The sequence below is a fragment of the Aythya fuligula genome, chromosome 13 (assembly GCF_009819795.1).
Source record: "Aythya fuligula isolate bAytFul2 chromosome 13, bAytFul2.pri, whole genome shotgun sequence".
NCBI lineage: Eukaryota > Metazoa > Chordata > Aves > Anseriformes > Anatidae > Aythya > Aythya fuligula.
This window is the reverse complement of record NC_045571.1, coordinates 6397423-6531645: the sequence shown is the minus strand read 5'-3', so window position 1 is coordinate 6531645 and position 134223 is coordinate 6397423. Positions and strand designations below refer to the sequence as shown.

The window sequence follows — 134223 nt, the reverse complement described above, 5'->3', positions numbered from 1 at the left end:
CACAGCTGAGGCTTTCCTTCAGACCTGCAGGTCAGGGCATTCCTGCTGGCAGGGCTTTGCCTCCAGGCACTGCAGAAAGCCAAGCTGGCAACCTTCGTGCTACTGTGGTGAAGGCAGGGGCAGGTAAATGACCACGGTGCTCAGCCAGGGTCTTTCTCCACGCTGAATTCCTGCTGCTGGAGAACAGTTCTTGAGCTTTCACCAGCAAACACCTCGTGTCGTTTTCTGCTCAGTTCTGCCTCAAATTGTGCTATTAAAACCCTCCAGAGCTGGCTGGTGAAAAGGCTGGATGAGGAACCGCTCTTTACTCACTGGGTGGCTACTGCAAAAAAAGAGTTCCCTTCTCCTTTGCCACCCGGGTCAGGGATGCAAAGGCTCTGCTCTTTCACTGGCACTTGTGGGAATCTCCCCTTTAGCCGAGCTGGAGCATGTCCTGGCACAGAGCGAGTTTGCTTTCTGCGCCGGCAAACCCATCCTTGGGGAGCCTCCCTCTGGTATTTTCTCCAGGCAGAGCCTCCAGCTCTCAGGGGGGGACCACTGCTGGTATCAGCACCAGAGCTGCAGCCCAGGAGAGACCAAGGACGTGGGGCAGTGTGTACACAGCCCCTGCCCTTGCTGACACAGCCACCTGCAGCAGGTCCGTGCAGTGGCACAGTACTGCTGTTTCCTTTCAGGTTTTCTTGTACTGGCTGGGGTGCAGAGGGATGCCCTCACCAGTGCTGACCCCAAATCCCTGCATGAAGCTGGCCCTTGCAGAGCCCGGCTTTTCTACAGCCCAGCTGTAGGGCCAGGCCGTGGTTCCCAGCTATATCCCGGAGCTCGCGCCGACAGCCCCTTTCCACAGGTACCGAGCTCTGGACCAACTTTTCTTGGTCAAACCATGGCCCCTAGGGCATGGCTGCACCATGCAGAACAACGTCCCTGCTTCCTGCAGCACTGCAGCCCCCCGCCGAGCCTGTGGCTGATGGGGACAGCAGGAAAACCCACCCCAGCCCTTGCAGGGGCAGCAGCATTTTCCCCTCCCTAGCATCTGGCTGCCCTCTGGGAGGCTGTGGGGCAGGAGTGCCCCAAAGGGATGAGAAGGAGCTGGGCATCCCTCCCTCCGCTTCTCCCACAGCTCCTCAGGGCACAGAAGGAAGCAGACATGGGACAAAGGAAAAGAGGCAAGACACAGGGGGCCTGATGCAGGTTTTTTCTGTACAGAAGTGTTTTTGACACCACAGCCTGTTGCTTATAATAAAACAGAAATCAGAAAGAGCAGCCAGAATACACACCCAAAGGCAAAACCCCTCGGCTTAAAAAAGGAGATGCTGGGCCCCTCAGGGAGTGGAGGCCAGCAGCTGGGAGTCCAAGGGGAAAGGGTACACCTGCCCTGGCTGGGAAGAAACACAACACAAAGAAAAAACAAACAAACAAGAAAAAAAGAAAAAAAAAAGAAAAAAAACAGAAAAAAAAAAACAACAACACCCATTGCTCCCGCTGCTGAGCAGGGGAGAGCCAGAAAAAGAAAAAAAAAAAAAAAAAAACAACAACCAGATTGTCCCGTCCTCAGAGTCCTGTTAGCACCTGTACAATAAAACTGTACCATCTACCGGGAGCGGAGCAGCCCTGCCCCGTGCCCCTGTGGCTGGCACCAGCGCGCCGTGCCCGCTCTCACCAGTAGAACTGCTCCCAGTGACACAGGAGGGGCCGTGGAGTGAGGAAAAGCCAAGCAGACACAGCGCAGGGCAAGGGGAGGGGGGTTCTGCAGTGGTGAGAGACCCCAGGGGGAGACAAGCTGCTGGAAGCGTGGGGTCTGCTCGGGGTCTGCTCGGGGTCGCAGGCTGCAGCTGCCTCCGCGACAGCCGACGGGGACTGAGGGCAGCAGAGGGAATGAAATGCGGGAAGGAGCCTGGTGAGAGGATGGAGCAGAGCGGCTGGCTCTTGGCTGGCAGGTGAGAGAGTGCCTTCAGCAGAAGCTGGCTCCGAAGCTAAGAGCAGTGACTGTCCCCAGGCTCTCAGCCGAGGTGTGAGAGTTCTGCAGCTCAGGGGCTGTGCTCCGGGGGAGCGCCAGCCATGGGGAGTGTTGGAGAAGGGCCGGAGGAAGCCCTCGTCCCGTAGCCCGCAGCTCACATAATCACAGTGATACAGACTCAGCAAAAACAAAAAGGAAACATTACAAATTAAATACTAATTAAATAAATACTATGGAAGACGTTGGGGGCAGGGAGGAGGGCAGACAGAGAGGCGCAGTTCCACAGGGTCAGGCAGGAACGTGCAGCGGCACCCACTGCCCTGCGCTTGCAGAGCTCGAGCTGGTCACTGCCCCATGAGCTCCAGCCCACCAAGCCCCACAGAGAAGGCTTCACCTCCTGCTGCTGCTGGATGGGGCTGCCAGAGAGCTGCAACCACCGCTGCTCATCACAAAGGGACCCTGGGAAGTCCTTGGAGGCGAGTGTCCTCTCGCCCCAGCTGGCACCGAGGCACCGTGAGGAGGAGGAGGACTGGCTGGCCAAAGACTCGGGTCCCTGCTGCTGGCGCTGAGAGGGCTGCTTCCCGTTGGTCCTTATTATTGCCTTGTAATGCAGGGAGCGACCTGCCCCCGTCAGCTGCTCCAGGCCTCATACTCCACCGCCGAACCCAGTAGCTGCAGCAGCTCGGGCTCGTAGTGCACCAGCTCCACTGTCTCTGCGGCACCCTGCGCTGGCTCGGGGCTCTCCTGCACCTCGTCCTGAGCCAGCACCTGGCTGAGGGCGACCTGGCGCTGGAACTCCGCCCTGGGCAGCGTGGCGACCTCGAAGTGTGGGAAACGGGCCTGGAATATGCGGGAGGACAGCTTCAGGCGCTTGAGCACGTCGGAGAAGAGGAACCAGTTGCTGGGCCTGCGAGGACAGCAAGAGGATTGTGTGTTAGGGGATGTCCCGGCAGCACCCCCAGTCTGCGGTCACCGGGGGCTCCATTTCCCTTCCAGCCATTTCTCCTGGTCACCGTACTTGTCCCAGTGGCTGGACAGAAATTGTCAGGAGTAGAAATTTGCTAGACAGAAGAGAGGCATTTTTCTTGCTCCCTCTTCCAAGTCATCCTTCTCCCCTCTGCAGGCCAAGGAAATGCAATAACCATCGTGTCACAGGAGAAGGGAGGAGTGCTCCAGTGCTGTGACCTGACTCAGACTCTCATGACAGGAGAAACCATCTTGTCAGGCCCATCAATGCAAGCTGCTGCTGACTATTGCTGCAGAAACCCTTTCATCAACCAACTGGGGCTTTACTCAAAAAATATATATAAAAATTTAAAAACAGTCTACGCCATGTTTTCTTATGAGATGGCATAAGATAGGGAGTGTGCCACAAGAGGGTTATCCTGCCTCAGCAACAGCAGTTTGCTGCTACTAGGAAAGCTGTCCTAGTTCCATGCCTCTGTGTCTTTACATGTAGAACAAGGATCAAAGTAATTTCATCCATTGGCAAACTCTGAGATCTACAGGACGAATACGTAACAAGCTAAACTCTACACTACCTGTCTCCTTTGCAGCTTGGGCTCTCAAGAGTTTCCTCAAGCATGCATTAATTTTCAATACCTGAACATTTCACATTATCCCCAATGTGGAGGTTAACCCTCAGGCCCATGAGCCCCCTTCTATTGCAGCATTAATGTCACCCAAATTCTCTCTGCTGCAGGAAAAGAGACTCACCCGCGAGACACTGACACCTGGAGGTTATAGCTGGGAAGCAGCGGCTTGTCTGAGAACTCAAACATGAAGTTGTCGGGATCTTGCTCCTCTTCCTCCTGGTCTGAACTTCCCGGAGGGTTGAGCAGAAGATCGCATCCAATGGTATCTTTCCCCTCTGCAATAAGCAAAACAGACGTTGGTATTGCTCAGTTTCACTCTAGCCAGTGCTCATCACTCCCTGGGGCATAACTCCGGACCAGCTACCAGCACAATCCCACACGCATGGCCCCACAACACCACAGGTGTGAAAGGTAACTCCCAGGGGCACCTCCTGCTCTCTTTCCAGCCCCTCTTCTTGGAGAAACTCTCGAGAGTGCAAGGCTGCTCCACAGAGTGAGTGAGTTATGTAGGAAGAACATCTGACATTATAGCGACCTTCAGGTTTACACTGATCCCGCATGAGACAAGGGACTGCCTGCTGGCAAGATGAGACACTTCGACTTGGCAGGTATTTTTTGGGGTCAAGCACACACTCTCCGTGAAATGGCCTCAGCTCTCACCCCTTTACTAGCACAGCTATTTGCAGCCTGGAAGAATCTGTACCAGCCAGGAAGGAGGTGAGTGTACAAGATGCTTTGTCTGCACAGATCCTATAAAAGAAGGCACTGCTCTCTGCTCGAGTGCTCTGCCACCCAGATCCCACTCTTGACAACTGTCGGTGGGTTATCTAGAGGTACATGCCAGTAACCGTGTCTAAATAAGGACTGCAAGACTGTGCCACCAAACTGTGCAGCAGATCTGAAGCTTACTAAAACAAAGCAACAGTAAGTGTGATTTCATAGATTTCTGGCATAAAGCTAGCTTTTCTAGGAGGTTTCTGAGCTCCAGCAGGATTTGCTTGCACGTGTTGAAAAATAGCTTTCTGCCTGGGTTTTATTAATAAAAGGTATGAATAGTCTTGGGTTTGCAGAGCCTGCTGAGATAATATAGGATAACTCCAAAAACTTCCAGAAAATAGAGTGAAGATTTAACAGAGCAAAGTAGACTAAATGTGCTGATAAGCAAATAAACCAATCATGCAAAAAAAGTCCAAGACTACATATGAAAGAAAAGGCTGCCAAAAAATCTTACGGTGTGCTGCATGAGCAAGATCCAGGCACCATACTGCTCTGCAAATAAACGCAGCACCTAGCAGGAATGTTATGTTAATAGACAACCTACAGCTGGTGACAGGAGGTGTATTCACACATGGGTCTCAGGAAAAAATTAAATAATGTCTTGGTCCTGCCAAGGAAAAAAACACATCCTTAAGAAACAGAAAAACTTTGATCTTCAAAAGTTGCTGTAGGAAAGGGCAAAAATAAGTGACATGAACATTGCTCTGGTATCACTGCTAGGCAAAGCTGAAATGCCATTGCTGAAAAAAAAAGACAAAAAACACCACGTTTCTTGAACTTGGGAAAAAAAGAATTAAATGCATTTAATATGGCAAAAACAATGGCCCAACATCTCTCCTGAAAACTGCTCACACTCAGTCCTGTCTGTTAACCTGAGTGACGGCTGCTGACGAACAAGAACATCCTGTGCCACCACAAGACAGAGATAATCAGGCACAATAATGCTAGTCCCAGGTGCAGAACAAAACCCTGCAGTGGGACTTAGTATCATGAGCTACAGGAACATAAAGAGTATGATGCTGACGAGCTTACCATACCCAGACCTTAGAGATCCCACACCCTCGTTTGTCTCATTTTCCTTTGGCCCCCAGAGATTTGCAGATCTAAGGGAAAACGCAGACAACATTCCTGCCTCAAAGAATAGAAATGGATCAAGCAGGGGCCTGGAATTTTTCCTCCATCCTGAGCAACATGTAACATTCAGTGGGTAGCTCTGATGGAAAGGGAAACTTTGGGTCAATTACTCTGCAGCAGGTACTTCGCTGCCCTGGGGACCATCTGCTGTCAGGAACCAGAGGTGACTATTGAAGAAAGGATTACTTTCCAGCTGGGTTCGTTCCTTGCTGCATCTTGCCCCACAGACTCACAAAAGCAAGTGAAAGGGTTACACTGGAAACACTCCGAGCAGAGAGGTGAAAGGAAGGACAGTAAGACTGACCATCTGACAGCAGCGTGCTACAACTTCAGCTTGGGATCTCTGCCTTCCCCTCTCTGAGCCACAGAGGGAAATATCACAAGCTATATCATGTCATTGCGTTTCAGAATATTTTGTGGTCCCATCTCTCTTGGGATCATCAGCCTCAGGTCTGGGAATAACCTAAGTTCTCCCAAGTGCTCTGTGGAAGTAACCATTGAAGTCTGAAGCAGCTGAGATGCATCAGCCCACCCAGCAATGGAAAGATCTTTCCACTGGAGCGAGGCTGAAAAGATATTTCTCAGGAATTGTATAGGCAGTTTAATGCTGGATTGGTCTGACTTGTTAACCAACTTCAGGCAGCACGGGATAGAAGGAAGACAAAGCCTGATAAATGGCACCGTGTGAATGACAAGGACCCAGGAGACATCCACAGCAGACAGGAGCTAGTGTGAAGCCCCACTGGAAGAAGCAGGGTGTGTTTTAACAGAGACCGTTGTCTTTCTCCATCCTCAATGAAGAAATGCTCTGAAGAGCTCAACTGAGGTCTAGGGGAAGGAAATGAAATGCTGTCCCCAGTGCTTCCTGCAGTGCCCTTCCATGTATTAGCCAAGCATCTCAGCAAGTTCCTTGTGAGCAGTGAACTGCCATCACTGATGGCATCCCAATAGCCCTCATCCCACCGAAGGTTAGCCAGATTAAAAAAAAAAAAAAAAAAAGCCAAAAAAAACAGGTAAAAGGAGCTTTTTTTTTTCCATATGGGACAGAAATGTTCAAAGATATTCACATCTATGCTATTAGGTATACAAAAAGCAAAACCAAGATGACACATTCCAAAATTACTTGCATGTGGCAGTGGGCCTCCTACAGGGTACAAGAATTTGACAGTGTACAATCTCACACCAGGATCTTGAGGAGGAAAGGACACTGATGAATGGGGTACAAGCAGATACTCAAGCACGTAAGCTCTCTGGGCAACCAAGAACTCGGCATGCTGTAGTAAATGATGACAGCCACTCTCTTACCCAGCAAACCACACAATTTCCTTGTTTAGCTCAGAAATCCAGGTAGGAATCAGTGATAAGTCAAAAGGGGTAATATCTTTGGAATATTTAAGTGAAAGAGAAGCTACTTTTCTTTTGGTCAAGAGGACTCTTCTTAAAGGATTGTAATAGCTTCAAGTATTAGAAATCCATTAGAAATCCAGAGGAAGGAGGCTGTGGTTTTAACAGTTTCTTTGGCCCAAGGTTGCACCTAGGGGTGAGCAACTAAAATCGACAGCCTTCTAGCTTGGCAGCAAAAGTAACACAAGTCTCTACGAAGGACTCGGAAGTGATGATCTATCATCTTGGAAGTGGCTGGGAGGGATTCCACAGAGGGAATCACCAGCAGCACCTGGAGTCTAGTCTTGCTCACTGTTTGCAGCCTGCTTAGAAGGACCCCCAACATGTAGTTTCCCAAAGAAAAAGTCCCTTTCAGGAGCAGTGGGAACTCTCAGCATGCAGCATTATGTCAAGATAGCTGAGATGTGATTTGGGAGGGAAGACAGAACCGAGTGAATGCTGCGTTATTTCACAGACACAGTTCTCTCTGCTCTGCTGCTGTAAATTAAATGGGATTGACTGAACTCACCGAGTACAGAGCTGCTGTAGAAGTCCCATGCTGTTTGAGGATCCCCATCAGCGCGCCCCTGGAGATCCAGAAGGTAATCTAAAGAGGAAAATTCGAGATGATTAATGCTTATCTACTGGTCACATTGTGATCCTGGCATACATATCCATTGATCCTGGGTAAGATACATCATCTCTGTTGCTTTTTCTCTGCTGCAAAGTTAGGCAGTATGGCAGAATCTGAACCATAACTTACTTGCAAGAAGGGTACTTTCACTCAGGATAATACAGCATTGCCCTGGCCCAAGAATATAAAATAGAAGCTAAAAGGGGAAAACAACTGACAACACTACATGGGTTGGAAAGGTTCTTAGAGTCATCTCAAGTTCAAAATTGCATCACCAACATGTGCACATAACATTAAGCCTGGAGGAGCACAGACAGACAACTGGCAAACAAGACTTTTTAGAAACTGGAGATTTTCTGCCTTACATTTATCTGGGAACCACCACCATTTACTCCATCTCTCTCTTCCTCACTGTTGTGTAGAAGCCCTGACACTCATCTTACTTCTATTTAAACAGTATAGAAAGACATTGCTGTTATTCTTGCCTTGCACATTAGAGGTCAAAAAGTGACTTGTCTCTTATTTGGTAAATGATATATTTGTCTATAATTAAAAGTTGGGTGGTAAAAACATGAACACAACAGCACAGAGTGAAAATTACTCAGCCACTGACTGCTCGGGCACTTCTAAACCCTTCAGCACCCAGACTTGGTCCTGTATGCTGCCACACAGAAGCACTGCCACCCCAAGGCTTGGCACCTACCGCAGAGGAAGCGCTTCATCACATCACTGGTGGCAAGCTTCACAGCTGTCTGCCCAGAGTAAGTGGCCAGAGTGGGATCAGCACCATAAGAAAGTAGAAGCCACATGGTTTCCAGGTTGTCATTTGCCACCGCATCATGGACAGGCCTGCAGGGACAGGAGCATTATCAGAAAAAAAAGAAGATACTGGAGGAGACTGCAAAGCAAGTTATACATTTTGGGTTAAAACAAATCTAGTGACGACCGATAGCTCTTCCTGATAAACACGTCCTGCTCACTGCCTCCAAACTTTTTGGTGCTTCCCCAGAAGCGCCCCCTCCCCTCTCCCTGACTTGCCTTGTGCCATCCTGCGCACTGCAGTTCACGTTGGCGCCGTGCTCTAGCAGGATGTGGAGGATGTCGATCCATCCTCGCGCACAGGCTTCGTGCAGAGCTGTGTAGCCAGCATTGTCACGATGGTTCACGTCACTGCTCTTTTTCTGCAGGCAATAGAGCACCACATCCTACAGGAACGACACCGTTGCAGGCCTGGTTACACGCAAACCAAAATAAGGCAGCACGGTACACAAAGCAGCCAGGGGCACCAAAACTCACCTTGTAGCCCAGGCGAGCTGCTCGCTGCAGAAGGGTCTCCCCTGCGTTTTTGTTCACTATCAGCCGCCGTGCTTCAGGAGGAATGTGCTGGGCCACAGGCGACTCAGGGGAGTTCCCTGGGCTGACACAATGGGATTTACAAAGTGGCCACGAGTCCTGGGGCTTCTTCGGAGAGCGCATTTTGGGCTGGATCCAGCATCCTTTCACCTGGAGAAAAAAAGAAAAAGGAAAAAAAAAAATGAATACAACTTCTTAGCACTTGCAGGCATGGCTTGCAGACAGGAAACACCCTCTCATTTCTCCCCACCAGTTCAAGCCATACCTTCCCCTCATCACAGATTCCTGCCAGGTGTTTGGTTTTACATTTGCGTTTTCCTGATGGTTTCTCTAGCTCTTCTTGGACAGGAGAGCTGTCTGAGCTCTCCAGGAAAAAGCCATTCCGAAAGTCTGCGTGTCCTTGAGATTTTCGGGGGGATGGGGAAAGCCTGCTCCTCAGCTGTAGCTCTGTGCCTTTACCCTGCGCAGACTCCTTCTGCTTCCGGTACCTAAAATCTAAAGGAGAAATGGGAATGATGGAGTTTCTGTAGGTACAGGAGCAGAAACCAGTCAAAACAAAGCGTTCATCTCTGATGGCCACGCACACAGAAATCCAGACCACGGTAGAGGCCCCGTAGCATGACACAAGCAGCAAATACGCAAATTTTCCCCATCAGGGATGGACTCAGCATGGACACAAGAAGCACAACAGCAGACAGCCACCCTAGTCTGAAAAGACCAAACCTGCTGAGATTTGGGACTCTCACACAACTCACTGAGGTTTTTCTTTAGAGAACGCAGTTTGTCAGCACGTCTGTCAGCATGTAGTGGAGTAACTGCACGCTTCCCTTCTATCTGCAAGGCTAAGCAGGACTCAGATGGGGTACCCCTTAGAGAGAACAGGACATCCAGGAGGTGTCCCCTTTTTAAGCTGTCCATGAACAGTCATTGCCTACAAAACCAGACCCTACCTTGCCCTCTCATGTCTTCCCCTTAAGCAGGGCATTAGGGTTTCAATTTCATACGCATGGAGGCAGGAAATACTCGAGTGCCTCAAGGGAAATCCGGGCTTTCCTTCCTTTCACGATGCAGAGCTGCGGGGTCCTGTTCATCGTGGAAGGACACGCAATCTGCTTCACTGAAATAGCAACATCCCATAGCAAGGGCACGACAGCAGTGAGAAAAAGCACGGAACCAAACAGCAAAGCCCCGTGACCAAATAACCACCCTGCCACGAACGATAATGTACAGCTCCCTCTGCTGTTTCTGAACAGTGTCTGAACCAAACAGGTTACAAAGGAAGGGCACTGTGCAGATCGAAGGAGAGCAGAGGCATCTGCATGCAGCTTTTCAAAATCAGAGTCTATCAAGCATGGCTCTGTCTATGGCTTTGGGCACTTTGTGAACAAAGCCTCATTTCTAGGTGAAGAGCTAGGAAATGCCCCTGCGGGTTACTTCAAGGGATCAAGAGGATAATCCTCAGAAACATAATGCTTGGGTCTGTTAGGGACACTGCGTGAATGACTGATCCTGCTGCCTGCAGCACCAAGGCAGGTTTTGTAGGTGTCCGGGAGCAGCTTCCAAGTCACGCTAAGGCTCTAGCTTCACCACATCAACCAGAACAACTGAGGAGTGCAGAAGCTACCTTACAAAAAAGCTGGGACTCCTCTGCCTGGTGAGAAGGCTGAAAGGAGGTGGCTGAAGTTTGTAAAAATCACAAATGGGTGGATCAGCCGAATGGAGAAATCTTGTTCAAACCCAGTCCTGCTGTGCAAAGCTTAGGGGCACTCCATGAAATGAGTTAAAAAACACGCAGAAGGAAGGGCTTTGCACCGCAAGGACAGAACTTCAGGGCTTTGCTGCCACCCAGGGGTGGTGGAAGCAAGTATCAGCAAGACCTGAAAGGATTCAGACAAATTCTTGGCCACGAGGGCCATAAATTAACTACAAAAGGCCTGGTTAGGGACAGCCCCAGTTTAGCTGCTCTGAATGCTGGGGAATCCCGGCCAGCTGCAGCCTGGCTAAAGCTGTGCTCAGGGCTTGCCCTGCATCACCTCTGTGCTTGCTGCAGTCAGGAGAAAACTGTGGGCTAGACAGACCCTGGCAGCACGCTGGATGTTAAGGCTGCAATGAAGCAAATGAAGCAATGGCTCTAGGCCACAATTTCCAAATCTGACATAGAGCAGCACGTATATCTGAGGACCAAACAACCAGTCTGTAAGAAAAACTGGCTTCTGGGCAGAAGACAGGCACTTTTAAGATGTGTGATAAAGCTCCGGGAGAAAATTCTTCCAAATGCTGCTGCATTCAAACTTCTGCAGGCTCTGTTTGGAACAGCCTGCAGTGGGAGACAGCCTGAGAGAGTCTGGGAGAGAACTGCAGAGATGCCAGGAAACCCATCAGAACTTTGCTCCTGATCACACAGCATAAAGCTAGGCTAGAGCAGAAACAGCTTGGGAGGACAGTTGTCATCTCTACTACTACTCCTCGTGCCTCATCAGCATTACAGCTTCTCTTGGGGGCTGATGATCTGAGCACTAATGCTGCGCAGCGGACAGCAGCAGTTGTGCAGCCACTACATCGCTTCTGAGGGATGAACTGGGGAGCTGGCACAAGTGCTTCCCCCAACAGCACGGCTTAGACGTGCTCTTCTGCAGCCCTACCAGAAGTTACCCGCAGCAGACACACCGGTGAGCTACCAGCCCTCTGAGACACCTGCCTTTTGGTGGATCAATCCCATCCTTACAAGGGCTTCAAAACGCCCCCTGCATGGGCAGAGAGAAGGGAGGACAGAGACTGCTAGATCTCAGGGGAACACAGATCACAGATTTCATTGTGACCACACGGTTGGGGCAGTTAGAGAAGAAAATGTAAGAGTGGAGGTAGAGCAGGAAGCAGGACACAAGCAGGTGGCACGGCTTCCTCAAGGCAGAGCTGCCAATACAAACCACAGGGGAGGATTTCTCTGTCGCCTGCAAACACTCTGGCTTTGTTAATCCTTACGGTCCTTGGTAGAAGCTTGCAAGTTAAGTTAATAAAGCAAAACAGAGCACACAGAAGCCTAGTTGAACCGGGATGGTCCTGTCTCCCTCTGCTTTAGCTGAGAACGTTGAACACCACTCTCAGGGGTCCATGCTTGTCCAGAAATGTTTCACTGTGCTACCTCGTCTGATCCCCATCTTCCCATGCCCTCTGTCTTAATCTGAGGGTGAGATCAGTGCCTAATTAGCCACATAAGCTGACGTTTCATGCTCAAAAATTTACTGCAAACACTTGTGAAAGAAATGATCAGTTGAGTGGCTCACACTGTGGACATCAAGCCCATTGCTCTGATTGTGCTGACAAAACCCCGTAATTATTTAGAGGGGAGAAAAAAGAAAAAAAAAAAAAAAAAAAAAAAAAAAAGCCTTGGGCCCTGGCCTGGTACCAGAAACTCTTCCGATATTGTACCTGCTTTGGATTTTCGCCTCCTGTGGGGGAAGCCCACTCGTTCTTCCTCTCGTTCAGTCAAGTACTCCCCTGTCTGGTATCTCCGACTTTTCTGTCGTCTCCTTTTCTTTCTTTTGATGTGGCTGTCATCCTCCTCCTCGTCGTTGGGCTCCCATAGCTGCCTGGGTGCTTCCACTCTCCAGGGCAGCTCCCGGGTTCTCCTCGCATGACAGCTGCTCCTCTCCGACAGAGACCTGTCCCTGGCCCTGCGACTGTGATAGCGTGATGCTCGGTGGGATTTCCGCAGCTTGCGACGTTTCAAGGACGTCTCTTCCTCCTCCTCTTCCTCCTCTTCTTCCTCATCCTCCTCCAACAATGGTAAAATGCCTTGCCCAGTCACATCACACTCTCCCATCACGCTAGCTGACGAGCCAGCGATGCTTCCTGCAAGAAAGCGCAAATTCTAGCTGACAAAAAAAGCCAAGATCTCTACAAGAAAAACAAAACAAAACGTGAGGCAGGACGGAAGGCAGGCACAGGACTTCGTGAAGAGGGAAACGCTCACAATCCACCCGGGATGCCAGTGACCTGCCAAGGAGGTGAAGCGCCCAGAAGGGCTGTCTCAGTGCCTGGGATCCTGGCACCAACTCACCCGACTGACTGCGTGTCCGGCTGCTCAGCACCACCGGAATGAAGTCCCGAAAGTTGTTCTTGGGCTTCTTCTCAAGGCAACCTGTGGGGAAAACCACCCCTTGAGGAGATGCGCCACAGATCCCTGCACACACATCTGCTGGCCCGGGACGGGCAGTCCAGCAGCTCGTTTCTGCTCTGTTTAGGGTCCCAGTTTGTGGTAGGAAACCACCAGCTCCAGAGGCCATTCTGGAGACCTACAGCTCGGTCCCACAGCACCAAGTACATCCCAAACCGCCGCAGCCTGACCCTGCAAGAACACACTGCCTTTCACAACAGTACCTTCCTCGTGGCTGTCCCCACGGTGTGCCGGAGACGGGAACTCTGTCTTCGCTGGCCTCCTACGCTTACGCTTTACCCTGAGGCTGTTGTGATCCTTCACTGATGCCAGGCCAGTTCGGCCTTCTCGCTTGCTGAGTTCGTGCAGATTGTCGTGGTGTTTTCGCCACTGTGAATGGAGGACACAGACTGAAGCTTGAGCTGCTGATTAACGGTGCTGGAGGAGCAAGGGAGAAGGGACAAAACACCGTCCCCCGCTCATCACGCTGGTGCCCTCCGGCATTTCTGACAACCCAGATCCATTTTTGCTCTCAGTTGCCCACAGATACGGGGTATTTCAGACACGAACCCACTGCCAGGCAAAGCCAAAGAGCGCGGGCAGGAAGCCCTGTGCTCTCCGCTGCCCTCCCCCATGAGAGCTCCCTCCTCACCCCCAAGCTCACCCTCTAATCTCTGCAGTAACCCACCAGCCCCGGCCAATTCCCCTTCCTCGCAGCCCCTCACCCACCTTCCGGCCGTGCAGGCTCTGGCTCCCCAATTTGCTCGGGGACTCCTCGCCATCCTGCGCTTTGCACTTCAGTCTCTTTTGCGCCTGCCTGGCGTCCCCGTCGTGCTGCCGCTTGGATTTGCAGCGCACGCTGCCCTCTTGCTTGATCTGGCCCACGCCTTTCAGCTTGACCTCGGCAAAGGCCTGGGGAGCAGCCCCAGCTCGCAAGCAAGTCACGGATGCAAAGGAGACGTCGCACTCCACCCGCTCCTTCTTGACCCTGCACAGATCCACCTGGCGCACGCACTGGAGGGGCTCTGCAGCTGGCGGCTGCTGGGAGCCTTCGCAGCCCAGCTCCTTGCGTTGGCTCGCCGCGGGCGCCTCTGGAATCCCGCGCAGGCTCTGCTGCCCGACCGCGGGCAGATCGTGGGACAAGTAGGCTGCTAACACTTGGTTTTTAGGCTTTGCATCCGACTGTTTGAGGCTACAGCTCCCCTGGGGAGTCTCAGTCTGTACACCGCCCTCTTTGCTGGAGTCAGCTTCTGGTCCATCGCACTCTTGACTCTTCTGAGGGTTGTCCACCTTCCCCTTTCCCCCCTTCCCATCCAAAGCGGTGGTCTGAGGAGACGGACCTGCATTCAGCGGGGCTGGATTGGCCTGCTCCTCGCAGAGCTTGGGCAAGGCCCGGCAGCTCTTGCCCTTGGAGGCAGCTTCCACGGGCGGGAGCCTGGGCAGCCCCTCCGGCAGGCTCTGGGCTGCGGCGCTCGACTCCGTCGGCTGCACGCTCAGGAAGGTCGGGAGCTCGCCTGCACCAGCTGGCTTGCAGGAGCTGCTCTGGTTCGGGGGCAGCTGCCCCGTCGTGGAGATGCCAATCGAAAGCAGGGGGGTTTGATGATAAGGAGACCAGCCAAGAGGCAGGAGCTGAGGATTGGAGGGTTTTCCGTTCACGGGGCAGCGCGGGTACACACTTCCCTGGACGGGGTTCCAGGTGGAGATGTCCTTGGACTGACATAAAGGAGCTCCCGGAGTGGCTCTGCCGTGAAGCCTCCTGGCAGGATCCTGCTGTTTCTCTGCTCCAGCTTGGTTGGCTTTCTTCCCGCAGGGAACCCCGGTGCTTCGAGGCTCTCCCTGGTCGATGATGGAAATAGGTTCCTGCTTGGGAAGGTGGCGCGGGTCCCTGCTGAAGCTCACGCCGGGGTCCTTGCTGAGCAGCAGGGAGGCAGGCACTGGGTTGGCGACGCCGACGTAGGTGCCCGGAATGGTGCTGATGAGCGTGGTGTTCTTCACCCAGGAGCCCTGCTCTCCGTTCCGCAGGAAGTCGGGGAAGATGACGAAGGGCGGGGTGGCGCTGAGACACGAGGTGACGCTGCTGCCCGTGCTTTGTGCTGCACGCTGGGACTTGGACAGGACCGTGGTGAGAAGCGCTTTGCCGCTGGTGTGCACGGGCGTGAGGATGGGCATCGGAGGCGTTTTGCGCTGGCTGGGCGGAGGCAGCTTCTGGCGATTGGACTTGGAGGAGAGATCGAGCGGCATCTCGCTGCACTCCGGAGAGGAGACCATCTCGCGCTCCAGCTGCGGAGGAGACTTCAGAGGAGAGACTGAAGTAGCAGTCCCCGGTGCATGCGGCTCAGGCGCTGCCGGGGCTCTGGCGTGCGTGCCAGTGCCAGAAGAGGGAGCAGTGCTTCCGCACGATGCTGCCGGTGCAGGCTGGCTGGGCGAGAGGGAAGGGCCGGCTGTGGACGGGGGAGTGCCTTCGGCAGCGGGCTGGGCACCACTTCCACCTGAAGGTGAAGAGCAGCTAAGCTCCACGGACACCACTTTGGCATCTGGAGCCAAGGGCCTGGTGACAGAGAAGGTGTAGGGGTAGGAGCGCAGCTCTGGGGAAGCAATAATGCCTGGAAGGCAACGCTCGTGTAGGTAAGAAGGCAGGACAGGGAGGGTGAGCGTGGAGGAGACCCCTAAGGTGCTTGGAAGCGTAGCCACAGTGAGCGGCTGCCCGCAGCTAGGTGGTGGGATGTACACTAGCGACTGGCTCGGGCTCAGAACTGTCCCAGGCTGAAAGGACAGGGGCACTTTTTGCATAGCAGGGGCCTGAGATGTGGGAAAGCACACTCTACTCAAGGTAAAAGTAGCAGGGGTGGAGGCTGAGGTGTTGCAGCCGGAAGCAACCACAGACAACGTCCCTTCTGCCAGCACTGCTGGCCCTTGTGCTCCAGTGCTCAGGGTGGTTTTCTCCTTCCCAGCAGGCTCGCTCTCTGGAGCCGCAGAGCAGGCTGGAGGAACGTCAGCCTGCTTGTCACTGGGAGGATCTGCAGGTGTCCAGGCAGCATCAGCACCACTGCTCTCCTGCTCAGCGGCTCTGGGGATCGCAGGCTCCTGCCCTCTGCCATCCCCCTGGCTTGCCAGAGGGCCCTGGACGTCATCTTTCACAGTCTTTCCCACACACTCTGCGTTCGGGTTGGGATCAGGCGGCTGCTCTTCCAGTTTGGGTCCAAGCTTTTCCTCCACCTTGCCGTCTGCATCCTGGGCACCGCTGCCATCACCGCTGACCGCTGTGAGCTCCACCTGCAACCAGAAGGGAGAAGATGACCCTGAGAAGCTGTGCAAGCTGGTTCAAGCTCCTAGTGAGGCAGGCAGGACGTTCTCCCCGTGTCCTGCAGGCAGGGCTCAGGAAGGCCACGCCAACAGCTCTTTCCAGCTTAGAGCATCGCTCTAAGTGCACCTGGGTGCATCCCTCTGGAGGGGGGGCCTGCAGGACCCCTTGGGCAGCTGTTCCATCAGAGAAAAGGCCCTCTCTGCCCCCGACGGGCGCACAAGGAGCTCACCTTGGAAAGGCTGCTGCTGACACAAAACTCTTGAGACCCCAAGTGCTGGGAGCTGTTGGTTTTAGACTCCTCATCAGAAAGGGGGGCTCTCCTAGGGGAGGAACAACAAACACAGCGTTACCACACCCGGGGCCGACCCCAAGACCCCCCACACCCCGTTCTTAGGGACAGCAGAGCAGCCTGCGGGCAGCAGCAGCGAGCTCCAGCTGCTCACCGGGGCTCCGAGGGGCACCGGGACGGGGCCCGGGGCCCTGCTTCGGGGCCGAGGCGGCTCCACCCCGGCGGGCAGCGAGCGAGGCGCCAGAGGGCGCCCGAGCCCGGGCGGCCCAAGGAGCTGGACAGCGGGCGGCCGCCCCGCCCGGCCCGGCCCGGCCCGGCCCGCGAGGCCTCGGCTCCCCGCAGCCCCCGGGCCCGTGCCCGTTCCCCACGGGGGAAGCCGGGGGCAGGTCCCAGCCGCCGGGCCCGGGCCCCGTGGGCTGCCCCGAGCGGCCCCTCGAGGCCGCTCCCACCCCCCCCCACACCCGCCCCCGGTGCCTCCACACAAGGGCCGGGGCCGGGCGGCCCGGTTGGGGCTCGGAGCCCCGCCGGGGGGTGCTTGGGGCGAGCGAAGCCCCGAGCGGTTGAGGAGAGGCGGCTGGAGGGCGACGCCGTCCTCCGGTTCTTATCTGAGGGCCGCAGACGATCCCTGCCCGCGCTTCTGCCCCAGATGAGGCTGAGCTCTTCCCTATCCCGCTCTTAGGGCTGGCGCTGGGAGGGCTCGCTGCCAAAAGCCTCCGCTGAGGAAGGCAGGGAGACAACGGGCACGCGCTGCCTGTGAGCCTGTGAAGCCTTCCAGGCTCTGGCAAATGTTCTGGATGTGTGGAGCCTCCAGGAAGGCACCGACTGATCCGTTTTGAGCAAGACATGGGGCAGGTTCAGAGCGAGCCTCAATCGATGCTGCCTCCGGGCCACTAATCCTCCCTCAGCTCCTGTTTGGTGGTGGCATGTCACCGCTCTCCCACCGGACCGTTAGGTCTGCACTGACCCCCCCCGGGTCACTGGGAGCTCTTCTTAGTAGCTTGGCTTGCGGTGGGTCAAGCCTTTCCCTTCAAGCCTCTTTCCTTTCCCTTGCGGTTAAGGGCACAAGTCTGACGAAGCCGACGGCGTGCACAAACAGCACAGCCCCGAGACCCACCGGTGCAGCCAGACGCAGCCGATGGGTCCTCTGCAGAGAGCAGAGACCTCACCCCTCGGCCCTATCCCCTACTAAAAGCAGCAGCCCCACCGGAGCCTCTCTCCCAGACCCCTCGCTCACGTCCTCCACCTCGTTCCCCCGGCAGGCCACCCACGCACCTCACCTCTCCTCGTTGAGGCCACACATGCGAATCCGCTCTGTGCTGGTCCAGTTGTGCACCCCGCTGTAGAGAGGTGCTGTAGAGATCATGACAACTGCTCGTCACCGACCAGGGCCTGCTGGGGCTCGAGGGGCCACTCTGCCTACAGAGAGCAAAAAAAAAAAAAGAAAAAGCGTAAACCAGAGGCTTGGTAACTCCTGCCAGGATGAACATTCAACCATGGTTATCCCTGCTGCATCATCAGGCAGGGTGGGTGTAATGTCCGAGATGCTTCAGGGCTGGAAGGTGACTGGAAGAAATAAGCAGTGCCCCAGGACGGGATCCACAGTCCGCTCATCCTCTTAATCAAAGATCTTTATTGCCAAAAAGCCTCAGGCTACCGCCTCGCGAGTTTCACGCAGGTGAAACCCCACGCACAGGCGTATCCTTTGCAAGATTCCCCCGGTTTTCTTCCCGCTCCGAAGGAACCTCCAGCACAGGACAGGGCGCCTCGAGACAGACCTTCGCCCACGACCATGATGGCCTGTTCAAACACGGACACCCCCGAGGCTTCGTATTACATCGATAAACCAGCATGTGCCGGGTTCAACGCGGAAAAACTCAAACGAGGAAGCAGATGAGGAACCCGAGGGGGGGGGGGGCAGAGGCTTGCCAGCAGTGCCATCGGACGTGCCGTGATGCAAACACCTCCACGCCTCAGCACAACAGCACCTTCTGTCGGGAAGGTGCCGGTATTCAGCGGAGGTACGGGGTGAAAGTGGGGGGGGGGAAAACACGAGGAAACACAGAGACTTGCGAGCATCCGCGATGCACCGTCGGCTGGGTGGAGCTTTCGAGGGAGGCTATCGCAGCCAATCGTGCAGCGCTGGGTGTTGGAGCATTAAGGCAGCTTTGCTGCTGAAGTCGTATCAGGGAAAAGGCGAGGAAAAGGAGGAGAGGATCTACGGCACTACGCAGGTCGGAGCCAGCAAGGGACTGCCTGCAAACGGCGGAGATGCTGCCAGAGGGGTTCCCGATCCCGATGAATTGTAAACACGTGAAGGGAAAGCAGGCAAAGAGGCAGAGGGGTGTTCTTGGTGCAGCGGGGGAGAGTGGGAAGAGGCTAAAAGGGCCACGTGATCCCAAATCTCCGTCAGTTGTCTTTTCCCTGACAAAATCCTGGCGACGCAAGCTGTGAACAGGACAAGAGGTGGCTCGCACGATCCCTTTATGCTGAGACCAGCTGCAGAGGGACCGTCAGGCCGAACTGACTGCACCCCCTGGCCGCAGCTGCTGCCAGGTGTCCTCGCCTAAGCCCGAGGATGCCAGTAAGGATCCTCCGAAAATGGAAAAGAAAGGCCAGGCGCGTAGGAGAAACGGGGGCAAGGCGCTTTGCTGGCTAAAAAAGAAGCGACGGACACATCTGCACGGACGAGTGAGCAAAACGATGGAAAGGGGAGCCACGAGAAGAGGGGGGAAGCTACTAAGAGCCACGCTGTAAGAAGGAAGAAATACTCTATCATGGAAGGGGGAGCTGGGCCAATTCTAAGGCAGAGAGCAGGGTCATACCCAAAGAGAATGAGAGGTGGCTTGGAGCAGGAAGGGGAGGAGTCTTTCGATGCTTGGAGAGAAATGCAACATAAAGGAAATAGGGGAACAAACAATCTGCGGGGATTTCACCATCTTAGGCTAAACTGAAAGAAGGGGAGGAGAAAGTTTCTGCCCCTGAGCACAGTGACAGGACAGCTGTTTCGGGAGGACTGGGAAGGGACCTTCTGTGCGAGTGGGGAAGGGGACGCACGCGGCTGCGCGACGCAGGACGGGAGTTTGGAGGCAAGCTGAGGCATCAAAACAAGCAGGGAACAGGCACGGCCCGAGAATAGGTCTGGCGAGGGAAGCGGTAACAAGGTGATGCACGGGGCTGGCAGAAGGGACACGTTTTGAGCATTCGAGTAAGAGCCGGCCAACAGAGGAGGCGGGATGGCCACCAGAAGAGAGCCAGGGGGGCACAGCCACGGAGACGGACGCCGTGTCGTGAATTCTTGGTCTCTGCCCTCTACGGATGATGCGGGACACGTGCCAAAGACACTCCGCAGGGAATGAAAAAGGAACAAGGGGAAAAAAAAATAAAAGGAAAACCAAGATTTCGAGTATGAGAAGGGATAAAACACGGGGAAAAGAGCAGGCACGTTCTCAAACATGAACTGGAAGGAACGGCAAAAGAAGAGCATCCTTCAGAGCACCGACTAGGAAGGTTGTGCAACGCCGAGCCAGAAAGGGCAGCTGCAGGGTGCCTGGATCGAAGGAGACTTGTAGTTGAGTCAACACAAGCAAGCCCCTCTTCTACGCTAGTTCAGCTTGAAACGGCTGTAATTAAAGCAGGAGAAACCCCTTGGAGAACACAACTAGGGCATGGGTTCTCCTTTGAGTAGCAGAAAGCACTGCAGCCCTTCTCTCCCTTCGCCCCTTCAACAACGCCACTGAAACCGTGGGGTGCCCCGGCAAACTTGACCAGGTTGCTGATCTGTGTTTAAAAACAGATAGATTTTATTTTTTTTTTTCCCCCCTGGCTGGTTGGGTTTTAACCCATCTTAGCTCCTAGATCAGGTTCACCAGGAGGGAGAGAGGGCGCAGCCTGGCACAGCATCTGTTTAATCCAGAACCTCTGCCAAAAGAAGTGTGTATGAAACCACAGTCTTATTTTGATTTAGCTCAATAGGTGCCCGGCCAATTCTAATTAACTCCAAAGAAAATGAGTTTAGAGTGAAATAAGACCATCAACATCACATTTTGCACGGAGAGAGGCTCATCGTGTGGAATTAACGTTCGTTCACCTCTCCAAGCAAAGCGTGCTCTAGGAATTGCCAGAAGAAAGGTGCTGAACACGTTTCTCTTCGACAGCAACCACTCAGAGAGATTTTCAGGGAAACGAACGCTAATGAATTAACTTCATTAAAAGCATAGTAATTTATTTATTTTTTTTTTGTTCATTACAACAAAACCCCTTGTTGCTCTGCAGATGGACAGGATGCTGCTATGCAAACCAGTCTGTGCCGGGCTCCAGAACCAGCGAAGCATTAGGTGTCTTTTTTTGTGGTAAAACCATGCTTTTGCTCAAGTTAACTGCACATGAAGTCCCCTTGAATGAAGTCAAGACTTAACCCAAGGCTGAAATACAGCCAGACAGTCTATGGAAACAAGTTTCCTGAGATGAAGTTCTTTGGGAACAGATCCCTTCCCGTAATTATCTATAGGGAAATCCTCCTCGCACAACGTCCCAGCAGCACCGAGGCAACACTAGTTGTCAAAAGATGGCCAAGCTGAGGCTGGCAGGACAGGCTGCTTTTAACTTTTTTTTAAATCTCCATGCCGGGCACTGTTAAAAATCACACCTGCTCCTCACCCTCAGGGATCCTAACTCGAGCTGCCAGGCTTCCTGACTAAGTTTCTGACTGCGACGCTGCCCCTCACCCTGGCATTAACGCGGCAGAGGTGTGGGAGGTATTTGCGAAGGAAAATGGGTTTGCAAACGGGAAATAACAGCGCAAATAACAGCGATTCCCCAGCCAGCCCAGCTCCCTGATCGGCCGCGATGCTCAGCCCCTCCGCTGCTGGTGCTGGCAGGCACCTAGGCCAACTTCTCGGGGCTACCCCCAGCCACAGGGAACACGGGGTTTGTCTTCTTCCCGACAAAATCCGCACTGTGTTAGTTCGCTGCTGTCAGCGTGCGCCCTAAGGGGTGTCACATCCCTGCTGTCAGCTGGTGCAGCCCTGATTTCGGCGCCCCTGGCCGGCCGGAGCCGTGGTGCTGACCACGCTCTGCCACTGCAGTGCCTTGGGTGCACCCAGGCAGGTACAGGGCGGCGTTTTTCCCCCGTTCCTCACAGAGACAGCTCGCGCCAGCCACTTTGTCATGCTGCAAACTCCTTCAGCTTTAGGACCGTGCTGTCTTTACTCCCCCAGCAGGCTTTTTATGTATTTTACTGCTCTATACATCTCCAAGCATTGAAATGGCTCGGATTTTCAGATGCTTACCTCTCCACTCCTCCACCCTAGCACCAGCTACGTGCCGACCCATCGCTGCTGTCTCCACCGTGCCCTGCCTAGGCCAGGTAGGAGCTGACAGGCACCAGAAGAGCAGCAGCCAGCCTCCTAAAACCTCCCAGCTGATGGCACAAGGCTTCCCTCTGCTCGGGCTCTGGGCAGGTAGGAGAGTGCTGCGCAGCGCCCTCAGGCAACGCGGGGCTACAGGTGCCAGCAAGCTCCCCCAGAGCGAACGGCAGCTCCAGCACCACACCGCTCTCACAAAGCAAACCTCACAAGGCCAAGGGCAAGCTCTGGAGATGCCACTTTGGGTCACTCTGAGCAGACAAAGAGATGCAGCCGGCTGGGGGCCGAGCTCTTGACAGGCACGGCGCAACGCCGCCCCGACGTCGGCTCTGCTTCCCCGCTGCATAACTGGGACAGCGGCTCAGAGAAAGGGAAGGGAAGGGAGATGTGCCCGTCTGAGCGCACTAGAAAAGTCCGGCGCATCCCTCTGCAGCAAGAGATCATCGGGAGGACGCAGTCGCTGGGATTTCCAAGGTGCTGTACAGCGCGGCTGGCCAGGGGGCACTGTGGGAGGCCGGCAGGGATGCACTTTGACCCTGGAAACACACCCACGGGAGACACCTTTGTAACACTCCTTTCCCAGAGAGGAGCAAAACCCAGAACGCCACTTTTTCCCCCCGCGATGAAAGCGTAAAACGGTGTCAGCTGCAGGGAAGCCGAGCGGGACTTGCCCTTGGGCATTCGCCGCCTGCAAGCCGCTTACTTCGACGTGAGCAAAGGCAGGGGAATGAGGAGGAACGTGCCCCTGCTGCCCCTCGGTGGGGCACGTACGGGTCAGGAGGAAACGATCTGCACCAACGGGGACAGTCTCATTTGCTCACGATAGTTTGCTCACTTTGGCAATCTTCGTTGCCATTAGTAACACAGGCTAGAAAATATATATATATATATTTTTATATGCAATTGTCAGGCGTCCATTTGAGGGACACGGGTCCAGAGCAAGTGCCAACCGGAGCGCTGCCTGCAACGCATCCGCAGAGATTCAGCCCCAAACGGCGCTTCAGAAAACCCCTCCAAAGAGAACCGCATGCAAAAAAAATAAAGAAAGAAGTAAATCACGATGGTCCTCTCCCAGGACGCACACAGGGTATCGTATCCAGCAAAATTAAAAAAAAAAAAAAAAAAAAGACAGCGCTTTATTGTGCGTTTCTCACAGAGAGGACAGAAATTGTGGCCAAACTGACTAGCAGAAATTGCTGGGAGAACAAAACCCAGCGGGGACAGGTCTGTCACCCTCTGCTTGGGTGGAAGCAGAGGGAGACAGACCCCGGCCCCGGCAGCAGCCCCGCGCTGGGTCTGGTCTCCCTGCACAGCCCCGGACCGCTGCGGTGCTGAGCCAGGCTTTGCCCGCACGCATTTGCTTAAGCTGCTTTAAAGACACAGTAACACCGTAAGCAATTATAAATACTCGGCGCGATGAATTGAGGGGGGAAAAAAAAAATAGAAAGAAAAAGAAAACCCATCCCTGCGTAAAATAATAAAAAAAAAAGAAAAGTTTGTTGCGCATCAAGCGCTCTGTGAGTGGGATGTCCCAGCTGCCGGACAGCTTCTGTCACTAGAGCCTGACTTGCTTGAGGCAACGGGGCTGTCCCATGAAAGCCCATCCTCATGGATTTTAAAGGGATGGGGGAAAAAAGAAATGCCACTAGATGTGGCTATCCGTAAAACGTTTTGGAAACCGCACCTGAAAAGGCCCACGGCGCAGCAAACCCCGCAGCACCGGAGCCCAGAGGTGCCCGTGGTGGTTTCCTCCCGAAGGCCAAACCACGCCAGGGCCCGGAAACCTTCGCGGGAATGCTTTTTTGGGAACGGGCGGAGAAGCAGCAAGCAGCACGCTGCCTTCCCCGCTGCGCAGCCACCGGGAGCTGCTGAGCTGCACCGCCGGCGCTGCGGGACGGCACGGGGCAGGCTGCGGGGTGCCGGAGCCCTTTCGCCTCGCTCGCTGCCCCTCCGGCTCGGGCAGCATCCAGCGGAACAATGGGGTCCCCGGCAGCGGATGCGGAGCGTGAGGAGCAACTCGGCAAGGACTCGGAGCGGAGCAGCGCAGGAGCAGAGCCGCAGGACTCCCGGCGATGCTTTCCCGAACGGGTTTCACCCCGCGGTCAGGCGAGGACACGGAATCGGTTCGCCGAGCGAGCCGCCGGCTACCGGCACGCCGCCGGAGGAGTTGGGTTTTTTCCTCTCCGGCAGCAGGAAGCGCCTCCTCCCGGTGCCGCTGCCTCCTCCCGGTGCCGCTGCCTCTCCCGGTGCCGCCGCTCACCTTGGGCAGCGGGGAGCGGGGCGGGGGCCCGGCCCCTCCCGGCCCCTCCCGGCCCGCGATGCGCTCGCCCGGCCGCGGAGCCAGCGCCGAGCCCGCCCCGGAGCTGCGGGGCCCCAGCGGCGGCCTCAGCCCCGCCACAACCGGGCGGGGACGGAGTCCGGGGCTCGGACCCACCCCCCACCACCACCCCCCTCCACGGCCCCGTTCCCGTTCCCGTCCCCGTAGCCCCGCGGGGAGGCCGGGCCCCGGCAGCCGCGGCCGGGGGTGGGCGGCGGAGGGGAGGGAGGGAGGGAGGGAGAGGAGGGAGGGGGGGGCTCCACCCGGGCACTCCGCGGCCCCGCCGAGGCCCAGGCCCCGCCGCCCCCGGGCCCGTCCCCGGTTCAACAGTTGGCCCCGGGGCCGCTCGCCGCAGCCCCGGGCAGGGCCGTGGGGGGGGGGGGGCCGCAGCGGGGCAGCCCCGAGCACGGAGCCGCGCTGCCCCCGGGGAGGGCTCCTTCCGCTAGCGGGGCCGGGCCGGGACGGGGACTCCGCCGCCGGCTCCCGGTATCGGGCGGAGGAACCGGGAACCGGGAGCGGGAAGCGGGGCAGCGGGGCCGGCCGCGGGGGCCCCCACGCCGCCAAACTCCGCGAGCGCCCGGCGCCGCCGTCCCGGGTGCGCCGCGCCCCGCCCCGCCCCGCCCGGCCCCCGCCGTGCCCCGGGACCCCCCGGTTAGCGGCAGGTGCCGATCCCCGCTGCCTATCCCCGGTGTCGATCCCGATCCCGGTCCCGATCCCGGTCCCGATCCCGGTGGCGGTGCCGCCGCGCCAGGCTGGGCACGGGCACGCGGCGCCGTCGCGGGGCAGGGAGCGGAGCGCGGAGCGCGGCGGCCCCGGCGCTGTCACCGCCCGCGGCCCCCGCCCGCCGCCGCCGCCGTTCCCCCCCCCTCACCCCCCCCTCATCCTCCGCCGCCCGCCCCGAGGTGTCCCGGGACCGGTTTCCATGGAGACCCCGACCGGCGGGGCGCGGGGTCGGGACGCCCGCCCCGTCCGCCTCGCCTCGCCTCGCTTCGCCTCCCCCCCCCCCCCCCCCCGGTCCCTTCATCCCCGGTGCGCCCCCCCCCCCCCTCCACCTTCCCCAATTCTCCTCTCGGTGAGCTGCGGCCGAACGGGCCCCGGGGGGGGGGGTGCCCGGGCGGAGCGGGGCCGGGCGTCCGGTGCTGGGGGGGGGGGGGGGGGGCGGTGAGGGGGCGGCGGGCACGCACCTGTTTCCCGAGCCGGGCTGCGGTGGAAAGGGGGCGGCGGAAGCGAGGAGGGCCCCGTGGCCGAGGAGGCGGGGGTCGGCGGGACCCCGGCGCGGCGGAGCGGCGGTTCGGCGGCGGCGGAGCCAGCGGCAGCGGCAGCCGGAGTGTGAGGGCGAGAGCGAGCCGCCGCCGCCGCCGCCCGCGGGAGCTGACGGGAGCCGTAGTCCGGCCGCCGCAGCCCGGCCGCCCGCCGCGCCGCCCCGAGGACTACAAATCCCGGCGTGCCCCGCGGCCAGCCCTGCCCGTGAAGGGGGGGGGGGGGGGGAGTGGGGGGGGGAGCCAGCCGAGTCCGGAGAGGGAACGGGAGGGGAGGGGACAGGGAGGGGGGGGACGGGGAAGGGGGGGGGGGAGGGAGGGGGCTCCGCGCCCGGCACGGCCCGGGGGAGGGGGCGCGGGGAGGGAGGGGAGGGGAGGGGAGGCCGCTCCCCGGGTGGGGAGGGGCTGCGCGGCTCCGCTCCGAGCCCCACGGGCGGCCGGCGGCGGTGGCGGAGCGGGGGGAGCCCCGCGGGGACACGGGGACACGGGGCTGGGAGGGGGAGGGCGAGGAGGAGGAGGAGGAGGAGGAAGGCGGCGGCGGTGGTGGTGGTTTGGGGAGGGAAGGGGGGGGTGCGGGAGCTCCACGCCCGGAGCGTGGCCGGGCAGCCGGGAGGAGCCGCTCCCGGTGCCCCCCCCCCCCCCCCCTCAGCCCCCTCCCCACGCCGGGCACAGCGAGAGCCACGGCGGGGCCGCAACTTTCAGCCCGGCCCCGGGGCCGTGCCCCCACCCCGCTCCCCATTCCCCGGTCCCCTCCGGTCCCCTCCGGTTGTCAGCAGCCGCCCCCCCCCCCATCCCCTCCCCGGTTCTCCCCACCCCACACCGGCCCCGGCCGCGGCCTCCGAGCGGCCCCGCCGCGGGCCCCACGCGTGGCAGCGCCGCCGCCGCCTCCTTTGTGCGGCCGCTTTGCGGGCTGTGCCCCCCCCCCCCGGTACCGGGAAGGGCACGGAAAGGGAAAGGACCCCCCCCCCCTAAAAGCACCCACCCCAAAAGCAGCGGCGGTGGGACGGGTGGGAAGCCCCCGGGCAGCCCCCGCCGCTCCCGGCGCCTCCGCCCGGCTTTGCAGCCCCCTTTAATTTGCATCGCGGGGTAATTAAAAAGCCACTTTTTATTTTTATTTTTATTTTATTTTTATTTTTTTTAATGAGAGCCCCCCCCGTCCTGCAGCCGGCCTCGCCGGGGATGCGTTGCATCGGGACCCGGGGACATCGTCACGCGATTCGCTCCCAAATCCTGCGGCTTTCACGTTAATCCTCCTTGAAAACGGGGGATTTTGGGGCGTCCCCACCAGGTGAGCCCTGAGGTCTCCCCGCAACCCCCACGGGCAGCACCCGCAGCCCCTCGGCTCGCCCTGACCCCACCAGCGAGACCCTCTGCACCCCGAGCCTCCTCCCAGAGCCCTCCCGGTGCGGGTGGCTGCGGGATTTTGGCTCCTGCCCGGCCACGCACCCCACAGGACACGGGGCCCGTCGCTGGGTTTGGGCATCCCTGCCCCAGGGCCTGGCCCCGGGATGGAGCCGTGGCCGAATAAATGGCCCCAAAGCCGGGGAGGGCTTTGTCCCGAGGGGGCTGGTTGCCACGGGGTCCGGTGGTCTCCGTCTGGGTCTCCTGGGGTTTTTCCTGCAGCTTCCAAGCGAGCCTGCGTGTCTCCCCGTCCTCCCCGGGCAGCCGGCTTCAGCGAGGTTTTATTGGTGTCGGAGCAGCAATAAAAGGTGTCAGCTCTCGCCACAGACTTCATCTGCCCGCTTTCCGCCGGCCAGCCTGCCCACAACCCCAAAAGCTCCTGCAGCGTGGCCGAAGGTGCGGCTAAAATACAGAAAATTCTCCTGTAGGGCCAGCGGCCGCCTCCTCGCCTCCTTGCTCCTCGGGGATGGAGGAGCGAGGCAGGAGGCTGCCGTCCCTCCCTGCGGGCTCAGAGGTCTGAATTTTGGCCCCAGCCACCGCCGTGGTGATTTGGCACTGGGAAGAAGGGTTCGTGGCTCAGGGGGTTGGGTTGCGTTGCCTTGGACCTCGCAGGGGGTTCAGACACGGACCCTTCCTCGCCGGGTGCCCCACCGGGATCCTTCTTGGGAAAAGTGAGGCCAGGGAGGCAGGAGGTGTGCGGTCCACGCGCCGTCCATCCCCTTGGCCCAGGAGAAGAAGTCCTTAGCTGGGAGGACACCACGGAGCAGCGAGGATTTGGGGCGAGAGGCACGGGGAAGGGAGGGAGGAAGATCCGCGCCTGGCCCCGCTCCTCGGCAGCTCCAGGGCTGCCACGCTGGAGCCTGGGGTCCTTTTATTTCCCGTCCTTCGGCCCCGCAGTCGCCAGGTCTGGCTTCAAGAGGCGCTGAGCGCTCCTAATTGTAGTGGCAGACAAAGAGAGCCGGCCTTTGAAGGCAGCACATGCTGCGTCTGACAGCACGTGCCTGCAGCCGCTGACAGCGCTGACAGCGGCCCCGGGGACGCGGGAGCTGCAGGCCAGGGTGCAGGACACGGCCCCAAGCCGAGGGGAGCAGCTCCCCGGCCCCAGCTCAGCACCCCTGAGGATGAGGAGGGTTCACAGAGGTGTGCTGCTGTCACGCTGCTGTCCCGGGGCTCTCATCCCCCCGTCCCTGCTAGCTGCGTGCCCCGGAGTGGCTCTGAGGGTGGGGGAAGCTGTGGGGTGCAGGGGGCAGCGGGGGCGCGCTCATGGGGGGGACACGGGGACTTTCCTGCTATCCCCATGGGTGCCTGGGGATGGATGTGTCCCCGTCCCTTCTGGGAGACCCAGAAAGTGCCACGACAGCGTGACCCGAGTGCCGAGGTGCCCCCTGCCCCGAGCAGGGCTGAGGAGCCCGGTGGGAGACGGCGTGCCAGGGAGGGAGAAAGCGCTTGGCCGACCCCAACCGGCGACGGCCCCGCTGCGGGTGCCGAGGGTCCCGGCTACAGCATCCCGGCGGCAATCTCTGGCTCAGGTTGTGCCGTGCTGGATACGGCATCTCCATGGAAACCCTCCCGCTCAGGCTGTGCGGGCTCGGGAGATGCCATCTCCACGGAAACGCGGCGGCCGTGCAGGCCGGGATGCGCAGCCGGGCACCGCCAGGACTGCGGGTGCCCCCCCGGTGCCCCCCGATCCCAGAGGCGCCCCCCAGGACCCGCAGCTCGCCCCTGTCCTCGGCACCGGGGGGGTGGGGAGGCACGGGGAAATTCGGGGGAGCTTTGCTCTGCCGGAGAGCCCCGGTGCAAAGTAAGGGAGCAGCGCGGGACCCTCTGACGGCCACGGGGGCCCTGCCGCGGCCAGGGGCACCCCGGGCACACTCAGGCAGTCCCGCGGCATGCGGAGCCGGGGGGCCTTCACCGGGGGCTGAAATTTCACCCTCCGAAATAGCCCGGATGAAATACTTTACAGGTTATTTATAGCCCACGCTAGAAAACAAAACAAAACAAAACAAAAAAAATAAAAGAGAAAAAAAAAAAGGACGAAAGAAAAGAAAGCAGCCACGCGAGCCCTTTTATGTGCTCGTTTTTCATCTGCCTTTTCCTTTCGGCTGACTCCTGCTGGCCCCGAGGGCCGGCCGGAGCCCGAGCACGGGATGGCTGAAGCCTCGGCATCACCTCTCTCCCCCCGGGGTGCCCGCGGGGTCCCCACCCCAGGGCAGCTCGGGGGCACCCCAGCGGAGCTGCGTCCCCGTCCCGTCCCGGAGCAGCACCGGGCGCTCCCTGCCGGAGCCGGCGGCGGTTCGGCCGCCTTTCAGCCAGGCTCCCCAGCTCCGTAAACCTGGCTTTGACGTAGCCCTGAAAGTAGGCCAGTAAGAGCAAACTGCAGCCGCTCGCAGCCCTCTCGAGGGACGCCGTGGCTGCGCGGCGGGAGGGAGGAGTGCGCATTAACAGCGCCGCTGCTCTCCGCGAGCTCCCGCGCCGGCGGAGGACGGTGTTTTTCTCTCCTCCCGGTGCCTTCAGGCTCGCCCAGCCAAGCCCCGGCGTGGCGATGCGCGGCGGCAGGGCACGAGCGTGCTGCAGGAAGGGGATTAGAGCGGGGAGTGTCCGGCCCCCGTCTCCTCCCTGCTGCCGTGGCAGCTGCCAGCGGGCATCCCCGCCATCCCCCTTTCCTGCAGCATTTTGCAGATCCTGATTTATTTTTTAATTAAAAGCCGAGCGCTGACGTCCCCCTGCCCTGCGGTTTGATTTCTGCGGGGACACCAGGGGGACGCAGCCCGCTCTCGTGGCAGCACCACGAAGAGCGGGCGAACCCCAAGCGCTGCCCGGAGATGCGGCTGCATCTGGGTCCCTCCCGTAACTCACCCCAAGCAGCTTACACCAAGGCTTTAGGGATTTATTTTGGAAGCATTTCCCGATCCTCGAAGCCCCAGTTGGAGCCCAGGCCGCCCCAGCACTGCCCTTCCTTGCGGGACCGGGCACCCCCAGCTCTGCAGCTCGCTGCCGGCTGAGCGTTGCCGTGCTCGCGCCGTGGGAGGTGCGACAAAAAAACTGGCACGAAGCTGCCCTCAGAGCGAGGGGCTGGATGGCCGCAGGTCCTGCCCACCGCTTCAGGTGGTCACAGCCTTCGGGCCGCTGCTCTGCACGGGGACACGAGCCCGTTTCAGGCGTGGTGACCCCGATCCTCTCCGGGATCAGCACCCCGGGAGGTGCTGTCCTGCTGCCTCCCAGTGCACCGGGCACTGCCTTCCCTCAGCTTTGGGGCGCTTCGGCTTTTCCTAAAACAAACACGAACTCCCCCTCACCTCCCCCTGCTGACGTCCCCGGGGGGACGAAGGTTTCCCACAGCGTTTGGGGCAGCCGGAGCAGAAGGAAGCTGGGGTTTGAGCTGGGGCCACCAGCCCAGCGAGGGGCTCGGCGGAGCCGTGGCACGGAAATGATCGCTGCTTCCTTTCTTTTTTTTTTTTTTCTCTTTTTTTTTTTTTTTTTTTTAGCCCTGTCGACTCAAGCAACGCCACCGTGCCCCCCGTCCGCGGCCAGCGTTATCCAGCAGCCCCGGGGCACCGCGTGGAGCCAGCCGTGCACCAGCTGGACCCCAAAAACCCCAAAAAGGACAGGGCCTGGGCAGAGGGCAGCACCTGGCCCCTCGTCCTGGGCACCGCGGGCTCCCCGACTCCCACACGGGCTCGGAGCAGCCTCCCCTGCAGGGTGCGGGCGCAGAGCGGAAGAGCCTGGCGTATTTACAGGGCCGGGAAGCCAGCGAGATGTGGGGCCGGCTGCTGGCAGCCTGCACGTGCCCATGCAGGCTGTAGGGGACAAGGGCCAGGCCCCTGCACGAGGTGGCTGCGGGGCCGAGCGGCGGCGGTGTGGCTCTGCCCCAAAGGACGCAGCGGGATCGGGGCTGGCCGCGGTGCCAAGGTGGGAGGAGGCGTCCCCGGCGCAAGGGCCGTGTTTCCTGGGAACAGGAGCAGCTCCTCAAGTCCCTCCTTCGCTTGGGATCAGGAGTTCCTCCAGCTGGCACGAACGCAGCCCACGTGGGAAGAGGGAGGAGAGGCCGGGAGGGCTCTCGGCCCGCTCCCGTTTCACCCTGCCTCTCGGCCACTGCCCTCGTGCTCAGGAGGGGGACACCGAAGATGTGGGGGTGGCTGCGCTGGGACAGAGCCAGCTCCCAGCCCCTGTGGGGTGGCAGCAGAGCCGCGCAGCCCCGCTCTGAGCTCCTCAGAGCTGGCCAGAAGTTTCTTGGGGCAGCAGGAGGCCGTGAGGAGCATGGCTACGGGGCCAGGCTGTGAGAAAGCCAAGGCGGCCAAGAGGATAACTCTTTATGCAAAAAATCGTGGCACTGAAGACGAAACCAAGGGGTAGAGAGCTTGCCCAACACGAACGTGGTGCCAACAGGGGCTCCACCTCCTCTTCAGGCTCCCACCCCCAGGCTGCACCTCAAGGGCCTGACCCCCGGGGAACTGTTCCCATTACACCAGGACGAGCCCCCCTGCCCCGCATCGGGCCCCAAGGACAGGCAGGAGGGCACCAGCTGTCCCGGCACGAGGGCAGCCGCGGCACTTTTATTGCGGAAGGAGCATTAAAAAAACCCTGACAGAACCAGGAGCCTCTCCCCGGGAGGGAAACCCCCGGGCACAGCCCCTCCAGCTGCTCCCCAGCGCCGCGGGGGCCAGCGCTAGCCCTAGAGCTATCGTGCTCTCTTTTGGGGGCAGCGAGGGGGCTGCTTGGGGGCCGTTTCTAGCACTGGTTTGGCTCCGCTGGCAGCTGAGGCGAGGTCCTCAGCAGAGAGGGGCTGGATGATGTGGCCCGCCCGGGTGATGACACGGGGGGCGGTCAGCTTCTGGAAAGCACGCTGCGTGTTCCACGTGGGGCCCACGGGCGTCCGGATGCTCTGCTCGAACTGCTGGTGCTTCTCAAAGGGGAAGGGCAGCTCGCTGACCTGCGGGGAAACAACACGGCAGGGGGGGAGCACCCTCAGGGCTGTGTCAGAGCTGGAAACCAAATTTCCCTTTAGAGGCAGGGATTTAGGGAGTTTAGGGGCCGGGCCACGTGCCGGGTCAGCCCCGGAGCACCCACCTGATGTGCCACCGCGTGGATGTTGCGCTGCTCGCTCAGGATGACGTGAGGCAAGTGCTGGTCCTTCCTGGGAGGCGCTGGGGGGGGCTTGATCAGGAACCTGCCGGACACGGGAAGAGGTCAGGCCCCGGGGCCGGGCTGCAGCGCGCTGCCACAGCCCTCCCGCGCTCACCGTTTTATTTTCTTGGCGCTGGGCTTCAGCCCGCTGCCTCCCCACTCGCCCCAGCCCGGCAGCACCAAGTTCACCGCCTGGGGCTTGCCGTCCTGCTCCGCCTTGCTCTTCTCCCGGTGGAAATCGGCCACCACGTCGTCCCCGGCAAACGCCTCGCTGATCACCCCCCGCTGGTCGATGCCACCCTCCTGCGGAGACAGCAGTCAGTGCCCGGCCGCTCCCGGCTCACCCAGGAGGACCGGGCCCATCCCGCTCACCTCCTCCTCCATGACCACGGGCAGGCTGGGGCACTGAATCTCCTGGGGCTTTTCAGACAGCACGGACTCCAGGCGAATCATTTTCTCCTTGGCTGTGGGTTTCTTGGCAGGCCTGGCCCCAGCTTTGCCTTTCTCCTGCCGGGGCGCTCGCTCTTCTGCGCCCGCAGCCGCCGGTTGCTTCTCCTGCTCCTCCGAGGGCTCCTTGGAGGCCAGAGCCTCGACCTCCTCCATCGTCTGCACGCGGTGCAGCTGCTCCGACAGCAGGATCTCCTCCTGGGCCTGGGGAGGGGGCTCCATCCCTGCACTCGGCTGCTCCTCGTCACAGATGGGGTGCACGGAGCTGTCCCCAGGAGGGTCAGGAACCGCCTCCATCTCGTCAGTGCCTGTGCATCAAGGCAACAGGGAAGAAAACAGCCACCCCGTGAGCAGGGAAGGAAGCAAGGCAGCTGTAAGAAAACACAGCCCTCATGACCCAGCCCCGCAGCACATCAGACGTCGCGTGGGGCTGCGAGCTCCTCACCGTGCTGCTCAGGGCTCCCCACCCGTCGCTGCCGTGCGTGCCGTTTCTGCTCAAATTCTTGTAGCAGGGCCTCCTCCTCCGACACCTCTTCCTCCTCCTCTTCTTCCTCCTTGCTCTCCACAGCAGCAGGCACCGCAGCGTCTTCGCGAGCCTCTTGCACCTCGGGTTCCTTGGCCGGGTCGCTGGGCTTGCCCAGCATCCAGGGATTTGCTCTGCTGGCACTCACGGGGATGGTCACGGGCGGGAGGTCCTCCTCAGGCACATCCCCTGGCTCCTCCTCGGGCAGCTCCACCCGCACCTTCTGCATCAGCTCCTTGTTCCTGGCCAGCTGCTCCTGCATGGCCTTGCGGGCCTGGGAAGGGATCGAGACAATTCTAACACAGGCCAGAAGCAACGCGCCCGCTTCCTTTGCCCCACCTCAGCCGTTCTCCCCTTTTCCCCGAGCCCCAGCTCACCTCCAGGTCGTACTTGGCCATAATGGCCCTGGAGCGGGCCCATTTCCCCTTGTTCTGGTGCTTGAGACTCATCCGCTCCTGAGGGAGAGGAAGAGGAAGAGGAAGCCTCAGGAAGAGCACCCTCAGCCGGGGCGAGCTCCCGAGGGATGAGGGAGAGGCAAGCGAGCGGCACCTCCATCCGGAGCTGCTCCAGCTCCTCCAGCTTTGCCAAGGCGGCCTCCGGGTCCGACTTCTGCAGCAGCTCGAACTCCTTCAGGGCCTTGCGCCTCTTGCTTTTCTTCAGCACGCGGTGGTACCTGTGGCACGAGGGGGCAGGCAGTGAGACCTCCTGGCGTGAGCACCCGGCCTTCTCTTTAGGAAGCTGGGCAGGCAGCACGGCTTCCCGGCAGCACCTCAGCCTTCCTCCACCCTTTATCCGTCCCCACGCACCGGGCCCTGGCCCTCTCCCAGCTCCCCGAGCCTGGCACTTACTTCTTACTCTTGATCTTCTTCTCTCGCCGAGCTTTGGCTTCGTAGTAGGACTGCAGGACCCGAGCCTTCTGCAGCTCCGCTCGCCGCCGCTGGGCCTGCCAGGGAGCGTGGTGTTAAGGGGGAGGGTAAAGGAAGAAGCCCCCCCACGGGCAGCACGGGGCTAAAGGGAAGCGTCGCCCACCTCCTCCAAGCTCATCGCCTGCAGCGAGGCTTTCTCCTGTGGCGTCAGCAGCGGGTCTGTGACGGGTTGCTGCGTTTTGTGGAGCAGCCCGAAGATCTCCTGCTCCAGGGGAGTTCGTGGCTGTCAGGGGGACAGATGGCACAGCAAGGAGGGGTGAAACAAGGAGTGGTGCAGGAGCCAGCACCCACACAGATCTCCCCATCCCTTCCGATGCTTGAGCAGGCTCACGGGAGGGCACAAGCAATGAGAACTCCCAGGCCCCACAGTGCTGTGTCCAGATGAAACGAGAGGGAGCTCTGGGAGGGTGAAGTGGTGCTTGTTAAGCTCAGAGCTCGGTGGGAACTGACCTTGCCCTGACCTGGGGAAGCTCTCCAGGGACGGGAGCCTCTCCTGCCACGCAACACAGCCCACGTGGGAACCCGCATTCAAAGCCAAAAGCATAACCAAGACTTATAGGTGGGCGCTAGTTGGTAAACCAATTCCTTCCTCCACCTCCAGAGGTGGCTGAGGCCCACGAGCAAGCACCCGGCTCCGTGCAGAGCCCGGGCAGCAGCAGGCTCAAACCACAGCTCGAGTGCTAAAGAGCGGGGAGGAGAAAGGCACCCGAGGGGTGTGAGAGCCCCCACCTTCCATGCCGAAACCACTCGCTCCAGGGGGGCAACCGCCGCGATCTCCTGCTTCAGAGGGAACACCAACTGCTCTGCTCGGCGGTTCTGCAGGACCAACGGCTGCCACTTGCCAACGTCTTTGGAGGTCTTGACGTAGGCAGCCTCCCTCACGACCTGCAGGTGGGAGCAAGAAGGGAAAAGGATCAGTGGAGAAGCTGAGCTGAAGAACGAGGAAAGCCAGGCAGCATCAGAGAGGAGCAGATGGCAGCCAGGGGCTCAACCCAGCCCCCCCTGACGGCTCGAACTGTTTCCCCCTGCCACCCGCACAGGCCCACGTACCCGCTCCCGCTCCTCCTTGCTGAGGGGCAGCTCCACCGCCTTCTTCTGCTTCACTTTGCTCAGCTGCTTCTTCACGCTGCTCAGGGCGGACTGGGCACGGATGGGCTGCAGGAGCTCGGACAGGACCAGCTTCTCCCCGGCACCTACGGGAAATCACCCCACACATCGACGCGGACACCCCACAACCACGCTGAGCAGCGCTATGAGCTCCGACGCTGTTTGTTACGAGCTGAGATGCCTTCAGCACAAACAACCAGCACGGCATCTCCCCGGGGATCTCCTCCAACCAGCCTGGAGAACCTGAGCACCTCTTGAGGGGGAAAAAAACACTGGGGAAAGCCCCAAGACCCCAAGGAGCCCTCACCTTTGGAGCTGACATTGAACTCAGACACCTGCACGCTGGCCTCCGAGCGCTCCGCCAGCTTCCGCCTGCAGGAAAAGTGAATAAAACAAAGGAAAAGAGGTGAAAAAGCTCCCTCAGCCCCGCCACCAGCGGCTGCTCGGGCTGCAGCCGAGCCGGGGGGGTTCGGGGAGGCGGGAGGGAGGGAACAGGGGGTGCTGGGGGCTCACCGCTTGCGCCCCGACAGGGCGCTGACCGCCTCCAGGAGCTGCCGGTGCCGCCGGTCGCCATCCTCCGGGCCCTGCCGCGGGGCGCACACGGGTGTGAAGGCCGGGCCCGCGCGGCCTAGGCCCGGCCCCAATCCCAATCCCAGTCTCAATCCCAATCCCGCTCCCCATCCCAATCCCGGCCCTAATCCCAATCCTCATCCCAATCCCGGTCCCAACCAGCGCTCCCAGTCCCCTCCCAGCCCCCCCCCCTTCCCGGTCCCGCCGCCCCTCACCTCCTCCTCGCCGCCGCTGCCCGCCGCCTCCACGCCCAGCCACTCCTCCGCCATGCCACCGGAAGCGCGGCGCTCACTTCCGCCCCTCCTTGACGCCGCCGCCCGGCCAGCCTTCCGCCCGGCGCGTGACGTCACGGCTGCCTTGGCAACGGGGCCGTGCCGCGGCCGGCCCGGGGCGGGGAGGAGGAGAAGGGGAGAGGGCGGGGACTCAACGCTAAGCGACAGCGCTCTCCGCCAATGGGCGCGCGAGAAGAGGAGCGGGCGGGCCAATGGCGGCCGAGCTTTCACCTCCCTCACGGCGGCGGCGGCGGCGGCGCGGGGCGTGGCGGCCCCTCCCGCGGCGCTGGGGCAGGAGCGGCGCGGCCCGGCCCGCACCGGCACGGGGGTGAGCGCCCCACACACCCCCTTTTTACTCCTTTTCACCCCTTTTCACCTTTTTTACCCCTTTACCGGCCGCCCCTTACCCCCCCGGTTCCCCGGTACCCGCCGGTTGCCATGGCGACCCCGGGAGGTGGGGGGGGGGGGGGGCTGCGGTTACCACAGCGCCCCCCCCCTCTCCCTCCCCACTGAGCCCCTTTTGCTCTTTTTTCCCCCCAAATTCTCCCGCAGCGCCCAGCCCAGCCCGGCCCAGGCGGGCCCCGAGGATGCCGGGGGCAGCGGCAGAGCAGCAGCAGCAGCAGCAGCAGCAGCGGCGGCGGTGGCGGCAGTGACGGCCCCGCCATGTCGGTGCTGGTGGCGAGGAAGAAGAAGAAGCCGAAGGTGGTGCGGCGATGGGAGCGGCTGCCCGGCAGGAACACCTTCTGCTGCGACGGCCGCATCATGATGGCCCGCCAGAAGGGCATCTTCTACCTGACGCTCTTCCTCATCCTCGGCACCTGCGCCCTCTTCTTCGCCTTCGAGTGAGTCTCCCCGCCCTCCCGGCAGGGTTTGGGGCCTTCACGGGGCTCCGTGCACCCCTCCCGGGATGCCGAGGCCTTGGGCACGGAATGTGACCCCCGCAGCAGCCCCCTTTCTGCTCGAGGCCAAGCGCCTGGGGCGGCGCCGCCTGCCCCTATAGGTCAGATCCAGGCTCAGCTTGGCCCAGAACCAAGAGCAGGGGGTTCCCCGTAACTCTACCAGCTCCTTGAGTTGCTCGGGGAGAGAAGCGACCTGCCAAAAAGCACAGAATTGCAAAGGTTTGGCTAATAGGGGTGGTGTTCTAGGGAGAGGGCAGGCTGGCCCCTTTTTGCCCGCTCTGTGGAGGGCTCAGCCTGAACGACAACAAAACTCCTCTCCTCTGTCTCCGTCAGCGTGTTTGTTTGCGTCTCGGGGAGGCGAAGTCCTCGGTGGTGTTGGGTAACACAAAAGCTCCTTAAGCCAGGAAGGCAAAAGGAAGAACCTTGCTGGCTGGTTAAGCCCTTAAGTTTTTCCTCCAGGTCTATAAAGTGCTCAGCACGTGTGCTGGCCTCCGAGGCACCTGCCCCAAAGCGGGGATGTTGTCTCTGCTCCCTCTGGTCCAGCATCGCCCTCCTTGCTAGCGGACGCTGCTGGCAGCCTCGCAAAGGGCTTTCTGGAATGCCCCGCGGAGGCCTGCCACGTCCCAGCAGAAGCAGCGGGGTGCAGCACATCAGGTACGAGGCTGCTTTTTCTGCTTAGTCCTCGTGTAGCTTTGCAGGCGGGTGTCACGCAGCCGTAACGCGAGGTGTTGGGGTTCCCGAGCTCAAAGAGCCCAAATTACCCCTGACTCAGCCCGAATTCACGGGTAAGGACCGACACCGCCGGTTGTTTGTTTTGTTTCACGGCCGAAAAATGGCACTTGGGCTTCCTGCCTTGCAGGAGTGAGCGTTACCACACTCCAGGAGCCCTTATTGCCAGGGATGATTGCTCTCACTCCCTGTCCCGGTGGGATGAGCGGAGCCGTGTCTCCCTCTGCCCCGTTTTGCCCTCGCTGCTGACCTCCACAAACCCTGCTGGGGTTTGTGGGGCAGCCCGAACCAAGCCCGCGTTCCCAGCCCTGGCGGCGTGATGGAGCCGTGTGTCAGGGCAAGGCTTTGGGACGTTGGCTGCGGGGCGGTTGTGACCAGGGAGGTGAGGGAAAGGTTGGAGAGAGAAATCTAAAGTGCTGACTTGATGGTCTCCGAGCGCCGTGTCTCGATGCTTCCTGTCTGAGCGGGGGAGCTTTGTTGTGAAATTGCTTGCGGGTTTTTCAATTTCTGGGGAGGAATGAAACACTGCAGAGAAGGCAGGCGGCCGGGCTGCTGCTGGAGGCCTGGCGACCCTTTGTGCCTTCTGCCTGAGGGTCGTGGCTTTGATCTTTGTGCTGGGCGTGTTACCCACCCATTTCAGCTCTGCGGCCGCGCCGAAATCCAGTTTTCCCCCTGTGGAGTTTGTTCCACGGAGGAACAATGCATGGCTTTAGGATTGGGCTCTGGAGAGCAGCAGACGGGGCGGGTGGAGGAGCCCTTTCGGCCCTCACCCGCTGACTGCAGGGTTTTCAGTGCCCGTTTCTTTCCGCTGAATCACTCGCGCAGTCACACCTTGCCTCAGCACGGCTCGGGGATGCCTGAAGCCAGCGCCGCTTTGCTCCTCGCCCTCCGCTTTGCTCCTCGCCCTCCGGGCTGCGCCGCCCGGGCTCTGATTGCAAACGCCCTCTCCGCGGAGCCGGTGCTGGCTGGCATCACGCGTCACGAGATACAAGCCACGAAATGACAGCCTCTCTGTTCCTGCTGGCCGTTTTGCTTCTCCCCGCCTCGTTGCTGTGGTCTTGGAGGCTCGTCCGTGCCCCGAGGAGGCCCCGAGGACGGACCCAGCTGCTGGCGCCGTACCCAGCCGGCTCCTCCCTCCCTCCCCGATAAAGCAGAGGCGCTGCGCCGGCTTCTTGAGCGGTGCCAGGCAGCCTCCGAGCGCTCTGCTCTGCCCAAGGGCACCTCTCGCCGCCGCCCCGGCTGAAAGCGGCTGCTTCAAGGCTGAGGCTGGTCCCCGAGGCTTGGGTTTCATTGGGCCTGCTCTCTGACCGGCGCTGCGTCACGTGGAATCGCGTTTCACAGCCCCTTTGCGTTGTTTCGGGCGTTTTATCGGGTGTGGGGGCTGCTGCGTGAGGGCGCTCAGCTGCCTCGCCGTGCCCGTGGCGCCTGGACACGATGAGAAACCCTGGCGAAATCGCTCTGGGATGGAAGCTGAGGGGATGGGGCGTCCCCGCTCTGACTGCCGGGGCTTTCTCTTTCCAGTTTGCCAGCGTGGCTGTACCGGCTCTCCTCAAACGGCAGGCACTCGCTTCTCCAAAGCGGCTGCAAGAGAACTCAAATTTCTTTTGTCTGCAGCCTTTCGCACAAGCGAGACGTTTGTAAATGTTACAGGCGAGATAGCGCCTGCAATGCCAGGCTCCTGGCTGCACGAGGGGGCTGCTGTTTGCTTTTCCAACAACCGAGCACGTGGAGCTTTTCTTTTTTTTTTCTTCTCTCTACGTCCTTAGCTATGCAGAGACCGCATTTTGTTTGTTTTTCTGATAAATCCGAAATCCTAGGCCGGGCCCGTTGGTTGCTGATGATATTTCTCTGCTTTGACAGCGTCCGGGGTGGGCGTGCGTGGGTTTGGGGAAGTTAAAGGGGTGATTTTGGGAGTGGGGTTTAAACAAACTTCACAGCAGAGCTCGTGCTGAGCCCTGCAGGGACCCAGAGGTGGGATGCCCGGCCTGGTGGTCCCGCCTGAACCCTGTGCTGCTCGGGAGCTTCAGCAGAGCAGTCCGTGCTCCTCGGGCTCGCCGCACCTCCGTCTGTTGCTTCTTGCTGCTCCCCCCTTCCCCGTGGTAATGATCTCTTTGTCTGAGGCTCCCCCCTCCCCCCGGCGTGCATTGTAATGGTGCTGTTGTCTGATATTAGACGGCAAAATGCTCAAGAGCGCAGCTATCGCCCTGGGAGGGGAGGAGGAGCCACATCCTTCCAGCCCAACAGCGCGGCTCTGTTGGTGCTCAGCTTTCCCAAACAATGGCCCTTTAAAATATCAGTTCCTCAGCGGTGTGAGTGACTCGCTGTGCTTGATCCCTCTGCAGCCCAGGCACAGGACGAAGACTCCGCAGCGCTCCGGCCACCTGAGATCTCTTCTTTTTCCTCCTGAGCCAGGGGCCCGGCCTGCCCCGTGCCTGTTCCACGATGGAAGAGCCGGGGAGAGGCTGGAGGATGCTGTTTCACCTTCCCAACAGCAGAGAGGACACTGATGCGCTCGTCTTCTGTCTCCTAAAATTGCAGGCTTCTTCCCCTGCCTAACAGCAGCCCGGAGGCTCCTCTGGCTGTGCCCCGGGGCACGTGTGCCTCCCCGAAGGGCTGGCTTCTCCGGGAAGATGCCCGGGGAGCAGGTCACGTCCCCACGCTGGCGCTTCTCTGCAGCCCATGCAGGGCTGATCCCATTTGTTCTCAGGTGCTGCCGCGTAAAGCTTTCGGCTCCGTGCGTGGCAGAGCACACCCAGAGCAGATCACGTGCACGAGGGCAATAAATCTCTTCGCTGGTGGCATGCTGGAGAAACTTAGGAAGGTGTCAGCGTGATTCTGGGGCTGGGAGCCCTGGCGTGGTTTCAGCTCGGCTTTAACGCAGTGCACGGATCCTTTTCCGAAGCCTGTACTGTGTTCCCGGTGTTCCAGCGGCCATAAAAGCCGGCGTGTCAGCTGAGCAAGGCTCAAGCTGCAGCCCTCGGAGGCAGAGCTGCTGCGGGAATCAACCAGATTCCTCCCCAAAACGGGATCCAAGGTTGCTGTTTAATCGCTGGCTAACTCGCAGCTCTCCAGCTAGACTTTGTCCTTGCGGGGGGAAAGACAAAGTTATCTCAGGCTGCGTTAACGCGCTAAGCCCAGCCCTCTGCCTGCTGGGGCTGGCTCTGCACGTGGACGGCTCCAAGGGTTGCGTGGTTCTGAGTAGCTGCGGGGCTGGCAGTGTCTAAAATTAACCACGGTGGTTTGGGGGCCGGGCCCTGTGCGTCCCAGTGGCCAAAGCGTCCCGTGGTGTATGGGCTGGGGCGTGCACGTGTGCGGTCTCTGCTTGGTGGCACGCAGAGGATCGTTGCTGGAGTCAGGCAGCAGCAAATGCAAGTCCTCTGAGCCATCCTGCAGGGGGTGGTGAGTATTGGGGTGGCAGAATTTGGGAGCAGTTGGAGCGAGAAACTTCAGAGAAGCTGTGGGTGGGACGGCTACCCAGAATTAATCAGCTGATGTATGGATGGCATGGAAATCCCCCTGTTTAGGACAATGAGTCCACTGGGGAGGATGATCCTGTGTCGTTCACCACCACAGCCTTGTGCTTTTCTTGAGAACAGCAGTGGCTGGGAGCAAGGGTCTGCGCTGGGTCCGTCTCTGCGGGCTCAGAGGCATCGGGAGGAAGCAGGAGAAATGAAATGTGCGAGGAGAGGTGAAATGCCCCACGAGTCAGGGCTTCAGGCAGGGCTTCCCTTAAACCAGAGGAAAGCTCCGTAAGACCATCACCCCATCATAAGCAGGGCTTTCTAAAGAAACCAAGGGAAAAAAATGCTTTCTGTTTCCCTGCAGGTGTCGGTACCTGGCAGTCCAGCTCTCTCCAGCCATCCCCGTGTTCGCAGCGGTTCTCTTCCTCTTTGCCATGGCCACGCTCCTGCGGACGAGCTTCAGTGACCCCGGGGTGATCCCGAGAGCCCTGCCTGATGAAGCGGCCTTCATTGAGATGGAGATCGGTGAGTGCTGCAGCTGGACGGGTGGTGGCTGGAAAAGCCTTGCTGGTTTTGGTACGGTCTAGGTTCTCTGCAGAGCTTTTTTTGTCCCTGTTGGGGGGCATGACCTCCAAAAGTGGGAATTGCCCCAGAGTGAGCATCTTACTGCCTCCTGGCTAATTCTGCTTGGCTGAGTCTCAGCTGGTGCCAGGTTCCTTCCCAGGAACCTTTTTGTGCAGTTTCCTCTCCTGTAGCTGTGAGCGTCCAAACATTGCTCTTGGTAAGGGATGCAGGAAGCTTGACGCAGGCCCTTCGGTCCAGCAAGCAGAGAGGACGTTTGGTGGATACAGTTCTACTTGTTTTGGTGTTTTTTTCCTCCCCTTACGCTCCTGAAAACTCTGGCCAAGTTCCAGAACTTGGAAAAAAACAAAGTTCCAAGTTGGCTCTGGAGCGTGTGAGCAGAGGTGTAGCCACTGGCTGTCGACCCAGCAGGCTCCGATCCACCTGGTAGAAGGCGCGAGGAGGAGAGCTGTCGCTCTCGTCCTGTTGTGCTGTAGCAGCAGATCTGATCTCTGCTTGCTTCCCTCTCTCAGAGGCCACCAACGGGACCGTGCCGCAGGGTCAGCGCCCGCCCCCGCGGATTAAGAACTTCCAGATCAACAACCAGATAGTGAAGCTGAAGTATTGCTACACGTGTAAGATCTTCCGTCCGCCCCGTGCCTCGCACTGCAGCATCTGTGACAACTGTGTGGGTGAGTAGGAAGGGCTGGGGCTGTTCCTGCAGCCGCCTGCTAGGTGAGAGCCTTCGGAGGAGAGCAGGCGAAGAGCTGCAGCAGCTCTCGCTCCGTGTCCTGCCTCGTACCGCGCATGCCTCCAGCAGCCGTGGAGGAAGTCCAGGATGGTGTTGCCTGAACAGATGGGGATGGCCTGCCTCGTCTTAAGCCCAAGGAGCTTGAGATTTGCTCAGAACCTGAAGCCAGATGGTTCGGCTTTGCCAGCATCTCGTTGGCAGTAGCTGGTCTAATATAAATCTAAATTATCCGGGGAAATGTGAAAGCAGCTCCTCGCACCATCTTGGAGACTATGCTGTTAGCTGAGTGCCCGTTTTTTGTCCCCCCCACCACCACAGCAGCTCTTTTAGCCCTTGTATGTGCCATAATTAGCTCATGTTCAGCGTCCCTTCTCGAGGAAGGAATCCCATTCTGGATCCCTCTCCTTCAGTACAGCTTCCCAGCCCTTTGAGCATTTAGGCAGTCTCTTGAACCTTGCTGTAATGATCCCAGTAGGAGTAAAGCAGCATGCGGGTGAGACGAGCACTGCTGAACTCCCAGACCTTCAGCCAACCCGTGCGCTGCTTTCAGAAAAGCTCAGGTCTGTGGGAGAGGAGACGTGCATGGCGTGAAGCTCTTAAACTCTACCTTAACGCACCGACTGACTCCAAGGAGGAGTTTTGCACTCTCTTACCTGGCTTCCACCGCCCCTGCTGATGCAGGGACCTGAGTTAGCAGAGGGGCAAACTCAGTGGCCCAGGGGGTCCTTGTCAGCCTTGTACATTTCTGAGTTTGGGGCCCTGGGATAAGCGCCTAGAAGCAGGCAGAGCTGTGCTAGAGCAGTGCTGATCTCCATCTTCACTTCCACAGAGCGCTTCGACCATCACTGTCCCTGGGTGGGCAACTGCGTGGGGAAGAGGAACTACCGCTATTTCTACCTCTTCATCCTCTCGCTCTCACTCCTCACCATCTACATATTCACCTTCAACATAGTCTACGTAGCACTAAGTGAGTCTGCCTGCGGGGAGGTGGCTGGCTGGGCTGGCCGAGGGGGAGGGAGAACGTGGATGGTGTTCCCGACCCAGAACTGATGGAATGGGAAAGGGAAATGGACTCAATGCAAGCTCCCGGAGACCAAATGCCTCTTTCTTTGTGTTGCCAGAATCTCTGAAGATTGGGTTTCTGAACACGTTGAAGGAAACCCCAGGGACATATCCTTCCCCAGTGCCAGAAGGGTTGGCTTCTAAGTTGATGAGGGAGTGCAAGCTGCATGATGGGGGGATTGAAGTCTTGATACTTCGCTGGGTTTTCCAAGGCATCACCTCCCTGCCTCCTTGATTACAAGGCAGAGAGCGATTTTTGTGGTTTTGGGGAGGGGGGTGAAACAAAAAACTGCCTAGGTGAAGAAGCAGCAGGGCTAACGCACCAGAGTGTCGTGACTCAGCTCGGGTGTGACTGTTTGCCCGGTCCCTGCTCCTTAACTGCTCTCACTGTACTGGAGGTGCTCATCTGTTTCTTCACCCTGTGGTCGGTGGTGGGGTTAACTGGGTTCCACACCTTCCTGGTGGCACTGAATCAGACAACCAACGAAGACGTAAGTGAAGTCCCTTTGTTCCCCTGAGCCACCCCTCTTCCTCTTCGCTTCCTCTGCCACAGCTGCCTCCACCTTGCCGACGTGCCCTGCTCGTGCTGAGGCTGGGGGCGGATGCTGGGGGAGCAGACCTGAGCTTGTGCCCTGTCCGTTGCAGATTAAGGGTTCCTGGACTGGGAAAAACCGTGTGCAGAATCCCTACAGCCATGGCAACATAGTGAAGAACTGCTGCGAGGTGCTCTGCGGGCCTCTGCCCCCCAGGTAGGCTCTCGAGGAGCAGCCCTGCCGTTCTTGTCCCCCTCCCTGGGGTCCCGTGGAGCTTTCCTTGCGTGGCTGCAAGACCTTTCTGCCAGCGCTGCGTGTGCGGAGAGCTTCTGGAGGTCTCCTGGGACAGAGCCAGCCCCTCTGGGGAGGAAGGTTTTTTGTTGCCTTCCAGTGATTCATGCGTGTGGTGTGGTCCCCTAACGCTGTGTATTTTTTGGGAAGCAGAGGAGTGACTTCCCTTCCCCGGGACAGCGCATGCAGAGGAAGCTCAGGGCGCTTGTTTCGGTGGGCTCCCACCCTCTGAAGCGGGCTGTTCTCTGGAGGGCTTGATTTCCCCAGGAGGAACGGAGGCACTCCTAAGATTAACTGGGAGTTAACTAGGACTGGGTGGAGCACAGCCTGGTTTTGGGGCGTGGGGAACGCCTTCCCTTGACTCCTGTCTTCCACCAGCGTTTTTCCTGCTAGAGAAGAAGCTGGTGCAGAAGAGGCGCGGGGTCTCTGACTGTGGGATTTTGTTCTTTCAGCGTCTTGGACAGACGGGGCATCTTGCAGCAGGAGGAGAGCACAGCTCAGGAGGAGACCTGCACGCGGGGGTCCAGCGCTCCAGAGCCCGCTGCTGCTCAGGGCCCTGGTGGGCAGGAGGAGGAGAGCAGCGCTCAGCAGGACGGCAGCCTTCCTCACCCCAGTGCCGTGAGTGATCCCCTCTGCATGCAGTTACCGGCGGGCTGCTGCTTTGAAACGAGCTCTGCTTTGAGGGCAGGGTTGAACACGAGACCCTTGCTGCTCCTTTCCTTCCCAAATTGTTGTGTGAAGGGGCTGGGCCCGCTCCTGCTGGAGCACGAGCTGCGTGTTTCTCTAGCGCAAACAGACCGGAGCACTGCTGGAGCAGCCCGGTGCTCCGGATTTTTCACGAAGCTGATGTGCTGCCTGCTTGGTGAGGGGAAACAGCCCTGGTTTCCCATTTTCCCAAGTGCAGCTGAGAGCTCTGCTCCTGGGGCTGGAGGCAGGGGCTGCAGGGGAGCCGGGCCACATCTCTGTGCGCAGACAGATCCTCTGTGCGTTCGTGCCAAGTCACTGCTGTCTTCTCTCCTCCAGGTCCCCGTGCCGTCCCTGAGCAACGCTGAGATGCCGGAGGAAAAGCAGCTAACGACCGGGGAGCTCCCGGCCCCATCCCAGGACGCTGGGCAAGCAGAGCACTAGCCTCTGCTTGAAAGGGAGAACTTTCTTGTTTTGTCTAATCAAAGCTGGAAGTGATTGAGGAGAGGAGGAGATGGGCTGGATGGCAGGCAAATGATTCCTCACGGCCGTTTTGCTTTAGTCATTATTCATCTGGAGGCGCAGGTGGCGTGGGCTGGCGCTGGCCATGCACGGGGGCAAAGGAGAACGAGCACGAGCAGCCCAGCGCGCCCACCGAGGGACGCTCCCCGCCACCGGGGCTGGTCTCCCTGCGGGCCGAGGCAGGACCTCTTGCTCTGCAGGTTGTCCTCAACGCTAAATGCTGGCTTGGTGGCCTGAGCTGTCCCTCCGCCTGGCCCTGACTGACCCGCTGACTTGTGGTCAAGCAGCTCAGAAGCGATGTTAGGGTCGGCCTGCTCCCTGCTGCTGAGGAATCCCGATGGGAAGGAGCAAGTGATTAATGGCAGTAACGTCCTCTCTCCCCTCCTCCCTCCTTCCTCTAATCTGTGGCATTGTTTTATTGGTTAACGTGGCAGGGGTTGTCAGGAGACGTCGTTTTGGTGCCAAAAGGGCCGAAAAAACTGGGAAGGTGTTCTGCTGGCCGTGTTTCTTACAGTAGCTTCCTTCCCTTGCTCCCTCTTCTCATGCCGCTCCGCAGGCGTGAGCGCAGCTGCGGCGCGGGCACGGGGCTGGGGGCAGGAGCGGGGCAGCCCCATCCTCCTACTGCTCAGCTCTTCCCCGGGGGTGCCCCGCAGCGTGTGCCAAGCTGCAGGGCAGGACCTGCCCGTGGCGTTGCCTCCCAGGCTTGCTCCGGGGCTGGACGTGCTCCTCCTGGGTGCCTGAGCCCAGCACGGGCTCCCCCCCACGCCCTTCCCTGCTGGGCTGCGGCTCGCCGCTCTGCGCAACCTCGGCCCCGGTTCTGTGTCGTGTTGTCGTGTCCCGTGCCCCCTCCCCGCCCCTTGCCCTGCATTTCTCAGCCATCCTTGGCTGGCTTTCAGAGCCTTCAGTTTTCATCCCCCTGGGCTTTGCCGGCCGTTTTGGCTGCGCTGCGTCCTCCCCAGCAGAGGAGGGAGGAGAGGTTGGTGGCCACCCCTGGTGCCGTGGGCTCCTTTTCCGCTGCAGCACCCCTTCCCCGGGGGCTCCTGCGGAGGCTGGAGGTGGAGGCAAGGCCGCGAGGTGCCCTGGCAGCTCTCCATCCCCATCCCCATCCCCATCCCCTGCCGGGTGTGCTCGGTGCTGCTGCCTCCTGCGGACATGCGGCAAATGGACGGTGGGTGGAGATGTGGCAGGGGCGGCCCAGCTCGCTTCTCCTCCCGGCAGCGCCTTCCTCCCGCCGTGCTCTCAGCACCGTGGCGTGGAGCAGAGCCGAGGGAGCCCGGTCCCTGCAGCCGCTCCTCTTGCTGCTCCTTGCCAGCTCCTGAGCGAGCTCGGGGTCCCCCCACGCGGGGCTGGAGCCGCCGACACCCTACGGGCAGACCGGCTGCGGTGCCCTCGCTGGTCCCGTGCACGGCCCGCGGCAGCCAGAGCTGCCCCCTCCTCTCCCGCCTGCCCCCAACGCGCTACTGACCAAATCTCAAACTCGTTGCGAAAAAAAAAAAGTGTATTTTTTTGGTTTTACTAATCTATTTTCTAACGCGGTGTGTCGAGTGCTGCCTGCTGGGGCCGTCACAGATGCTGCCTGCACCTGTGGTTCCTGTCTGCTCTGTTCAGGTTCTTGTGAAGGAAGTGGGGGTAGGGTGAGGGTTGGTTTTTCTTTTTCTTTCTTTCTTCTTTTTTTTTTTCTTTTCTTTTTTTTTTTTTTTTTTGAAACAATGAAGGAAACTTAATTGGTTTGGAAAATGGCTGAGCTGTAGCCTCTGCCTCTCTCTGTTTATGCCTCCCGAAGCGGGCTGCCTCCTTCCCCGTCCCCTGGGGCTTTCCAGCCTCTGCATCTCCCCCATCCATGGTGTGCTCCAGCCCGCCCCTGTCCTATCCGTGTCCTGCCGTCCCCGACAGCGGGGGCCATGGGTTACAGAAGGAAGCCACCATCCTGGGAAGCCGAACGACCCCCAGCTCCACCGAAAGGCCGCTGCTCCCCTCCCTGCCTCTCTTCCCCGAGCCCTTGGGGCAGGTAGGAAGCAGACCGAAGGCCAGAGCACGCTTTTATTGAGCTCAAGCGCAAAGGAACAAACTCGGGGCCCAGCGGCCTGGCGCGGCGCAGGAGCTGGAGCTGGGTGAGTGCAGCCCTGAGAGCTGGGGCCGGGCGAGCGCTGCGCTGCCACCGAGCCCGGGGATTTGTCACCCGTGGGCTCCTCTGCCACCGCCTTCCCTGCCTGGCTGCAAGGGGCTGTCCCGGGGGGGTACCTGGGGACGGCCCTGTCCACCTGCGGGCAGCGCGGTGCTCGGCTCTGCTCCTCCACTATCCTCTCCGGAGCAGGCTGCTGAGTGTCCGTGCTCCCCCCGGCCATCCTCCTGGGGCTGGGCTGCTCGCAGGGCTTGGCTGAAGCTCTCCCGGCGGCCTCCCGCTGCCTGCTTTGGCTGGGCAAGGAGGTGGACGGGGGAAGGCGGCACCTCCCTGCTGCTGGCGGCGTTTCCTTGCTACCTCTGCTTGCTTGCACCCATCCGCGCAGCAGCGGGTGTGCTCTGTCCGTGCCATCCCTGTCCTCGCAGGCTCCCCTGCGCTCGTGTTTGCTCAGCCCAGCCAACGAGGGCTCCTGGAGGAGCTCCTGGAGCTGTGGACAACACGGGGCAAGCCCAGGAGGGGCGGCCCAGCCCTGGCTCGCAGCCCTGCGGCGTCACCTGGGCTCACCCAGGGCGCGGGGCAGTGCTGTGGGGCAGCGCAGAACGTCCCGGGGAGCAAATCCTGGGGGCTGAGCCCGCCTGCAGAGCAGCTCCTGCTTTGGGGTCCCATCCCCGCGGCTCGCCCGCACCCCGGCAAGCTTCCCCTCCTGTCCGCTGCTGGGCCAGAGCCGGCGAAGCGCTTTTGGGGGGAGATCAGGAGGACTCCGCTGGGGACAGAGCCCCCGGCTGCCCCTCGGGGCCTGCCAGCTCAGCCTCCTCCCGGCTGCCGTCCAGCGTCTCGGATCCTTCGAAGCAGCCCGAGTCCCGCGGGATGTCCCCCTTGGGCTCCGAGGGCGAGGGCTGGGCTTCGGAGCTGTCGCCTTCCTCTGACTCGCTGGCTGCTGGGGGCGAGAGGACGAAGCATCAGCTCCCCCCCTCTGCCCCGGCAGCCAGCATTGGGGACAGCGTGGGATTGTCCCCTGCCACCCGCCCAGCCCTTACTGTCGTAATCCAGGAGGAGCTCGGCGGCCGTCAGCAGCTTGGCGCGGTGCTGGGGGTCCGTGATGTTCAGCTCGTTGAGGTGGGTCTCCCGCAGCTCCTTGAAGTCCTCCAGGGTCTGGTAGCCGTTCAGGAGCAGGGTGGAGGTGTGCTCCTGGGGTGGAGAGAGGAGGGGATGAGGCACCCTCATCCTCCTGCATCCTCCTCATGTCCCCTCCCCGCCTCTCCCGGGTCCCCCGTGGGTCCCCAGCCCTCACCTGCAGGTTGATGCGCTCCAGCAGCTCGTGGAGCGTCTTGGGCTTGGGCCTCTTGCTCTTGCCCTGGCCCCGGCTCTTGCGGGCGGGGGCCATCTCCTCGGGGATGATGTCCACGTAGATGAACTTGAAGGAGCCCACCTTGTTGTTGAGCAGCCCCGTCCAGGTGCCCACGGGCGGCTTCTCGATGATGCCGATGATGTCCCCTTTCTGGCCCAAAAACGAGGAGGGGGTGTGAGGGAAGGAGCCACCGCCACCCCCCGCTCCTTCGGGGCCGTCCCCAGCCCTCCCTGCCCGTGCTCACCCGCAGCTTCAGCGAGTCCTTGTCGTAGGGGCTGGGCGTGAAGTCGGTGTGGACACGAGCTCTGCCGCAGAAGGGGCCGGTGTAAGCCGGGCCCCCCTCCTCCAGCCTCAGGCTGTCCCGGTTGTTGGGGCCGGGGCTGGACGCCTCGCTGCCTGTGGAGGGGAGAGGGAAACGGGGTGAGGACGGGGTGAGGGTGAGGGTGAGGGGCTGGGGGCTGCCCGGGGGCTGAGCTCACCGCTGGACAGCTGCCGGCTGACGGCCGGGTGCCCGTCCTCCTCCAGCTCCATGTAGGACAGGGGCACCTTCTCGTGGCTCGGCTCCTCCGTGCTGCTGGTTGGGGACAGCGGGGACGGGGACCCCTCCTCCTCCGCCTCTGCCTGCTGGGGGGAGCGGGCTTGGTGGTGCCGGGGAGCAGGGGCTTTGGCCCTGCACCCCCCCGGGGCACCCCGCTCACCTTCCCCTCGGCCAGCGCCTTCACGGCCATCCTGCCCATCTTGCGGTTCATGGTGCGGGAGATCACCGCCCGCCACTTCTTGCCCAGCTTCATCCCGCTGCTCCGCGCCGCCTCCTCGGGGGCTGCACTGCTGGGCTCGTCCTCGGGGATCTGGCAAGGTGGGGGAGAAGGAGAAGGAGAGGGGAGGGTGCGCTGGGGCTGCGGGGCTCCCCGGGGAGCAGGACCCCGAAGCCGGGCACGGTTGAGCCCCCGAGGCTGGGAGAAGGGGGCTCAGGAAGGGGCTGTGGGCGAGGAGGGGCACTCACGTTCTCATCCAGGTTGAACTCCTTCTCACTCGCCACCGGGGAGCTGACTTTGGCCTTGGCAAAGTCCTTGAAGCTGCTGGAGCGCTGGAGGGAGAGCTGGGGGCAGATGGAGAGGGGTGAGGGCTCCCCCCGCCTTGCTCCCCAAGCTCCCGCATGCCCCAGCGCTGCCTGAAGCCCTTCCCAACCCCTTGCCCACAGCCGTGCGCCTTCCTCCCCTAGTTCTCCTTTTTGCCAGCTCGGCCCAGCATCATTTTCTCTTTATTTCTACCCCTCAGCCCGCCAGACCCGGGCGAGGTGAAACCCTCTGCGCCTCCTTCGGGTCTCCTCGAGCCTAAACCTCCTCGCTCTGCGGTTGCCACCCCAGCCTCGCTGCGTGGCCGCCCGCCCGGGGAGCGTTGCGCGATCGGCCGGCGGTGGCGGCGGGGAGGAGGAGCCGGTGTTGCAAGAGCAGCACCCGGCAAAACCGCCAGCTCTGGGGGGGCACCGGCTGCCCCGGGGGGGCCGTGCCCACGGCAGCTCGGCAGAAATGGAGCGAGAGGGAAGTGAGAGCAGCGGGTGCGGCCGGGGCCGGGCAGGGGATGCCCAGCGGGGGCTCGCTGAGCTCTCCGGGACACCCCTGCTGCAGGGGGATGCTTCATCCAAATTTCCCCCCCGGCAGCCGGGTGCTTCCCAGAGCGGGACCTTGCCCCTCTTGGGCACACGGTGGTTGGCAAGGGACCCTCTGCCCGGGCCTGGCGGGGTCGTGCCGGTGCCGTGCCGGTGCAGGGCTGCTGGAGGAAGCAGCAGACACACGTGACGGGGCTGCAGCCTTGCGCTGCCTCGACCGCAGACACCTTGCTGGGAGCTGCGCGCCCGGCAGCCCGCGCGGCACCGCCGTCATCCTCTGCCCGGGCAGGAAATGGCAGCGGTCGCCCACACCGCGGGGAGCAGCGGGGTGGGGGAGGTTCTGCCCCCGGGGCACGGCCCCACAGCTCCCTTTGGTCCCCCTGCCTGCACCCACACGAACTGGGGGGGGGGGGGTCTGAGCATCCCCGACCCGCTGCTGCTGCCTGCAGCGCCGCGGGGACGTGATGCTGCCCTCCTGCTGCTGCTGCCTGTGGGCTGGGAGCAGATGGGGGCACTGGGTTGCAGCCGTGCGTCCCGGGGCCACAGCAGGGCGTGGGGCAAGGCAGCTGCGAGCAAGGACCGTGTGAGCAAGGCGACGGTGGCTTTGGTGGCAGGGCCTGGCTGCTGGCACTGCCATCCCCCAGCCCCAAGGGGCTCTGCCCCACGGCCACCCCAGCCGCCCAGACCACATCTCCCCATCCTCCCTGCCCCACATCCTGCAGGTGGAGAGGGTGGGCATTTTTGGGGGGGGGGGGTGCGGGGTCTGCTCCGGTGGGTGCTCACCTTCCTGTGGCACGGCTCCTTGTCGCTGGCGTTGGAGGGCTTGCGGCGCAGCATGGTGCTGGGACCCCCCCGGGGGGCAGAGCGCGGCGCTGGACCGAGCGCCTGGCGGGGCACGTACCGAGGCGCCGGCACCGAGGCCGGGAAGCACACAGGAAGCCAGCAGTCACATGAGAGGTGCTCGCAGCGGCGCAGCTCGGGGCTCGCTCGCTGGGCCAGGAGGAAGGAAGACCTCCTCGAAGCATCTGCCCTGCCCAGGGCCCCCGGGAGGGTGCCAGCCTCGCGCCCCGGCACCCGCCACCGGTGCTGCTGATGGGCTCGGTGTCCCCACTAGGCAGAAGAGGAGGGTCCCCTGCCCGTCCACCGATCCACCATGCCCCCTCCCCGTTCCCTTTCATCCTCCTTGGCCATCCCCTTCATGGGACGTCGGGCTGGGATGTCCCCTGCACCCTCAGGTTGTCCCCGCGCTGCGGAGGGGCAGCTGGCCCCAGGTGGGACGGGCACACGGGCGCCTCACCCCCCCCGTCGGTGTTGACACTGTTTAATCGCAAGGATGAAAATAAAAAAAAAAAAAAAAAAAAGGCAAAACGAGGAAGTGAGCGGTGGTGAGGAGAAGCTGCCTCGGCAGGGGAGGAGTCGGGGTCAGGCCTGCAGCCCCGCCAGCAGCACGGAGAGGAGCGAGCCGATGGCCAGCGTGCCCAGCGTGGCGGCGGCGGCGGCGGCGGTGCTGGCCAGCGGGAAGGGCTCGGTGTTCCTCTGCAGCCAGCGGTACTCCTCCTCCAGCTGCTGCCGCTGCAGCTCCGGCCCCACGCGTGCCCGGATGGTCTCGTAGTAGGCGTTCAGGTACTTTATCTGCAGCCGGGGACCAGAGGCAGCTGCAGAGGGCTGTCCCGGCGGTCCCAGCCCATCCCGGTCCCCTGGTCCCTCTGCACCTCTCTGTCCGTGTGTCCATCCCTGCCTCGGCCCCGTTTGCCCACCCGGGCTCTGTTTGTTCACCCTCTCCCAGCGCCCCGTACCTGCTCCTGCGACAGGAGGCTGACGTCGATGAGGTTGCGGTCGTAGGGCACCAGCGACACCACCTCGAAGGTCAGGAAGGGCTCCTCCCCGGTCGGGTGCTGCCGGGGGGAGGCCGTCAGGTGGGTGCCCCCCGCTCCTTGCCTGGCGCAGCCCCCCCGGCACTACAAGTCCAGTGATGGGAGCAGAGGAGGGGTCCCCGCCACCCCAGCGCTGTTCCCAAGCCCCCTGCCCTCCCCTGTGCCCCCCCAGCCTGATGCAGAGCCCTGGGAAGGGAAGCTGGGGAGAGGAGGCAGCTCCAGGCCCCTCAGGCAGCGGGGCGAGCGGGGCCGGCATTACCTTGGTCTGCGCCTCCACCACCAGGGCGATGTCCTCGATGCGGATCCCGAACTCTCCATCCCGGTAGTAGCCGGGCTCTGAGGACAGGAGCGGTGCCAAGAAAGCGCCAAACCCCAGCAGCCTTCCTCCCCCGCGCCCATGGAGAGCCCTGGACTGGCTCCCCAGCAGGGCAAAAATTTGGGGCCCTTGGCACAGCCCCGCACCATCTCCTAGAGCTGGCCGGCCCCGCGCCGGGGGCACCTACCGATGGAGGTGAACATGCCCGCGGCCAGCGGCACGTTGTTGGACTGGAACCCCACGGGCCCTGCGGGAAGGGGGAGACACCCTCAGGGGGTGAGCCCTGGTCCCGCTGTCCCCGAGCTGCCCCCCAGCACCTACACTCGTGCACCGAGAGGAAGTTGCCGATGCCGTGGCCGGTCCCGTGGCCGTAGTTGAGCCCCACGTCCCAGAGCGCCCGGCGGGCGAAAGCCTCCACGTTTCTGCCTGGAGGGCGAGGAGGTGAAATAGGGGCTGGAGAGCAGGGAGGGCACCCCCTGCCCTGCTCCCCCCGTGCCGGACGCGGCACCCACCGGCCGTGTTGGGGGGGAAGACGAGGCGGGAGAGGTCGATGTTGCCCATCAGCACGCGGGTGTAGGCTTCCTAAGGGCGGCACGGGGTGTGGGGGCTGAGCATGGTGCAGAGGGGATGTCCCCGTCCCCCCTCAACGCATCCAGCCTCCGGCCACAGCCCCAGCTCCGTGGCTGGGACGGCCCCGTGGTGCCAGCACCTTCTGCAGCGGGGTCGGCGTGCCCCAGTGCACGGTCCGTGTGATGTCCGTGGTGCCGTCCCTGCAGAAGGGGGGACATGAGCCCCAAATCCTGCAGGGCTGGGCACAGCCACGCTAGGGGCAGGGTGGGACGGGGGTAGGGGGTGGGATACGCACAGGTACTGCCCGCCGGTGTCCGTCAGGTACATCTCATCCACCGACAGCTTCCGTCGGGTGGTGTTGGATGGGCTGGGGAGGAGAAGGGGGGGGTTGCTGGTACCCGGGACCCCCGCCAGCTCCGCATCCCCAGCCCCCGACCCCAAACCTGTAGTGGGCGAGTGCCGCGTTGAGCCCGCTGGCGGAGATGGACTCGAAGCTGGGCCCGCGGCTGTGCTGCTGCGCCCTGGAAGGCAGCAAGGGGACAGAGAGAGAGGTGCCGGGGGGGGTCCCTGGCACCCTGTGCTCCCCCCCCTCCCCGGGTGGGCGGCACTGACCATCGGAGGGCATCGATGTGGCGGGCACCCAAAAACTCGTCCACCTGCCCCTGCGGCACCGTCTGCTCCAACCACAGCAGGTACTGGATGACGGCCACCGCGTCCCGGACCTGGGCACGGCCCGTCGGCATCAGCACCCCCCCCAAAACCTTCTGCCGGTGGGTGAGGAGGTGGGGACGGCCCTTACATGAGCGGCTCGCAGCAGCTCCTGCTCCTTGCTGTTCTTCACGGCCTTGGCCAGCATCACCGGGGAGTAGCTGTCCTCCAGCAGCTTCTCCTGCGAAGGAGCCGCTTGGGGGGCACGGCCACCCCGCTCCCAAACCCCAGCAGCCAGCCTCGGAGCCGAAGGGGGGTGTCACGGCCACGTGGGGCGCATCGTCCTCACCTGGGGGATGACCCCGTAGAGGCCGTAGGTGGTGTACTCGGTGCCGAGCCAGACGGTGACGTTGCCCTGGGCGTAGCGCTGGAGGTGGGCGCGTGCCTGGCTGTAGTTGTGCAGCTCCACGCAGAGCGGCCCCGGGCAGCCGGCCCGCAGGGACTGCCGTGCCTCCGCCGTCAGCCGCCCCTCGTCCACGAACAGGCTGCGGGCAGGACGTGGGCTGGCCCCCCGAGCCCCCCCAGCCCTCCCCGGCCCGGCCACGGGGGCACAGCGGCGGAGGGGAAGGGGCTGGGGGGCTCGTGGAGGGAGATAGGGGTGGTTTTATAGGGTGGGGAAGAAGGGAAGGGAAGGGTCAGGGCAGGACCCGTCCCCGCGGGGAGGTGCTGCCCACCTTATGTTGGTGCTGGTGAGGAGCGTGTAGGAGTAGAAGACGGGGTTGTAGGGGATGTCGTCTCCACGGAGGTTGAAGAGCCCTGCCGGGGGGGGAGGACGTCAGATCCTGCGTCCACCGCTGGCCCTGGTTTGCTGCTCCAGGTCCCAGCCCCGGCGGCGATCCCAGCCCCGTTGTGGCCACTCACAGGCGATCTCCTCCAGCCCCGAGAGCAGCAGGGCCGTGGGGCTCCGGGTGTGCTCCTCCATCTGCTGCCGGATCCCGGACACCTTCTCCTGCCAGCTGCTCCCTGGGAGATGGGGGTGAGCCAGCAGCTCAGCTTGTACCCCCCCACCCCCAAAAAATAAAATAAAAAAAAAGGTCAGGGTGTGTTTGGGTGGAGGCTGTGTACCTGTGAACTCTGCCGGGAGGCTGTAGATCTCGCTGGAGGCCGGAGGGGGTCTCTGGTCACCCCACACTTGGTCCACGAGGTTGGTCTCTATGGGCACCAAAGCCCTGCCGGAGCCCTGCAGAGCCTGGCTGTAGCTGTTCCATGTGTCTGAAGGGGAAAAGCAGCCCATGGAGGGGGAGGACACGAAGCAGAGACCTCCCTCTCCACACCCAGGGGCCGCTCGTGCACCCCATCATGTAGGGTGCCCCCCCCGTGCCGGCCAACCCTACCGATGGAGAAGAGGAAGGGGTCCAGGCTGACGTTGCCCCCTGCGGGAACCCACTCCAGGATCCACTGCCCGATGGACTTGATCCATGCTGCAAGAGAGAGACGGCTGGTGGAGGACTGCAAGTGGGGACCCCCCCCAGCCCCCCCAGCCCCCCCAGCCCTGACTTGTCCTCTGCAGCTCCCAGTTGCAGTCCAGTTGCCGCTCTGCCTGCGTCCAGTAGCGGCTGTCGGTCCACAGGGCCGCCCTGTCCAGTGTCACCACCACGGTGCCTGCGGTGGCAGCGAGGGCTCAGGCATCGCCTCTCCCCCCCCCTGCCAGGCTCCCCCAGGTCCTGCAGGTGCCCCTGGGGACCCCCCCGGGGTGGGGAGCCCAGCGGCCCAGGGGTGGTCCCCGGGGTGGCGAGGATGCTCTCACCCGCGGAGCCGGTGAAGCCGGTCAGCCAGCCCAGACGGGAATCCCTCTCGGCGATGTACTCGCTCTGGAGAGGAGGACGGGGCCGTGAGAAGTGGCCAGGGGGGGCGTCCCGCACCCTGGGGCACGGAGGGGGCTGTCCCCTTACCATGTGGGCGTCCGTGGAGGGCACGATGTAGGCGTGGACGCTGTGGGCGCGCATGGCATCCCGCAGCGCGGCGAGCCGTGCCGTGGTGTTGGTGGCCGTGGGGGGCAGGTACTGGTGGTGGTGGCATTTTGGAGGTGGTGGGGTTTTTTTTTGGAGTGGGAGCCCTGCATGGGGCTCCCTGGGGGGTGTGGGCGCTGTGCACAGCTGTGGGGACTCACCGGTGGGTCCACAGAGCAGTCCCGAATGTCGGTCCGGGGGGAGGCGGCTTGCTGCGAGCGTCCTGGGGGGCAGGCTGGGGTGCAGGGGGAGCCCAGAGCCTCAGGAGGGGCTCCAGCTCCTGCTCAGCCCCAGGCAGAGGCACACGACCCCTGGCACGCCTTGGGGAACGGACCCCTGGCCACGATGGGTGAGGTGGGATGGTCACAGGAGCCTGCCCCGTGCTGAGCATCCCTGGGGCTGGGACCCGTCTGGGAGCCGGGGATGTGCCCTGGGGGCTGGAGCAGCAGAAGAGCCCCCCCAAGGGAAAGCCCACCCATGCTTCACCCCCTCCAGGCAAGCAAAACAGGGGCAAAAAAATGAGGCGCAACGTGCTGGGGCTGGGTGGGGGGCCCTGGATCTGGTCCCCGGCCCCACCCAGCCCCGCCACGGGGACATCTCCCACGTACCCTGGAGAAGGAGCAGCCAGGCTGCGATCCACCGGGAGGGCTGCATGGTGCTGGGCAGGCCCCGAGCTGCTGGCAGAGGAAGGGACGCTTCGTTTCGGCAGCACCGGGGGGTGACAGGTCCCTCCTCCTGCGCCTTTGCCCCAGGGGCGGAGGGATGCTGGATGACAGCCCCCGAGCAAATATGGGGGGGTCGTTGCCCTATTCACTGAGTGCTTCTCCCTTCCAGATAACCAGATAACAGTAAACAGCCGAATCCGCACAAAGTCCAAAGATCCTCCTGGAAGCAGAGGTGGAGCTGTGCCAGCTCAGCCTGGCACGAACCAGCTGCCCGGGCTGCTAACCCGGCACCGAGAGCTCTGTGGGGTGCTGCTGCGTCCCCCGTGCCCCCTGGGGAACCCCTTGTCCAGAAATACCCCCCCAGGGACGAGGCTGTCCCGTGGAGCGGGGTTGTGGGCACGGCACCGTCCTCACCCGGCTCTGCGAAATGTCACCCCCGAGGTGGGGATGTGGTGAGGGCATCCGGGGTGCTGTGCAATGGCAAAGGGGCTGGAGGGGCTGAGCTGAGCTCCCGAAACTCTCTCCAGTGCGTGTGTAAGAGTTTTGGGGCAGCAGAAACATGTGCAGGGCCCTGAGGGGAAGCACAGCACGCCTTCAGCACGAGCGAGAGCGCTCTGGCTAACGAAGTGACGGGAAGAATAAATTCAGCTCCCGTTGGTGTGCCGGGCTTGAAAGGCTGGCAAAGGAGACCAAAGGAATATTTTAGCATCCTGACGAGACAGGAGGCACATTTGGCAGTGGTGTACGGAGGGAGGGAGCAGGCTGAGCTGTGCGGTGCCAGCAGGACACCAAACCATGCGCACGGCCTGGGGACCAGCGCCCGCACCCGAGGGCGGTGCCGGCTGGGCCGTGCCCTTCGTCCCTCTGAGCCCGTGTGCTTGGGACCTGCCGTGGTCTCCACCTTGCAAAAAAAGCTGATGCGAGGCATAACGAGCCTGGAGCCCGGGGCCTGCCGCGTTTATGGCACGCATATTTCCTCTGGCTGGTTTAATGACTGCTCCGCCGCCGCTGGAGAGAAAACAGCGGTGCCCGTCCAAGGGTGGTGGGTGCTGCCGGGGGGAGATGTGCGGTGCCAGCTCCCTCCAGCACCGTGGCGGCAGGACCTCGTGTGGCAGGATGCAAGCTGCTGGGTGGCTGGTAGGGCCTACAGTAAACAAACAGGTGCTTCACGAGCAAACGTCCCTGAGAAAACACCAGCTGGGCAGCGGGCTACGTGCGATGGGCGGAGAGGGGGCTCTGCCGGCTGGCCCCTGTCCCGGGGCATCTCCCACGCGAGTTTTTGCCCCCTGCCCCGGCCCCCTCCCCGCCGTGCCATCAAGCAGGCAGGGATGCTGCGCCCTGGGCCGTGTCGCTGGGGTGCTGCCGGCCACGAGGTGGCACCACGACCCCGCCGCGGGCTGTCCCCTGTCCCCTGTCCCCTGTCCTCTGTCCCCTGTCCTCTGTCTTCTGTCCCCTGCAGAGCCCGGGGGGAGCAGGGGGGAAGCAGCAGGAGCCGGGGGCATTGCCCCCATGTCTGCAGCCACGCCGAGCCCGGGCGCAGTCGTGTCACGGATGGGTTGGGGTCACCTCCCCGGGTCCCCCCTTTGGGTTCTCCCCGGGCTGGGGCTGTGGAAGGGACACGCGGGGGGGGGGGGTCTGTGCCCCCACAGCTCTGAGCAGGGGCAGAACAGGGCCAGGTGGGGGGACAGCAGCGACCCCGAAGCTGCTGGTGATTGTCACGGGCACAAAAAGTTTCTGCAGGATGCATCAGGCAGGTTGTCACGGCGACCATCGGGCAGCGCTTTGCTTCCACCCTGGTAATTAGCAAACCGTGCTAATCACCGAGTCACAGAATCAGCCGGGTTGGGAGAGAGCTCCAAGACCACCCAGCCCAACCTCTGACCCAAGGCTTCCAAGCCCTCCACTAAACCACATCGCCAAGCTCGGCATCTGCCGCGCATCCAAGGCGCTCCCCAGGCAGCGTCAACCGGACGAGGCTCATCCAGCGCCGGCGCGTCCGGTGGGGCCCGGCCCTCCCGCGGGAGCTTTCCTCGAAGACGGGGCCGGAGGAAGGCTTGGGGGAGACATCCTCCCTTTGTGGGCTATTGTTAGCCTTCCGCCACCTGCGGGGCCGCGGCGTGACTCAGGCCGGGGTGATGCGCCCGAGCAAACAGGACGCGCGCGGGGCGGGAGGGAGCCCGCTGCGGCCCCAGGAATGCGGAAGCGAAGGCGCTAAGTATCTGATAGCCAGAGAAAATCCCCCCTGTGATGGACAGGCTGGGAGATCCTGGCTGATGGACGTGATGGGGGGGACGTGGGGGTTGCTACTCTGTCGGCAAAGCACCCCTAGGTCCTGCCTGTGTGGGTGTCTCGGCTTCCACCAGGTGGGTGCCTGCAGGAGGTGTCACATCGTGGCTGTGGGGACCCCCCTGTGGGGTGTGGAGCTCCCACTTCCCTTTGTCCATCTGCGGATTCCCACTCGTGTCCTGGCCGTGCCTCGGTCGTTACCGTGCTGGTGACCTTACAGGGGCAGTTTTGGGGTGCCTCTTGCGGGGGTCTTGCACCTCTGCTGCCCTGGTCTGCACGGAAGCGTTGGGGTTGGAGGGGACCTCTCCATGTCACCTGGCATCCCCTGCTCAGGCTGGGACACCCAGAGCAGGTTGCCCAGGACCACTTCCCACCTGCTTTTAAATCTCGCCAAGGAGGGAGGCCCCATAGCCCCTCTGGTCACCCTCACAGTAACGCAGGCTCCCTGAAGGTCAGACGTAACACGCCGCGTTTCAGTTTTTGCCTCTTGCCTCTTGTCCTGTTGTTGTGGTCATCATCTTCAGAAGAGCCTGTCTCTGTCCTCTTCGCGCTCTCCTTTCAGGCCTTTATAACCTTTGGTAAGATCTCCACGTGTTCCATACTGCGCACATCCAACCCCTGGCCCGTCGCCCTTCCTCTGCCTGCTGCCGTGTCTGCTGCAGCCCAGGGCGCTCCTGGTGTTCTTCACAGCGAGGGCACGTGGATTGATGAATCACAGGCTCACAGAACAGGCCAGGTTGGCAGGGACCTCAAAGCCCACCCAGTTCCCACCCCCTGCCATGGGCAGGGACCTCTCCCACCAGCCCAGGTTGCCCAAAGCCCCAACCAACTGGGCCTTGACCATCTCCAGGGATGGGGCACCCACAGCTCCCCTGGGCAGCCTGTGCCAGTGCCTCACTGCCCTCGCAGTGCAGAATTTCTTCCTCCTATCCCATATAAACCTACCCTCTTGTAGTTTAAAGCCATTCCCCTTGTTCTATCACTACTGGGAGTCCCTCCCCGGCCTTCTTTGTGCCGGGGGCCCAGAGCTGAGCGCAGGGCTCCAGGAGGGGCCTCAGGAGGGCAGAGCAGAGGGGGACAATCCCGTCCCTCACCCTGCTGGCCACGCTGCTGTCGGTGCAGCCCAGCATACGGTTGGCTTTCTGGGCTGCAGGCACACGCTGCCAGCTCACGTCAAGCTTCTCATCCACCAACACCCCCAGGTCCTTCTCCTCAGGGCTGCTCTCAGTCCATTCTCACTGCACAGCTCGGTGTCAGCGGCAAACAGGGTGCCCTGGATCCCGCTCTCTGCATCACCAACAGAGACGTTAAACGCTGCTGGTCCCAGCACTGCCCCAAGGAGCACTGCTTCTCCACCTGGACACTGGACTCCACCTGACTAGCTGGTCTCTGTTCCTCCCCTACCCACCAGGGCTGTAACCCCGTTGCAGAAGACCACCAGCTTTGTCGGGCACCATCTGCCCTTAGCGAAGCCCCGTTCGCCGTCACCAATCACCTCCTTATTTCCCATGGGCTTTGGCAGGGTTTCCAGGAGGATTTGCTCCCTGATCTTGCTGGGCGCAGAGGCGAGGCTGAGCGCCTTCCCTTTTTCCCCTCTTAAAAACGGGGTTAGGTTTCCCCTCTTCCACTCAAAGGAGACTTCACCGGGCTGCCACGGCTTCCCAGACACGACGGAGAGAGGCTCGGCAGCTACACCCCCCAGCTCTCTGGGGACCCTCGGATGCACCCATCGGCTCCCCCCGGCCTTGTGCCCGCAGCCGGCACGCTCAGCCCGGTGCCTACCGGGGCTCCGCATCCCCGGAACGGCACCGGGAGGGACGTGGCCAGGATGGCACCCGAAGGGGGGGGTTCCCCGGAGGCGGAGGACTCCTGAGCAGGCTCTAAGGGACAACGGGGGGGTCCCGGAGGAACCGGGGGGGGCTCAACCTCTGCGGGCGGAGGGGGCGGAGCGGGGCGGGCGGCGGAGCCCCCCCGGGGCGGGCGTGCGGCGGGGCCGGGCCGGGCTCTCGCCGCCTACAAATGCGGCGATCCCGGAGCGGGGCCGCCACCGCCGCCGCCCCCGCCGCCTCCGCCGCTTCCCCCCCAGCCTCCGCCGCCTCCCCGAGCCCGGCGGAGCCGCGCAGCCCCGTGCCCGGCGGAGCATGGCGGAGCGGCGCTGGCTGCTGCTGGTGCTGCTGCTGCTGCTCTGCCTCGCCCTGGCCGCCGCCGCGGGTGAGTGCGGCGCCGGGGAGCGGGGCCCGCTGCGGGGCGGAGCGGAGCGCAGAGGTCGGGGGGGGGGCGGCGGCGGCTGGCAGGGAACCGGCGGCCCCCGGCCGAGGGGGGAGGACAAAGCGCTTTTCAGGGAGGTAACAAACCTCGCTCTGTCCGCCCCGGGGCAGCGGGGCCGGGAGCCGGCCCGCCGAGGGCCCCGGTAAGCGGCCGTGCCAACGGGTGCCGGGGTCCCGTCGGGTGGGCAGCGGGCGCGGCCCCCCGAGCCCCCGCTGCCGGCCGAGGGCTGGGGAGGTGCGAGGGGGCTGCGGGGGGCTTCGGGGAGCCGGGTGGCTTTGGGGTGGGCACGGGGAGCCGAGTCGGGGCCGTGCCGTGCCCTTGGCAGTGGCCGCGCTCCCTGCAGGTGGCCCGACCGCTCCAAACCCAGCTCGGAGGGCGCCGCAGCATCCCCATCCCTCGCGCAGGTGGTGGTGGATTTTTTTTTTTTTTTTTTTTTTTTTTGGGGTAAGGGGGACACGGCTAACGCTCTTCTTGCCATCCCAGGACCGCTGCCGGATGGGACGGGGCCGGAGCGCGGCCGCATCCGAGCCCTGGTGCGGCCGCGGGGTGCGCGGCGCGGGGCTGGGCAGCGGGCGGGTGGGTGGCGAAGGCTCCGCCGCCCCCGGCCCCGGCTGTCCCACAAGGGCCCCATGCCCTTCTGACCCAGGTGAGTGGCTGTGGGGCATGTGGGGAGGAACTTGGGGACACCAGACTGTGCTGCTGGGCTGGGGCTCATCCCACCACGCTTCGCTCTCGTTGCAGGGTCGCCAGCAGCCCTCCAGGGACGCCTGCCCCGCTGCCAGCCCTGCTCCCTAGCCTGGTCTGCTCGGCCCTGAGCCCCCTGCGTGGGGGTCCCAGCCGTGAGCCCCGGGCTGGCGACACCTCCACCACCGTGGCTTGTCCCCGGGTCGTGTCCCGTGGGTAGCACCGCGTCCCCTCGCCGCCTCCCGGGCTTTGCCCCGTGCCCGGCTCGCCGGGTCCGTGGGCTTTGCAAAAAGCACTTTGTCGGGCAGAGGAGCTCCCTCCCTGCCCCGTCCCTGTCGCCCACCTGCCCCGGCAGCGTGGCTGGGGAGGGTCTATTTATTCTCGTGGTGCTAACCCCGCCTGAGCTGCCCTCCCCTCCTTGGCCGTGGAGCCACCTCTGCAGGACCCCCGGGGCGTGGGGTGCCCACCCGTGGGGTGCCCACCCGTGGGGTGCCTGTGGGGGTCTCTGCGTGAAGCACTAACGTATGCCAAAGGGGGGCCGTAGTGGTGGTGCCGGGCCCTGTTGGTCACCGTGTCTCTCGTGTCTGTAAAGATTTGTTCTGTGTAAATACATCTTTATAATAAAGAGCTATGATGACAATAAACGCTTGTTTTCAGCGCGGTGGCGGCCGGGCCGGCTGGACCAGGGGCTGGGATGAGGTCTGCAGCCCTTGGGGCTGTGGAGAGATGCTTGGTGCCCTGCGAGGGGGACAACCTGTCCCGTCCTGGTCTCAGTCCCCATCCCTCAGGGTGCTGATGCTGTACCCGCTGCTGCAACGGCAGCCGGGGCTGGGGTTTGTGCATCTCACCAGCTGAAAGCAATGTCTCGTTGCCGTGGTTACTGGCGATCGGTGCCGGGTGGGTGCAGCACCCGGGGTGGGGAGAGGGCCCTCAGCCTGAGCCTGGCACTGGGGGGGGGCATGGGGCGATGGGGCAGGATGGGACGGGCACTGCTGCAGCTGCTGGAGCTGCCCTGATTCTCTGGGACCCCGTCCTGGGCACCTTTGGCTCTTCTGCTATCATGCCCTGGGGCTGCCGGACCTGCACCCCCCCAGCCTAACACCACCAGCCCCGCTGGTCACAGGGGAGCAGCGGTGGGTGCCTGGCCTCTGGCATCCTCGTCCCCAGCATCCCCCTCCCTGGCATCCCTATCTCTGGTGTCCCTATTCCTGGTGTCTCTATTCCTGGCGTCCCTGTCCCTGGCATCCCTGTCTCTGGTATCTCTGTCCCTGGTGTCTCTATTCCTGGCATCCTTGTCCCTGCAGCCCTTGTCCCTGGTGTCCCAATTCCTGCTGTCCCCCTCTCTGGTGTCCCCATCCCCACGGGCCCAGGCAGGCGAGCAGCTGCAGGCACCTGGTCCCTGGCATCCCCATCCCTGGTGTCTTGGCTCCCTGCATCCTCACCCCTGCTCTCTCCGTCCCCGTTTTCCCCCTCCCTGGTCCCTCACGTGCCCATGGAGAGGGGCAGCAGCTTAGGGCTGAGAGGGTCTTGCATATGGATCAGCAGCTGAGCCCTGCAAAGGGCTGGGACCCCTCCTGTCTCCCCAAAATCCCCTGGAGCTGTGCAGGGCTCCCCGAACAGGAAAGCGAGGGCTGGGGGCACCGTGTTGGGGGTCCCGCCGGCAGGCACGGGGGGGGGGCAGCGCTGGTGGGGAGGGGGTTAACGGGGCCGTGGAGGGGCGGAAAGGCTGCAGCTGCGGGGCTGGGAGCAGGGGCCCGGGGGGAAGCGGGGCTGGGCCCAGCTGGCCTCCATGAGCTCATCCTCGGGGAGCGGGAGGGATGCGCTCCCCGGCCACGCGCCAGCGCGCTCCCGCCACGCCGCACGCCTGCGCCCGCCCCGGGTGCCTCCCGTCTGGGCCCCTCCCGTGGGTTTTTCCCCTCCCGTGGGGGCCAGCGGGTGCCGTGATGAGGGGAGCGGCAGGATGCGCCGCCCTGGCCGCAGCCCAACCGCCCCAACCCCGCTGGCCCCATCTCTGCCCTGGAAGGGGGAGGCCGGGGAGGTCCCCCCGGTTGGGCTGTGGCCAGCCGGTGCCGGAGGAAAAGGCTCCTGGGCTGGGAGAGCGAAGGAATCTCTGGCTTTTCCTGGCTTGGCCTGCTGCCTGCGGGCAGGTGGGGGCTGCCGGGCTCCTCCGCCGTCCCCGTGTGCCGCGTGCCACGCACTGTGCCCGCTCCCTTGCACGCCGCCGGCAAGCGCCAAAGCCGGAGGGGCCGTGAGGTCTCAGCAGCTGGGGGCAGAGGCGCAGAGGGTGCACAGCCTCCTCCCCAGTGCCTGGCTGCCGGGCACGAGTGCGGGTGCCTGGCCTGGTGTAGCCAAGACGTGGAGCTTTGCCGGGTCCAAGCTGGCCCAGGTGGGAAGCAAACGGTGCTGGGTGTGCGCCGGGAGAGGGACGAACCATCACTGGGGGCCTCCGTTTCTTGGGGACCTCTGGCTGCATCCCAGGGGATGGATGGCCGGGGCTCAGGACGTGCAGGGGACGGTGGCTGTGCCAAAAACACAGGTTGAGCCACGCCACTCACACCACTGGGTGCCACCAGCCCCACCACGCAGACGCTTCCAGCACCAGGGTGGCTGCCGGGCACGTTCAAGCCCCCATCCCCACGCGCTGCTCAGAGCTCCGAGGCCCTCCAAGGAGAGGGCCGTGAGGATGCACTCCTTGAGGATGCACGGGCCCAGCCCGTCCCGCGGGAGCCGCGGGGCTTCGCGCCCTCTCCGGCATTTCCGCCGGCAGTGGCAGGAATGCAGCGGCCGAGGGAACAATGCCGGCACCTTGCAGCGGGTCCCCTCCGTGACGAGGCCGGGAGCAGCTGCCCGGGCACAGCCCCGCGCTCAAGGAGCAGGCAGGAAGCAGATGGAGATGACACTGGTGGCCGTTTCCTGCGGCAGGATGCGGCCGGCTTTCTCCACCGCTGCTCCAGATGCCGAGCCAGCGGGGCTGCAGGGTCCCGGGACACCAGGACCCCACTGCGCCCCTCTCCCCAGCACGTGGAGGGCCCTACTGGGCACCGTGTGCCACCAAAGCACTCGTGCCCAGCTCTGCCCATTGCTCCCTGGGGGTTTTCTTCCCCCCCAGCCCAGCCCTGCAGCCCCGAGTCCCCCTTGGGATGCTGCAGCCCCGCAGCCACTGCTACGTGAGGGCCGGCAGGCTCGGCCCGAGCCCACGAAACCACCGCTTGCACAACTGAGGTTTTATTTGGAACAGATGGATTCCCAATAAATTATGTAATTTAAAAATTAAAAAAAAAAAAAAAAAACAATAAAGAAAATAATTAGAGCCACGAGGTCCGGGGAGCCCCCAGCTGCTCAGCCAGGGCACGGGGAACACGGGGCAGCACACGCACGATGTGGCCAGGTACGTGGGGCTGGGGCTGGGCACAGGCACCGTCCCCATACACCCCCCCCGCAGCCAGGGCTCTGCTTAGTGTTTGAGCAGGGGCAGCCCCCCCCTTGAACCCCCATCTCCCTTCCTGAGGGCTTCCCCTCCCCGGCTGCACCCCCCCACCCCCAGCACGCTGCTCCTGTGGGACCTGGGGCTCGTTCCCCAGTCCCTAGGATGGATGGAGGCGCCCTCAGACCCGGTCCTGCAGCAGGGATGGGGGGGCAGGAGCCGTGTCCTGCTCCGTGCCGTGCCCAGGGGCTGCCCTGGATAAACCTTCACCTCCCAGCCCTGCTTGATCCGGGCTCCTCCACGTCAGCCACCAGCCCCCACAGCCCGGGGGGCAGCCGGGGCACGGGGGGAGAGGGCAGAGCGAGGTGCTGGTGCCAGAAACCCAGGGGCTGGAGCAGGGGATGCTAAAACCTCACCCCAGGAGGGTGACCCGGGCTGCTGCATGGCACAGGGCTCTCACCAGTGCGGCCAGTACCCACCAGCACACAGGGATGCAGCCAGCTGAGCCGCGGCCCTCCAGCAGCATCAGCAGCCTCCACCCTTCCCTGCGCTGCCTCCAGGGAGACGGGGGGTGAAAAGGGGAGAGAAGCACGGGTTGGGGAACCGGTGACATGGCTAGGGGACAAGCGGGCCGCTGGCCCCACGTTTGGCTAGCGGCAGATCCCCCCCTCAAGCTCCAGGGGAGAAAGCAGGAGGGTCCTGTCACGGATGGCAGTGCAAGGAGCACGCAGGTCCTCTGCGGCGCGGGGTACAGCAGTGGGAAAGAGAGGAGAACGCTTCCCTTCCACCCGTAAACACGGCCCTCAGAGGAGCTCGGAGCCTTCTGCCCTTTGGGGAGCCGCCGGAGGCGCAGCCCGGGCACGAGGCCGGCTTTGGCAGGCGGGCAGGGGTCACTCCTCGTCCCCGGAGAGCAAGAAGCCGTAGAGGAAGTTGATGGCACGCTGGCGGTCCTGCTGGGTCTGCTTCGCCATCAGGTTGGGCGGAGGCCGCAGGAGGAGGCTGGTGAACAAGGTGGCTGCGGGGGCAGAGCCGGTTACAGCCCTGGGGAGGCGGCAGGGAGGGGGGCAGCAGCGTTTTGGGGAGGGGGCAGGGAGCTGCCTCGGCCTTACCGATCATGGTGGCGCTGACGTTGTTGTCTTCCGAGTATTTGAGCAGCTCTCGGAGGAACGACATTAGGTACCGAAAGACGCTGCGATGGCAGCGGGGCAGCTGAGAAATCACCTGAAAAAAAAAAAAACCACACAAAAAAAAAAAAAAAAAACAGGGATAGGAGCGCTCCCAGTGCTGCTGCACGGCCACCAGGCAGCAGGTAGAGTCCCAGGAGGAGAGCAGCAAGCCAGCAGCTGTGGTGACAGCACCGCCAGGAGAACCCACGGCACCAGGTACAAAGTGACACTGCCCCGGGGCTGCTCCCCCCTCGTCTTCCAGCTGGATCCAGCTGCACAGTAGCAGCAGGAGGACCAGGACAAGAGGTTTCCCGAGGCCAGCTCTGAAAACATTCCTGGCTTCTTCCTCTGCCCAAGGACACGCTTGGCCTTGCTTGCTGCTCCGCCAGCTATTTTTAAGAGCCGCTCTGTTGCCGTCCTGAGGAGAACGCACAGGAACTGCGGCACTGAGCAGGTGCTCAAACCCTGGAGACCACTGAAGGCTCTCCCGCTCCCTGGGGGCACCGTTCCCGAGGCGCTCAGGGTGCTACCACCCACGCCTGGGGGCTCTTTGGAAGCCACCAGCTCCCCTGGGACGGCTGGAGGAGCCGCAGCGCCAGCCCTTGGGCAAGAGGAGAGCACTGCTGGAGCACCCAAACCACCCTGCTCGCCACAAAGAGCCTCTCCCAAAGCTCTGTGGCAGCCCAGGGGAAGGCAGCAAGCCCTGGGGCCAAGCCAGAGCTGACAACAGCGGGGAAAACCCCCCCCTGAGCCTGCCACGAGTGGATGGAGGCAGAGGCAGCGCCGTACCTGGCGGCAGAGCCGGCTGTCGTGCGACCAGTCGAGGCAGCGCTGATACATCTCGTAGCAGATCACCGGCTCTGGCAGAGCCTCCAGGAAGATGAGGAGTGCTTCGGCCACGGAGTGGTTACTGCCCGCTGGGCCAGGGGGAGTCAAGGGGCACGCGGAGCAGACGGATCCCATCCCCAGCCTCTCCTCCTTACCCCTGTTGGCTTTGCTGCTGCTTCCTCCCCACAGGTCCTGCGGGTTTCTCTGCTCCTCTGCTCTCCCCCATCCGCACAAAATGCTGGCACACCCACCCTGCACTGCTTTTGCCCTCCCCCGAGCCCCACCGTCCGTTCTTGCCCTTGGCACAGCCTCGCAGAAGCTCCCCTAGGGCTGAGCTCATCCAGGGGTGCCCAGCTCCCAGAGGGGGCATCTCTGAGGGACAGAAAGGAGCCAGCCCCCAGGCAGGAGCCCTTCCAGAAGAGGCAGACAAGCACTCCTCATAGAGCGATCTCACAGCACAGCTGAGATTCAATGGGTTCCGGGGAACGCCAGGCGCAGCGAGGATACGGATTGTCTCGGGGATACTGGTGTCCAGGCAGTCGATGATCTGCTGCAGCTCCTCTTGCATGCCCGGAGTCTGGAACAGGTCCTCCTGCCAAAGACAGCGGTGTCGGCGCAGGGACAGGACCTTCCTCACAGAAGCTGAGGCACACGGGGACAGCAGGGTGGAAGCTGGAAGCCCAGCCGGCGCCTCAAGCAGAGGGGAAAAGCCCTGCCTTGCAAATACCCCGCTGGAGCTGATCTCCAGGTGGAGGCCCCATCCCTCACCTGGTGGCAAGCGTGCTTGAACAAGTGGTCCACCAAGAGCCAGATCTCCTTCGGCACCTGCAGCGGCATCTCGCTTGTGTCCTCGCTGTTCAGGATGCCCATCTGCAGCGCGGATTTCTCCTGGTGGCAAAGAGAACAGCAGGTTTCAGGGAAAGCTCAGTCCCCCTGGACGGGTCTGGAGACGGGAAGCAGCGGCACCCAGGGCGCCCCTGGCCCTGCTTCTGCAGCACAGAGGTGGCAGCTCCCTGCCCCACAGAACCACAGCTCAGGGGAGCTCCCTCTAAAAAAAAACACCAAAAAACAGCTCCCAGGACGGGTCCCTGGCTGCCCAAGATGACCTGTCCGTGTTACAGCTCCCACCCTCCCCAGAGGATAACGAGTCTCGCTGCTGCGCTGGCTTCCACGGTTGGGTTTAAGCCCCAGCCACTGCTCTCTCCTCTGAAGGCACGGTCAAGGACGTGTCTTTACCGACTGCTGCGTGCTCTGGTGGTGCGTGACTGAAGCAATTCAGTTTCCCAAAGTTTGTTTCCTGGTTTTCCTAAGGAGAGGTGTTTGCTGAGCACAGAACACCCTGACACCATCGCCAGGTTTTTCCTGCGTAATCACGGGAGGCAGCCGACTACCCCAGCTGCTCAGAGACCCCCTCCACACCAACCTTTAACGGGATCAAAGTTTTCTTGCTCGGTTTTATCCTCGCTTTAGGATTGCTCCCAAAGGAACACCTCACCTCGCACAGCCCCCCCGCAGCGCACACAGCACAGCCGCACAGCGGGGACCGGCACAAGCAGCAAGGCAACCAAAGGACACCAGCAGAGAGGAGCACCACAAGCCTACCACAGTGGGCACGCAGCACAGGACAGCCTTGCCCTGCACACCACTGAGTTTTACCCTGCCAGCAGACACTGGGAGCTGGCTGCACATCCTCCTCGCTCATCCAAGCACCCAGGGCAGGCTGGAAAGCAGAGCATTAAGCGAGTTCCTCACCGCTTCCTTCCAAGAGCTAAGGCGAGAGCTGGGGATGCTCTTGGGGAGCTAAAGACTCTTGGACAAAAAAAAAAAAATCCCTGTTCCAGGCCGTGTGGCGATGGAGCTGAAGCCTAGAGCAGCACTCGGCTGACTGGGAGAGCTGTGGACCCCCCCGCAGGAGCTTTCCCTGCTGGCTGGAGCAGAGGCAGCAGCACTGGGGCTGTCCTTGCGCATCGGGCGGGCACCGAGCGCCCTCTCCTGCCGCCTGCGAGGAAGGGAAGCGCCGCCGAGGAAGGAAGATGCTCTGCAGAAGGGTTGCTCCCAGGGGACAGCATCCAACTCCTCCCTTCCCCGCTGCTAGGAAGGAGCCTGGGGGCTTCATCTGGTTCAAGCCCCTCTTGGAGAGAGGACTCCTACCCTGACAGCTTGGAGAGGGAGAAGCCGCCCGGCCCAGGGAGCCCGCGCAGTCAGCTTGCATCAGCTACCAAACGTTTGAGCTGGTGCAGGAGGAGCAGGAACAACGCTGCCGTGCACACAGCAGCGTCTCCACCTCCCCCCTGCCCTCGGAATTACAGATTTGTCTCGCTTGGGCCCCAGCGCAGAGCACAAAGCAAAGCAGCAACCCCACTCTGGCACCGGTGGCTATCAGTGCTGCCTCCTACACGAGGCACTCCCAAGGGCTCTGTGAGAGCATCCCAGGATGGAAAGAGCAAAAGATTTCCCTTTTCTGACTCAGCATCTCCCTCCCATCTGAAAAGGCTGCTCTGGTGAGCCTCACCTCACGTGCACAGTTCGTTAATTCAGGTGCGTCACAGGTTGCCAGTCTCTTCTGGAAGTATTTATCACTCCTGCCCGGATCAGGACAGTATATATATATATTTTTTTCTTTCCCCATAGCAAATTTGGCGAGCTTTAAGCATGGCTGGCCCCATCTTGACTACGGGGTCACTTTGTGCTCCTACATGCTCTCATCTATTCTGGGCCCACAGCTGCGCTAAGAGGCTTTGCTGGAACAGGCGCTCCCTCTGGACCCACCTCCCCTTCCCTCTTCAGCAGCAAGCAAGGGAAAAAAAAACTCTCATTCTTTACAAACAAGTCATCGAGACGCAGACTTCCCCAGCAATTGCTTGCATTACCTTTTCTAAGAAGCTGTCTTCTCCCTGAGAGCATTGGGAAAGAGAGAAGAGGAAAAAGTATTGTTAAGAGAGAGAACGATCTCGGATTAAGCAGAAACCTACTTTGCATTACGAGACCCCACCAAATGCCAGTTCCTTCATACATTTTGCTGATGTGGCCGAAGTTAAACCTGTGGCAGGAGATTTGCCTGCCAGTTAGCAAAAATCCTGCTCACATGATGCACAACCTCGTCAAGATTTCTGTGAACTCCTCAAAGCAGCCTTGCAGCAGCGCTGCTCACTACTGAGCAAACGGCTGGGCCACGGGCAGATGAGAGAGGTCTGACAGGAAGAAGTTCCCCTTCTTGAATCCTCCTGGCCAGAAATACATGTTCCTGTATTGTTTCTGCCATCTTCCCCTGTGACCAGGGAGATAAAACACTCACCAAGCTAAATCTGTAGTGCTGAGTGCGTGGCAGCTGTGGAGCTAGCAGGCCCCCTAAGCAGCTTTGTGTAGGGTCAGGGAAACGAGTGTTTGTGCTCAAAACCCGGGGCTGCTTGTCTGTCTCAACCTAACAGCATTAATGCTGCGGTGAGGAGCACGCCAAGGCCCCCTCCAGGCTGTGTCCAACCCCTCAGATGATGCTGAGACGCAGCCTCCACTCGCCAGGCTGGCAGTGTAAGACGCCAGTTGGTGGAGTCCACAGGAGGAACCAGAAGCAGGTCGCCCAAGCTGAGTTTTGGCAGAATGACCTCAACCAAAGGGGGCCGAGCTGGACGTGCAGCTGCAGCAGCCACCACACAGGGCGTGCTTAGCAGGGAGCAGCATCTCAGGCTCTCCTCCTGCTTCCTTTGGAGACTTGCTGTGTTTTAACACAACCAGGCTAGCCCAACTTGCTCCAAACAGCAGCTAGTGCAGGTTCTTCTGCAGGAGGAGGGACTGCAGGCACAGGTTTGGGACAGCAGACAGCCACGTGGCACAGAAGAGAGGCTCCTTTGGTATCTGGGTGAGTCACCGACCTGACCGCTGCTCACCTCTCTTCCTGCAGTGTTCAGCATAACGAGCTCTGTGGGACAATGTGCTCCTAAGAAAGATCTTTCAAGATGCTTTTTGAAGCCCACAGGAGGACCCCAAGAAAAAAAAAATAGGATGAGGACGCTAAGGCTGAAATCACAAAGGCAGGATGCTCAAGTGCTAACAGCTTCTCCTGGGAGAACTCGGCCATTTCCAAACAAGCTCCCACCTACACGTTGCTGTCCTGCATCAGCTCTGCCCCTCAGACACTGACCTGCATTCTCCAAATCTCCCTCTGCTGAAGACAAGACATCTTGCCAGGCCAAGAAAAATGCTTGATGACAAACTCTAACACTAAGCAAGTGCAGGAGAAAGAATGGTTCTCAGTACACACACACACAGATTTCTTTGCACAGCCAACACGTTTGCTAAATTCACGGAAGCCAGACCTAAATACCTGTGGGCTGCACAGAACAGAGTCACCATTCTCCCTTGTAGAAAATGCTCGTTTTTTGCTGTCTCCAGGAATTTCTCAACTCACAGGTATGATCAAAGACAACAGACCTAAAATAGCTCTAATGTTACAGTAGTTTTATAATCGTAAGTGACTAAATTTTCCTTTGGGCTGTTACACTTGTATTCCTTGAGCTTGCTTAACATGCTCCAGTTGAGGTACTGCAGTCAAAGTGACCTCACTCACAGAAGAGACTGTTTCTTCACTGCGAATGCTGGGACAGAGTGCCTTCATGTCTTGCTCTTCTCTGATTGTTTTGCTTCCTGTGCTTCTCTTCACTGAATAACAGAAGGAAACTGAGAGGTAAAGGAAGCAGAAGAGGCCCCAGAGTACAGTTACTCAGAAAAGCAATGGTGCATATCCAGGAGGGCAGAAGCTGAGAGTCTAGGCCCAAGATCCTATCCATCAAGCGAAAAGTCACTGGGAAGCAGGAAGAAAAGTCACCAAGACTGTTGAAATGCTCCAGAACAAGTTTGACACATTCCAAAAAAAAGAAGAGTGATTATCAAGCAAATCCTGAAAAGCATGAGGAGCTTGAGGCCTGCGTTAGTTGCTTGAATGGAGGAGGCAAACACTGTATTTTGCCATCTGGATTCTGCTTAACCTCATCTTGTGATTACAAAAATCAGAAATCTAGCACAGAAAAAGCACAAAGGCCTTTCTGCACGTTGGGCCGGTGAGAAAAGTGGCTGCTTACTACAAAAGGTGGGAACTGGAGGAGGCAGAAAGGCTGGGGCAGCTGCTAAAGGGAAGAGAAGGGAGTTTAAGCCAGCAGGAGCAGGCCCGGTCAAATCTACAACTGTGAAAAAGCATCAGCTCACCGGGCAAAACAACATCAATGACAAACCACGCACAGAAGGACAAGAATTTAAGATTTGGGAAGAGAGGAAAGGCTGTCAGAGAGACTGCAAGAACTGTGCTCATCCACCAGGTCAACAGAAATCGGGCTGCACCCTCAGCAAGTCTGCAGCTGGCACCAAGCTGAGGGGTGCAGTCGATAACACCAGCAGGAAGGGATGGCATCCAAAGGGACCTGGACAGGCTGGAGAATTGGGCCCACGGAACCTGAAGAGGTTCAACAAGGCCAAGTGCAAGGTGCTGCACCTGGGCTGGGGCAATCCCAGACAGGAGCACAGCCTGGGAGAGGAACTCCTTGAGAGCAGCCCTGCAGAGAAGGACTTGGGGGTTCTGGTGGATGGAAAGCTTGAGAGGAGCCAGCAGGGTGTGTGCCTGCAGCCCAAAAGGCCGACTGCATCCTGGGCTCCATCATCAGAGGAGCGGGCAGCAGGTGGAGGGGGGATCGTGCCCCTCTGCTCTGCCCTCGTGAGGCCCCACCTGGAGCCCTGTGTCCAGCTCTGGGGCCCCCAGAAGAAGGGTGTGGGGCTGTTAGAGCAGGTCCTGAGGGGGGCCATGGAGATGATGGGGCTGGAACACCTCTCCTATGGAGAAGGGCTGAGAGAGCTGGGGCTGTTTGGCCTGCAGGAAGGAAGGCGCTGGGAGACCTCACTGCGGCTTTTCAGTATTTAAAGGTCAGATGAGGAGCGACTCTTTGCTCAATCAGGTAATGACATGACAAGGGAGCATGGTTTTAAACCAGAAGAGGGGAGATTTAGATCACAAGTTAGGAAGCAAGAATCTGAAGCAAGAATCACTGCCCCTCAAAATGGGGCTTCACTTCCAAAACAGCCGTGAGATACCAAAAGGACAAAAGATGGCATGGTTACACAAGGTTTCAGAAGGATGAATGCTGATGCTAGGGGCTCGTGATGCTTGTAGAGATGAACAGTTATCTCTGTACTGCAGAAGAGTTTGCTCACTGTGGCGTGACAGGAACTGGCCAGAGAGGCTGCAAGGCTGGCCATTTGCAGAGCTGTAGTTCATCAGCACACTTAACAGCACCAAATCCCTTTCTTCGGTCCTGCTTTTGTCTCTTCCTTCCCTTGAGCAATGTGAACACCACAGCTGTCCAGAAGGAGAAGGATCCTGGAGTGCTTGCCGTGGCCGAAGAAGCAAGGGCATCTCAGAGATCATTTCAGGCATGCTGCTCAAGGCACAGCAGAGCCACTCAGCTGAGCACGCCAGCAACAGCAGGGCAGCAATGCAAAGAAAGATGCTGGAATCATTGTTTGGTCTCACCACCAAGTAATATTTAGGACTTGGTCAAGAAAATCACAAAGTACAAGCTACCAAAAGCTATCGGTGGTGGAGGGGAAAATCACCAAAGACCACCTTAAGCTCTGGAAGAAGTAAATCAGCTTAGAGCCAGCACAGCTGATCCATATGGAAGGCATTACTCCAGCTTTGAGGAGTAAGCAGAAGGAACATGCTCTCTCCCTAGGGGAACTGCAGGGCAAATCTGGTGTGCCCATTCACAGCAGCTTGGGCTCCAGAAATGCTGCTACTTACCAGGTCAATGAGTTTGGTGACTGGAACTTCTCGGATGGGTTGTCTCATCCGGCACAAAGCCTCTAGGGAGGTGCCAAAGCAGCTGGGCAGGTAGCTCCCACTGATGGTGAGGAAATAGTCCTTCCCTCGGTCCAAGTGAAGGACAAGAATATCCTCAATTTTATCCTCGCCCGAGTTCAGAAGGGTTACGGAGTCCTTACTGACGTACACATCCAGGGAGATGTCCACGCTCTCATCTGCAACAGGCAGGAGCTGTCATGAACACACAGACACTCTCCTCAAGGGGTAACAAAGACGTATATGGCCAACCTCTTTTCAGTGGTTTGTGGGGACAGGACAAGGGGCAATGGCTGCAAAGTGGAGCCCAGGAAGTTCTGCACCAACATGGGACAGAACTTCTTCATGGTGAGGGTGACGGAGCACTGGGACAGGCTGCCTGGGGAGGTTGTGGGGTCTCCTTCTTTGGAGATATCCAAGGCCCATCTAGACACCTACCTGGGCAGCCTGCTCTAGGGAACTGCTTTTGCAGGGGGGTTGGACCCAACGATCTCAGGAGGTCCCTCCCAACCCCTACAGTTCTGTGATTCTGTACTACAGGGACAAAGGCCACAAAACAGGCAGGCAAGGATGATGGCAGAAAGGGGGAGAGCCAGGAAAGAGGGGAGGGACTGATGAGCAGTGGCAGCCTATACCAATGTGCTGGAGAAACAGTGGCAAAACTCACTTGGCTCCAAGTAACCTTCACAAGGCTCAGCCCGAAGCCATGGCTTACAGTACTGTCTGTCGTTGAGCTTTGGGATGAAGGAGAAGTGACAGGTGACCTGCCCGTTGTTGGTTATCTGGAACTTCTGCTTCTGCAGCTGACGGAACTTTACATTCTCAAAGTCAAACTGCAGAGAGGAGAAAAACAGAAATCGTGTTAGCGGCCAGGACAGGACACACAAGACAGCCACACAGACTCCACAGTGGTAACCCACAACCAGAAAGTGCCTGCATAACACAGAACTACTAGCAGAAGACCTCTCAAGAAGCCAAGGTAAGATATCCCTTTTAACCCAATTCCTGATCATAAGATAACAGATAAAAGTTCAATCTTTCTACAATTAAGTCCCAACACTTCTAAAACTGCTGTGCTGGGGAAGCAGACAGTGACCCCGATTTCATCCTCACTTCTCTCCTGCTTAGCTCCAGCGAAGGAAGAAAGTCGTTCTCCATTCTGTCCATCATACGAACGATATCTTCAAACACCTTTCGATACCTCTGGTCATCCACAACCTTTACCTGCAGAAGATCAGAAAACACTCAGCAAAGTTTCTGACCAGCCTTACAGGAACTCCTGTGATCACAAGTAAACTGCAGAAGTGACAGCTTTCTCTGAGTAGTTGCTATGTGTACCTGAGGCTCAGGGAATTTGCACACGTGGGTGCACCTCCAAGCTGCATAGGCAACTTAATGAAGGTTTTACCCCAAGAAATGTGTTACTGGGGTGTTTCTGGTCAAGGGGTCACACTGCTGGGAGATTACTGGGGGCGATCTCTGGGGGACAGCACTGGCATCTTGCAGCATTCCTCACCATTCTCCAGGAGAACAAGAGAAAAGCTCTCCTTTAAGGAGACTTGAGCAGCCCAGAAAGCCAGGAAACCCAAACCTGTTGCCAGCCAGTCACCAGCAAACAAAACCAGATGTAAACCAGTGACACACTCTCCTAACACAACACTGCAACAGCAGGCACCAGTGATTACAGTTTTCTGCTGTCTCCTTGGGGAGGACAGAAAACAGTAGCTCACTCATTCTAGTGCTACGTGTCATGGGGTACACGTAGCTAAGAAGCAGGGATTGCCTTCCTATTTACTGCATCACCACATCTGCTAGGGTAAAGGACAGCAAGCACATGCCTTGCTTGGGCATAACACTGCCCCAGCACTACGGCCAGGCTGCACTGCACACGAAGCCTGCTGAGTTGTTTGATGAGCAGAGGCTGGCACAGCTGCCAAATTGCAGCACACCTACCAAGTGGACACACCTTACTTTTTATTTAATCTGCCCTCTTGCAACGGCATTCACAGACGTGCCTTGACTACACAATCACGTCCCAGAGGAATGCGTGACAAAATTGTGGTCCTGCCCTTGCATATATAAAAAAAAAAAAAAAAAAGTTACCCCGATGTGGAAAAGCGCGCTGACTGGTTTGTGGTCACTAGTCTTCAGGTCCATGTGGCTGCGATAGCAGAGCTGATTTATGTTCCCGCCCCTCCAAAGGATTCGGTCACACCATGCTGGCACACGACACTTTCCACTGCAAGGAAACACAAGTTACCACAGGAATCCAACAGTTCTAATACGGATCTAAGCTCTTGCTCTTCCTGGCCATGCAGCTCCCTCCACCCCTATCATCAACAAGCACATCAGCAGTGGTGGAGCGAACTCCCACACTCCCCAAAACTGCAATATGATGCAATTTATTCTGCTCTCTTCCCTTTCCCCACTACAGAAAGTCTACTCAATTATGTTACGAAATCTGAATCCTGGGTTATCCTTCTCCAGATTAACCACCGTGCTCATTCACAAACATGGGCAGAATAAAATCTAATTGCTCTATGGCTTGGGACTGCTTCTTGGGAGTTTGTCCATTCAGAGCAAGCTTCTGCAGCAGAAGCATAAACGTCTGTGGGAGGCACCACGCAGAGAGTGGCTTGCAGGAAAAACTGCTGCTGTCCCAAGGTAGCCACCCCTGCGGGTGTGCAAGTCAGGGGGTGAGGATGACTCACAGAGCATGTCCCTTTCTCTCTTCAACTACTTTTATACTGTTTTTCTCTGGAAGCAGTAAAAACCCCCTCCAGAGCAGGGTCACCGATGAGTTCACTCTACCCACATTCATGTATTGGTATCATCAACCACGGAGGTTTAAGCCATGTGCCTCCTCAACATGTACAGGATCTGCTTATTCCAGAAAGTAGGGAAACAAAGGAGTACAAGTTTGTCTGTGTACTCCAGCTACCACTGTAACACTGAGAGGTATTTCTACCTTTAGGAAGCAGGAAATCACATTTTACAAGAGAAATATTTTTATGTTATAGGTCAAGGTGTACATTGGCAGCAGATTTACCTGGAATCCCAGCGGTCTGTTTTAGAATCGTATTTGTACGTGGGGATGAATTTAATCTCTCCCTCAGTGAAATCTGCAAATGCTTTCTTATGAATACGCTGAATATTCAGCTGGAAGCAGAAAAAGATCCTTTTAAAAACGAACAAAACAATGAAAAACCAAACCACCCCAACTGACCCACCCCCTCCAGCAGTGTCAGAGAGCAGATCTATCGGCTGAGCAATTGCAACCTGTCACCATGGGATTCACCACAGACATCGCACAACCCACCTCTCAGATCTTACACCTCTAACAAAGATGAAAATTCAACGCATCAGTGGAGCGTTTTCCAAATAGACCGAATACAAATTGGCACAGCACTGCTTGCCATACCACACAGACAGCATCTAACAAATTAAGGGAAATACTAATTGTTCCTCTTGTGCTAAATGCCTTCATTAGTTCTCAGGCTCAAGCAACACCATCATTAATATTTCACTGTCAATTATTTAGGAAAAGCCTCCGGAAGCGTGCTCAGATGACAACCTGACACTGCCTTCCTTTTCTCTTCCACTCTGCTGCAAATTTTCCTCTTTTTTTTCCTCCACAAAAATCTAAGCTACAGTTGTTTTCTGCCTGAAGCTCTGTAGTACAGCAGACACGAGCTACAGAACAGAATCAATCGGATTTACTGTTAATTTGTGTGTCAGAAATGCTATTACACTATTTTTGCTCATGTTTCACAGGTAGAATCCGTCATCTTAAAGACAGATCTGGTGCTACCTTAGTTTCCAGCATGTTGCAAAAAAAAAAAACACTGAGTGGTGAAGGCTACAGCACAGAATTTAGGTCAAACTGCCTGAGCAGACAAGTACCGGTCTCCAAATCAATACCTTTTCCAGGACACTGATTACAACAGCTGTTGTTGCAGTTACAAATTTTTATGTTCCAGCTTGTATTGAAGGGAGAAATCTTCCAACGAGATGCAAAGACACTTCTGTAGTAACTGCCTGAGTCATCCCGTTAACCCCAGTATTGTGTAGAAGCTATTTTGGTCCAGGGAGCTGATGTCACCAAGACACTCAAGTGCTCTGTCTAGGTTGTAGCATCTACGTCTGTAGGCACTTATCGCAGAGCGCCTGCCAGATCCTCCCAAGTACAGGCACATCTCAAGCCACAACGGCCTCCCAAGTACAGAGCAAACATAGGCGGGGTTCACTGACCTGGTCATATGTCAACAATTTCTGAAGCTCATTCTTACTGATAAGACTTTTCACCTCACTGGCATCAGGGATACAAAGCCTGTAGTTCAAGTCTCCTAGCCAGATGACAACACTGAAAACAAAGACAAACACGGAGAAGAAGAGCCAGAAGTTAGTATCGTAAGCTACATGTGGAAGGAGGGGTGGGCAGGAGAACAGACGTTTGGGCGCTGGTGATTAAGACTGAGACACACGGAAGACAGCAGGAGACATGAAGGACCGAGTCTGACAGCAGAAATTTCCACTGGCTTCTCCTTTGGGATCCCACACGGGATTGAAGGCTTGGTTTAATGGGAAGTGCTCGTGTTTGCCTCTGTCTGAAAAAAGCCTCGAGAACATCACCAGCTCTGTAATGAAACAGAACTTGCACGTCTCACCAAGGCTTCAAAACCTCCCAAGCTGCATAAAATCCACCCAGTACTCAGGCTCTTCTTGTCTATAGAAGAGGGCAACGACAGAACTCGTTCCTGCTTGCTAATCAGTTAGGCAGGCTCATGTGCATGTGTCTGCACGCTCGGACCTCGTGCGATACCGTGGTTTTACCAGTTGCTCGCTGCCCTTCTTTCAACCAGATCAGCACGCTGCTTTATCAGCTACCTAGCAAACACTGCCTGATGCAGGATTTGCAAAAGCACAGATAGGACAAAAGCTCAAAGGCAGCCTATCTTATCCATCAGCCATATCTCATCAACAACTGCTCTTAATTCTGCTCCTCATCGGGCTTTCAAACAGATCGACAGCCTTCCCACTACCAGCAGCTAAAGAAACACCGGTACTATTCTCTCTTTAATAAATAAAGGTTTCCTTCAAGGATTAAAGTCTAAATGCTTCTAGTATCAAAGCTCTTCCTGTTTATAACCAAACCTCAACATTTCCATTAGTGGATTATCAAGGATAATCTAACGTTTGAAGTTTTTTCTTTATTTATCCACTCTACATTTTGAGTTTTTAATGGTTTAATTATTAACTGTAGAAGTATTAATTATTTGTATTAGGTTTAGGAAAACTTAATTTATATGCTTTGTTGTATGCATGCTTGGGATTGACTTGGATTATTCAGCAGCACTGTCACTCCATAAAAAATAATATAATTGAATCAAGTGTTGCCTACATGCCATCTGATGCACTTAAACTGAAACAGCAATTGTAAACACTCGTTACTCAACAAAGCCTTTACTTTTACTTTTTAAAGCACAAACAATGCCCATTCTGCTATCCCTTTTCCTCCCATATTTATATTTTATTTCCCATCACACAAAAAAAACAAACAAACAAAAAAAACACTCGGCTTGCTCAAGCCCTGTGATGCTCAGCCACTGACTCGGGAATGCTGCTTGCTTGAAACGAGAAAATTATGCACAACATGTGAGAAAAGGGCCGTTACAGACAGTTTGCCCGAGTCACCCCAGTAAAAAGGTGACCAGCTAGCTCGACTGCAGGAGCTCTAGCACACAAGACACCTTGGCATTTTTAGTTATATTGTTAATTAAGCCAGCAAACTTATCTGTGGAAAACCCTTGTTGCTGTGATTTGAACTCGATTTTTATTATTCAACGCCACTTCAGGAAAGGTGGACAGTAAAAGGAACTTACTCATGTTTCATGATGTTGAGCTGAGGTAGTGTATCATCAGGGGTTACAAAGCTCATCCGAGCACAGATATCCTTATAATCCTGATTTCGGCGCTCGAAGTCCTCCACGTGAGCAGCCAAGTGGGAATTGACAACGCAGAAGGTCGTGTTGTGGAACACGAATCTCACCGCCACGCCGCCCTTGTTGCCCTGGGGAGAGCAGGTACCAACAGTGGTTAGAGGAGAGGCACCAGGGAGAAGACGGGGACGGCACAGAGATGAGAACAAAACCAGACCATGCCAGTTCTCGCATGGAGAGACTGCAGCTAGAAACTGGCCGCAGTGACTCACCATCTTCCCCATGACTCCAGTGCCCACAGACTCTGTCATGATCTCTCTGATGTTACTCAGCTGATCCTTCCTAGCAAACACGAGCAGCATCATTCCAACCAGACGGACCATTTGCACCTGGAGAAATAAAAGAAACCCTGAGATCCCAGCAGGGCACTGCCTGCTCTGCCTCATGGCTTCCTTCTCAGTCTCTCATTGTGTTTCGTACTCAACCCCTGCTTGCAACAGCACCCAAAGGACCTCCTGTCCCAAAGCTAGCTTCTGGAGGACAATCTATCATCCTCCCCTTGCCATCAGTTGTGCTGAGCTTACTACATTTCCCACTCTGGTGTTTCCCTAGAAGCAGAGCCGTCTTGTGAGGTAACAGACACTCCACTGACGTGTAGCAGACCTTTTCGTGAAGTCCCAGCCTTTCACCAATTATGCCCCAACCAGCAAGGCAATCACAGGAAGATCCCAAGAGAGCTAGTTAGGCACGGTGCAGAGAACTTCTTGTTGTGACTGTCACTGAGGGCTGCAGCTCCAGCTCACGCTTGCTTACTCAGCACTACAGCAGAAAAAGGGACGTAACTTTGAGGGGAACGGACAGAAAAGTTCTTATTTCCTGAGGCAAAAGTGCCTGGCGTGCAGAGTATCCAAAGGCAGTGTCTCTGAGTTGTACCCACTGTTTGCTTTTCAGAAGACACCTTTTCTCTAATTCAAACAGGCTCTTTCTGCAGTTAAGAGGTTCTTCTCTGCTGCAGGGCTCACCCCCAGGCCTCAACACGGTGGAGTTGTGCGCTGTCCCAGCAGGCCTGCAGGTCTGCTGCTGGTTCTCTGACACACGTGATGAGGCCTGATCGCCCCGAGCACTGCTTACACGCTCACTTGAGAGGCATAAACACATGAAGATGTGCTGGGGTGAAGCCTGTGCAGTGAAGGAAGAAGATGAAACCATAGCATTAAACGGGAAGAGGCCGAGCACTCAGCGCAGTCTGCAGGAATGACATTTACATGCAACCACAAGTCTTATCTATGGTTTCAGTCACTTCCCCCTGCCTGCGGCCATATCCTCTTCTCTCCCTTTTGCAAGGGTGGAAGAAGTTTGCCTAAAAACTCACGTAAAACAAAGGCGGGGGAACATCAGCCTCTCTGCAGTTCATGCCATGACCCCCGGCTCCCTCACCGTGAACTTCAGCTCAGCGAGGTGCTGGTTTCCTGCTTTTGGTCACTGTAATGCAGCTCAACGCAAACCAAGCAGGCCAGGGGCATGACAATGAGTGCATTGGCCATCGAGGAAAGGGGAAAATGTATTTAGGCTGGTATCTACAGCAAAAAGGTTTGCTACAGCAGAGGTGAAAAACAACGGCCTGCTCCAAAGCAACCCGCATAAAGACCAGGTGCCACAACTGAAGCAACTCTGCCCCAAGGCAGCAGCCTCTGGAATATTTCTTCTCATAAATTTTTCCATTCCTTCAGGGAGAAGCTATTCATTTAACTGAGCAGCTCAAGACACACCTCGTTTCTAAATTACAACAGTAAGAATAATGCAAACAAAGAATTTGAACCCACCGCTACGCTTTTATTGAGCATAGCACTTCCTTGTTACCTGCCTCTTATTTTATAGTTATTTTTACCTGTCTTTGTGTATGTGATACTGACTTGCAGACACACGCCAAATATGCATCCCTGATTTCTCCGGTCTCTGCTCTTTGGGTCAGGTGAGGAAAGGGAAGGACCATTTCTGTTTCCTTTCCAGCTGTTCCAACCCTTTGAGAAGCCCCCATACACTGAACAGAACTCACTTTCTTATACTTAGCCTGAGGGTGCAGGGACTTCTCCACAGCAACCAGCCACTCTTGCTCCTTTGAAGAGTCAAAGTAGAAAAAAGCCTCTGTGCTGAGGTCCAGCTCCTGGAACCTAAAACCAAGTCAACTTAGCTCATTCCACCTCTCCTACAGATTGCCCTCTTTCTACAGGAAGGTCCCATATGAAACGTCCAGGAATCTCCTCGTTCTTTCTTGCTAAAGCAGCAGCAGAATTTCACTGCAGTGCCTTGAAGACCCTACTGCAATACACCCCAGAAACCCTCTCTCTTTAGAGAACCATTACTTTAAACTGAGGACAACTGGAGAGCACTGCGGGTACCTCAAGCAAAATCTGTTTTGCTGCGTCACAGCTTAATTTGAATTGCTGCCTCAAACAAATCGCTCTTTCCCTCTAGACAGCTCTTCTGAGAGGCAGCTCAGCTTTTTTGGAACCCCTGAGAACACGTCAGGAACTCCAGATAAATACAGCACACCAGCATCCAAGCAAAAGCAACAAGAAATCCAGCACCGTAAGGAAACAGAAGGTTATCACTTCTCACCCGATGCAATACAAGTCTGGAGGCTCTGTGTCGCATGCCAGCCAGGGCTCCAAGCTACTGTCTGGGGACTGCCCGTTCACGTTCCACGTTCCCACAAAGAATCTGCAACACAAAAGCAGCTGAACTGTCAGAAAATCCAGTAAATAATGCAAAAGTCGGGTCCCTCCAGTGCACACAGCAACATTCAGACTGGGAGCAGACAATACATGAGCTCTCTCATATTATATTTTCAGTTATCCTATAGCTTAGGATATTAGGATAACTGAAGTATTTTCTGTCATCCTATAGCTGACTTAACCTGTACAGGGTAAAGTTAGCTATACGATAACTGAAAATATTTCTAGGCTTGGCTCATCTTTAGTGATACCAATTCTACAGAAAGCTAGAAAACTAAAGACATTTCACCAGGGCCAGCAAACATCTGTCTCTCTTCAAATCATGCTGTATGGGGTGATGCCAAGACAGTGCGGTGGGACAGATCCCTTCTTTGTCTTTCTGCTCAACTGCTTCAGTCTTACTTGGAGGTCCAGAGATCTGACACACATAAGGGAAATGATGCCAAGCTGTATTGCAAATGTTTGTTTTCTTCTCAATCTGCACCAACCCTCATTTAGCCACCCAAACTGTCTGATTTCAAACCTGGGCTGGATTTGAGCTCACAGAAGAGATTATAAAGGTTTGTCTCTATCTATGTACGCTGTAGCTTAGTCTCTAACCTGAAGTTCTCAAGGTGGACGTACTCCTTCTCTCTCCTGGCAAGCACATGTTTGATGAGGCCTTCTCTCTGTCCTGTCTGGGTGTTGGGCATAAATATTTTGCGCATAGTGTTGGTTACTTTTGGCTGCTCCCTCGATGCACTTTCTCTCTCTCGGTGAAATCTTGGAAGGAAGCAAGAGCAGAATTAAAACTGGTTCTGCTGTCTAGGAAAAAAAAAAAAAAAAAAACACAAAAAAAGGGGAAGATATTCACCATGGTACTTACTGCCTACTTGGAGGCACAGGAGGAGGTGGGGGTTCCCGGCGAGATCCTGTTTGGTGGTTTTGCATGTTTCTTTTCTTCTCTAGGCTCATAGCATTGAAGTCATCCTCAAACCCCAGAGCTCCTACAGAGACAAAGCCAAGCACAATCCCGTGAAAAACAATTTAATACAGCCCAGAACAAAAAGGAAAGAATTTAACTACATGGAATGTGAAAGAGCAAATGATAACAACAATATACCAAGCTCTGATGACACAGGGAAAAAGGTGCACAGGTGACACAGAAAAAGTGTACTAACCACAGAACAAGGCAGAACGGAGCTTAACGCATGCAAACCAAGGCACTAGGCAGAAGGCGGCACTGGAGAAGGAACAAATGGTCCAGGGCAACACGATCCAAGGACCAGGAAGTTTCATTGTGCAGAGGATAAGGTGAGGCCAGGAAACAGGGTGGAAGGCAGACGGCTGAGTGCAAGGTCAGTACAGCTCCCTGCCACTGAGAGCCCAGTCCTGTACATACCCCAGAGCATGCAAAGGCGACAGTCGCTTTAATACCTGAAGGAGAGGCCTGCAAAAGGCTTGGGAGGTTCTTCTCCACCTGATGCCAGCTGGCTGAGTCCTTATGGTCGGGAAGAGAAGATTTTAACTGAGCTGGAAAAAGAATTGGCCCCATCAGAAACTGCTGGTGGTCTAAGGAGTTCACCGGTACAGCCATAGCTCTGCTTACCTTCCTGTATGCTCTGCACCTCCGCAAGGAATCCCAAGCAGCGCTCCTCATCAGGGAATTCAAAGAGCCGCTCAGCTGCCTTGTCCCCTTGTATCCGGATCTTGCAGCCTGCTTCGGGCACAAACACAGACTCACAGAGTCACAGCCACGTCTGCTGCATGGATGTGATGCCCTCAGAGCAGCCAGGCTAACTACATACACACTGAGCTCTTCGGTGGCAGGCAAGGTCCAGCTACTGTTTCTGGTAGGAACTGGCACCTAAACTAGTTTCGCCGTGCTTCAGAGATTACCCTGTTTGGGCTATTGCCAGTCTTGTTTTCCTGTTTTTAGGAACACTTCCCCCCACTTCTCCCCACAGAGAAGAGCTCTACAAGTATAGAGAAAAATGTATTAAAATGGAAAGCAGAACAAGTGATGAGAGAGTGCGCTGTCACACGCACACTGGTAAATGCAGATGGTAGCTGAGGCTCAAGAACAGGTCAGAGAAACAGAAGGGGAATGAGAAGGGTTCTGAAAGCAGGAAAGTTGTAAGAAGTTAAAGTTTAACCAATTGCCAGTCCTTCTATCTGGACGGTTAAGATCGTGACAACTGGATGCCTATAAAAGCCAGACAACCCTAGAGGAAACACATCCCCTGCCTGCTCAAAAGGCAAACACCAAGCATGGAGAAGTATGAAACAGCAAGTAAAAGACACGTGCATTGGTGTCCAGCAGGCAGCCTGCTTCCTGAGAGGAGATTAGCCACATGATGATCTGTAGTTATAAAACTTACTGTTTGTAGCTATGTCAATCAGCAGGGTTTCTTCTGCCTCTGGAAGAGAGGAGAAACAGCATCAAGAGAGCTCATGCTTACCGCTGCAGTGACTGAGCACTCAGAAAAGCACGCTGCCTGCTTCTAGCCACAAGCATCCTAACAAACAGCTTTCATTTACATCTCTCATATTAATAATGGCTCCTGAAGGAAGAACGGTCACATCGGGGCGGCCTGGACAGTGATTTCTCCCCGTCAAGGTGTCGGGGGGGGGGGGCTGGTAACGATCAGAGTCCTCACACCTCGGGGTGTTTTGCCCCACTGGGGTGTAGCTCCCTTGTGAACGGGCAGCCTAACAGGGAACTTCAGAGCTCACACAGCCGAAACGAGGGGCAGAACCCGCTGCGGGGCCACTCTGAAGGATTTGGCAGCGGGTTCCTGCCGCGGGGGCGGTCAGTACCTTGCACGCACTTGAAGCGGCTGTTGATGGGGATGTAATCCGGCTCGGCGCCCTCCCTGTCCTGCCAGTGGATAAGGATCCTGGGGACACAGAGAGGCAGTGAGGATGCAGAAGGGGCTCCCTGCTGGGGGGGGGGGGCAGCACCGGGACGGGGACAGGGAATGGGAAAGGGATGGGGACAAGGGAAAGGGATGGGGACATGGGAAAGGGATGGGGACAAGGGACGGGAATGGGGACACGGGACGGGGATGGGGACAGGGAAAAGGGAAGAGGACAAGGGAAGGGGACAGGGGAAGGGGACAGGGCTCGGCCCTGCGGGAGCAGCCCCAGCCCCAGCCCCGCCGCCCCCCCCGGGTCCGGGCCCTCTCCCCCCGCTCTCACCCGTAGCGGCCGCCCCGCTGCGCCAGGCTGAGCACGCACGGCTCCCGCCGCCCCCCCCGCACCTCCGCCCCGGGCAGGCCCCGCACGGCCCCCGGTGCCCCTGGTGCCCCCCGCCGCCCCCTCCCGGCCAGGCCCCGGCCAGCGGCGGGCGGCTCCATGGCGGCGCCCCCCGTCTCCCGGCGACCCCGCGGCGGAGCCCGCCCCCGCCCGCTGCCCGCCCACCCGCCGCACTGCCCTCTGCCGGCGGGAGGAGCGAGAGGAAGGTGCGGAGAGGGGGCGGTGCTCCGAGAAGCCACGCCCACGCGGAGAGATGATTGGGCGCGGCGGGCGCTCATTTGCATAGAGCGCGGGGCAGGACGGGAAGCGGCGGGGTTTGAAGCGCGCGGCGGCGGCGGCGCTGGAGCCATGGAGGGGCCGGGGCGGGACCGGGACCGGGATCGGGATCGGGATCGGGATCGGGACCGGGACCGGGAGCAGAACCAGGATCGGGATCTGGAGCAGAACCAGGATCGGGACCCGGATCAGGATCAGGAGTACAGGCGGTGAGCGGGGTGCTGGGGGTGGTGGTGCCGGTGTCCCGGTGCTGGTTTGGGTCCCGGTCCCGGTCCCGGTGGCGGTGCTGACGCCGTTCCCGTCCCGTCCCCGCAGGCTGGTGAGCGGTGCCAAGGAGGCAGCGGGCAACGGGGACCTGGAGGCAGCGCTGCGGCTGTTCCAGCGGGCGGCCGCCATCCGCCCCAGCGAGAAGCTCCGCAGCCGCATGCAGAGGGTGGAGGAGGCGCTGGCGCAGCTGGCGGAGCAGGAGGAGGAGGATGAGGAGGGTGAGGGTGAGGAGGAAGGCCGCTTCGTGGACGTGTGCGGCAGCGGGCTGCTGCTCTACGGCGAGCTGCACGCGAAGCTCTTCCAGCACCAGCGCGAGGGAGTCGCCTTCTTGTACCGCCTGCACCGGGACGGGCGGCCCGGCGGCATCCTGGCCGATGACATGGGGCTGGGGAAGACCATCCAGATCATCGCCTTCCTCTCGGGGATGTTCGACGGCGAGCTCATCCGGCACGTCCTGCTCGTCATGCCCACCACCCTGGTTGGTAGTTGGTTGGCCGAGTTTGCCCGCTGGACCCCCGGCCTGCGCGTCAAGGAGTTCCACGGCAGCAGCAAGGCGGAGCGCACCAGGAACCTGGAGAGGGTCCGGAGGAGGAACGGCATCGTCGTCACGAGCTACCAGATGCTCATCAACAACTGGAAGCAGCTCGCCAGCTGCCAGGAGCAGGATTTTGTCTGGGACTACATCATCCTCGACGAAGCGCATAAAATCAAGTGCCCGTCTAACAAAACGACCAAGTGCGTGTACGCGATCCCTGCGAGGCATCGCATCCTCCTCACGGGCACGCCGGTGCAGAACAACCTGCAGGAGATGTGGTCCTTGTTTGACTTTGCCTGCCAGGGCTCTCTCTTGGGAACAGCCAAAACGTTTAGAATGGAGTACGAGAACCCGATTACTAGGGCCAGGGAGAAGGATGCGACTCTAGGGGAGAAAGCACTGGGACTTAAGATATCTGAGAATCTAATGACGATTATAAAGCCGTATTTCCTCAGAAGAACTAAAGAAGACATCAAAAAAAGTCACGCTGACAAACCAGATGCCCCTCTTCCTGAGGATCCAAGCGAGGCTCGTGCTCCTGTCATGCCATCTCTCACTAGGAAAAATGACTTTGTTGTGTGGGTGTACTTGTCCCCGACGCAGGAGAAAATCTACAGGAACTTTCTCTGTCTAGACCATGTGAAAGAAGTGCTGATGACAACCCGGTCACCTTTGGCTGAGCTGACTGTCTTGAAGAAGCTGTGTGACCACCCCAGGCTTCTGTCCGCGAGAGCGTGTATCCAGCTGGGCTTAGATGGCCAGGAGTGCTCAGAGCAGGATGCCAGCAGCGAAGCGGGCGTGCTATCAGGTGCCAACAAAATAGATCACCTGTCTGTTGAGACCCTGATTCAGGAGTCTGGGAAAATGCTGTTCCTTGTAGGGCTTCTAGAAAGACTGCGAGAGGAGGGGCACCGAACTCTGGTGTTCTCGCAGTCGAGGAAGATGCTGGATATCATCGAGCAGGTTTTGTCTCGCAGGCAGTTTAAGATCATGCGTATCGATGGCACGGTGACCCACCTGACGGAACGGGAGAAGCGCATTAGCGCCTTCCAGAGTAACAAGGACTACTCCGTCTTCCTGCTGACCACACAGGTCGGTGGCGTTGGCATAACCTTAACAGCAGCCAACCGAGTGGTGATCTTCGATCCCAGCTGGAATCCAGCTACAGATGCTCAGGCTGTAGACAGGGCTTATAGGATAGGGCAAAAGGAGAACGTGGTGATTTACAGACTGATCACCTGCGGTACAGTGGAAGAGAAAATATATAGGCGACAAGTATTTAAGGATTCGTTAATAAGACAGACTACTGGTGACAAAAAGAACCCATTTAGGTATTTCTCCAAACAGGAACTAAGGGAGCTTTTCACATTAGAAGACACCCGCACATCCACAACTCAGATCCAGCTGCAGTCTTTGCATGCCACCCAAAGAAAGACTGACCTGCAGCTGGATGAGCACATCGCTTATTTACACTCTCTGGAAATGTTTGGCATTTCTGATCATGACTTAATATTTACGAGAGAAATGACTCACGAGGAGCAGGCTGAGAGTGAAGAAGCCTATCAGTACATCCAAAAGAGGGTCCAGAAAGCCCACGAGCTAGTTCAGTTAGAGTCTCAGCTTAGAGATATGAGGATGGAGGGGATCAGAAATGCTGTGGAGGAGACTTGGTCGAGACCACCAGAACTGGCTTCCCAGGCAAAGAAGAGGTCTCCGGGGTTGAACAACATAAATAACATGGTTTCACCACCAGTAGTTGATAAATATGAAAATGACAAAGTTGTTGATCTTACAGAGGATGTGGAGGCCCAGATCCTTGATGTCAGCTCTAAAATGACAAGCCTGACTGTTGATGAGTTGGGTGAAGAGAAACTGGCACAAGCGATGCCCAGTATGGATACAGAGCTGCTTGCTAGCAGCAAGGTAGAGGAACAGCCCGATACACAAGGGTCTGAGCAAAATCTGGACTCGAGCATTATATCATTATCACCTGGACTTCATCCACTCGATAAAGAGAGCCCGAGCCTCAAACAGAAGCAGTGTTCTCCTGTTGCCCATGTAAATTCGGATAGCTTGGCTGAGGCTGGGAATGGCCTTTCTGTGCATTCTCAGTATTTTGCTGATGAGTCTGGTGTGGCTGACCATCCCAGAAAGTTAAAAGATGCAGAAATGTCAGTTCAAGTACTTGACCCACTTGCTGGCTCAGAGACAGAGGGGGATGACATTCCTGAGCTAGCTTCAGCTGTCACACCACCAAACCTACTGAATGTTACGCCAGAAGCCCATGCTGGGTTCCAGAAGTCTAGTGTGGTGGAAGCCAGCTTGGAGGAAATGTCTGTGCCATCTCTCCAGGATCAAGTCGACTTCAATCTGGTCTTGGAAGAGTCTGAAGATGGATGGCAAGATGCCTCAAATGGGGGAAGATCTCTGGAGCACCCAGCAGATGAGGGCTCCCAACTAAAATCGGGAAGTCTTTGTAAATCTCCAGCAAAAACTATGGAAAGTGAGAATGGTAACTCTGGAAGCCCCTGCCAGGCAGCTGAAGAAGATCCAAATAACTCCTTGCAAGAGGGTGAAGCATCAGAGGAAAACAGTGTTATCCTTGTTTCAGGTAGAAGAAAGAAGCGTCTGAAAAGAATCGTTTCAGATAGTGAGGATGAGGACTCTTCTGTTATGATCTCAGAGGAAGAGCAGTCTGATAAAAAGTCCTCTCCCTTGAACATCCCACTGCATCAATTTCTGGAAGGGATTACTGCATCTACTCCTAAAAGCAACAGGAGTCTAACAAAAGACTTTCTTTTTTCTCCCAAATTAACTAACAGCGGTAACAGGTCTACAGCTTCCAGGAGATCTCTGATCAACAAGGTGGTAGATGAGGTGGAGGATATCGGAGAAATCATGGGAACCACTGATGAAGAAGAAAACAGTGAGGAGGAGCAAGAAGACCTTGTGGAAGAAGAAGCAGAAGAGTGTAGTGCAGAGTCTGTTGAGCCTGAAGAAGAACCTGCTGGAGAAACGCTTAATTCAACTGGAGAGTCCTTCCATGTAGAGGGCATGCAGTCCGAAGCAGATGAGACAGAGTCATCTCAGGAGGAATCCACTGGTGATGCTGAGCTCCAGTCAGGTGAGCAGATAGAGTACTGCACCCAGGGAAGGGTCTCTGAGGAAGAGGACGGTCAGAATTCCTCTCCTTCCTTAGGTAGTTACAGTATCCTGGTAGACAGAGGGAAGAAACTGAGGGACGACGGAAACCTGCAAGAGGCACTGAACTGCTTCCAACAAGCTCTTGACATAAAGAGTGAAGATCCTGAAGTTATGCTTATGACTCTGAACTTGTATAAACAGCTAGCCCAGAAATGAAATCTGTGTACCTCTGTTAAATATTTTAATGTGATCTCTATGCCTCTGTTAAAGCTGTCACTTTGTTTGTCTGTGCTGCATCACTGATTGTTTCAGCCATCTAAAGTTTAAAAATAAATACATACTTCTTTCAGGTTATGTAACTTTCTGTCGTAGCTAGTGAGCAAATCCAGCATCTCTTCCTGTGTGAAGAAGCAGTCTAAGAAGCCCTTAGTCACACTTCAGGTGCTGGGGAAGGGACGTCACTGTGGACTCGGTTAACTAAGATGAAAACAGTTCATGTTCTTGTTATTTAATTAATAATAAAAAAAAAATAATAATAAAAAATGCCTCTCCAAGCTTGCAGCTCTGGTTTCCTGTTTCTGGCGTTCAGAGTCCCTCCTGTCTTCAGAGGAGGCTGAAGGTGCGGTTCCACAGCAGCTTTAACGCAGCCTAAATCCAAGCTGCTGGAGTTCCTCCTTCCTCGACTAAAATAAAGCCCGTGTGCCTGCCTGAACCTTGCCTGCCATTTGGGTGCGCCAGATGCTGGTGCAAAGAGAACACAGCTACTGCAATCTGTTTTTAAATTTGCTGTGGTGGAGGTGGTGGTGGTGGGGGGAAGCTGATTGCTGCTATAAATCCTCCCTGCAATGGAGGCCAGCGCACCATCTGCCCGGTGCCAGCTAAAACGCTGACATGGAGCACTGCAGAACCCCTCTTGCTCAAATCCCTGCCAGGCTGTGGTTGCTGCAGAAGGGTTGTAGAGCTGGGGGGGGTCGCAGAAGGACTGAAATAGCAATTAGGGCCTTGCCTACTGCAAGGTGCTGCACATTCGGGACCTTTTAGTATTTCTGGGGGAGTCTACAGCTTCAAAGCAGGCTGTGGTCTAACCTTGTAGCCCCTCTCATCTTTCCCTAGTAGTATGGTCAGAAGCCCATCCACACACAAAGGCAGCAGGGGGGGAACATCCCTGTCTTAAAGTTGTGGGCTGCCTTTTCTCTGGTCCTCTAACACTCTTCCCACCTATGGTTCAGCTGTAGTAAATAAAATATTGTCTTGCAGGTACTATAGGCACAGTGAAATCGAAGTGGGTTCCTAGTTTTGGACCATGCAATTTTAAAATCAGAGGTTCTGGCTTTTAGCAATGATTTGCTCGTCTGACTTGCCCCTCTGCCACAGTGAAAGGATAAACTTGGCCTGGGTATGCTTGCAACTATATCATCTTACCTTGTAACAACACGGCAGGGAATTTCAGTGCTCCCTCATCTCTGTTAAATGCCTAGCAGGTTTGCCTTGTATGTTACAGTGTGATAGCAAGGGACACTTTCACACCTGGTTGAGTTCTGCAGTTTTGGGAGAAGAAACTGGTATGCTGTATTTGAATTCTTTGTACTAGATAACAAACCAAATACGAACAGTTGTCCTGGTAGAACAGGAGATATGCCATGTGCTTTTGCTAATAGGTAGAACAAAGCCCTGGTAGCCTGGAAACGAGCAGTTTATTAATAGAGCATCCCTTAAATGAGGCCGCATCTGCTCTCATGCTGTAGAAAGGCCTGTCTGCCTCTCATAACAAAATATTAATGAGGTAGAGCTTTGCGAGTGTTGGTCGGCCTGTGCAAGCCTCCCAGCCTCTTAGCAAAACAAACACCTCAAGAAGTAGGGCAGGAAAAAGACCTGCCCTGGTTTCAGCTTTGCATCTTCATCGCATGTGATCCTGGGAAAGGCGTTCTTGTGCTATTTGATTTTTTTTTTTGTCCCCATCCTAAGCCCTCTGACACGCTGGGATGCTCACCTGCAGCAAAGACAGCACCAGTCTGAGTTCTGCCTTTCAGCAGGCAGAGGATCAGCACGCTGGGATATTTATTACGAAGGTCAGGGAGGTAGGAGACACGCTGAGCTGCTTCATTCACATCCGTCATGCTGTCATTTAGCCGGTTTTACCAGAAGGACAAGGTGCAGTCTGCGAGGCTTCATACACGTACTGCACACTGAGCAGTAGAGGAATTGATGGAGTGACAAGCATTTAGTGTTTTTTCTGCTTCTCTCCCCTTATTCAAGCTACAGTTTCTTCCCTGAGCTTTGATCAGATAAAGTGTGGATGACTTTTTATGCAGGGGGACTCCTCCTGCACCTTCCCCCTCCCTGCTACTGCTCAGCCAAGCCTCCAGCCTTCGTAAAGGTCTGGGAACTGAAAGAACGAGGAGCCTGCCTAGGGCAGCGGCTGTGAGCTCTAGCTGTAGCATTATTCTGCCTCTACCAAAGGGAGGCTCTTCCTAGGTTAAGTCTGAGCTCTGGAGCAGAACCTGTAGCATGTGAACTGTCCACATTCTCCCTGATGGGGGTAAGGGTAAATGCCCGATGGAACCCGTTTTCAGGTTGGTTAGATTTGCAGAGAAAAGCCTGAGCTTCCAGTTGGACAGATCATACCATTTCCATGTGCAGTTGCAGCCCAGAAAGCCAACCGTGTCCTGGGCTGCACCAAAAGCAGCATGGCCAGCAGGGCAAGGGAGGGGATTGTCCCCCTCTGCTCTGCTCTCATGAGAGCCCTGTGTTCAGCTCTGGGGCCCCAGCACAAGGAGGATGTGGACATATTAGAAGAGTCCAGAGGAGGGCCACAAAGATGATTCAGGGGCTGGAGCATCTCTCCTACAAAGACAGGCTAAGGGAGTTGGGGGTGTTGAGCCTGGAGAAAAGAAGGCTCTGGGGGAACCTTTTAACAACCTTCCAGTACTGAGAGGGGGCTACAGGAAAGCTGAGGACGGACTTTATCAGGTAGTAATAAGACAAGGAGTAATAGCTTTAAAATAAAAGAGGGCAGATTTAGATCAGGTATAAGGAAAAAAATCTTTATTATAAGGGTGGCAGGACACTGGAACAGGTTGCCCAGAGAAGCTACAGATGCCCCATCCCTGGAAGTGTCTAAGGCCAGCTTGGATGGGGTTTTGAGCAACCTCATTTAGTGGGAGGTGTCCCTGCTCATGGCAGGGGGGTTGGAATTAGATCTTTAAGGTCCCTTCCAACCATTCTATGATCATCACCTCTGCAGCTGGAAGAGAAGAGACTCACCTGCCAGCTGAAGCTGATTTAAAATGCTAATTTGACCTTTTCCAAGGAAAGCTTTACCTCTCTGTGCAGGGTCCTGTACTCCGTGCGTCCTGCCACAGCAGCAGGGACGGGCTGGCTGTCTCCAAGCACCCTGCTGTAAGCTCTAGGTGCCTGGGACACGCTCGAAATTCAAGCAGTCAGGAACTTAATGGCCATTCACACTTTATTTTCGGCCTTCCACCATGATAATGTGGTACCCGAACTTGGTTTTGACGGGAGGGTCCGTGTACACCGGCTTGTCCATGCTGCTCACGGGCAAGGCGAACGCAGCCTCCTGGAAGGGCCCCACCATGGAGCCTCTGCTCATCCAGCCCAAGTCTCCCTGCAAGAAGGAACCGTCGGGGTTAAGGACGGGCTCTGCACCGAGCCCTGCACCGCTTTTGGGGTTGGGCAGCCCGCTTTTTGGGGCCGCTCGGGGGGCAGCCTTACCCCTTGCCTGGCCTTATCCTCGCTGTACTGCGCGGCCACCTCGCTGAAGCGCACCCCGGCCTTCAGCTTCTCCATGGCCTCCATGGCCTTGCCGTGCTTCTCGCAGAGGATGTGCCTCACCTGGAGGGGGACACGGCGGGGCAGCGGGGCCGGCGGATGCCCACCGGGAGCTCCGTGGCCCCGGTGCCGCCGGTACCCACCTTAACGGAGCTGCCGCCGCCCTTCGGGCCCTGCGCCTTGCCCTCGCCGCTCTCGCCGCCTGCCAACGCAGCGCCCTGAGACCGAGCCGGGCCTCGGGGCTCGGGGCTCCGCTACCGGCCCCCAGCCCACGGCCCCCCTCGTTCCCCGGTCCCGCTGCCCCGGCCCCGCTCACCCTTGCCGGCCTTGCCGCCGCCTTTCCCCTTCGGAGCCATGGCCGCCGCCCGGCCCGCCCCGCGCCGCCGCCGTGAGGCCGCGGCCAGCCCCCGGGACCGCCTTTTTTTTTTTTTTTTTTTTTTTTTTTTTTTTCCTCTCTATCGTCCCTTTCCGCCTTTCTATCCGTTCTCTCTCTCTTTCCCTCTCTCTCTCTCTCTCTCTCTTTTTTTTTTTTTCTTTTCCTGAGTTTTTCAGCCTGGCTCTTCCTTTACAGCCTCAATTCTGCAACCCCGTGAGAGCGGAGGGTGCGACGTGCAAGCAATGGGAGGGGGGGAAAAAATAATAAAATAAAACCACAAAAACAACAAGCACAAGGAGAGCAGAGCCTCTTCCCAAGAAAAATCCAGCACAGAGCTTGGCACGGAGCACCCCAGCCCTGCTGAAGCCGTGCCCTCAGCCCCCTTCTCCCCAGGGCTGCCTGCCCCCAGCCCCATCTTCTTCCCCCTGTGCACAAATACCCAAAGAAATGAAAGTGCAAACTTCCCAAACACCCCGTTTCTGCAGCAGGCACTGCCTGGCCCTTTCTTGCTCCGAGGAAGAAGAAGGGCTGGTGTTTCTGCTTAGCCCTCTGCCTTCTGCCCCCAGCCCTCGGGTTTCACTGCCCCGCTGCCTCTCAGCGCGGCCTGGTGTGGATCCATGTGGGGGATCTGCTTGTGCCGTGGGGATCTGGGGATCTGCTTGTGGCACAGGGATGGCGGCACCACCAGCAGCATGGGGACAGTGCTGGGGTAGAGCCCCTGCTGTGTGGGTAACCCCTGGGCATGGGCAGGATGGTGGGAACCCCCCCGAGTAACGCGGGTGCGGATCGGGGCACGTCCCCCTGTGTTTCTGCCCCTGGCTGTGTTTGGCCAGCAGCCGTAGGACCCCCAGCAATGGAAGCTGCGGGTGTTGGCTTTTGCAGGGTGCTTCAGTCCTATGCCAGAGGCAGGAAAGGAGATTTCTTGCCCTGCTGCAGCCCCCTCCTTCTCGCAGCACCAGGACCAAGCCCTCCCCGTGCCTCCAGGCACCTGAAGTTGAGGAGATGCTTGTCCTGGGACGCTGGTGGGGACCCGTGTGTGGAGCACGGCTCCTCGGGGAAGCAGTGGAGTGACCCTGGGGCCTGTGTTTACAGCAAGGGCCGGAGAGCTTTCAGAAATGCAGCACTGTCGGGGGCTTTCGAGGGGGTGGGTTTTGGCCTGAGGTCATTGCATGGGCTGCAGACACCGGGGCGCCCGCTCCCCATGCAGCAGGGAGGATGCTTTGGCTGACGAGAGGGAAGAGTTTGTGGCTCTTCCAAAGCAACCTCATTTCCAAACAGCCTCCTCACATCTTCCCAAAGTAAATCTGCGTGTTTCCAGCTGAACTCATACCCGGGACTTTTGCCTGGGAAACTCAAGGTACACCGTCAAATAAAAAGAGAAAAAAACATCATCGCCATTGTGCATTAGAAAAAGCCATTTAAAGTACCACATGCCGAGTGACCAAACAGTTTCAAGCTAGCTTTGCTGCGGGTGCTGGAGGGTGCCTGGGGCTGCTGTCCCACTCTGTTCCCGAGGAGCAGCAGGAGCTGCCAGCCCAGTGCCACAGGAGGTGCCGGGTCCCGGGGCCAGCTCAGCAGGGGACAGTCCCCGCTGTGGTGCTGCATGCCTGCCTCTTCCCTCCTGCGAGCAGCCCGTCTCCGCCGGGGACATGGGGGCCTCAGGTCCCAACACTGCCTCTCTGACAGCGGCTCTCCCATCGGAGACGAACCAGAGAGGATTTGCCGAGGAAGAAGTGAGAGCACGAGAGAAGCCCCAGCGGGACAGCCAGGGCACCCCTGCTGCAAAGACCTGAGTGCCTAAAGCTACCGCTCGCAGCAAGGCTCCCTCCGCAGCCATCTCGAGCCCTTTGTGGCCAAGAAGGGTCTGTGCAAGGTTAGGGCTGGCTTTTGGGGCTGTTTGCACCATCCAGCTCAGGGGCAAACTCTGTCATGACCCTCCGAGCCAGCGGGTTTGTGGTCTTAAGCAGTTCAGCTGCAGATGGCCGGGTACCAGCACTGGTTTTACTGCTCTTCTTCTGGAGCAGGGCCTTAAAATCTTCATTCCTGCTGGAGGACTTCCCGGTGCTGACCACTGCTGCAGGGGACTCACTTGTTGGTGAGCCCGACGTCTTCACGGGCGAGTGGGAATTGGGCCGGCTGCCAAAGGTGTCACCAGGCTCCTTCCGTCCCAGAACCTTTCTCTTGGACCTAAGCAACAAAGAGCATCGTGGTGGGAGCAGCCCCAGGCAGGAGGTGCCTCCGCTTTGGGATGTGGCGAGTTCCAAGGGCTTGCTCCCGAGCTTGAGCAGCAGCCCCAGCACAGAGAATTTCGGGCACCAGTGATAGGGACAGAACCACGTTGGCTCTGGAGGGGCCACTTGGGCAGCCGTGCCCACCCCCGCATACCAGCCCTACCTGTGGATGACGGTGAAGAGATCCTCTGTGGTACGGGCTGCCACAAAGACATCATCGTCCTCCTCCGCGATGGAGTCAGCTGTCTTGTCGCTAGCAAAGCTCTTCTCCTCTGTGCCGGCCTCAGACAAGCTGCCTGTTTGCAGGGAGGAGAAGACAGCCATGAAATGCATGGGCTGATGGAGAGGGGCCCCCTCAGCCCCCTCTCCCTGGGGTATAACACAGAAGACCAGGGAGACCCTCACCTTGCTCCAAAGGGGTCTCGCCAGCTTGTGCTGTGCCCGGGGCCTCCGTGGGCATTGGGTCATCGGTGTCGGGGTGGCAGCAGCTGGGCTCGGTGTCCAGCGTGATGATGGGGCTGGGGGTGGGTGCCGGGTCCCCCGCACCTCCTCCCTGCTGCACCGGGGCTGGGGCGAGCGGCAGGTAGAGCACGCTGGGTTTCTTGGGCACTGGTGGTGGCACCTTGGCCTTCCTCCGCTCCCCCTCTGGCCTCGGCTCATCCTCCAGGCTGCCCTGTGAGAGCCGCCGGGGCTCCCCGGGGCCCCTCCTCGGCTCCCCTTTGCGCAGCACTGCCAAGCCGTCCTTGGTAGCAACGCTGGGTGGGGACGTAGGGGAGAGGGGGCCCTCTTCCCGCAGGGCCGGGGGCTTGGGCAGGATGCTGAGGGGGGGCCGCTTGGCCAGTGGTGGCTTCTCCGCCACCGGTGGCTTCACCTTCCTCTCCGGAGCCGGGCAGGGGACGCGTGGTGGATCCTCGGCGTGCTCCGGGCCGTCGGCATTGTCCTCTGGCTCAGAGCGGCTGATGGAGCGCAGGCGGACGGAGCGCAGGTCGGACTGGGTGACCACGGGCATGATGGGCTGGATGGGGCTGGTCTTCTGGGCCAGCTTGGTGCCGAAGGTGGAGTCGGAGTGGTGCCGGCTGACCTTCGTCTTCCCCTTCAGGGAGATCTTCAGCCCCGAGAGGTCGAGGTGGGCGGGTGGTGTGAGAGGGAGGTCGAAGGACAGCCTGGACTTGGGGCTCCTCTCCATGGGGGATGTGGGTGGCAGCGAAGACTTCCTCTCAGGGACCAGTGGCCTCACCCGCACCTGGTGTGGGGAGTGCCCGAGGATGGCCGACGTGGGGACGGTCGGGGTGGGGGTCTCCGACTGGCTGGAGTACCCGCTGGACGGGGACATCAGCCCTGTGGGCCTGCCCGGGGAGGAGGTTTTGAGGTCAGCCTCTGCCGAGAGCTGGGAGGGTGTCGTGGCTCTGGAGATGGAGGGGGACGTCAGGGACTCAGAGCTGCCCCGTGCCTTGATGCACTCAACGGCCGTGGTCCCCGTGGCCGTGCTTGAGCCGGAGAGGGACCGGTAGGCATCACCGGTCTTCCAGTCTGCCAGGTACCACTGGTGGGGGGTGGCTGGGCCGTCGGGCTCCCTGCCCTGGGGGTCCGCGTGCACCAGCCGGTGGCTGGAGGGCTCCAGCGGGATGCACAGGCTTTTGGGTCTCTGATCCCTGGGCAGCCCCAGGGCAGCGGGGCCATCCTGCCCGTCCTTGATCAGCGAGACGCTGCGGGTGGGCGGCGAGGGCTTCTTCTTGGCCTTCTTGAGGGAGATGCTCTTGGAGCGCCGCCGCTGCTGCCCGTCGGGCTCTGGCCCCAGAGAGATGTTGTCGGTGCTGGTGCTGCCCTCGGAGCCAGCGCTGGGGTAGCCCAGGGCGCAGTTGGTGCTGCCCCGCCGGGCCTCGGCGTAGGCGATGTCCACGGAGCAGAGGGACCCCGAGTCGGTGGGCACCGACAGCGAGCGCTCGCGGAAGCGGCACCCTGCCCGCTCCACCCCGAGGCGTGCCGGCTCCGGCGCCGGCTCCGGCTCCTCTTTGCTTGCCGGCGAGAAATTCACCCTGGCTTCTCGTCCTTCACACCTCCGCAGGCCCCCAGAGCCTGGGGGGGACTCGGGCACTGCAGCAGGGAAGGAGCCGGGCCCGGCACTCCCCACACGCTCCTCTTGGGCGATGAAGAAGGAGGCCGCCCGGTCGGTGCCGGCGGGTGAACCCACGGCGGAGCTGCCCGGAGAGGCTCCCTGACCAGCCGTGGGGCTGGGGGGAGTGGCGTAGCTGAAGGAGCCGGCGCCCCAGGGTGAGGGAAAAGGGGTGCCCTGAGGCCCATTGCAGGTGCCGGGGGTGGCCGCGTTGTCCATGGGGGTGGAGGGTGGGCAGCAGCGTGCCTGCAGCGTCCCCCCGAGGTCGCTGAAGGTCTTCCTCAGCGGGGCGGAGAGCGGCTGGCGGGGGCTGATCTCCTGGGGGGGCTTCCCCCCGCTTGCGGGCTCGAAGCTGCAGGACAAGGACTCGGTGATGGGCGGGCGCGTGGCGGGCGCGGGGCCGTTGGCGCTGCCTGCGGGACAGACACGGGGTGAGCGGGGGGCTGGCACCACCCCGGGCATTGCCCCTTAGTGTTGCCCTCCTGACCCAGTGCTCGACCCCTGTCACAGGGAAACTTCCTTCCCCTTCCTCCTACTCCGTGAGAGTTTCCCTTGGTGGCACGGTTTCTCCTCCTGTCCCTACACACCTCTGAGCAGAACCTGGCTCTCAATTCTCTGCACCTTCCCTGGCACGACAAGGTCCCCGAGCCAGGGTCAAACACCGGCCTGTGGGGTGCCACCAGCACGCTCAGCCACACCAGCACCCTCACCACCCCGCTGTGGGTGTGGTGAGGACAGGCTGGAGCTGTGGAGCTGAGCCACCCCTAGGAGAAATCTCGGTAGCCTTTGCTCCCCATAATCGTGCTGCACCCCGACTTGGGGTCTGGGGGGGTGTCCCCTATCATCACCCAGCTTCGGCGCCAGGCCAGTGCCACCAGCACGCCCGGGACCTCAGCTCCTCAGAGGGTGCAGAGCCTCAGTGGTGGCCTTTCCATCCCCACGGCCGGGGTGTCCCAGCCCCACGGCGGTGCCTGTGCCCATCCTCAGGTGCCAGCCAGGCCCCGGGCACTCGTGGGGCAGGACAAATGGGCTGCGCGGTTCTTGCTGTCACCTTGGTCTCGCAGGGACATGTTAGGGAATCCGATAACGGTCCGTCTACGCCGCAGGGTGGACTTGGGGTTCATCGCGGTCTCTGTGTTAAACAGGGAGTGACGAGCACTCGCGTGCCTAGCAAAGTGCTGCCCTGTAGCCAAAACAAACACGCTGCGGACACAGCCCCGTGCCATCGCCGTGGCCGCGGGTGTCCCCTGGCTTGCTGGTGGGCAGCAGGGAGGTGTGAAGGAGCAGGGTGAGCCCCACGGTGGGGATGGAGGAGCAGCGGGGATGGTGGTGGCGGCTGGTGGGAACACGGAGATGCTGCGATGGGGATGGGATGAATGGGGAGGAGCAGAGACGGGCCCCGCTCTGAGCAGCGGGTGACACCGCTGTGCCTTGTCACCGATGGGGCCGGGCTGCTGGGACACACCGGGGACACGGGCTTCGATGGGATGCGTGCAAGGGCCGGGCAGCTCTGCGCTGCTGGGCGCTGCAGCCCCCCCGGGGACAGACAGATGGACGGATGGACAGACGGAGCGTGGCGCGAGCCAAGGTGACAACAGAACTGGCTGGTGGGGCAGCGTGGCAGCGACGAGAGACCGGATGGCAGCGTGGCTGGTGGGTCGGATGGACAAAGTTGCAGATGGCAGGAGAGGTGGCAGGGAATGACGCACACGAGCGTGGCGCTGCTGTCCCCTATCGCCCGCACGGGGCCGGCAGGGACACGGGCTCGCAGCCCCGGCTCGCCCTCCCACCACCCCGTATTCCCCTTCCCCAGGTCCCGGCCCCGCTGGCCTACCCGAGACGTTGATGGGGACAACGTTGGTCTGGACGGAACAGGACTGGTGCCACTGCTTCTCCTCCACGGTGGGCAGGGGGAAGGCCCTGGGCCAGGCCGTCTGCTTGTCGGGGGTGGTGGGGAGGCTCAGGGAGGCGTCGGGTGGCCTCACGCCCAGCGCGGTGGCACCGCTGCTCTCCTCGTCGGTGGCTCGCCGGCTCGGGGGCTGCAGGGAAAGGCATGTGTCCGGCCAAACCCCCCCCCCAGGGGACAGAAAGGGCCACCTCTGGTCCTGCTGTCCCATCAGCCGTGCCAACCCTTTTTCTCCACCCGATGCTGGCGCTGTACCGCCCTGCCCCACCGCCCCAGGGAATGCTTGGGCACGGGGGGGTCCTGGCACAGGGGGGCCCCAGGACTCACCATAAGCACAAATTCGAGGCGTTTGGAGGGTGGAGGTCGGGGTGAGGGCTCCGGGGGGGTGCCGGGGGACGGGTGGCCGGCAGCGCGGAAGGTCTGCCCGGTCACCCTGCTCTCGTACTGCTCCTCATACTCCTCTGCAAGGGAAACGGGGGGACCCTGCTCCAGCTGCCGCTCGGTGGCAGGAGGAGCACGGAGGCGTCTGTCCCTGGGCTGTCTGTCCGTCCCTGCTCATTGTGGGCGGCTCAGGATGCAGGGAAGGGGAAGGTGCCCGTGCTGCCAGCAGATCCCGTGGAGCGGGGCCAGGGCTGAGAAAGCACCAGCCCTCGGGGGGGCAGCGAGCCCGGCTGGGGATGGCCAGCATGGATCTCAGCATCTCCCGCCCTGTAATTGCTGAGCTAATTAATGCCGGTCGTTACGGCCTCGCACGGAAACCAGGTCTGCTCGGGCTGGCTTAATGAGATTACGAGTTGGGCGAAGGGCCAGGCTGCTGATCTAACCGATGCCTGTAAAGCATCTGATCTGAGGCTGCGTGGCGTCGCGATGAGGGAACTGGAAGGAAACCAGATCACCAGCCCCGCTGATTGCATTAAACGGCTCGGCAGCCCCGGCCCCCTCCTCGCGGGCAGGAACGCGCCGCGGGGCCACTTCTTGGCCACGGTCACTCGGATGGGGACCTGGGAGAAGACCGGTGCAGAGGGTGGGACCTCCTGAGGACCTGATTTTTGCAGTTTGGCGAGGCCGAAGGAGCAGCTTGGACAAGTGCATGTGGGGAGATGGCCTCGGGGCAGCGTGCCCTGATCTGTGCCTGTCCCTGCCGCCCCAGACCGCCTCCCTCGCCCCGCTACCTTGCAGCAGGCTCTGGAGGTTGAGCTGAGCCTCCTGGTGCAGCTGCTCCATGCCCGGCGGGCGGCCGGCAGCCAGGAAGACGTTGACGGGCTGCTGCCATGACAGCTTGGTGTGGGCGGCTTTCTTGCTCTCGAGGTCCAGGTTAGAGGTGGCTGTGAGCAGGAGGGAGCAGAATGAGAGGGAGGCAGGCGAGCGGCTATCCTGAGAGCGCTGCTGCGGGCTCGGGGCCAGTGCTGAGCCAGCACAGCGCGCTCATCCTGCCCGCCTGTCCCTCCAGGAACACGGGGACGGGGACGTGACCGTGTCACGCCCCGGCAAAGCCACCCCCGCAGGCTGCAGGAGCGGAGCCCGTCGCCACCGCCGCTGCTGCTCCAGGCACCGGCCACGCTCCTGTGGGCGGACAGAGCGGGGTGAAATTGGGGAAGGAAGAAATCAGCCTGTCACCCCGGGTGATTGCACAGCTGCTCTTGGGCGCAGGAAAGGCAGCGCGCAGCACAGCGGTGAGGCAACCTCCTCGCTGCAGAAGAGCAGAAATTGCAGCCTGAAAGGAGGGCGCCAAGGGGCACGGCACCTTTGTGTCACGCTTAGCTCATCCAGCAGCCCCAGAAGAGGGGACGCGTTGCCCGGCATACCTCACATTTAGCAGGGAAGGGTGGCGAGCCAGCAGGGGGTGAGGGCTCGCTGATGGCACCGGGGTCCAGGCAGGCGCTGGGTGCACACCCATTCCTATTTCCTGCGTGGCAAACACTTCCCCTCACCCCTGCCTCGCGGGGCCTGTCCCCAGCGAGCACGTCAGCGCCTCCGGCCGCAGCACCAGCACCCGCTTCGTGCCAGACCCCACCCAAGCAAGCAGAGGAAGCAAACGGGGTGGCTTTGGTGAAAGGGGACCACACCGCAATGGCTCACAGCTGCCCAGCACCTCCCTGCGTGCTGCTGGGGCCCTTTTCCCACACTGCTTGAGCCTGCTGTGGCCACCTGGGCCACTGCAGACCCAGCCCGCTGTGCCCCGAGCATCGCCCGTGCTGCCCACCCTGCCCCCAGCTCCAGCAGAGCCGAGCGGCGCAGCCTGCACGACACCCAGCATCCAAAAGCAACGTGCCTGGTCCCTAGCCTAGTTACTTTTATAATTTGTGTTACCATAACGACGTGCCTTAACACAAGCCCTTTTTTTTTTTTTTTTTTTTTTTCCCTTTCCTTTAAATAATTTGACTCGTTTCCATATCAACCAAGAGGTGTCGGGGTGTGCGCGTGTAAATCACACCAAGGCTTCGTTGGCTGCCAAAGCCCCATCCCAGAGGGCGCACGCAGGGCAGTGCTGTGCCCAGAGCAGCCAAACACCCGGGGATGAAATTCCCCTGGCTGCAGGTGAGTGCAGCTCCATTTTTTCAAGCCGGAGCACGGCTTTTCCTCCTCTTGCCTCCTAGTTTGGTGCCCAGGGATGCAATGCCCAGGCAGGACAGAGGTGACGGACGGCACAAGGCGCACAGGCCATGCACGGAGCAGGCTCTGGGCACCCCGCTTCCCCCCTACCCCTGCAGACCCCGCAGCCACTACGCAGGAAATCAGGGACACCCCAAACCACAGCCCCCCCCTCCCTCCTCTTCCCTCCTCCACCTGCATCCTGCCCCGAGCAGGGCACCTTACCTCCGCCCCGGCACCCTCAGCACCCCCAGGCACCCACCCTGCTGGCTGCAACCCGGCGGGCAAACGGCAGCACCGAAACTCGGGGCCGCCCTTCAGCAAAGCGGAAGCCTCCCCGGGCAGCCGGGGGGGGCCCCGCAGCCATCCCCCAGAGCAGGGCTCCAGCACCGGGACACCCTGCCTGCACCACAGGCCCCCCCCCGGCCCCCCCAGCACCCTGTGGTGCCATGAGGGGCTGCGCCATGCGCACACGGCTCAGGGCTGCCTGCGGGAGCCAGTGTAATGCCCTGGTGCTTCGGCTTTTGCTCCCCAGGAGGGTTTTTTTTTGGGTCAGGGGGCATCACGCGATGGCTCTGCAGGTCACCTCGCAGGAGCCAGGATGTCTCCCAGGGCATCGTCCTGCTCCCAAACAGCTCATTCCCTTGCCCCAAAGCCAGGCAGTGTCTGTGTGCAGGGCTAAGCAGTGGCACCGCAACCTTGGTGACAATTTGCAGAGTGCGAGTGAGCGTTCAGGCTTGGCCCAGGGTGCTGCCTGTGGTGGCATCAGGTCCAGGACTCAAGCTAAGGGGATTTTGCTCCTGTTTTAGGACCGGAGCGAAGCTCGAGCCAAGGTCTGGTCCCTCCTAGGACTGCCAGCTGCAGAGCACAGCCTGTGCGCTCACCCCACACATCTCCTGAATCACCCCCGCTCCCCGCCAGCACCCGTATTTACCTCCTGCCCAGGCATCCCGAATCCACAGCGAGATATTCGACAGCGCCATCGGGAGCTGTCTGTTTCACTCCAAAGCTACCCTAAGACGACGGCTTCTGCCGGAAACCACACGGCCAAACTTTTCCTTCTCAAGCCCTCCCCGAGCCCGCGGGCGGCACCGGCAGCACGGCCCCTGCCGCTTGGCTCCTCGCTGGTGCCGCGGGAGCGACGCAGCGGCAGGCGGTGCACCATCAGCAGGGCAGCCATGGCAACGGGCATCGGCACGGCGGCATGTCGAGCGCGCCGGAGGATGAAGGCTGTGAACTTCGAGGCCGAGATCGACCCCGAGCAGCAACCCAAAGAGCTCCGGCGACGTTATGGCCCCGGCTTCGAGCGAGCGCCCCGACCTGCTGCCGGCGCGGCGAGCGCTCTCTCCCGGCGCGTGCGGCTCGGTGACATTCCCTGTGGTCCGGAGCCAAAGCGCACGCTGCTCTGCGACGAGCGGAGAGGAAGAGAAACTAGCAAACAGCAGGAGCTGGCAGCCGCCGCGGAAAGTGCCTCCTGTCCCAAGCTCACCCCATGCTGAATTCGGAGCCGCCGATCCAGCTGCCCCGCTGAGACGCGGAGCGGCATCCGTGCCTGCCGCAGCCCCAGGTGTGGACGCCTGCCCAGGCCCAAACGATGTCCCCAAATTGAAAGCACCGTTCCGCTGAGAACCCCGTGCTAGGAGAGAGCGACAAGTGCCAGGCAGACCTTGCCACGGGTGCTTGCCGTGAGCGGGATGGGGCATGCCCAAGACACGAAACATCCACGCGGATGCTTTGCCAGCCTCTGGCTGCAGCCAGGGCTCCAGGCTCTTGAGGGGGGTGCCCGTGCTGGGACCCCAGCACACTACGTCTGCCCCTCCTGTGGCACTGCACGGCACCCTTTGGGGCTGTGACATGAAATAATCACACCGGCATGCTACGGCAGATTTGCCCGAGGCTCCAGGCTCTCTTCTCCCCGTTTTCACATGCAATCAGCTGATTTTTGTACTGGCAGCAGATAACAGCACTGCAGAAGCTGTTGGAAGGGGTGGGTGGGTTTGGCAGCTGTGAGGGTCACTCAGCTCGCAGAGGGAGGGTTGGATTGCACGAGAGGTTTCTGTGAAAAGCACCAGCAGCCAAACTGGTTAATGCCGCTGTCCATCAGTAGGGTTCAGAGTTAACACCGCGCTAGGACAGTCTGCCCAGCCAGCCCTGTGGTGAGATCAGGCAAAAACAGATAACAGCCCGATTTCTCCAGCCGGATCCCAAGCGCTCCACGTCTTGTGCGGGGCGAGAGCAGAGGGGACACGCGTGCTCCCCGTGCGTGGTGCCAGCGGGACCCCGGTGACCCCACCGGGGGTCCTCCTGCCAGCTCAGCGCGCGTGGGGGCACGCAGGGCCACCGTGCCGCTGTGGGAGCAGTCACCACAGCAACCAGCGCGCTGCCACTCGTGCGGAGACAGCGGGGACGTTGGGAACGGTGGCAGGGAAGCGAGCGAGCCCTCAACACCGCTGGGTTTCGTGGCTGCCTTGGAGGCAGGGAGCCCGGCCACCCGCTACTGCGGCCACCCCGTGCCCGTGGCTGTCCCGGGGAGGCTGCGGTCCCGCGCTGGGAGCGGGCGCTTCCAGGAAAGCGCCGTTTCCCCTGTGCCCTGCTGGTTTTGCACTCCGCGGGGCCAGGACAATGCGAGGAAGTTGCCTGAGAGGGGAACGTGGCCAGGCCCCGGGACAAAGGGGCCCGAGATGTGAAATCAGCCGCAGCAGGAGCAACAGCAAGGGCGGCGAGGCCCCCGGCCGCGGCACCCTCAGCGTGGCCCCGCAGCCCGTGCTGGGGGGATCTGCCCTGTTGTGGTTTCATCAGAGCGAGGACACCCCAGATGGGCCGGGGAGCAGCAGGGAGGGCTTAAAAGAGAAGGGGACACATCGCAGCCAAGGCCACACTGGGATAGTGGGGACAAGACCTGCAGCGTCAGGCGGCGCTGACCCCATCCGTGCCTATCGCATGGCCTCCGAAGACGAGAGCTTCCACGTCCCCGTTCCCTGACCGGGCACCCCAAATCCCTGCAAGCACTGCTGCCCTCCTGCCTTACCTTCCCGGTGCCACGGCGCGAGGAGCCACTCCACCTTGGCCATGGCTGCAGCCGGCGCTCGGGACTCCGTGCAGCAAAAAAACACGGCGAGAAATGAGCTGCCTCCGCCTTCCCTGCCTCCGGCCCCGTCCCCAGCCCGGAGGGAAAGGAAACGACCAGGAACTGGCTGTTTGAGTCAGCGCCAGCAGCCCATTGTCACAGCCCCGTCCCCTCTTCCTTCCCATGTCACAGCTTTCCGAATTCACTCGACTTTCACCCTGGGTGCTGCAGGAGCCCCCCAGGGCTTCCTCTTGGCTTGCCTCCTGCCGAACGCCACCAGCGGAGACTCCGCAGGGACCACTTTCCAAGCACCCCGAGGATTTGTAAAGCCGAGCCTGATTTTCCTGGAGGACTGAGGCCCCTGGGAGCCAGGATTGCAGCAGAGATGGGAACGTAGCTCCAAGCACTGGCTTGCTTTGGGACGGGCTTGGTTTTTGACACCGGGGCAGTGTGGGGAGCATGCGCCTTGCACTCAGTGATGCTGCAGGCCCAAAGGATGGGATGCCTCGAAGACAGCAGATGCCGGCGGAGTTAATTTCCCCCAGGCACTTGCAACCCAGGCAGCACTTGCACATGGCTCTGGTAGATGGGGGAGACGAGCAGACCTGCTCTGACACACACCAGCAACAGCCACGGACAACGTGGCAACAGATTCCCCCGGTGCCCCGGCACCAGCCCCTATGTGCTGTGTGTCAGAACAACTCCTGGGCATCTGCTGCTGCTGGTTTCCTGAAACACGGTGACCCGAGAGCCTCTCCCTGGGAGCTGGGACTCCCAGGAACCCTGGTACACCTTTCCCAACCCTGGTAGAAGCACGATCAGCTCTAGTCCCCTGCAAGCCGTGAGTCTGGGGCAGGAGACGTGGGTAGGGTGCAGGCCAACACCCCAGACCCCCAGGCCCATCCACTACCCCCATCCCAAGCCGAGAGGGCAACACACTGGGCGCTGACAGCATCCTTCACCCCTCAGCCCCCAAGGCGCACGGCAGCCCCTCCTGACCTAAAGCTCTCTTTGCCCTATTTCAGTCCTCTGCACCACCCGCTACAACAGCAGCTGCAAAATTATACAGAGACAGGCTGTACTTCCACCCCCTCTGCCCGCTCATTATTAAGCTGTGACAGTCACTTGGGCTGTGACAATCACTCCACGGTTTCGTGCGGCTCCCGAGCGATTTGCTGGGGGTCCCTCCCAGGGCTGCCAAGTTCCCCGCTGCTCCCCGCGCTGCCACCTCCCTGCTCTCCAGCCCTCAGGAGCGCACGGGGCAGCGGATCACGGCCGGTCCTGCAGCCCAGAGCCCTGCCAGACCTCAGCGTCCCAGCTTTTCTGGCATTTCCAGGCTCTGGGCTGGGTCGCAGAGGGAAGCCGAGCTTCCCGGTGTCTGGAGAGGGTTGTGGAACCGCCTGGGCTGGCCGGGTGGGGACAAAGGAGTGAGCAGACAGGTCCTGCTTGTTCGACCCAGCTTTTTCAGAGGGCAGCTGTGCTCGGCCGCCCCACGCTCCCCCCCCCCCAAACGCCCACAGCAGATTTGCTGGGCTTTCTGCCTTTCTGCCTGGGGAGAGACCCCTCGGAGGCACCCGCTGTGGGAGGTGGGGGCTGGGGGTGCTGGGGGGCGGCGCAGGGACGGGCTCCCTGCCTCGGCAGGGCCCTGCTTTAGGGCCAGCGAGTGCAGGCCTCTGCAACACAGCTGGCTCCATGAAGATGGGGGCTGGCTCCACGCGTTTCGGGGCTGCCTTCTTGCACCTGGGTGCCGGTTCCATTCAATTCGGGGCTGGCTTCTTGCACCCTGGTGCTTGCTCCCACAGATTCAGGGCTCACTCTTTGCAACCTGGGGCTCGCTCCTTGGAATTAGAGGCTCGCTCCCCGCAATCCGGGGTTTGCTCCTTGCAACCTGGGGCTTGCTCCTTGCAGTTCAGGGCTTGCTCCTTGCAATCTGGGGCTCGCTCCCCGCAATCCGGGGTTTGCTCCTGGCAACGTGAGGCTCGCTTCCTGCAATCTGGGGCCGGCTCCCCACATGCCAGAGCTGGCTCCCCACATCCTGAGGCTCCCCCTCCCGCAGCTCGACCCTCCCCGGGCAGCACCCGTGCCACGCACCGGGGAACGGTGCCGAGCAGGGCAGCGGGGTCAGGGCCCCGCGACAGCCCCCGGGCTGGCCGTCCCCGGCAGCGAGGCGCAGCTCAGCTGGAGGTGACCTCCCCCGCGTCCTCCAAGCGACCCACAGGGACCGGGAAGCCGCTGCCAAGGGCGAGCCGCCCCCTCCCCTGCTTCCCCTGCTTCCCCCGCTGCCGCCGGCTCCATCCCAGCCCGCGGCGGGGGACACCGGCACCAGGCACCGGAGGGAGCGGAGCGGGGGGCGCGCGGGGAGCGGGGCCGGTGCCGTGCCGTGCCGTCCCATCCCGTGCCGTCCCATCCCGTGCCGTGCCGTGCCGAGCCGTGCCATCCCCCGGTACCTGTTGCTGAGCGCATCCTGCCCCGCCGCTGGCTGCGCGGCGCCTTCCGCTGCGCGTTGCCCATCCTCCGGCGCTGCTCGCCCGGCCCAGGTGGTCACAGCTCCGCCGCCCCCGGGCCGCTCCCCTCCGGCTCCATCCCACCCCTCCGCCGAGCCCTAAGCGAGCCGAAACGAGCCGCACCGAGCCGTGCCGTGCCGAGCCGGGCCGGGCCGGGCCGAGCCGGGCCGGGCCGGGCCGCACGGAGCGCCCGCCGCATCGGCGCGGCGGCCGCCGGCCCGCCCGCCCCCTCGGAGCCCGCCCGCCGCGGCGGGGCCGCGGAGCGCGATCGCGCCCAATGGCGGCGGCTGCGGGGGGCGGCCGGGGGCGGCGGCGGGGGATGGGGGACACGGGGATGGGGATGGGAACGGGGAGGGGGCGGCCCGAAGTGCGGGGATGGGGGTCCCGCGCTCGGCGCGGCTCGGTGCGGGGGGACCCTTCGAAGGATGGGGTGCCCCGGGGGGGGGGGCTGCGGGGGTGGCAGCGCTCCCTGTGTCATTCAGAGCAGCCCTCCGTGGCTGGCCCCGAGGGGAGCTGGAGCCCTGAGGTGGTGCCGAGGGAGGAGGGAGGGCACGGGTGGGCTCTTGGGGATGCTGCCCCATCGGGGAAAACCCAGGCGAGGTGCCTGGTGCGCATCGCAAGAGCCATGGGTGGTGGGGATTTGGGCCTGTGGGTGCTGGGGTGATGTCTGGGAGGTGTGCTGGGAGGAGCAGGGAGCACCCAGAGACCCCAACGCTATGCTGGGACCCGGCTGGCAAAGGGGCCTTACACCCAGAGGCCGGGGGTGCCGAGGGACTGCTCAGCCCCCCTGCTCCATCCTGGGCCAGGAGGGTTGGAGCATCCCTCACCCGCCGAATCTCGGCATCTTGTGCAGCGACAGAAAGGACCAGAAAGCGCCAGGAGGTTGTTATGGCAACAGCCACAAATTGGATCAGTACTTGGCGCAAGGAGCAGCAGCGTGTGTGCAACTGCTGTGGGAGCAGGTGGGTGTGAGAGCTGCGGCGGTGCGGGGGCCCAGCTGTGCCACCCCCGGCTCGCGGGGACGAGCACCCCCCCTCCTCTTACCCAAGAAAGCGAGGCACCGCGGCGAGCCCGGGGCGGCTTGCAGAAACGCCGTCCCAGCAGCTATTTGCTCGGAGCCCCCCACCCCAACACGCGCCCCGTCCCGGGCAGCGGGACCCCCGGCTCGTCCTCCCCTCCCGCGGGGTTGCCCCATGCCCGTCTCCTCCTCCTCCTCCTCCGCTGCTGCCCTCCGTTCCTGCTGGCGCAGCTTCGTTGAAGCAGCCATAAAGCGGAGGAGCCGATGGTTTTCTGGCCAAGAGACCACGTTAAAAATAAATAAATAAATAAATAAATAAATAAATAAATGAAGTAACTAGCGACTCGGATGAGCTCATTGGAGAACAATGGCTCGGGGCCTGAGCCAAGGACGGGGAGAAGGGGACCGGGGCTGCCGAAAGCGGGCTGCGGCACGTGTGGCGCCCAGTTGCCGCACCAAGCCGGGGGAAAGGGGTGCTGAGGGGTGCCCACCGAGCTGGGGGGTGCTGGCAGAGCTCGGGAAGCTGAGCTCTGAGCCTGTCCATGCCTCCCCACCGCCCCCGAAGGTGACCTCCAGAGTGGCCCCTGCGAGGCTGGCCTGGCTCTGGCACCGCTCTGCCTGCAGCGCTCCCAAAACGCCAGGCTGAGGCTGCCGTGCCACCTCGTGTCCCCTCTGGGTTCTGCATTCCTGGGATTCCTCCAGCGCAGCAGCACAAGTTTCCTTACTCGGCAGTCCCGGGAGCTGCACGAGTGCCCCCCGGGAGCTTCTCATGCCCCGACACCACCAGCAGCACAGGGCACGCTGTCAGGGCTCTGCTGCCCATGCAGGGGTCAGGCACGTGCAGACCGCCAAGGGGATGTGGGTACCCGAGCCCTGAGCACCCCACCAAGCTGCACCCCAATCCCTGGGCACCCAGAGCTCCTTCCAGCTTGGGAGCAGCAAACGCAACCCAAAACCATGGCGCAGGACCACCAGCACAGACCCAGACAAGTGCCACATGCTGTAATATCCCCACCACGATGTGTGAGCCCACAGCGGGGGACGTGGTGCCAGTGACCCTGCTGGGGCACGGGGCGTGGTGCTGGCACGCTGTCCCCCACGTGGCTGCACCGACCCTGCAGCCACCGCATCATGCCCAGCATGGGGGAACCCACTTGGAGCACCCATCCTGTGCCTGGGAACGTGGCAGCAAGGCGGGGGCCCTCCGGGCACCTCCCGTCCCAGTGGGGTCCCTGCGGATGCTCCAGCCCCAGCCAGTGCCAGCGGCAAGGGGGAAGGGGAAGAGAAAAAGGAGGAAGAGAAGGAGGAGGAGGAGGAGGAGGCGGCGCCCAGCCCCAGGGCTGGGCACGGCTGTGGGGCACTGCCCAGGGCACAGAGGGCTCTGCATCCCTAACGGCCCCACGCCACGCACCCGCTGCGCTCCCTGCCCTCGTCCCGCGGAGCTGCCAGCCCCCTCCCTGAAGCAGGACAGCGATCGGGGTGGAGGAGGAGGATAAAACTTCTACATACCCAGCTCGGCCTCCTCCTCTTTCTCTCCGCACAGGGATGGGGGCCACGGGCTGCTCCGTGCCCTGCTGGCTGCCCCGTGCCCCCATGGCACCCTGGCACCCAGCGGGGTGGCTGCGTGGGGCGAGTTGGCCGCCGGCCGCCGCTCGAACTCGGCCGCTAACTCGCTCCAGGTTTGCTGGGAGAAAGGCTGCATGGAAATGCTTTCCCACCCCAGCCCAGGCCCTTCTTAAAGACATAGCTGCACTTCCCCGCCGCAGACGCATGCCACGGCGGAGCCATGGAGACGGCGCGGGGATGGAGCTGGCCGGGGGAGCAGGGGATGGGGGCCACCAGCTCGGAGGGGCTGCAGGAGAGGAGGTGCCCCGGGCCGCCCCACCACTGCCCTGCCGGCGTGTGTAGCTGCCACGAGCAGAGCCAGCCTCCCCTCTCCCTTAATTAACGGGGTTTGGGCAGCCAGCTGGGGGGATTTGCTCCAGGCTCCATCCTGCAGCTCCCCTGGGCTCTGCCATTTGCTTGGTGACATCCCTTGCCCTGCCCTTTGGCCCCACAGCTTTGGGGCACATCCCTGGTGCAATGGTGCCAGCTCTCCTTCCCAAGAAGCCGCAGCAGGTCCTGTACAGGATCATCTCCTGCCACCCTGACCTCACCTCCTGCTGCCATTGCTTTGCCTGTCCCATGCCTAAGCAGAAACCTGGAGTTGCCGAGCAATTTCCAGCAGCACAAATCCCCCCACGACCTTTTGGCTGACCTCTTCCAGCCAAGCCCCTCTGCGCAGGAGCCTCCAGACGAGCACCCAAGGAGCAGGAAACCACAAGCCACTCTCACGCACACATCTGGGGTGCCCACAGGTGCCCTGGGGCCCGGCCGAGGCAGGGAAGGAGGGTTTCACATCCGAGCTGATGTGCCCAGCTGAGCTGACCGCACGTGTGATGCATGCAGCAAGAAGTAGACCTGCTGCAGCTGCTGGCTGCAGAGGTGCCACGGGGTTTGGGGATGGGATGTGGCCATCCCCATGAGGCTGCTGAGGGCACGGGCGGGTGGCACAAAGCCAGCTGGCACCCAGCTGTCCCCAGGAATGGGTGTAGGGGCTGTGCCAGCTGCGTCCCAACACTGGTCAGCAGCAGGGAGCTCGGTCCTTGGGCCAGCAGCTCCTGCCTTTCAGCGATTACAGCCTCGAGACGACCTCTGCTGTGCTCGGTAGCTGCTGCACGCACCGTGTGGAGGCGGCCCTTCATTCCTGCACAGCGTCTGGCACCTGCAAATGCCCCGCCACAGCAGGAGCTGGAGGGATGAGCTGCTCCAGCCCAGCACCACCCTGCGGTCCAGCGCCTGGCGACGGTGCTGTGCGAGCGCTTTCACTTCCCTGAGTGTGCCGGAGAGCTCTGCAGCTGGAGAGCGGGTTGCCAAAGTGAGCTCCAGCTCTTCTCTGCACATGAAAGTGAATGCATCCTTCAGACTGCTTAAGATGATGCAAGCCTCTTTGGAGACATAGTTGAAACGAATCCATGTTCCTGAGCAACGTAACCGCTGCCACAGTCACAGCCAGCGCGATGTTGTAAGAGCTTCCTAACAGCAACCACTCTGATACAGAAATACTACGGGGGCTTAAGGAGCCTCTACTTGCGACCTGGGGCAGCAGGGAGCATGAGCACCACGGCTGTGCCACGTTGCAAGTGGATGGCAGCACCACCCCATGCCCCCACGCACCGCCAGCGGGTGATTTGGGTCCCCAGTTGCAGCCCCGTTGCCAGCTGGCAGGGAGGGAGCGAGGTCATGGTGACAACCTGGAGAGGACACCCTCGGTGCCAGCTCCCAGCTCATCCCCAGCACCTCCTTCTCTCCTTCCCTGGGGAAACTTCAGCAGCGGTGCCTGCTCCTGACCACCGCACCACCGACATTTTCGGAGAGCAGTGCTATCGGCCGAGGCGGGTCTGGATGCGAGATGAGCGTTATTCCTCTATCCCCTCTCTCCCTGCTGCTCCCCGCAGACGGTTCCCGTTAAGAGGCAGGGTGCGGCTCCCCGCTCCGCTCCTCTGGCAGCCGAACCCAGCCCAGCTTTGCTCAGCCTCCTTCCTCCCACTCGCGCCAAGGCCACGTTTGGGGGGAGCTGCGCTCTCCCCTCTGGCGCTGAAATCACCGCTGGCTTCGGAAGCAAACAGGCGGAGGAAGCTTCTTGGAGGCTCCTTGGAGCCACACCGGAGGAGGCTGAGGCCAGGATGAGCAGCTCCAGTTCCCAGGACGAGGACTTCTCCAGACCTTCACCTCATGCTTGCTATAGCCAGTGCTGCTCATCCCATGAGGTCATGGCATCTCCTGCCCCTGCCCCATGCAGCTGCGTGCTGGGAGCCCTGCGCCACCCCCAGCGCTTCCCCACGGGTGGTGGCTCTGCCTATCTCCTCCACTTGCATCGAGATGTGAGCTCAGAGGACGGCAAGCACCGTGCATTCGGGCAGGAGCAGTAAACAGCTCCTCCTGCCAGCACAGCCCAGGGTTCCTTCCAGAGAATCATCCCCGCAGCTCCTCAGGGAACGACGGTTTAAATAGCTCTCAGCACCCGGCCCCATCCTCTTTGTCACCAAGAGTTATTTCGGGAGTGGCTGGGTCCCCAGGGGTGAGGGCTGAGCAGGGAGCGCGAGCCCGTGCCCCCCAGCTGGCACCCAGGGGGCTGCGAGGGGCAGCGCTGGGACGGGCGCAAGCTCTCCAAGCTCTCACGTGGTGGCCGATGAATAAGGGCAGAGGAATCCAGCAGCCTTTGGCTGCTGTCTTGCAGTGGAAACAACCGCGCTGCCTCGTCAGATTAAGCACTCCCCTGGCCCTCTGCGGCGCGATTCCTTCATCCAGCAGCGATGCGACTGCCCCAGCGCCTGCCTCTCCCGAGGAGGAGGAAGGCAAGGTGGCTCCTGCTGGCTCTGCAGATGGACAAACTGCACGGGCACAGCGGGCACCCAAGCTGCTTTTTCGGCACACTTCAACCCGCCTGGGAGGAACCAAAGCTGGGGAGAGGATCCTGAGAAAATCCGGGATGAGCATCCTCGGGGAGGGCAGAGCCACAGCCTGGCCCTCTCCCCTGGCACTGCACAGCTGCGGTTTCCTCGCTGGAGTTTGGCAATACGTGGAGCACCAGCACTCACTGCAAAAGCCCAGAGGAGTCTGTAATCACCAGCATGTGGTGTCAGCTCCGAGCCAGAGGACGTGACGAACCCAGCCCAGCCAAAGGGACAGCTAGCAGGTGCTGCAGCCCTGCCGGGGTCTCGGTCCTGAGGTATGAGCCTTCAGTGCTGGACTGCAGGAAGGCTGCTCCAGGGCATGTTTGGTGCTGCTGATTCACCGCCGTGTCCCCAGGGACCAGACATTTTGGTTTTGTTCCGCTTTGAGAAGAGGAACGTGATTTTTCCCCTTTGGATCCTCTTCAAGAAATGGAAAAAGGGGGACCCACTCCCACCCTCCGACAGCATGGTGTCAAGTGTTTGTTCCCCCCTCAAGGGACCCGGCACGGTGCTGTGCCTCAGCACCCGAGGGTGGTGCTGCCCTCGGGGTGGGGGAAATGCAGCCCGCCCATGTCCCTGTGCCCCACGGAGCTGGACTCATGAAATCAAGCCAAGCTTTTTTTCTTTTTTCTTTTTTTTTTCTCGATGCATCTCCAACCTCCAGCTAGTGTCATTTATGCACATCCACACGCATGCATATTCATGCCTCTAACGAGGAGACAAGGCAAGAGAGGACTGCCCCATCTCTGCTGGCCCCTGCCCGAATCCTGAGGCCACCGTGGCTGCAATGTCCAGCCCAGTGGCACAAAGCTCCTGCGGCCAAAAGCGTTCCCAGCCCACCGACCAGGAGGGGACCATCTGGCCACCGTCAGGGCCAGCTCCTCCTCCAGGGGACAGCGGTCCAGCACGTACGGTGACAACACCAGCTCTGCCCTACTGCAGGTGTCAGCTTGGGTGACTGCGGTGTCTCCTCCCCAGATTCCTGCACCAGCCGAGGCGGGGGACAGCGGGAGCCTCTTCCTTCCCCTGATAACTTCTCTGCCACACCAGCATTTGCAAGAGCAGCGCATCTCCCCGGCCAAGGCTGAGCGCTCGGCTTGCATCCGGGAAGCACGCGGCGAGGGTCTGGCAGTCATTCCCCGTGGCTCCACGCAGACGGAGCAGCAAACGGCACTCGCGAGGGGGGTTGCAGAAAGCACAAGGGACACACACATTTTGTCAAGGGCCTGAGAAACGCGCTGCGCTTCTGCGGAAAGCATGCTCCAACAACAACCCCCCCTCCAAACCCCCCCCGCAAAGCGTTTGAAAATAAACTTTTATAACCCAAGCCAAAACGAGCTTATTTTAAGCTCCTCCGAAACACGCTGCCCGCTTATGACCCAGCGCGTAAAGCCTGGTGCCAAACCGAAAGGCTCGGAAAGGGAAACGAGAAGCATCTGAGGCACAACCCAAACCCCGCTGGCTGCCGGGGGGAGCGGGGCGCGGGCAGGACTGCAGGCTGCGGGCTGCCACGGGGCTCCGGCCGCCCCAAAACCCTCGGGGGAAGCCGCTCCACACCCAGCTGCGCCTCCACCGAGGCCGAGAGCGCAGCGATTTGGGGACGGTCGCCGGTCCCCGGAGCCAGGGGAGGCGAGGAGCGGCTGGAAGGAGGCAGCCCCCGCCTGGCAAACGCTCGCTGCGCGGCCCCGATGGGGAGAGGGTCCCGGGGAAGGCTCGGGGGGGGGGGGCGCTTACCTGGGTCTGCCCCTCGCAGCGGGCGGCCCCGCAGCAGCGCTTGCAGGCGGGATGCCCGGCGGTGCAGCCGCCCGGTGCGGCGACCCAGAGCCGCGACGTGGCCCTCGATGTCCCCGAGCAAAGCGAGCGAGTGGCCGCACAGGTCGGCGAGCTGCCGGAGCAGGGTGAGCGCCGCCAGGCTGCAGACGTCCCGCAGCTCGACCAGAGGCATCGGCCGTCCACGCCGAGCCACCACGCTCCGCTTGTAGAACGGCATGGCACGGCACGGACCGGCACGGCACGGACCGGCACGGACAGGAACGGATCAGCACGGACAGGCACGGAGCAGCACGGACAGGCACGGAGCAGCACGGCCCGGCACGGCCCGGCATGGAGCGGCACGGCCCGGCAAGGCTCGGCCCGGCCCGGCTCGGCACGGCACCGCGCCCGCCGGCCCTTCAGCCCCTCTTCCCCGGCCGGCCCCGCGGCTGCGAGGGCTCTGGGCCGGCCGGTGGGAGGAGGAGGAGGAGGAGGAAGAGGAGGGAGGGGCGGCCGCCATCGGGGATGCTCGGGACCCCCCCTCCGTGCCGGCTCTCCCCCGACCCCCGTCGGTGTTTCCTGCCCCGGCCGGGGCGGTGGGGCGCTGCCAGCCCTCCCGCGGGTGCCTGGCCCGGCTGCTGGGGGATTTTGGGTGCGGGGGCTCCGGGAGGAGAGCGGGACCCCGAGGGAAGCAGCAGGGGAAGCACGTTAATCTTGCATTTTTCTGGCATTGCTCTCCCCGTGGATGTTCTTGGCCACCGGCAGCTGCTCTCCTCTGCTCGTGTCCCCCCCCCACTCCCCTTCTCCCCAGCGCACACTAAAGCAAATATTTGTGCTGGCCCCGTAGCAAAAATTCCCCTGGTTTAAACCGTCCGCAACCTGCTGTCCCTCTGGGGTTGCTCTGGGATGCGGTGGAGCTGGGCTGGCTGCTGCTCTCCCAGCTCGCTGCAGGCCTTGAGCACGGGGTGCTCCCGGGGCACCCGGCCTGGTGCTGAGCACAGCCGGGGGGCTGCCTCCCCCCCACAACTTGGCGAGGGCAGCAAGGAGGGCAGGACCCCTGAGGAGCCTCTTGCCCTTTCCTAAAAAGGTTGATTTTACCATGTTTTTTGCTGCTCTTTGCTTCACGCCGATGTTTTTTCCTCTTCTGTAGGAAAAAAAAAGTGCATTGGCAGCGTGTTCTCCTTGAGTCGGCATGGCTCAATGCAAGGGCGGGTGGCCCCTAAAAGTGGAGAGCACCCCAGATCCTGCTGGGTGCACCCCCAGATCCTGCTGGGGGCACCCAGCACCCTCCTGGCAGCCCCCGTCGCCTGGGGAAGAAAAAAAATTGCAGCAAGCATAAAGCACCGCGTCCCCCGCGTGCCCTTCCAGCATCCAACTATTTTCGGCACTGGGAATTTCCTGAGCCGGATGCTGATCCTGTCTGCACTATGACCCTCACTGGGCTCCTCCGTGCCTTTGCCTGGGCTCTGCTTGGGTTTGTGTTCCTGCACCCAAGCCCAGCCCCATGGGGCTGCTGCGCCACATGAAGGACACACTGCTTCCCTTCTTTTGCTCCTTTTTCGGCTCCGTTGGGTGCCCCTGAGCTCTCCTGTAAGCTGCAGAGGGCAAATTCCATGCTGCAGTTGTGGGTTTTCACCTCTTTCCCCTAGATAGATTTGTGCACAGCAGGAAGATTTCGTTGCGGTGCCTCTCTGCCAGCACTGTGCTGGTCCCTGCTTGTTTGCAAGTGGGGAAACTGAGGCACGGGGTCACATCCTGGATGAGGGTGATGTCAGTCTGATCCTCTCAGCCCGGTCAGTCCCTGACCATGAATCATCTTCTGGGCAAGGAGAGCATCTGGAGCCCATCAGGATCCCTCGCACAGGTCGAGCAGGGAGGAACAGACTGTGCTGAGCTCTGCTCGGCTCCAAGCCTTCCCCAGCCCACCCTGGCCCTGGTGCTGACCTCTCGTACTGCCAGAAAAGGAAGAATACACACAGACATTGTGCCTATTTTTGTGGCTTTTCCAGCAGAGAGCTGCTTGCTTCCAGGTTGCCTTAGAGTAGCCTGGTTTAAGCTGTTCTCCATAATGACAGCTACTGTCTGCACTGGTAAGTGGGTACAGAGCAGGGATCCCCCCCCTAAATGTGAGCAGAGGGCACTGAGCACAAGCAGCAATCTGTGGGTAGTCAAGGGACTCCAGGAGCCGGGGGGATTCATAAAAACATCCCACTGTGCAAGACCCTTCGCAAAATAACAAAATCTGGCTGCTTAGCCGTTTAAACATTTTTTTTTTTTTTTTAATTGTGCATCTTTTCCTCAAGTCTTCCATTAAATTTTTAGTGAGAAAACTAAAAGGACTAAACTAAAAGCAGAAATGAAGCGAGCTGAATAACGGGGTCACCACGTTATTAGGCTGATCGTGACGCACAGAGTGGGGCTGGCCAGGGCAGGAGCAGCCACAGGCACGCTTTGGAGCTGCTGGACAACCCCCACAGGACAAATCCCACGGGGAAGCAGCATGGGGCGAGTCGTGCGGTGGCTCCCATCCTGCTTTGGTCCATGCTCACGGTGCTTGAGCCGGTCCCTGGGGGCTCTCAGCCACGCTGGGTTATTTGCTCTGTTTTTCACAGCCTGCATTCTGCAAACCCCAGAGCCCAGCCGCTCGCTGCTGAGCCGTGGGGCAGCAGCTGGGGGTCCGTGGGGCACGGACCCCTCTGCGTGGGAGCTGCTGGGGCCACAGCCGGCTGCAGCGGACGTGCAGAACGCCGGCACAAGGAGCAACGGGCTCGGCCTCCTGTGGGAAACATCTCACTTGGCTACTGGCCGGGAAGGAGCCTAGCCAGTTCTGCAAACACTGATTGCAACCAGATGCTGCCGGGGATGCGCTCCCTGCCCCAGACGGCTCGCCCCGCGGGAAAGCCCACCCTCGCCCCGTGGATGTGATGCCACGGGGACGCTGCCAGCCCCTGCAGGGTTGGGGTTTCCTCTGCTCCCGCTCCTGCGAGTGGCTGCACAACCACCCAGCCCCGTTTTTTTTTATTGCAGCAGGCTCTGCAGCTGGCGGCCAGCTGGATAATTTGGGGAGCCCGGCCCTGCCCTCGCCTGGATGGGAACCATGAGGAGCACATGCAGCGAGGGCCAGCAGGCTCGTGCCTTCTCACCCAGAGCCTGGGCACACGAGCAGGGGATCCCAGCCGCTCTCGGCACCCTGCGGGGCTCCCAGTGGGCTCCCAGTGCCCACTGGAGGGTGCTCTCTGCCAAGCTTTGCCTCTCTGCTCCTGCTCCCTAACGCTAATTGGCAGAGCAGTGCCTCCGAGCACGTCTCCTACAACCACTTGATGCCATTCCCTAACAAATTAGGATGCAGAGTAGCCCACGCACAGGATACTTGATCCTAATCCTTGTAGTAGCTCTTTTTAAATTATCCCAGAGACCGTCTGGTGCTGTGAAGCCGGGCTTTGCACTAGCTGAAACTTTTCTCTCTGGTGTGCTACAGTATTTGTTTGTAGAAGTAGCTACGCAGCTACAGAGGCTTCACCCAGTTCCCTGGCTTGATTAGGTTTCTCTGAGATGCTTACAGGCTTTTCTGGATTCAATTAACTCCCCTGTGTGTCATCGACAAACTGGGCTCTGTTTTCCAGCTCCTTCTTTCCAGATCGCTGTTGAAAACATTAACATATGCAGCGATGAGACCCGCTCATGAAAAATTGGAAATTAAGTCCCCTTGCTTTTCTGTCTCCGACTTTATTTTATTTTATTTTTTTCCCCATAATGTCATTCTTCTCCTGCCCTCTTGTGCTGCACCTCGCAGGTATCCTGGCTGGTCCGAACGAGCCGTACCTCCCGTTAGAAGTAGGAACACCACCGGGGACGTTTTGGAGAGACTGACGAATTTCCCTTCCTGGAGTCCGTGTCATCCCATCTGTGCTCTGTTGGTCTATTTTTAATCGCAGCTTAAAAACATTTTCCAGGAACAAATGCAAAGCTTACTGGCCTGTGCTCCCTCAGTCCCCTGGAGGCGGCTCGGGTCCAGGTACCCGACTCGCTGCCAGGCGGAGCAGGGGCTGAGTGATCATGGAAGCAGATCAGCAAAAAGTCTCCCCCTCCTTCCATCACGTTATCACACCTCATGGGGTCAGCGTGGGGCTCTCAAGTGGTTTTCATCATCAAAGGGGGTGGTAAAATGCTAACAATAATCGCTGTAATTGTTCAGCTCCTGACAGCTGGCGCGTTGAGCCCTGTGCCTCGCGCCCACACACCCCACCTCGGGGGAACTTATGCGTTCCCTTCTGCACTTTGGCCAAGCTTCCTCCCGGTGCAGCCCTCTAGGGACCCATATTTGCCCTTTTTTCCATCTGTGTTGATCTTTTCATATTTCCAAAGCCTGGGAGGACACCATCACATCCCCATCGGCCCAGAGAGCCTGACACCGGAGCTGCTGGGCTGGCTCCTGGCCCCAGGTCCCACAGAAGAGCCATTCTGCGGCTGGAGCAGGGGTGAAGAGGTAGCGTGGATTTAGTACGGGCAGCTCCAGATCTCCTTTGATGCTGAAACCATCCTGGTGTGCAGCTGAGCCACCCCACAAACCTTGGTGGATGCAGGACAAAAGCAACGTCAGGCTGCAAAAGGGTCCACGGTGGGATCTCATGGGGGATTCCTCCCATGGAGGAGACACTTCTGCTGTGCTCATGTGTGAAGTTTCCCAGTTCTGGAGGACAGGGCTGGGCCCCATGGGATCCTCGGGCTCTGGGCAGGAAGGGGCTCAGCATCACTGCATACCACCAGCCCCTGTGCAAAGGGACAAGAGCGCCCCGGTCTGTGCCCCAAAACTCCAGCAGTGATGTTCGAAACTCTTGGCCTAGAGCATCAGCAGAGCCCTCATGGAGGACATCAGGGTGGTGGAACCGCAGCTCCTCCAGCCCCTCTGGTGGTAGCTGCCAGCAGCATATGAGGAACTGCTGTCTGCTAGGGCAGCAAAACGCTGCAAACCCCAACAAGCGACATCGCAGCCTCCCGGGTGGCAGCCTCCCTACAGAGGGCAGCTGACAGGGAAGACTTGCAGGTCCTCAGTAACGTTTCCCAGGGGTCCTCTTGTCCTGTTCCTAGCAGGAAGGGAACGTTTGTGTGGCTCCAGCAGTGATACGGGGAATTTCTCTCACCTGTCTTAACAAGGGGGCAGAGGGCTGCCCGTAAGAAAGTCATCCTGTACAAAACGCAGTTGTGCCTGGGCAGTGCCCCACCACTCGTGCAATCTTTCTTAGTATCAAGCTACTAATTAAAAACTTTGCAGAGCTCGACTATATTTCTTTCCCTCTATTTTGCAGAATGCTGCTGTTTAATCTTCGGGGACACAGAGCTCATTATTTAGTGTGCTGGCAATGATGAGTAAGTGCTTAAATAAACTAGCACAAAATAATAATTATCTGACGAAACCCACAGGCAAAATTCAATCTGCAGGGCAAAGGAGCACGGCTCTTCTAATAGACGCACCGCAGGTATTTGCATCTGTTCAGAAATGATACTTTGAAGCTGCGTGAATACCTGTGATTTTTAAATGAGTCCCAGCACATGGGTCACTTGGGCAGAGCCAGCGTGGATGTATCTTGCTGCACGCTCGGAATCACTTACCCTTTTCTTTTGCTGTAACAGGAGGCTCCAGGCACGCTGGCAGTCGTGGCATTTTCAGCTGCAATGTTCTCGCTTGCTCTATTTCATCCTCAAGATAACGTACTGCCACGATTGAAAGGAGATTTACTTGTGCCAACAGATTTTGAAGATCTCTACCAGTTTAAAAGATGGGCTGGCAGTGGCAGGGCAGCAGCACAGAGGGGATATACAGCCTCAAGGGCTGGGAGAACCCGGGCAGATCTATCCAGGGACAGCACATTGATGAGCCCAGCTCAGGGCTCCCACAACCCAAAGACCAAAACGAGGGCTGTCACAGCGGTATTTAGAGAGAGAATTCGATTAAATTATAACTAGCACCTGGTGGAGGCTTTAGCATCTACACCAGGTGCTATTAAAGAAGAAAACAGCTGGGAAGGGGTCACATTGTGGAGTGTGTTCTGCTTTTGGTGTTTTCTGGTGCCTTTGCCTCTTCTGGAATGGCACTGCCTGTCACACTTGGGATGTTTCTCCATGGGTGACACAGGAGCACTTCTGTATATCACAATCCCACAGTCTCAACCTCAACGCTCGCCCAGCCACAAACCTAACAAATATCATGGTAATTTACTCTCAACCTTTTTTTTTTTTTTTTTTTTTTAATCTTTTCCTGAGCTCTGACTCAAAAGCCAACCCACGCTTTAAAATAACTTTGCTTCTGTTTTCCTAACCGCCTAAGTAAGCTGAAGGCAAACCATGGAACAGCTGCTGGCACCGACCTTCACCCTGTTCCCAGCACTCAGCTTTTCACCGAGCAGCCAGCGCCCACCTGCAGCCTGCTTCTGCAGCTTAGCCCCACGTCCCCCTTCCGACTTCTGCTCTTGTTTGCCCTAGCACTGCTGGCACTTTCCTGGAGCAGGCTTTGGGAAGAGTGTGTGCGAAAGCTCCTGCTCCAAATGCCCTGAGATTTTAGTCCACAAACATGGGCTGTGAAGGGACGAGGGTGCCCATTTGTCACAGGGCTGCGTTCCTCATGGAGGAGCCCACCGGGTCCTTCAGAGGCAGGATCCGACCGACCCTTGCGGGGAGCACAGCATCACGAGGATGTGCCATCACCTGCAGGACAGCCTCTTGACATGAGGGAGCCAAACACACCGACAACTTGAAGCAAAGCCAAGCAGAGAGGCAGTGCCACGTGCGTTGCAGCCCTCCCCATCTCCCCCAGGGTTTGGCAGGGCTCATCACACCGCAGGCTGCCTCAGCAGCTCCGTCCCTTCCATTAGCATGCAGTGGCGAGAGGAGTGTCACGCCAGGTGATCCATCACTGTCACTTCCCATTACGATAATAAATGTCTCCCGCTTCCTAATTTGCTGTCCTGGTCCTGCCAGCCGTGGCTGCGTTCCCTGCACATCTTAAACGCACGGAGAACATTGTCATTACTGCCCGTGTCATTTGCTAAGTGTCTCTCAGCTACTTAAATAAATGTTGGTTAGAACTTACCCACATAACAATGTGCTGCCGGGTGCTCGGGAAGCACGCTCTCCTCCTGCCTTTGCTGTCTGGCTCCTCTCCTGGAGTGTGTGGAGAGGTGAGGGTGGAGGTCGGTGTCTGCACACGCACTCAGTGCCCTGTTCCCCAAATAAGTGCCAAACTGGGAGGGCAGGGACCCAACACAGGGCTCTGGAGTCTCCTCCAGCAGCCAGCTGTCACCCAAGTCCGGTGCTGAGCCCTACCCAAAGCACACCCCCTGCACTTTGGATCCATCTCACAGGTGAAAGCCCCTCTTCCTGCTCCTGCCTCCCAGGCCCCTTAACCATCTTTCTAGTTTCCAAATCTTTTCCCTAGCAGCACGTCAGACAAGCTGTTCTGTCGCTAACATGTGCTGGTAAGGTCACATACGGCTGCTTGTGCTTTAGCTGTTTTACTCATGAGCAGAAAACTCTGGGACCTGGGCCACGAGCTAGAGCCAAATCAATGAGAGCTGTTGTTGGCTTGCATTTTCCGAAGAAGAAGTGGGATCATGCAGAAAACAAGGAGAGTGGAGAGCTCTTGCATCGGGGCACCCGGCGTTTGACTCCACGCCAGCAAGGCTTCCCATGGGAAACGTCTGAGCAAGACACGAGAGGCCAAGGAGACGTGGGAGCCCTGCAACGGGAGGCATTCAATCTGCTGTGCTCGGAGGTTTTGTGTTTCCTTCATCTGCGTCAGAGTTTCGGCAGCAGCTGAGCTTTCCCATAGAGGCGAGGAGCTGTGCTGTAGCGGGTGGCGGGGTGGGGAACTCTGCGGAAGAAATGTGGGACGATGCACAGATCATCCCTACGGTCACAGACGCACAGAATCACAGAACAGCCCGGGCTGGGAGAGACCTCACAAGGTCGTAAGGTCCAACCTGTTGTGGGGAAAGGGAGCCTCAACTGCAGGCACCCTGTACGGTTGCATCTTGAAAGTCTCCAGCGATGGGGGCTCCAGCACACTCCTGGGGAGGCTGTGCCAGTGATTGACCATTCTCACTGTCATTTTTTTCCCCTGGGAGGAATGCACGGGTGAGAAACTGAGGTGCCAAACCTCTCGTTACTGATGAGTTACTTGGTGCCACTGCAGAAAGCCAGCAACAGGTCAGGACTGCCGGTGGCAGCTCAACCAGTGCCTCCTTCAGGAAGATGGGTGTTTTGATAATCTGTTGATCGAGTTTGCTGATTATTCCGCAGTTCTGGATGGGCTTGAAAATGAGCTTCTTCATGGGTACACCTCACTGGCTGGAATAACCAATTTGGTATTCATTAATACATACCTTACATTTCATTCTTTCCCTCAGAGGGGGCTTTGACTTTGAGCCAAAGCTGCTGAATTGTGGCCAGCAACCTGCAGGCGGCTTTCCTTCAACTCCTGGGCCAGCTGGAGTCCCACCGGGCAGACTTCAAGCCATGCAGCACTCAACAGCAAACACAAAAACCCAGCTTGAGACACCTACAGCCACAACCCCAGCTGCTGCGAGCCGTGATCCCATGTGCCCAGACCACCCGAGGGTCCAGCACACACCATGGCACGGGGAGCAGCAGAGCAGAGCTCAGGCCAGCTGCTGGTGGAGGATGTCCTTGCTCGCCCTTACGTGGGGGTGATGCCCAGCCCCATCCTCTCGCCTGTCCTTGCCACAGGGACCTGTCCTATCCCCTGTGGGCAGACCACCGGGATGCTGAGCACTGCTGCTGTCGTGCCTGTCCCGACCCCGGCTGAGCAGGGTATCCCCAGCCTCCAGAGGCACATCTGCAGCCCTGGGGCCAGGCATATCTCAGGGGAGTTCAAGGAGACACAGGATGCCTCAAATTTCTACGTATGACCAATTTCTCATAGCTCGTTCAAGCTCTGCTTTACTTAGGCATGTTCCTAATGCAGTGTTTGCATGCACAACTTGCCTCTTTCAGGCAGAGGGCAGTGAAGTTGCCTTCAGATATACATTTTCTTAGTATTTCCCTGATTTTCAGAGGTTTAAGCACGGTCAGTTCCTAATTTTCAAAACTGTGAGCTTTGCTGAACTTCCCATCCTAGAAGGACTCAAGACACCAGCAACGATGTGGGTTTCTCCCCTGTGGTGCTGGTGCATGAATGAGGATGCTTTTGTTCCCCCAGCATCCTTTGAATTTGTGAGCAAATAAGGAAAATACTGCATGAAAATAGCTCCATGGACAGCAGGAAAAGACGCACCGCTAGATGTCACTGTCCTGGACGGTACCTGGAGGATGGAGCTGAGGACACGTCCATCAGGGGACAGCAAGCCCTGCACCTCGAGACCCTGCTTTGAGTGGTCAACACGAAGCTGTGATCTTCCCAAACCAAGCAGGATCCATCTCCATCACCTCTTTGCCCCATCTTCCCGAGATGGACTCAGACAGCGATGGGAAAACATCATTTTATCATCAGTGAGGGGTTTAGAGCAAGGTCCCTCTCTGCTGAAGTTTGGCTTTATATTTATATTCAGTGGCTTTAGCCCTCTTCTGATCTAAACTTTTAATGTATTGGTGCAACTGTAAATGGCTGAGCAGCAGCCATATACAATGCAGCAATATGTTTAATTAGATACGGGCTACTTTATATGCAACATTTATTTTAAAGACATATTAAATTACCAGCATATTTTCTTCCTGGCTTTGCATAAATATTTATAGGGCCCAGGGGGGGACTGCCTCTCCCGGCAATAAATAGTGTTACTTTTCGATATTGAAATACACATTTCTAGAATGGAAATGAATTATTTATCCTCCTGGTGTGAGATGTGTCCAGCACCAAGGCAGGCTGCGGCAGAGGAGCATTTGCTGTGGATTTCATTCCTCGGTGGCTCTGCACAGCCCCACCGGGTCCCATCACTTTTGGCTGGGCAGCTGCACTGGGTGAGATGGTTACAGCTTTTGGGGCCTGTCCTCTGGGTGTCACTGTGCAATTGCTCTAGAATTGCTGAGCATCACTGCTGGAGATTTGGCCCAAAGAGGAAAAGGAAAATATTTCTCATCGCTTGCAGCTGACGGCCAAGTGCTCTTGCTTGTCTTGCTTGTTTTCTTTAGTCCCCCTTGGCTCGCTCGAGCCTGCCTGCCTTAACTCCTGCTGCAGCACTCGCCCAAACCCTGCCTCCCTCCTGCCCCTGGCCTGGCTCCTCTCCTGCTCGCAGGATGCACAGGCACTTACCTATGACCACGTGGATTCAGAAGTGGAGATGCAAAGAAGGTTGTGGGCAGCACAAAGCTGGGGGAACCCTGGCTTCAGTCCTTCACGTTTTGCCAAAGAGAGGTGATCTCTTTGAGAAGCATTAATTCATGTCTCAGGTGATGGGAAGCTGCTGGAGAAGCCAGCAGCCCAATGATCCAGCCCAAAGATCCAACGCAAGATCTGTATCAGCGACCTAACAGGCATTAGGTGAAGCCTTTTATCAGCTCTGGGGCAGGAGACCTTCACAACAGGACTTTGCAAGAGGGATGCTACCAGCAAGGGAAGGCAGTGGGTTTTGTTCTTTGCTAGGGGCAGGTGTAAGGATAGGGACACCTGCCCAAGCCTGGTTGCTTTACCCCTCCTCTCATGCTTTCTGGGGTGCATACTGTGGGCAGAAAGTCTCCAGGGCTGGAAGGAAAGAGTGGGCAATGGCTCCAGCATGGAGAGGTGGGCAGGGGGTACCAGTCCTGGTCCTGCCTGTCCTGCCAAGCATCACCAGTGTCACCTGCAACGCTCCAGGAACTACATCCCTAGTGATTTGTTAATAACTACCCCTGATGTTCAGAGTCAGAAAGGCAGAAAGGCCATTCCCACTCAATGTCTCCTCTGGGCTGTGCCACGAGCAGAGTCAGCTGGCATCTTGTGCGTGGAGATCACTTGAAACCAAAAGTCCAGCCACCCACCAGAAAAATTCCCACAAGGCAGGGCTCAGCTTCCCAGACAGCAAACTGCAATGGAAATGTTCCTGGAAGCAGCTTCACCTCCAGACTGGAGGAAACCATCTTCCAGGAGCACTTCCCTGCTCCCCAGACTGAAGAGATGCAAGGAATCCCTGGATATCCCCTCAGACCCAAGGCTCTGTGACAGCCTCTAGTACCTCCTGCTTCAGGGTACTTTTTCTCTCTTCCACATCAGAACAGAAACACCGACGATCCTTCGTGGAAGAGGGTTGCCATTCTCTGCCCAATGTTGTAACCACAAGGTCTCTCTGTCCATCTGTACCACCCAACATCTCTGTCCCTGGAGGTCCTCCACTCTCCGAGTCAGTGACATATGTCTTGCTGCTATTGCTGTTGATTTCTGAAGTCTGATAAATAGGAGAGAGTGAGTACTTCAGGATAAAATCTCCTTTCTTGGAGCATGCACTGTTCCCTAGTAAATGACGAGCCATAGCTAAGGGAAGGCAAGGCAGGAGAGCACTATCTGCCTCCAGTGTCAGGGGTTGCTTCTCCCCAACTGCTGGCAGTAGCCTTGTGGTCAATACTCATCGGCGAATTTGCCTTTAGGGAATGACTTGAGGTAGGAGAGACCCGAGGCTCACAAGCCCAGGAAAAAGGAGCACTGGTGAATTGAGACGAGCTGGCAGTGTGGCGCATTCACGTGTTGCTGCTCTTGGGGAACACGCCAGCACTCACACAGCTCCCTGGCACATGTGAGGACCAAGGCCAGGGAGAGAAGCTTTTTTCCACGTGCTCATTTGAAACAAGTGATGAAAGCCCGGGCCATGGGTGCGGCATGGCCAGGCCACAAAGCCTGTTTGTTTCCACCTGGGACCCAGGGCTGAGGTCCTGGGACATGGAGAGCCAAACCTGGTGCCTCACTGTCACGAAAATGTGCGGGTTTTGCTGCTCTGTGCCTTGCCTGTACTTGGGTTTGGTCCTGAAATGTTTGATCTCTTGTTGGTGATGCTGATAGGGCTGCAGATGGAAGGGGAGGGAGAATGAGATGTAGTAACACAGATGCACCTGAAGTCACTGGATGCCTCTGTCCTCAGTAGGCTTCTGCCAGGTTCAAAGAACAAACATGATTAAACCAGCTGAGCACACTCCTTGTAGTTCTCTGCAAACACTTGCCTGCCTGCAGACAAGAGCTGTGAAGTAGCTTGTCAGACCAGCATTGGAGAGCAAAACCTGGGCAAGCATTTCCCCAGAGTTTCTCTCAGATCACGCAAACCCTTTCCCAGAAACCCAGCAGCCACTCTGGCTTGGAAAGAGGACTTTTGCTTTCCCTGGGTTATTCCCCGGTGTGCTGTCACAGACGGTGCCCATCACGCAGTGGCTGGCATCTCCAGCAGTGCCCACCAGCCCCTTCTGGAGAGCTCCCCTTCTGTGGGACACCAGCTTGTTGCTTTTGTCCTTGTCACGGCCCGGAGAAATGCAGCTCCTCTCCTCACACCTCCCCTGGGGCCACCAGGCTCGGGGGGCTTTGAAGAGCTGGGGCTGAAAGCAGATCGAGAGGAAAGGAGCTGCTGGGAAGGCGCAGGGCAGGGGCAGGTTATTTATGATCCCCTTTCATTTCTGTTCTGACGCACTCAGCTGCTTCTGAGGCTCCTGTGCTTTCAAAAGGAACGTGTTCCAGTTTCTTTTGGGATAAAACTTCACTTTCGACTTTCAAAGCTCTTTCTGAGGAGCTCGTTATATAGAAAGCATCCAGGCAAAGCCACCTCGAACCCCTCAGTGCTCAGGGCCCCTTCCTCCTGTTGTGGATACAAAAGCTCTGACCCCAGAAGGCTGCTGGCACTTGCAGCCTCTTGCCGCCCTCCTGGGCATGTAAGGCACACAGTGTCCTGGCTCCTTCCCACTCTACTCATGTCCATTTTTTTATTGCCAGAAATCAGCAGGTCCTTGGGCAAGAATTTGTTCGTTTATTTATTTATTTATTTATTTTCAGTCTGTGCATCACTGTAGCAGTGACGTGGATGGTAAGCACTGCCGGCTTTACCTCCTGGTGGCACATTTTTGCAGTGGAGTCAGCCCTTCCAAAGTGTATCTAGCCCTCAGAGTCATAAAAAGAAGGCTTGTACATGTAATGCGGGATGAATTACCCAGAAAACATTTGCTGGAGTTGGAGAAATCACAGAGAGGGGAGCTATGAGACCCTTCAATGGGGTCTAGTGTATGGCTGGGGCTGGAGCAACATGGCATGGGCAGTGTCTGCAGTGACAGTCCCGCAGGGAAGGAGCGAGTTGTGCTGCTCAGGCACTTCCAGCTGCTCAGGAGGGGTGGCAGAGCCCACCTTGAAGCCTTCTCTGCAGTGGGGAGCGGACCAGCAGAAGATGCTCACGCTGCACCCAGGGCTGTTGGCAGCAGCCCCCGCAGGAATGGAGCAGCAGAGGCTACCAAGGAAAGAAGGCAATGGCAGGGAATGGATGGAGCTGTGATTCCTTTTGTCATGAAATCAATAAATCAGTGGTCTCACACTCTTTTTGGCATCTCTTCCTGCTTACAGTTCCAGCCGGGAGGCAGGCAGCACAGGGAGCTGGTGTCTCTGCAGTGAGACACCAAGACAGCTCAGCTTGCTGAATGTCAGAAGCCACAAAACATTTAAAAATAGCATTTGGATGACCTTCCCTGACCCCGTTAGTCATCTCCCTCCTGAGAAACGCAAACGAGACCAGCTTGGACTCCAGCTGCAGGTCTGCTTCTGGTGGTGGGGCCATCAGTGAAGAGGGGAAAGAAGCTTCTCAAGTCATCCTTTTCCTACTGCTTCCTTTCTCTTGCCAGCAGCTCCTTCTCCATGGATTCAGTGTTCACACCAGTGTGCCAGTTTAATTCAGTCACTGGTGGTGAAGATAAGAGCTCACCTCCCATAAAGCGTGCCTTCCATTTCCTTTCATAGGTGGGCTCACCTGAGATGAAAGCTGGTGTTTGTGATTTCTTCTTTTTTTCTCACAGCAGTTCTATGCCCGTTGTAGCCCAGAACTGGCCATTTCAAACTGAAAATACCCATTGAAAACAACCAGAAAATGCATTTGATGGTTTAACTCTTGACGGTTTAATTCTTGGTCCCCAGTTAGCATTAGCTGGTTTTGCTTTCAAAATTAGCATTGCAATTGATAACTGAGCATGGGATAACTGCTTCTGGATTGAGCTTCTGTCAGCTTTCATGACAGTTCATTCAGTCACAAAATGATTTATGCAAGCTCAGGGCCTCACAAGTATGATTTTCCGTTTTCCTGCCTAAGAACTGCTTTTATTTTATACTCATTGCCTCTTATTCCAATTCACAAATTGATGCTCATTTTTTGTCATTTATTTGTATTAGCTTTGGACTGAGTGAGTGCAACACTCATTAAAGAGCTGAACACAAACAGGAGGCATGTGTGCACGTACATCTGGAGCTGCAGCAACAGACAGAGAGCATCCACATCCCGCGGCTCATGCACACATGAGTAGGCTCATAATTATTTAATTGATTCTCCCTTCCACTTAAGTGATCAGGTAGAAGCCCCGACTGGATGGTGATGCACTAGAAGCGGCTGGGTTTGCTCTCCTGCAGGCCATTGTGTCCCCACACGTGTTAGCCATGGCAGCGGAGTGGTTTTCACCTGAGCTGTCCTTGATTAGCAGGTACGTGGTCTTGTAAGCTGGGAGGCTGGGGAGCATCTCAGCCCAGAGATGTCCCATCCACCGGTGAGGACTGGAGCTGTGATATGACCACAGGACATCCCACCAGCCAGCCCAGCATTTCTGGCAGTATCTGCCGTGTAGGCTGGGATGCTGGCAGAAGAGCTCTTCTGCTGGCTCCTATGGGCTGTGATGAGGTGCTCCCTGCTAGGTGAGCTGCCACCTTGGTGTGCTCTTCACCCCTGCCCACTCGTGGGGCATTGCACATCCTTCACCAGCTCCAGACAGGACACACGGAGCCCTGCTTGATTCAGCAAGCCACAGAAGGCACAGAGAAAACACTCACCATCCTTAACACAAAGCCAAAAAGCAAATAAAAGACCCTTTGTCCTTTCCCTCATTAGCGTGTTCATCTCCAGTGCAGGGGAAGTAATTACCCATTTCTTCGTGCCTGGTGTGGAGAGTCTCCTCTTCTCCTCTGTGAGTGTCCAAACACCTTGCCTGCAGAGTTAATTGGTGTGCACAACGGATTTCTTCTTACTCTATTGCTCTTCTAATTCTCTGAAAGGGCTCTGTGTTTTTTGGTGTTTTGTTTTTTCCCCGGTATCCATGCAATTAACCAAATTGGGCCAATTTTGCCTTTCGGAAGGGACGGCCCAGGGGATGGACAGCTCTCAGAGGTGCACACAGACCCTAATGGTCTCAGTGTTTAGCTCTTGAAAAACATCTCCTACCTACTGGTAATAACTGATTTGAAAGACATTATTGAATTAATACTATTGATGTCCCCTCTTGAAGGTCGGGCTGGTAATAAAGTCACATGATAGTATTTATACTAACGTTAAAATTAATTACTTGCCATTTTTATGTGTATTAATGATTTGATTGTGGTGCTCTTTATAGCTGTAATGGAAGGCCAGTGACTGATATACCTCTGTTCTTTATGAATGTAATTAAGAAGAAAGCACTTTAAGGCATTTATCCACAAATAACACCAGCCAGGCTCCAAACCTCAGGTGGTACGTACAATCTGCACTGCTTATTAAATGTCATATTCACAATTACGGGTTCCTGCATGATTTACATCAGGTTGCTAGAGTGGGATGCGATCTCTAGGCATGTTCCTGTGTGAGCAACAAGTGGGAGCTGCAACTGGAGACAGGCGCAGCTACGTGGAGTCGAGCGCACTGTGGGCGAGGATCACGGCACCTCACCCCAACTTCCCCTGGGCCTCTCAATCAGTAAGAGACTCAAAATGCTCCTGGATGTGGGTCCTTTGGCAAAGTGCTTCACGTGGTTGTGCCAGATGCCTGATACAGCTCCTGCAGCATCCACCACGGAGGCTCACTGCTCTTCTTGGTGGTGTGTGGGGTGCATCTGAGATAGATTTTGGGGTGACACAGGCTGCTGTTGGCAACACTGACTCTGCTGGATCCCAGCTTCTTACACTTGCAAGCCTGCATTCAATATCACAGGGTAACCCCGTCCCCATGGTTTGACTTTTGGGAAGTTCTCAGAGATACTGGCACAGTAAGAGTGGCCCTGCTAAGGGTGACAGGGACCTCACCCCCAGCTGTTTCCTAAGTGCACTGATATTCACATTATTTTAAATCCTACAGCTGCAGGATAGCCTCACCTCTTAGATTCAGAAACTGCAGCCTCAGAGCAAGAAAGTGCCATGCTGGATTTCTGCTGATGCTCTCCCTCCTCTATCAGCCCTCATCTCCCAGAGATGAGGAGACATAAGCCATTTGGTGAGGTCAGCAGGAATCTGTGATGTATTCTGGACACACCAAATTTGCTTCTGTGGTGTTAAAACAAACAAAAAAACAACCAAAAAAACAATGCTGGCAAGTCTCACCTATCTTTATTTCCCCTAGAAGGTTGTTTCTAACCTGTCCCCTACCAACCTTGTGTGCTGTGGAAATTTGGGAGCAGCAGCAATCAGCAGGTACACCCACCGTTTTCGTGACACACATTTCTGTCACTCACGGCAGTTCACCTGAGATTTTCTGCTATTAGCAACCAGGTTTGTTGCTAATTCATACTAAATTCAGGCATTCAGATATCCCAGGCAAGATGAGGGCAGTGAGTTTGGTGAGTGCCCTGCCAAGGGCAACGTACAATCTGAATAGGTGGACAGAGAAGCTGAAGACAAGCCATAGAGGATGGCTGTCATTTTGAGGCAGTGGTGAATACTTGCTTATGTAGAGAGGGAATGATATTCTCTATGTCTGATCAGTACTAAATATTTCAGAACGCATGAAGTCCTGGCGTGCATTAGCATATGGCAGAGTCGCCACATTTTTGGCTACTGCGAGAGGATGATTAATTAGTAAGACATTTTTATGTATGAGAGGAAAAACATCACAATCTTTGTGGTTGGCAGCATGCTGATGTTTTACATTTCTGTAAGGAATAGGAGGATATGTAAATTGGCACGCTTCCCTGAAATGTTTACCAGCAAACATTTATCCTTGTTTGCTTAAATAAAAAAAAATGCATGTTGCATGTTAGAGTAATAGTACGTTGGACATAGGCCCTTTGGAAAGGGAAATTGGATAGTACAAACTCCCACTGCAATAATACACTTCTCTAACTTTAAATGAAAATATACACGTATTTAGGAGAAAAATTAAGCTTGGGAGAGGAAAGAAAGTTCAGAAGAGATTTGTAACAGAGACATTAAGAGCATTATGAAATGGAAATGGAAATGCAGGTGTGTGAAAGCACCAGAAGCAGCACGAGGAAAGGGATTAGGAGAGTGAACCATAGTGATAACTGAGGACAGGACTGACAGCTGAACCAGCAGGCACTGCAGAGCCTGTGGCTTGCGTCAAGACCACAGCACATGAAACTTGTTAGCAGAGAGCCTTCACCCAGCAACAGGAAGATGGCACTAAGGGAGTGCTTGTCATATGGGCGTTTATCTTCCTGTGGTCTCAGCAAGAGGACAGATGGTGTGCGAAGATGCCCAAACCAGCAAACAAAACACAACGGGCATAAACGTCACCCGAACACCTGAGATTTAGGAGGCGAGGTTCTGAGGCAGAAAATCCTCCCACAGTAAATGTTTGACTCCTCGATCATAGAAAAGGCCTGTCCCCAAACCAGTTTCGGGAGCACCTGGGAGCACATGTATTGGGAGAGGTGGGAGAAGGGGCAGGCAGCAAGCACGGGCCACAGCATAGCACAGCAACATTATATTTAAAGGTTTGGGGTTAGGAAAAAAAGGCCATTCCCCATCAAATCAGATCAGCACAGAGACATGCACAGTAACGCTCGAGCTGGGTACAGCTCTCCAAGTTCCCTGCAGAAAGCAACCACAGAAGAAGGCTCAAGGGAGGGTGCCAATTAGCCATGGTCTTGCTGGAAGACTGAAGCACCTGAGCCCATCTTTGGAGAGGCCTGGAGCAGGATTTCATTGTGTCTGCCTGACGGACCACTGGTTTGTGTCTCCACTGCCCAAGCACTACTGCAGAAGGAGGCCTTTGCTTCGTGCCCCCAGGAATTCAACAGAGCTCAAAGTCCATGTGCAAGGATTTCTCTTTGCTTGCTTCAACCTTGTTGGATAAG

The 134223-nt window shown here is 59.0% G+C and overlaps 10 protein-coding genes across 10 annotated transcripts; 3 read left to right on the top strand and 7 right to left on the bottom strand.

The window, feature by feature from the left end:
* Nucleotides 1-2498: 2498 nt before the first annotated feature.
* BCORL1 (BCL6 corepressor like 1) lies at nucleotides 2499-17942 on the bottom strand. The gene is made up of 13 exons (XM_032196213.1): nucleotides 17857-17942; nucleotides 16520-16610; nucleotides 13716-16259; nucleotides 13211-13376; nucleotides 12891-12971; nucleotides 12260-12682; nucleotides 9096-9325; nucleotides 8774-8980; nucleotides 8516-8682; nucleotides 8181-8326; nucleotides 7373-7450; nucleotides 3671-3824; nucleotides 2499-2861 (listed from the first exon to the last, which is right to left on the bottom strand). The coding sequence occupies exons 1-13, from the start codon at nucleotides 17940-17942 to the stop codon at nucleotides 2585-2587; spliced, it is 4650 nt and encodes a 1549-aa protein (XP_032052104.1). The 3' UTR covers nucleotides 2499-2584.
* A 13512-nt stretch (nucleotides 17943-31454) lies between these two features.
* UTP14A (UTP14A small subunit processome component) lies at nucleotides 31455-35885 on the bottom strand. Its single transcript, XM_032196211.1, has 14 exons — nucleotides 35832-35885; nucleotides 35560-35630; nucleotides 35354-35418; nucleotides 34990-35132; nucleotides 34669-34824; nucleotides 34043-34162; nucleotides 33862-33956; nucleotides 33563-33686; nucleotides 33391-33468; nucleotides 32936-33287; nucleotides 32416-32798; nucleotides 32159-32346; nucleotides 31987-32086; nucleotides 31455-31849 (listed from the first exon to the last, which is right to left on the bottom strand). Exons 1-14 carry the CDS (start codon nucleotides 35883-35885, stop codon nucleotides 31598-31600), a joined length of 2181 nt encoding a protein of 726 aa, XP_032052102.1. The 3' UTR covers nucleotides 31455-31597.
* Nucleotides 35886-36170: 285 nt separating this feature from the next.
* ZDHHC9 (zinc finger DHHC-type palmitoyltransferase 9) lies at nucleotides 36171-45881 on the top strand. The gene is made up of 10 exons (XM_032196212.1): nucleotides 36171-36216; nucleotides 36441-36730; nucleotides 41342-41502; nucleotides 42072-42230; nucleotides 43119-43256; nucleotides 43411-43459; nucleotides 43740-43842; nucleotides 43997-44100; nucleotides 44628-44793; nucleotides 45199-45881. Exons 2-10 carry the CDS (start codon nucleotides 36552-36554, stop codon nucleotides 45301-45303), a joined length of 1164 nt encoding a protein of 387 aa, XP_032052103.1. The 5' UTR covers nucleotides 36171-36216; nucleotides 36441-36551; the 3' UTR covers nucleotides 45304-45881.
* Nucleotides 45882-48207: 2326 nt separating this feature from the next.
* SASH3 (SAM and SH3 domain containing 3) lies at nucleotides 48208-51360 on the bottom strand. Its single transcript, XM_032196215.1, has 8 exons — nucleotides 51244-51360; nucleotides 49855-49950; nucleotides 49550-49699; nucleotides 49331-49475; nucleotides 49096-49247; nucleotides 48795-49001; nucleotides 48541-48691; nucleotides 48208-48440 (listed from the first exon to the last, which is right to left on the bottom strand). The coding sequence occupies exons 1-8, from the start codon at nucleotides 51295-51297 to the stop codon at nucleotides 48253-48255; spliced, it is 1143 nt and encodes a 380-aa protein (XP_032052106.1). The 5' UTR covers nucleotides 51298-51360; the 3' UTR covers nucleotides 48208-48252.
* Nucleotides 51361-51882: 522 nt separating this feature from the next.
* Nucleotides 51883-60338, bottom strand: XPNPEP2 (X-prolyl aminopeptidase 2). Its single transcript, XM_032196403.1, is given in 23 exon segments — nucleotides 51883-52092; nucleotides 52257-52355; nucleotides 52594-52670; nucleotides 52838-52897; nucleotides 52972-53076; nucleotides 53163-53232; nucleotides 53360-53420; nucleotides 53516-53587; nucleotides 53664-53741; nucleotides 53833-53942; nucleotides 54020-54109; nucleotides 54218-54413; nucleotides 54603-54684; nucleotides 54790-54891; nucleotides 54994-55140; nucleotides 55263-55349; nucleotides 55426-55530; nucleotides 55676-55739; nucleotides 55821-55931; nucleotides 56039-56112; nucleotides 56486-56537; nucleotides 56539-56642; nucleotides 60233-60338. Coding segments are annotated over 23 exon segments (2262 nt in total).
* A 631-nt stretch (nucleotides 60339-60969) lies between these two features.
* APLN (apelin) lies at nucleotides 60970-62413 on the top strand. Its single transcript, XM_032196402.1, has 3 exons — nucleotides 60970-61039; nucleotides 61580-61742; nucleotides 61838-62413. Exons 1-2 carry the CDS (start codon nucleotides 60970-60972, stop codon nucleotides 61735-61737), a joined length of 228 nt encoding a protein of 75 aa, XP_032052293.1. The 3' UTR covers nucleotides 61738-61742; nucleotides 61838-62413.
* A 2683-nt stretch (nucleotides 62414-65096) lies between these two features.
* On the bottom strand, nucleotides 65097-83634 carry OCRL (OCRL inositol polyphosphate-5-phosphatase). Its single transcript, XM_032196453.1, has 18 exons — nucleotides 83567-83634; nucleotides 83314-83475; nucleotides 82598-82699; nucleotides 82035-82149; nucleotides 80251-80367; nucleotides 79922-80109; nucleotides 78291-78402; nucleotides 77089-77198; nucleotides 76143-76278; nucleotides 75153-75263; nucleotides 74707-74872; nucleotides 73983-74218; nucleotides 70069-70092; nucleotides 67967-68086; nucleotides 67706-67790; nucleotides 67160-67287; nucleotides 66314-66425; nucleotides 65097-66219 (listed from the first exon to the last, which is right to left on the bottom strand). Exons 2-18 carry the CDS (start codon nucleotides 83418-83420, stop codon nucleotides 66095-66097), a joined length of 2094 nt encoding a protein of 697 aa, XP_032052344.1. The 5' UTR covers nucleotides 83421-83475; nucleotides 83567-83634; the 3' UTR covers nucleotides 65097-66094.
* Nucleotides 83635-86857: 3223 nt separating this feature from the next.
* Nucleotides 86858-90692, top strand: ERCC6L (ERCC excision repair 6 like, spindle assembly checkpoint helicase). The gene has a single exon (XM_032195999.1). It carries the CDS (start codon nucleotides 86873-86875, stop codon nucleotides 90386-90388), a length of 3516 nt encoding a protein of 1171 aa, XP_032051890.1. The 5' UTR covers nucleotides 86858-86872; the 3' UTR covers nucleotides 90389-90692.
* A 2930-nt stretch (nucleotides 90693-93622) lies between these two features.
* On the bottom strand, nucleotides 93623-94687 carry PIN4 (peptidylprolyl cis/trans isomerase, NIMA-interacting 4). Its single transcript, XM_032196243.1, has 4 exons — nucleotides 94278-94687; nucleotides 94105-94163; nucleotides 93905-94024; nucleotides 93623-93797 (listed from the first exon to the last, which is right to left on the bottom strand). The coding sequence occupies exons 1-4, from the start codon at nucleotides 94315-94317 to the stop codon at nucleotides 93639-93641; spliced, it is 378 nt and encodes a 125-aa protein (XP_032052134.1). The 5' UTR covers nucleotides 94318-94687; the 3' UTR covers nucleotides 93623-93638.
* A 971-nt stretch (nucleotides 94688-95658) lies between these two features.
* Nucleotides 95659-116254, bottom strand: NHSL2 (NHS like 2). The gene is made up of 9 exons (XM_032196322.1): nucleotides 116037-116254; nucleotides 111278-111327; nucleotides 101760-101912; nucleotides 100915-101048; nucleotides 100516-100720; nucleotides 99733-99864; nucleotides 96974-99094; nucleotides 96732-96864; nucleotides 95659-96524 (listed from the first exon to the last, which is right to left on the bottom strand). Exons 1-9 carry the CDS (start codon nucleotides 116252-116254, stop codon nucleotides 96212-96214), a joined length of 3459 nt encoding a protein of 1152 aa, XP_032052213.1. The 3' UTR covers nucleotides 95659-96211.
* Between the last annotated feature and the right edge of the window lie 17969 nt (nucleotides 116255-134223).

Coding starts and splice junctions, on each gene's coding strand:
- BCORL1 (XM_032196213.1), bottom strand. CDS start 17,942: ATGATCTCTACAGCACCTCTCTACAGCGGGGTGCACAACTGGACCAGC. Junction 12,972..13,210: donor TGGGGACAGCCACGAGGAAG/GTACTGTTGTGA, acceptor TTTTCCCCACAG/GTTGCCTTGAGAAGAAGCCC. Junction 8,981..9,095: donor GAATCTGTGATGAGGGGAAG/GTATGGCTTGAA, acceptor TTTTTTCTCCAG/GTGAAAGGATGCTGGATCCA.
- UTP14A (XM_032196211.1), bottom strand. CDS start 35,885: ATGGCGGAGGAGTGGCTGGGCGTGGAGGCGGCGGGCAGCGGCGGCGAG. Junction 35,631..35,831: donor GCAGCGGCGGCGAGGAGGAG/GTGAGGGGCGGC, acceptor GCCCCGCGGCAG/GGCCCGGAGGATGGCGACCG. Junction 35,419..35,559: donor GCCCTGTCGGGGCGCAAGCG/GTGAGCCCCCAG, acceptor CTTTTCCTGCAG/GCGGAAGCTGGCGGAGCGCT.
- ZDHHC9 (XM_032196212.1), top strand. CDS start 36,552: ATGTCGGTGCTGGTGGCGAGGAAGAAGAAGAAGCCGAAGGTGGTGCGG. Junction 43,257..43,410: donor CATAGTCTACGTAGCACTAA/GTGAGTCTGCCT, acceptor TTGTGTTGCCAG/AATCTCTGAAGATTGGGTTT. Junction 43,843..43,996: donor ATCAGACAACCAACGAAGAC/GTAAGTGAAGTC, acceptor TGTCCGTTGCAG/ATTAAGGGTTCCTGGACTGG.
- SASH3 (XM_032196215.1), bottom strand. CDS start 51,297: ATGCTGCGCCGCAAGCCCTCCAACGCCAGCGACAAGGAGCCGTGCCAC. Junction 49,951..51,243: donor AGGAGCCGTGCCACAGGAAG/GTGAGCACCCAC, acceptor ATCTGCCCCCAG/CTCTCCCTCCAGCGCTCCAG. Junction 49,700..49,854: donor AGTTCAACCTGGATGAGAAC/GTGAGTGCCCCT, acceptor CCACCTTGCCAG/ATCCCCGAGGACGAGCCCAG.
- APLN (XM_032196402.1), top strand. CDS start 60,970: ATGGCGGAGCGGCGCTGGCTGCTGCTGGTGCTGCTGCTGCTGCTCTGC. Junction 61,040..61,579: donor CGCCCTGGCCGCCGCCGCGG/GTGAGTGCGGCG, acceptor TTGCCATCCCAG/GACCGCTGCCGGATGGGACG.
- OCRL (XM_032196453.1), bottom strand. CDS start 83,420: ATGCGCAAAATATTTATGCCCAACACCCAGACAGGACAGAGAGAAGGC. Junction 80,368..82,034: donor CTCAGGCTAAGTATAAGAAA/GTGAGTTCTGTT, acceptor TTATTTCTCCAG/GTGCAAATGGTCCGTCTGGT. Junction 68,087..70,068: donor AAGACAGCTTCTTAGAAAAG/GTAATGCAAGCA, acceptor CTTTGCCACCAG/GAGAAATCCGCGCTGCAGAT.
- ERCC6L (XM_032195999.1), top strand. CDS start 86,873: ATGGGGCTGGGGAAGACCATCCAGATCATCGCCTTCCTCTCGGGGATG.
- PIN4 (XM_032196243.1), bottom strand. CDS start 94,317: ATGGCTCCGAAGGGGAAAGGCGGCGGCAAGGCCGGCAAGG. Junction 94,164..94,277: donor CGGCGGCAAGGCCGGCAAGG/GTGAGCGGGGCC, acceptor CTGCGTTGGCAG/GCGGCGAGAGCGGCGAGGGC. Junction 93,798..93,904: donor AGGATAAGGCCAGGCAAGGG/GTAAGGCTGCCC, acceptor TCCTTCTTGCAG/GGAGACTTGGGCTGGATGAG.
- NHSL2 (XM_032196322.1), bottom strand. CDS start 116,254: ATGCCGTTCTACAAGCGGAGCGTGGTGGCTCGGCGTGGACGGCCGATG. Junction 111,328..116,036: donor CGGGCATCCCGCCTGCAAGC/GCTGCTGCGGGG, acceptor GGCACGGAGCAG/CCCGTGGCCCCCATCCCTGT. Junction 99,865..100,515: donor TGTCCCCATCAACGTCTCGG/GTAGGCCAGCGG, acceptor TTTTGGCTACAG/GGCAGCACTTTGCTAGGCAC.